Genomic DNA, 119,232 nt, shown 5'->3' on the forward strand with positions numbered 1-119,232 from the left:
TAGAGATAAATTGTATGTAGTATATGTGACACAAGGACTGAAAGGGTTAGCAATGTGGACATATAGACAATGTGGAAAGGTAGGGTGAGTGTCATGTGGGAAGAACAGAGGATGGCAGTAATGGAAGGAAGAGGAGAGGAAAGCCTAGAAGGCACTGTATAGATGTGGAAAAAGGTATTGGAATGGAGTGCATGTAGTGGACATAGTGGGTATGGTGCTTCAGTGTTCTCGCAGGAACTAAGTGCGTAGGTTCAATTCCTGCCATGGGAAGTGAAAATTTCTTCGTTTATTTCCCGCTCGGAAACAGGCTAGTAGTGATAGGTGTATTTATATTCAGCTTAATCTTGTAATTGAAAATATGTATGAGAAATTAAATGCAGAGAGAAGGGTTACTGAGCACATGGGTCTTAGAATAAAAGATGCAAAAGGGATACTGTCTGAAGAGACTTCGTTCCTGGGTCGATGGGCTGAGTATTTTGTTGACTGGTTGAAGTGGAGGATCGCAGAGAGAAAATTAAGTATATCTTAGTTTAACCGGACCACTGAGCTGATGAAGAGCTCTCCTCGAGAGGGCTGGCCCAAAGGTTAGATTTATTTACGTGGCTAAAGAACCAACTGGTTACCTAACAACGGGACCTACAGCTTATTGTGGAATCGAACCACATTATGAAGAAATGAATTTCTGTCACCGAAATAAATTCCTCTAATTCTTCATTGGCCGGTAGGAGAGTCGAACGCTGGGCCAACAGCGTGCTAGCCGAGAGCTCTACCCACCCCTCCAACGAAGAACTGGATAGCAAAGAGACAGAGTTGAATGGTGCGAGGGTGAAAGGGATTAGAGTGGAAGAGACTTGGGGACGAATGGAAGGAAATTTAGAGGTTGAAGAGTCGAAAGACTGGTAAAGCCTTTTATGCAGATGGGGTTTAAATGTACATCAAACCTAAACGCACGTAGAAATGAAACAGAGGTAAAATTCTAGTGCTTTTAGACTTCATAAGAGAAGAATATTCTAGATATAGGTACCTTTAGATTTTAAGTACAAGAAGAAGTTAAATACAGGTACATTTGAAGTATAGGTACTTTTAAATACAAGTAACCTCAATTCAGATGGGTTTAAAATTCGGGTAAAATTTTAATATAGGTAAAATGTAAATCTAGAAAATTCTAAACATGTCATTAATAATCTTTAGAAACAGGCGAAATATGAGTATGGACTAATTTATACTATATATATATATATATATATATAATATATATATATATATATATATATATATATATGTATATATATATATATATCTATATATATATATATATAGAGAGAGAGAGAGAGTTGGTGTATAAAGAAAATATTAAAAGTATAATTAAAATCCACACGCAGCTGCATCTTAAATGCAGGTAGATTTTACTACCATTCAAAGAACCAGAAGTTACAAGCTAGCATTATCATCTTGTGTGTGCTGTGGGGGGAGGACCAGGGAGTTGGGGAGGAGGGGAAGGTTCTAAACATTCCCCGAAGTACGGCGAAGGTGGGGAGGGGGTATTCCCCGAGGGAGGAATATGGGGGAAGGAAGTGAGATCCAGGCTCCTCTCAGTAGCACTTCCGTGTTCCCAGATTAATCGCAGGTACTTCCTAGTTTGTCTTTCTGTTTTTTGCTGAGAAAATCCGTGGTCACAGTTTGAGCTTCCTTATTCAGATGTTGTTCTTCTGTGTGCGTTTTGCTTTGAGAAGTATTCACATGTATGCATGTGCATATACGTAGAATACCTACACTCTCGCATACTAATTGTACACATTATGTATGTATAAATATATATATATGTGTGTGTGTATACATATATATATATATATATATATATATATATATATATATATATATATACGTAGGCTATGTATATATACATGCACACACAAAACACACACACACATATATATTTATATATATATATATATATATATATATATATATATATATATATATATATATATATATATATATATAAGTTAGTGTATAATTTCCGTGTTCTGAAAATGGGCTTCAAAGTTTTGTAGTATTCAGAGCTTCTAATTAGCTCATCTTCTGAGGGCATTTTGTTTGAAAATGTGACAACATAGACAGCGTTATAGATATTCCTCTTCTTTCTCAAACCTATATTGCGTAGAACCTGCTACCTTCATTGCTTCACCTTCCCAGTTAATTACTGCCTTATACCTGTAAGCATCATCAGTTTTCATTCTTCCACAATCCATACTAACGTTCACTAGTTTCTGTGATTTCTCTTCACCACTGGAACTGGACAGTCTGCCAACATCAGTCACATCTCAATCTATTCATGAGTCCCTCTCTTATCGCACACCTTGAGGGTTCCCACATTAAGTCTTCCCTCTGACTTCTTGCATCAGTCCGCCCAAGAATAAATTAGGCGACCATTAGACACAACAAACTCGCCACTTTCCCGTGTGCATATTCCAACACACGTTCTGTACTTACTATGTAAAGTTGTGATCACTCCCAGCAAATTGACACCAGTCCCTTCCACTCGTCCTCCCGTGCATTATTAACATCTCGGCCTTATTTCATCTTTACACATTCAGTGGCTATCCAGATACCCACCCGACTAACACAGGAGTGTATTCTCTTCAGACAGCCTTTCTAAGTAAGTTTCGCTATTTTAAGACTTTTCCTTCTGCAGTGGCTTCTCTGAAATACAGTTCATTATTTTCCGGAGTGCTTATTCATATTTACTTTCGAATTTTCAATATAACCCTTCCTTCTTTCATACTCCCATGTACTTTACACGATTATATATCTATCTATATATATACATATGTATATATAAATAAATACATACACACACATATGCCATACAGTGCATATATAACATACACACACACACACACACACACATATATATATATATATATATATATATATATATATATATATATATATATATATATATATATATATATATATGTGTGTGTGTGTGTGTGTTCAAATGTGTCAATATATATGTATGTATCTCTCAGCTGCAGCTTTGAGAATTTCTGATTGTGTATTCACACTATTTATATAACTTTTTATCTATATGGCTCTCTATGGACAGATAGATAGATAGATATAGATAGAAATGCGTATAAAAATCTCCCTTCTAAGTCGTTATACCCCTACACATCGTCCTTCCATTTACTGCTTTTAGTATATTTTCCTAAGTGCCCATGCTTGCAAACACTCCCCGCTAACTCAGTGACTCTACTTATTTCCTCTTTAAGCGTGTTTCATCCTCTATTACTTATCAAACTCATTTGTGTTCATTATATTCATAGCCACAATTTAAAGCCTTACTCTTCCACTCTATTACCGATTGATCTTTAATATCATTTATACATATATATATATATATATATATATATATATATATATATATATATATATATATATATATATATATATATATATACATATACACACTGTCTGTATAACGTTTTATCTATCTGTCTCGCTATGGACAGATAGACAGATAGATGTAGATAGAAATGTGTATAAATATGCATATGCAGAAAGATATAACGCATAATGAAATATGTGTGTATTTAATACTTGATCATATTTTAAGCCTTTTCATGTATTTGGTCCATATGCAGTGTACGAGAGAGAGAGAGAGAGAGAGAGAGAGAGAGAGAATCTCCAGATGGCTGGTTGGTAACCATAGTGATAAGACGCGACAAACACTGACACCTCTCTCTCTCTCTCTCTCTCTCCACGTCTATTTAATCTATTCAACATCACGTCCTTGAGACAATGAAGATATTAATTTTTTATTCTCATTTGATTTCAGAAATAATAAAATATTTTCTTCAAGACGTATCAGTTAGTAAATCACTCATTTAACTAATTTAATTTGTTTATATGATCATTTACTTTTTGTTTACTTATCAAATGTATTGAGTTATTCACTTATTTATTCACTTATCTATTCAAATTGATTTACTCATTTAAATTTATTAATCTATTTAGTGTAGACGCAGCAGGAGAGTTCGCGTCCTTGATATCCTGTTTAGGCGAAAACTCGAACGCGTGGCTCTCCAGTCGTGATTCGAGTTAGGTGTTGTGTGGTGTGTAGTGGTGCAGGATTCCTTCTTCCCCTCTTCTTCTTCTCCTTTTTTTCCTCTTCTTCTTCTTCTTCTCCTTCCTCCCCTCTTCTCCTACTCCTTCTCTTCAGCAGGAGGAAGTGAAGTGGGAGAGAGACGCACTGCCGTGTAATGAGCTGCTGGTCAACAGCAGCAGAAACTGATTGTAGCTTGATCTGTTCCCCTTGTTATGCCGGGCGTTTACTCTCTCTCTCTCTCTCTCTCTCTCTCTCTCTCTCTCTCTGCCAGCACACCTGTGTTAATCCCCCGTGGGATACGCTCCTTGGTGCTTTGCTCTTTTCGCCTTCTCGTCTCTTTCTCCCGTCGGAGATATCATCGCGTAACTGTTTTGCGCTTCTCGTTCGTGCTCTTGAACGGTCGGTGGGGTTTGGTCATACGTGAATGAAAAAGACGGGGAAAAATAAAGTGCTTATGCAGTAGTGCGTGTATCTAGTTCGTGACTTATCGCTTCACAAGTTATGACATTGTTTTATTTTTGTTTCCACTGTCGGTCGAGATCCGTGTTACCGAAGTAGTGATGGAAAAACAGCCCGGTGCTCGAGTTGTAAAATGTTGAGGCAGTGATGATAAACAGCTCATATTTATAATGCTGAAAGGTGTAAGAAGTTATGAAATGTAGGGAAATGCTCTTCAAAATATGAGCACAGATTGGTCTAATCTGTTACGGTTTGAGGGCTACAAGGTTGAAGGAGTAGCGAGATAGTGTCCAAAGTTCAAGTAATAGAAGAGTGAAGTGATAAAAAGATGCAGTTCAGAGTTTGAGAAGTACAAATTGGAAGGAATTGTGAGATACAGTTTCAGAGATCGAGTGTTAAAAATGAGAAGAAATTGTGAGTTATAGTTCAAAGTTAGACTACTAAAATATGGAAGGAATTTTGAGATATTAAAAAAATCGAATACTAAAAGAATGGATGGAACTGTGAGATAATGTTCCAAGATACAATTCAAACCCGAGATCTAAAATATGGAAATGATGATGTGCAGTTCAAATGTTAAACAGTTAAAAGTTGATGCAAATGTGAAGTACACTTCAAAAAAATTTTCTCGAGAAGAATTAGGGTTAAAATAGCGTCCTTACTGGCTTGGAAAAATGACAGTGACTGATAAATAGAGATGGTCTTATTTTTATGAGGATTCGATTTTAACTGTATTTATACTTTATTTTTTATTTTTTTCGAGTAAAAAATGCATTTGGAAAATATCATGAATTATATTTAACAATAAGAGGGAAAAAATAAGAAAAGCAAAAAAATTGATAGTTAAAAAGGATTGAATGTATTTCGGAAATTATGTCTTAAACCACGTAGAAAGAGATAGACAGCATGATTCATATCTGACATAATTATTAATGTTATTCTTATATTTATTCACATTCTTAAAGGAAAGCCCTAAAGAAAATTACCTTGAAGAGCGAAATTTCACAGAAGTATTTTCATATATTTTAACCAGGTCGGGTTTCGTCACGGGCTCTTGCTTATAGAACATTCCCGTAAAAAAGAATGAAACGCATGATTTAAAAAAAGAAAATCAAACATATAGATTACAATAAAAGTAAAAATTCGTAAAATTGAAGGCGAAGAAACAGATAAAGGGGTACACGAAAGACAAAGATAGTACATTCTAACCTAGAAATTTTGCAGTTATTTTTAGAGTGAAATGCTTCCTGGGTATTAAACCCTTAATTTCACTGGGAACATGACCTACTAAATCAGTTCATGTAAGTAGTGAGCTCTATTAAACCGAAGGAGATATGACAAGGTTTTTCAAATGAAATTAGAGTAGTGGCTGAATGTGTAGTAAGATACACTTCGGCAACTATATATATATATATATATATATATATATATATATATATATATATATATATATATATATATGTATATATGTATAACGAGTATACAGTATATACATATGTATATACATGTGTGTGCGTGCTTGTGTATGACTAAAAGAGAAAATCTTGGGATGGAAGGCAAATTCAGATAAATAAAAAGCATAAAAACCTATGCAGTCCCAAACTATAAGGAAAATTCGTTTTAAAAAGTTCCTTCGGAATTTTCTGTCGTCCTATGTATTACCTCTTCACTGTATAAGAGAACTTTTATTTGTTTTCACTTAAAAAGTCCTTTAAACACGACATTTTAGCAACGACCGAGCTTAATTTAGAAAGCCAGTCCTTTCCTCATCATAGGCACATTATTGTTTAAACAGTGCGTCCAATTTCTTAACGGTAGGTTGCAAGGGTACGATAATACAGCATTCTCACTCATACGGCATTGAGCAATAATTCCTTCAGTTCTGCTTAGGAGAGAGTATGAACTAAACTCCTCGAGAAGAATGAGAAACAGCGAGAAAGAGAAAAAGACAAGAGAAAGTAAATTCAACAACGAGTGCTCTCTTACCCAGAATACTCTGAGCTATTGAAAGGAATTCAAAGTCCTATATTTTCTCAGCATTTAAGGCTATTTATAATTTTCAGAAACTCTCACACCAAAAATACTTTTAATTTCTCCTTTATTTACTCACCTTTGAGAGCTGTTTATAATTTCACGAGTCTGTTTAAAGTACTCGATATTTTCTAAATCGACCTTCAGAGCTATTTATAGTTATCGCGTCTTTTATTAGAAGTTTTTCGCTTCTAATTTTTACTCGGCTTAATTTCTTTTACCTCAGCCTTTAGAACTATTTATAATTTCCTGTGTCGTTCCCGACGAAAGCTTACGTACGTCAGAGACAGCAAAAATAGATTGATATTTAGACTAAGGCTCTTGAGATAAACTGGGTTTAAAAAAGCAGAAAGAAGAGAATTGCAAATAAATTAAGAATGAGTAAGCAACAGACATCAATGTATACGACGTCAAAAGCTAAGGCAACGATGTACGTAGCTTTGAATGACTTCTTTCTAATGAGCGCCATATTCTTTGGACCCTCGAATTTCAAGTCAATGGCCCTTGTGGGTTTGTTCCATATGAATAAGGTTCATCTGATTACATAAAATAATTATTGTAAATTTAAGATGAATTAATATTTAACTTCAATGCTACTTCTTTTAAATATGCATCATATCCGTTGAAACCCCGAATTTCAAGTCAATGGCCACTGTGAGCTTGTTCCATATGAATAGAGTTTATCTTCGTAATAATAATAATATTAATTAACTCGTCATTTCTAACCAGATTCGGTTTTATATGACACCCTTTTAAAATTTCAAATTTTATTGAGAATTTAATATTTGTAATTGTGTGGATTTTATACTACCGCTTTTGAGACATTAAAAAAAAATATTCAGTTTCAGTTAAAATATAGTAGGTGAAGATCTCGTAACTTAAATGTGGTGTGGTATTCCCGTAGAGTTCGTCGCAGGTCTTGGCTTGACTTATCTTTGGCTGAATTGGACTAAAGACATCCACGCGGATGAGAGTAATGGCACTATCGATAAGCAGGGTAGGAAAAGAAATTATTTGAATACGTTACAGATAGGAAAAACAGGGCAGAACCATCTGCTCTTATTTAGAACCTCATACTTTGTTACACCAACGAGCCACCAAATCTCCTATTGACTCTGGAGATCTGTAATCCTGATTGAACCACATGGTTCCTTGACTTTTTCTCTCCCTCTTCTGCCAAGCTTTGGAACCCTCTACTTAGCTTCCGTATCTCTCGACTCTTGTAATCTTCCTTCTTCCAAGGCGTTGAATGTCTCTTTATTTATTTTCCTTCTGCTTTCTTTGTCTCGTTTTTCGGGTCTGGGTTAGAAAACGTATTGGGTTACCGGACTTTTAGGTCTTTAGACTAACAAAAAGTTAAGGAATATAGAGTGAAATGTCTCAGCCCAATTATAATAAAACCACAAGTTTGAGAACCATTACTCACAAGCAGTTTCGACATCTCTCTTCTTTCAGTCTCGAAACCGCCCGTGAGTTATAACGGTGTCGTCACGCTCGTGGGTTTGTTATATTTTCGTTCGCTGTTGCAAGAGAGGAAGGTTTTGTTGGCCAGTGATCAATGAAACATTTTTAAAGGAAATACTGCGAAAGATTAGAACGTATTACGTGGGGTTCTGTCGAAAAAGAAAGACATGATTCGTAAATAGCAACATTTATTTCACTGCTTGTCAGGACGCGCATGCGCACAAGAACGCTTGCAAACACGCATGTGCCCCCAAACTCACAAGGGCAGTGATCGGGCTGTTCGAAAGTAACGTGTTATTTTGTCTTTTTCGTTTTGCATTTCTCAAACTTGTAAGATTTATCAATCGATTTTTCGGTTTTCAGTTATAATCTTGACATTACATTCATCCATAATCTGTGACAGTTTCCTCTTTTGTGAATAATGAAGAAGAAAATAATTGAGGAAAAGAACACATGCCATACGTACCTACCCTAACGTAAGACACGATAGGCTGGCATAAGTGCTCATTCATCTATGAAGGTACGTGTTTGCATGAGCAGTATGAGCGCATATACTCACACGCATACTCAGAGAGAGAGAGAGAGAGAGAGAATACGTATGCCAACACATTCTGCAAATCAAGGGTCTGTCATTTTCATTGCTGACTCGAATGCATCAAACATACTATTGCTCGGATCAGATTCGCGTGTTTGTTGATCGTGTCTCAACATCAAGAGAAGAAGAAGAAGAAGAAGAAGAAGAAGAAGAAGAAGTAGGGAGACTTGAGCGTTGCAACGAAGAAAGAAAATGATTGTTTATAGTATTGAAGATGACTTACACGAGAGAGTGGTGGAGGAAACTGACATTTCTTCTTAATATTCTGACACGCAAACGTCAATGTTTTCAGTTGTTTAATATTGGCGAGATTAGTTCCTTTACCTACGTCTGATGGATAATGTTTGTTAGTCTGGGATTTGGTTTGGTTCCTGTATATTAGCGGTTATGAAAACAATAGCTGCGGAATGTTAATAATAGTATGTATGTATATTATATATATTATATATATATATATATATATATATATATATATATATATATACACATACATACGTACATACTATTATTAACAATCCGCAGCTATTGTTTCTATAAACTACAATATACAGGAACTAAACTAAACTCTAAGACTAACAAACATTATCCATCAAACGTAGGTTAATTCAACAAATCCCGCCAATATTAAACAACTGGAAAACATTGATTGCTTGCGTGTCAGACTATTAAGAAGAAAATGTCAGTTTCCTCCACCGCGCTACTCTTCTATATATATATATATATATATAGAGATATATATATATATATATATATATATATATATATATGTATATATATATATATATATATATATGTGTTATTACATATATATATATGTATGTATGTGTGTGTGTATGTGTGTGTGTGTGTGATAAAATGCTTTATATAAACGCTCCTCAGTCGCACACGCCCTAAATAATAACTTTAAAACCGACGACACTTTCATTATTTCGAAGGCGAGATTACACTGAGCAGCCTGATATCAACCCCCTCTCCTCCTTCCTCTCCGCCTCCTCCGACCCTCCTTCTATTTCCCTGTGATTATACGTCGACTCCCTTGCGTGAGGGAACGAGGTCACCGGAGGGACCTAAAAAGGATGACCTTGAACTACCGTTTCGAGGTCACGTATTAGAGAGGGGGAAGGGGTAGGAGAAGGGAGTGAAGGGGAGAGTGGATGTAAGAAGACATGAAAGGAGAGGGGAAATATAGGTTAAATAGAGTGGGGAGAAGGAGGGGAAAAGTAAAGGGGAGATAAAAGGACACGCAGGGGGAAATATAGGTTAAATGCAATGCGGAGAAGAAGAGGCAGGAAAGCAAGAGGAAGTAAAAAAAAGCAAATAAAAGGAAATGTAGATAAGGAATGCAATGAGGAAAGGAGACAGGAAATAGCAGAGGATTTAGGAAAAGAAGGGGAAAAGAGAAAGAAAAAAAATGAGACTAGCGGAGCAGTCTGTGAGAGATTAACGAAACCAGTATTGAGAATGACTTAAAGAGCGAGATGTTATTGAGCAAAAAGCATTATGCCAGAGAGTAAAGAACAATTGGAGAACCAAGGAAAAAACCGTGTTTAGGCAGGCCTTCTGCTGTGGCTCTTTGCAGTACAAAGCAGACTAACAAGGCCTTCCGCTTTTTCTCCCAATCATTTCCAGACCCAGTCATTTCTTGGATCATTCTTCTTATGGTCTGATAACTAAAGCTAAGCATTTAATAACAAACATCTACAGCTTAGACAGTTGCGTGCGTTCTCTCTCTCTCTCTCTCTCTCTCTCTCTCTCTCTCTCTCTCTCTCTCTCTCTAGCTACTTTGAGTCACCTAATGCGCTTTTATTGCCTCGAAGAGATATTCTTCACATTCGTCGTGTAATTAAAGCCCCAAGTAGCTCAATCACGCCACTGCGGTTAAACTCTGGAAAGACTATCTTCGGGAGTCTTTGTAGTGGGTAGTGAGTCTTGCAGAGATTGCAGTGAGGAAAATTGAAAAAGTGAACGGAAAGAATGAAAATTAATAAATGAGGAAATTACTGCATAATTACTTTAAAAGTGAATGTGAACGAATAAGTGTATGAATAAAGGGATAGATAACTCAACTGAATATTATCAAATTAATATCAAAATATACTGATATATAAAAGAGAGACAGAATTATGTTAATTGATATAAATTCGTTCTGTCTGTCTTTATCTGTCTATCTAACTATCTATCTCTGTCTATTAGAAATCCATTAAAATATTGATGGAAGGCTAATTACAATGAAGTTTTGGATTTTTGACCGGTTCTACGATATATATATGTTACAGGCAGATAGCGAAATCAGGTGAATGAAGTGAATCGGCGAATAAGTGGTATGATCCCCAGGGGCTAGTAATACACGGCGAGTTTAGATAACTCCAACTGAATATTATCAAATTAATATCAAAATATATGCCTGTTTCGCTGTCTGCCTGATATATGATATATATAATATGAAATATATATATGTTATATATATATATAAATTATATATATATATATAATACAAGTCAGTAATATATATATATTGTTTAATAATGTCGTTCTGTCTGTCTTTATCCGTCTATCTATCTATCTATCTTCCATCTATCTATCTTCCTATCTATTAGAATCCATTGAATATTGAGTTGTATATAATATATATTATAATATATACATATTATATATAATATTATAAGCCGAGCATTAATTTTCAATGATATATATTTGGGTTTTATGCCTGTTTCCTTTCATGACCGGTTCTAGTTATGATATATACTATATATATATATATATATATATATATATTATACTGTATATGTATATATATATATATATATATATATATATATATATATATATATATATGTATATATATATATAATATATATATATATATATATATATATATATATATATATATATATATTATATATATATATATATATATATATTATATATATATAATATATATATATTATATTGCATTTACAATATATATATTATATACAATATATATATATATATATATATATATATATATATATATATATAAAATATATATACAGTATATATATATATATATATATATATATATAAAATTTATATATATATAAATATTAAAGTTCAACAGGGGAAGTAACGTGGTTGGTATTTCCTTCATTTTAATAGCTAATCAATCTGAAATCGACTGAATCTCAGAAATTTAATAGTCCTTAGTTTATAACCTCTAAAATTGGTGCCTTTAAGCGCGGAATAGTAGATTAAAAAAATAGCAGGTACATAATTAGCATTAGGAAACTGTGTTGAGAATAAATGAAACTTATAACATGAATTTTATAGTCCGTTTACACTGCTATGCGGCTTTCTTAGTTTATACTTTTATTCGCATGAACAGAATAGGTAAACTTAAGACAATGCTGCATCCTTAGAAGATATTCCTTTTCCATTTTCAGAGTTAGTACACTTGGAACAAGTAAAAAATGCTTTTGTAGGAAAAATGTCTAACTCAGATTTGTTTTTGTTTTCTTAATGAAGTGAAACAAATGTATTACGATGAAAACAGCAATATGTGTGTCACTATTCAGGACAATCTCACTTTTGTTTTGTTACATAAAAAGTGAACTTTAACTTGATATGTGAAACCATTCAAAAAATTCACTTTGTCATAAAGATGGCCGAAGGACCTAAAGAAAGTCCTCAAGGCGTAACCTTGGAGGCTGTTCATTGTGACACCTCCCCAAGAAACGACCGAAACCAAGAGAACAGAGCAGAGAACGCGGACGAAGTTTTCATTGGCGCCAAGGAAACCGAAGGATACAGTGGGTGTGAGACAGCGTCCTCCAGGGACGATTCCTTTGTGTCCTGTAGCACTAAAGACGACTCCGACACCTCTCAGACAGAGCAGAATTTGGAAAAAACAGGTGACAACTGCTGCGAGCAAAGCTCAGAGCAATCATCTGAGATGCCTCCTCTGCCTAAAGATGCCGAAACAGCAGGTGGACCGAGTGGGAATGAGGACAGCAACTTTGACATAGACCCATGTGTCGATTTGCCCTTCACATTTGGGGAAAATGAAAATTTTCTACATCAAGTGTCTTCTGATGAAGCGGCACATATGTTGCCTTTAAACCTGCCCGACCGTGGTGTGTTTTACGAAGAGCTGGACAGCCTAGCTCAAAGGAGGCTGATAGACTTCTGCTCCTCGGTAGCCAGTTTCCCATCGGAGTGTAACTCCTTGCAGAGTTCTTCACTGACTGATGACATTGGACACGGGACGGAGCCCCCCACGCTATGTCTCTACGACATCATGTGCGACATTCAGGAACAAGCTCGCATCGACGAGCCTCTCCCCCCACCAACATCTGCCGGCGCACCTCAGGTGCAAAGCTGTCCCGCAGTTCCCCGCATCATTAAGCCTGTGTCCAGGAGGCCCGAACAGTGCCTGAGAAAACCTCCGTCAAAACTTGCGCAGCCTCCTAGAAGAGGGCTGATCGAAATCTTTAAAAGAAAGGGATACAACAACATACTGAGGAGCCTGGAAGAGCAGCTTGGCCCGGGAAGCGTCTCTTCAGACACGGAGAGAAACATCACCAGATCTTTCAGGGTCCCTCCGTTGCACTTCGCTCCCGCAAGACGGGGAGAAAGTAATGCTTCTTCCATATCTCAGAGCAACCCCGCAAACACATCTTCCAGCTTTCCAGAGGATGGTGTACCTAATCAGATCTTGGGTATATCTCCGAGGGAAGTGGAGGACAGCATTACTGCGTCGAATGACCCCGATGTTGTCCTGAGCAATCTTCCAGCAAGCCAGAGCGGAAGAGATCCCCGTCAGTTGCTGGCTAGAAACGCGCCCGCTTATCTCGTTCCACATACTAATGAATCTGTTTCTGTTTGGTGAGTATTTTCTTCTTCCAAAGCGATTGTTAGAATTGACTTCCATCTTTTCGGTGAGGAAAGAATACATACTGGACTGGCACATTTTCTTGTTGACCTTTTTTTTATTTATTGTACCTTATAGAGTGGGTATCGTAGTAGGGGCAAGCTTGTCCCAGCCTCCTTGTAGGTTTGCTGAATTTGGTGACTTTTTCACGTAAACGCAAAGGCAAAGGCATTAAACCTACTCCTGAATACCTTTCTTTCACCTGGGCTTGGAACACAGTTTTAGAGGTTCTTGGGTGGGACAGAGTAGAAATTCAAGTGCGGTACAGTGGAAGTTGAATTGGTTGGGCAGGTACATATGTGCTATTTTTGTTACCATTTAAAAGTCTTCGTTTTTTAAAAAGCTCGCACTTTCAACATTCAACTGTCTCTGTCTGCAGCAACTGGTTTTGTCATTTATTTATTTATTTATTTATTTATTTATGTATTCATGAATTTTTTGTTGGGAGAAATGCAACCTTGAGACCTCTCGATTTGCGCTGTCTTAAGCTAGTCAGACGCCTTAATTTCAGCTTTCACCTTTTAATTTTATATAATATTCTTTCGTACTCAATCAAGCGACATAACTCTCTTTCAATATGAAATATAGTATAAGAAACAAATTTACATTCTCGAAATTTCTATTTGTCGTGAGGATGTAACTCCGAAAACGGAACCTCTTATCTCCAGTTGAAAATTCGTTTTTTCTTGTTTTTTATATCTTTTATGCTTAACTATATTTCATAGATAACCTGACATATCTTATCTTCCGCATGATATGTTATCGTGGCCGAGAAACTCAAGATGCTTCTTGTTTTTATTGGGTGCTTGCAATGAGTGAATGTTAGGCTTATTCATTAGGACAGAACAAGTTTTCCTGATTTGAATTTGTAAGTATTTGATGTTAATTCCCATCATACGTGTGTCTCAGAAAATTCTCTCTCTCTCTCTCTCTCTTCTCTCTCTCTCTCTCTCTCTCTCTCTCTAATATCTGTATGTTTCTAATTAGTGTGATGATTTTTTAAACTGTTTAGTGGTTCTTTAATGAAACATTTAAGATCATTATTAGCTTTGGCGTCTTCATCTTCTGTAGGTGGGCAGTTGATACTATAGTACGCAAAACAAAATAGTCAGAAGGCTAAAAGTCGCGCTATTATTTGTCCTCTTATTACACGTAAGTATGTTTGTATCTTGTCTTTTTCAAGACTAGGCTCTCGTGTCTATGTTAGCAATTTCATATCGCGACTAAATCATTCCAAGTCAGTTTTATCATATACTAACCAGGGCTCATACTCGCCATCTCTCCATTTATTTCTTTATTTATTGATTTATTTATTTGAGGTTTTGGTACGCAGGACTACCCGGCCCTGTACAACACGAATAGCTAACACCTTCCACCCAACAAGGTAAGCGACCTCTTGCGGTTTTGTTTACATTCTAACCCCACGCTTCTTCTTCTTCCCCAGGGTTATCATGAGCGGAGGAGGAGACGGCTTGAGTCATTCACTGGTCCGTCACTTACAAAGTATGGTAGGAAGGATACATACCGGAAGGGGGTAAAAGGAGGAGAACGAAGGAGAGAGAGATATATGTAGGAGAGGAGGAGGAGGAGGAGGTAGAGGAGGAGACGGAGGTATTGAAGCAGTGGACGAGCTCGATTACGTCGAAAGTGATGCTCCGTTATTGTCGCAGTTTCACGAAGATGCCATTCAGCAGGTAATCTCAGATTTTCTTTTATGTGGTAGAAAGTAGCACTCACAATTTCAATAGAAAACTTGTACCCAAGATTTTAATAAGAAACTTTTACTCAGGATTTTAATAAGAAACTAGCACTGAGAATTTCAATTAGGAACTTGTATTCAGGATTTTAATAAGACTTTGCACTCGGAATTTTAATACGAATTGTGCTCAGGATGTCAACAAGAAACTGGCACTAAGAATTTCAATAAGAAACTTGTGCTTTGGCTTTTGATAAGACCCTGGCACTCGGAATTTCAACAAGAAATGTACTCAAGATTTTAACAAGAAACTGGCAATCAAAATTTCAATAAGAAACTTGTACTTAGGGTTTTAATAAGAAACTGGCACTAAGAATTTAAATACGGAACTTGTACGCTGGATTTTGATAAGACAATAAGAAATGTACTGATTTTAACAAGAAACACAATAAGAAACTTGTACTCAGGATTTTAATAATAAACTGGCACTCAATACAAAAACTTGTAATCTGGATTTTGATAAGACTTTGACACTCGGAATTTCAATAAGAAATGTACTCAAGATTTTAACAAGAAATTGGCACTCAAAATTTCAATAAGAAACATGTACTCAGAATTTTAATAAGAAACTGGCACTAAGAATTTCAATAAGAAACTTGTACCCTGGATTTTAATAAGACTGGCACTAGGAATTTCAATAAGAAACTTGTACTCTTGATTCTGATAAGACTGTGGCATTCGGAATTTCATTAAGAAATGTACTCAAGATTTTAATAAGAAACTGGTACTCAGAATTTCAATAAGAAACTTGTACTTTGGATTTTGATAAGACTCTGGCAGTCGGAATTTCAATAAAAAATGTATATACTCAGGATTTTAACAAGATATTAGTACTCAAAATTTCAATAAGAAGCTTGTACTCAGGATTTTAATAAGAAACTGGAACTGAGAATTTCAATAAGAAACTCTGGATGTTGATAATAAACTAGCACTCAGAGTTTTTCTAGGAAACTAGCCCATGGGATTGTTATAGGAAACTAGTGATCAAAATTTTTAATAAGAACCCTGTACTCAGAATTTTGATAAGAACCTAGCAACCAGTATCTTAAAACGAAATTGGCACTAAATAAGAAAATGACTCAATAGATCTGGCCCTCAAAGACTTTTATAAGAAACTGTCATTCACTACTTTATGAAAGTAGCTCTCAGAATTTTAATGAAGAGTTGGCACTGAGAATTTTGTTTAAAAAACTTGCGCTTAGGATTTTCAAGAAAAGCTGGCCAAGCAAGAATTTAATGCAATTCTTATTTCTTAATTTCATTAACTCATTCATTTCAATGATCAAAGTAACGCTGTTTGAACTCTACTCCCATCAGTTATTCATACCCCATGGTTCCTCCTGTTCATTCAGAGTTGTTGATCGACCCATTTCCTGATATTTCTTGGTTCCTCGTGTGTAAACCCACGACTAGATCGAAATGTACACATCTTTGGTACAAACATTTGTTGAAGATCTTCCAGTACCTCATTTTCATTCCTTGCTAGGCACCGCCCTTCTTAATTCCTTTTCGCCTCTTCTGATATTATACTTTTCCCTTCCAGTACCTTATGTATAGTCATGGCTAAGCCCTGACCTTCTTGATTCCTTTTCGCCTCTTCTGATTTTATACTTTTCTCTTCCAATACCTCGTGAATATTCATGTCTCAGCCCCGCCATTCTTAATTCCTTTTCTCCTCATCTGATTTTAGACTTTTCCCTTTCCTTCCAGGCAGGAACGGGAGCTTTCCAAAGACTCCTGCTGCTGGTGGTAGGTCTAGGCCTGGCGGCAGACACCATCGAACTTTTCGTGGTGGCGTACGTCATCCCGTCGGCGGAAGTGGAGCTATGCATGTCTGGCTCGGATAAAGGATGGCTCGGTAAGACCTCGGCCACTTCTATCGATTATTCCGGGGTCACGGTCGAGCGTTTTTGTAAAAGGCTCGCGTTGGGGGAATTAAGATTTAATGCCGGGTTTGACCAGCAGTTCTCTGTAAAAGTCTGCAAAGGCTCGATTTAATTCGATATAATAATAATAATAATAATAATAATAATAATAATTATTATTATTATTATTATTATTATTATTATTATTATTATTATTATTATTATTATTATTATTATATGTCCTTTGCACTACGTCAGGAGAGTTGGATTAGAACTGTGAGACCGGATGAGTGGAGATGTATGGAAGATAAAGCGCAGGAAAGATATGATTGGCTGAAATTCTACGAGGCCCTTTGCATTATGCGGCGTTGGAAGCGATGATATATATATATATATATATATATATATATATATATATATATATATATATATATATATATATATATATATATATATGTATATACATATACATATATATATATATATATATATATATATATATATATATTATATATATGTATAATATTTATATATGTATATATATCATGTGTATATATATGCATACATTACTTTTTATGTCACTTATACAAGCAAAGAAATCATATATTCGTAAATATTAAGCTTTAGACATCATTTAATATCGAATTCATTACACCTTAGGGATAACATACACCCCGAATGGTAAAAAACGAAATATTTATCCTTTCATCTAGACCAAAGGCCCGGATTCGAATCCCAGCCAAGGCAGATGCACTTATCAATTATATACCCACTTTCGTATTAGTTATTCTCAAGATATACTGAATTCGATGTTAAATGATATATAAATAAATATATATTATATATATATGTATATGTGTATGTATGTATGTATGTATGTATGTACGCATGTATGTATGTATGCCTGTCTGTCTGTCTTCTCCCTGTCTCATTGTATTTCCTTTCCTGTTCTCTCGACTTTTCCATTTTCTCTCTCTCTCTCTCTCTCTCTCTCTCTCTCTCTCTCTCTCTCTCATATCGCTTTTCTCGTCTTCCCCAACAGCCGCCATCACCTTCGTGGGCATGATGATAGGTGCCATGATCTGGGGCAGCCTCAGCGACAACGTGGGGCGCCGCAGGGCGCTCCTGTCTGCCCTCTTCGTCAACGCCCTCTTCGGCGTCATGACGGCGTTCATGCCCACCTATGGCATCTTCATGACGACCAGACTCTGCTCGGGCATTGGGTATGTATTGGGAGATGATGGGTTTATGAGTTTTTTGATGTGAAAGATGATTTATCTTTTTAGTTTTTAGTGTTTTTCTGGCCAGTAAGGATCGAGTTAATTTGTGCTGATAGAATGATACGTATATTTGTATACATGTGAACATGTGATCTGAATATTAATGTACACACAAACGTACAATCACTCACACACATACATGTGTGTATAATTGTATATATATATATATATATATATATATATATATATATATATATATATATATATATATATAGATAGATAGATAGATGGATATAGATAGATAGATATAAATGTGTGTGTTTATGCTTGCGTATTTTATGTCATTCACGAAAACGTGAGTTTCAAACTCAGACAAAACCAAAACGGTGAAAAATATACAACGTACTTTCATCCTGACAACTTCATCTAAAAATAAATTCCCTTGGTCGTGACGCCACACTTCTTCTTTTTCTTCTTCTGCAGCATCGGCGGAGGAATCCCCATCGTCTTCGCCTACTACTGCGAGTTCGTGAGTCGAGCTGAGCGCGGGCGCCACCTCTCTTGGCTGCTGGTCTTCTGGGCCATCGGGGGAGTCTTCACGGCCCTCATGGCCTGGGCCATCATCCCAAGGACGGGTGAGAGAGAGAGACCAAAGTCAAGGTCTAGACCTTGAGAGAGACAGTCAAGATCAAACTGGGCTCTCTGAAGGTCTTCAAATATTAGTAAAATCTTAAAGACTTGCAACCCTTTCCTCTTGTCCCATCCTTCCATTCTCTCTCTCTCTCTCTCTCTCTCTCTCTCTCTCTCTCAGCGGAGGACCTCGAAGAGGTGGAGCCAATCTACAGGCAAACCTCTCATTTATAATGTTAAAGTACCTTACCTGCTTTTATTTGTTATGATTGTTGTCTCTTTGCGGATAATACTTATTGTAATAACCGTCTGCTTACTTTACTCTCTCTCTCTCTCTCTCTCTCTCTCTCTCTCTCTCTCTCTCTCTCTCTCTCTGGTCGTAGTTACCCTTCTTCCACTCCCCTACTCCCCCAGTCTTTCCTCTTTACCTTCGGAGTAAAGCACCTCCATTTTCCCCTTCCCATTCATTTTGGGATCTTCTGGCCTGGGATGGAGAAGACCGTTAGGATAGCCCGTCCACCGGCCTCTGAGCAAACTACAGCCTCCATATTTTCAAAAGTTATGATGAAAACGATGGAAGTGAAGAGGATGATAATAATATAAAAAATAAAAAATTATTTGAACGGTTCTTTTGATATTTTATAGGCTAAATTATTAATTGATAGTCTAGAATTTTTAAGTATCCTTGACTTCATCATTAGTATTATTTCCAGGAATATTATGACAAGGGAAAAATGATTCCTGTATTATGTAAGACTGATTCACAGGCTTTGAATTACATAACGAATAATGGTGTGACATTGGAGGTATTAATGTTCATTAAGTTGATGTCACACAAGCAGGAACATTCGGAACATCAGTTTTGCCACCAGCATTGGTAAATTGGCACAAAATTTAGCAGCAACATGTTAAAAGATCCCAGACAAAACAATCCTATTACTTATTAATCACTCAGAGTAACTTAGAAAGTAACACGAATGTGATGAAAAACGTCAGTAATTGTAAGAACAATTCAAATAACAACAAACCTAATTATCTGTTTCCTATTCTTTCTTCCAGGCATCACAGTAGTGCTGGACGAACAACACCACTTTAGCTCGTGGCGCGTGTTCCTCGTGGTTTGTTCTCTGCCCTCCTTTGCGGCTGTTACCGGCTTGTACTTCATGCCCGAGTCTCCAAGGTTCCTGCTCGAGAAAGGAAGGGACGTCGAAGCCATTATGGTCTACAAGGTGAGTCTTCTTCTTTGGAGTTGGCGTTTGAAATCTGGATATTGTCTTAGGAAGTGAAGGTAAAATTGCCCCCCCCTCAAATTGTCCCTGTCATCGGGGACAGGAAAGGAACGGAATATGAAATTTAAGCCAAAGGTCAAGAGCTGGGACCTATGAGGTCACTTCAGGGCTGAAATGGAAATTGAGAGTAAAAGGGTTTTAAAGGCGTAACAGGAGGAAAACCTAAAAGTTGCACTATGAAACAATAGCTAGGAGAAGGTGGAAAGTAAGATGGAAGAAAGAGAATATGAACGGAGGTACAGAAAAGGAATGAAAGGGGTTGGAGCTAGGGTCCAAAGGGAAGCTACTAAGAACCTTGAGTATTGCCTACAGTGCACCACGTGAGGTGCACTGACGGGGGAAGGAAAGGCAGCTGAGAACTGCTTATGGAATGTATGGAAGTTTCTATTAAGTGCTGTTGTCACAATGATCTGCTGCGCCCAACATGATTATCTCTAAATATTTTACATCTGTTACAATTACTCCTAGAACTTACCTCTAGAAGATTTCTGTAACTAAAAGAATTATATTTTGAAAGATTCTAATCCCACTACTGATAAAATCATATTCATATACTTAACTATTACTACCCCCATGACATCTATCCCTAGAACTATTCCTTACCCATGGAATCTCCAATTCCAGAAAATCTTCAAATGGAACAACGCCCACAACCCTGGAGCCGAATACCAATTATCGGAGCTGGAATTGCCCTCCGGCACCCAGAGGCAATTACGTCACCCTGCCCCCCAGGGTGTGGGCAAGAACTTCATCACCGACCTCTCCTACGGTCTAGATCAGGTAAGGATTTTTGTGGAGTGCTACAACAGGTGAAATCCTTCAGTGTTTCCTTATTTTTTAGTTTCCTGTAAAAGAAAATTATTGAAATGGCTGTTTGTCTGTCCGTCCGCACTTTTTCTGTCCGCCTCAGATTTAAAATTACTGATAGAGGGCCGCAAATTGGCATGCTGATCATCCACTCTCCAATCATCAAAGATACCAAATTGCAGCCCCTCTAGCCTCAGTGCAGTTTTTATTTTATTTAAGGTTAGTTAGCCATTATCGTGCGACCGGCACCGCCACAGAGATGCCACACAAATATAGGCCACCACTGGCCATGCATGAAAAGCCACAACACGGCTGAGAGTTTCATGGCCTGTGGCTGAGTTTCATACAGCATTTTATGCTGTACAGAGGGTCTCAATTGCGCTGAAGAAACTTCAGCGTTATTAAGTATTAGGCTTGTTTTTGTCTCTGTCTGCAAGATAAGCTGGAGCACTGTAGCGCATTACCGTAACTGCATTGCGCCTCATTAACACAAATTTCTAGTTTCCCGTAATATTTAATGACGATGAGTGATCCTTCATTTGATTGATGTTTAATGATGCTATAATTTACTTTTTCGGATAAGGTTTGATGAGTGCTATAATTCATTTCATTTGATAATGTTTAACATAGCTATCATGTATTATATTATTGAATATTTATCAGCGCCGGAACTCACTTTATTAGACACTATTTTATAATGATTTGCTTGGTTGAATAACTTTATCATTGATATAAATCGTTTCAGAAGATAAACTATCAGCCCTGTAACTGACCTTTATTAGATTTCAACAACTAGAACATCCTTTTAGGTATGGGGGCTGTGAAGTAAAGCTTACCAGTTGACTCAAACTTTGCGATTTGATTTTTTTTTTCTTTGCTGAAATCCACTGTTAATTTCACTGTTAACAAAACAGTAGAACGCGTTTCTTTGTCTGTATCTCGGCTGTCACTTTGCTAATGATTGAAATATGTCTTCGGTGAAGTTGGTGAACGCAGCCCGGACTCTGCACCAGGGTTACTTTTCACTCTCAATCTTAATCATTTTTTCTTACGCTAGTTACCGGATAAACCCAATGGATGAACCAAATTACTAGACGCTCGACGAAGTTAGTTGGTTTATCTACGGAGAACGGTGGATTTTTTTTTATACTTGAACTACGGAATTGGCTGTCTTCAAAATACGACAGGTTTCTTCTGGCAACAACAATTTTTTGACTCATAAATCTTTTTTCTAAACTTTTTACTGTTTTAGTCAGATTGATCAGGAGAATCGAGCAGGTTCTCGAAAGCTCTCGTATTTTCATATTTACATTGTGGATTTCTTCACCACCAAAGCCATCATTAAGAGCGTCATCATCTGTAATTCTTATGGCATGATTATTAACTATTCATCATAACCTTTCGTTCTGATTTTGACGTCGTTTCCTGTCATAATCATCGCCTTTCCTTCACCATCAGCATTATCATCATCTTAGTTTGGCTAATCATTTACTACCATCGCCACCTTTCTGAAGGGTTCTTTATATTACAGATTTGGATACCATGACCACACTTGTTATGGAACAATGCCTGTTTCGACCTTCTTACTTATTTATCCATTATTCATTTATTTATTTATTTTCTTATTTGCAGTTCTGGGGACTTTTCCTTCAGCTCTTTCTTCCACCATACCTGAAGACGACGCTGATGCTCCTAGTAATCTGGTTCACCTGCGCGTTTGGGTAAGTTATTAATCTCTCTCTCTCTCTCTCTCTCTCTCTCTCTCTCTCTCTCTCTCTCTCTCTCCTTAGTCTGACAGTCTGTGGTTATGCGGCTAATACGTCTGTTCTATGTCCAAGTTTCACCCACACAAATACCGCTTTATTTCCTCTGTCATATGTTTTCCAAATGATAAAAACAATTTTAAGACTGTAGGAGAATACTATTCAAAACAGTTCCCTGTTTAATAGCTTAAATAATTGCACACACACTTACACACACACACACACACATACATACATACGTATATATGTAAATATATTATTTTGTATTTCAGATAAAAGTAGTATTAGACATCGACAGTACTTAAAAATAATCAGGAAGATTAATGAACTTAATATTATAAAATGGCGTCGCAGATACATAAGAGACATTAGAAGTGTATCAACCTTTCACCAAATTAAAGAAAAATTAATATAAATATCTGTAGATGCACACAAAGGTAAATTAACTGCTGGTATTAATCGCCTAGGTTATGTATGTAGAGAATCTTGTATTCAAAAAGTACAGCATTTGCATGAAAAATATCTATTGATTTTCCATACTTAAAGGATAGATAATTAAGACTGGATATCTCTAGACATTTATAGCTAAAGGTTAGGGAATTAACGTGAATTCTCATGATTGAAAAGATCTTTAGACCATCACCCTAACCCAAAGTCAAAACATCTTTAAAGGTATCTTAAAAGCTGCTTCAAATCCAAGACCCCAAGGAAGGTAACTCAGCAAGAAAGAAACCATCTGCAATCCTCATTTCTGAAAGCAAATCCTTATAATATGATGTTCCCCCCAGATTCTACGGGCTGTCTGTATGGTTCCCCGAATACATCAAGTTGCTGAAAAGCGAAGCTTACGACAAGGATGCAGAAGTTGTCTTGGTAGGTATCATTATTATTATTATTATTATTATTATTATTATTATTATTATTATTATTATTATTATTATTATTATTATTATTATTATTATTATTATTATTAGTTTAATTTTGTCATCTTCTGCATGGTTGAACAACAAACCCTTGTCTCTATAAATAACTGGCATCGGAAAAGGATGGACACTGAAAACAACCAAAGTAAGTCCATAAAACTATATTACAGGAACTACATACACCAAAAATTTGTAGAAGATGAGAAGACCCTCAGAAAAATAATAAATGAAAATGTAACCCCTACTGCAGAAGGGGAGAAAATTAACCTGATAATAAACTATAAAGATATGAAAACAAGCCAGTTATTATTATTATTATTATTATTATTATTATTATTAATTATTATTATTATTATTATTATTTGGGAGCAGACCCTCTTTTAGATAATCTCTGTTAAAGAATGGCAGCACGAGTGGACTTGATTTTATATAAAGTCTTTTCAAACTCTTTCACTATTCTCTTTTCTTCAGGGGTAATATCTGCTCTTAGCAGATATTAGCCCTGAAGGAAAGAGAAGTGAGAGGAATTGACGAGACTTTTATAAAAATCAATTCCACTGATGCTGCCATTCTTTTATTAATATTATTATTATTATTATTATTATTATTTATTATTATTATTATTATTATTATTATTATTATTAGTGAGAAATTATTGAGATGATCTTTTGAACTGCGGAATACAAGTCATATTTACATCAAACTTGTAACGTGACAGTTTCATATTTATTCGATACCGATGAAAATTATCATAAGAACTGCTGTGGGTAAAGAAAAAAAATGATTGATATAAAATTCGAAGGAAATATTTATTAATCCGGTAATAGTAAAAACTTATCAAATATCTTTTAAACAGACAGGAGTGTTAACTTACAGGTGTTCAAATATAACTGTTACTCAGTAACATTGTTGATAATTAAGCCCCCCTTCTAAACAGGCATAGTTTCTGCTTACTGGTGTTCATTAATTATTATTCCTAATGACTAATAATTAATCGAGTCCTCTGCACTTTAGACAAAGTCCCCTTACGGGGGTAGTGCCATCAGTGCCCCTCACGCGGTGCACTGTAGACATTACTTAAGGTTCTTTGCAGCGTCCTTCGGCCCATAGCTGCAACCCTTTTCATTCCTTTTACTTTACTTCCACTCATATTCTTTCTTCCAATAATTGTTTCATAGTGCAGCTGCGAGGTCTCCCTCCTGTTACACCTTTCAAACCTTTACTCTCAATTTCCCTTACAGCGCTGAATGACCTCATAGCTCCCAGTGCTTGGCCTTTGGCCTAAATTTTATATTCCAGTTCTAATTCCAATTCCAATTCCAATCAGACCAGGCGTTCTTCGAAGACGTGTTCAACCAGAGTCGGTACGACAACGTGCACTACAGAGAGAGTATCTTCAACAAGGTCAACTTCACCAAGGCTGTCTTCAACCACGTCCTCTTCATCAACTGCACCATCCGCGACTGTCTCTTCTCCGACATCAGGTCGAGTAAGACCTTCTTCAGGTAAATGTCAGATCAAAGAAATGATGAGTCATTGTCCTGTTTTCGTTTTTTGTTTATTATCTGATGTCCAGTGCTTTAGGAGAACCTTTGTGTCAAGCGAAGTTGACGTTGGGATGATGATGATGATGAATTCAGGAATCAAATTTTATAAAAGCATTAGGTTAGTATTGGGAATATATATATATATATATATATATATATATATATATATATATATATATATATATATATATATAGTATATATATGAAAATCATTGTCGAGTAAGACCTTCTTCAGGTAACTATCAGATAAAATTTTTTAAGAGGACCTTTTATGTGAAATGAAGTTGTGGATGAGGATTATGATGATGATGATAATGATGATGATAATTCAGGACTCAAAACTCATAAAAGCATTAGGTTAGTATTAAAATTGTATATATATTATATATATATATATATATATATATATATATATATATATATATGAAAATCATTGTGATTAGACCTTCTTCAGGTAAATTAAAATTTTTTAAGAGGACCTTGTATTAGTGAAGTTGGAAGTTATGATGATTATGATGATGATGGATAGTGATGATGAGATGAATTCAGACTCAACTTATAAAAACATTAAGTTAATATTAAAAATATAAATATATATATATATATATATATATATATATATATATATATATATATATATATATATATATATATATGAAAATCATTGTCGATTAGGACCTTCTTCAGGTAACTGTCCGATAAAATTCTTTAAGAGGATCTTTGTACTAAGTGAAGTTGGAAGCTATGATGATGATGATGAATTCAGGACTCAAACCTTATAAAAGTATTAGGTTAGTATTGAACAAAATTATGAAAATCAGTTTCGAGTAAGACCTTTTTCAGGCAACTGCCAGATAAAAAAATGATGAGTCATTCTTTTTTTCGTTTTTTATTTATTATCTGATGTCAATTTGTTTAGGAGAACCTTTGTGTCAAGCGAAGTTGGAGGCTGTGATGATGATGATAATGATGATATTGGTGATGAATTCAGGACTCAGTGCTTATAAAAACATTGGGTTAATTTTGCAAAAAGATATGAAAATCATTGTCCCTCATATTCTATAATGAGATGTCTAATTCCTTACATATTCAGGTCACTAAAGAATTGATGACAGAAAACGTTTCTCATTTTTTATGCGATGTCATGTCTACATTCTTAAATATTCAGATACCAAACCTATTAAGTGCACCTTTAACTAATCAAGAAATTGTTTCTAATTTTCTTTCGAGATCCATTTTTATCATCCATTGATTTTTCTTTATCTGGTGCGGTTTTCTGTTTGTCCAGACATAAAGTCTAGAAAGATCTCCCTTAGTCAAATATTGAAGAAATGACGGGAAAGATTGTATCTCACTTATTATTATTTACTGTGCATTTGTTTTCTGAAATTTTACTTCACTTTGATACTTTCATCCTCTTTTCATTTCTCATTTTTACAACTTTTTTGCTTCTACAGTTATTCTTTAACCATGTCTAGATCTCTCATGACAAATGTTGAGTTTTAGGGAAATTCCGTGGTATGTGATTGCGGCAGGTAATTGAGAAATTTTATTATTATTATTATTATTATTATTATTATTATTATTATTATTATTATTATTATTATTATTATTATTATTATTATTATAAAGGTCAAGTTTAATATCATTAGAAATCCTATTGCTCAATTCTCTGCTGATTTTTCTGCAATCTCTCTCTCTCTCTCTCTCTCTCTCTCTCTCTCTCTCTCTCTCTCTCGTTAACGCAACCTGTTAACCATTCCTAACGCAAGTTTCCTCTCCAGGAACAGCGAGCTTACGAACAACACATTCGTAGACACGGACTTCTACGATTACCGGTTCCAGGACTGCCTGATGGTCAAAAATACCTTCCGAGCCCTCGTCCCTGGATGCACCCTGGATTTCGACTACAACATCCACTACAAGGAGGTGTTCCAGGAGAACCTCATTGGCCAGCTGACCATCATTCCAGGGACTTTGGTCACGTCACTCCTAATGGACAGGATTGGCAGAGTTCGGATTATGAGTGAGTCCAATTGGCTTTGTTTACTTTTCCCTTCTTCTTCTGGAAGAGACGGAGAGGTTACGGCATCTTACTCCTCGTAAATTCAGTGCAGTTCACATGATAGGTAATACTTTGTAATGTCGTGGTCGTTAATGGCACTCTTACTACCAAGATTACATAGATCTTGATTACTACCATTAATAATATGCACATACCGTCAAAATGACGGTGATAGAAGAGGGTGGATATAGCAAATCCTCAGTCTAGGTACGTTACGTACTGCCTTAAAGTTTGGACCAAGGTATCTTCATTGTACACACTCATAAGGAGGCGTACGGTGAGAGAGGTTAGTTCCCGGGGTGGACGACAGCAAGTTCAATAGAAATTATCATAAGCAGATGTATAAGCATTGAGCTAATGGCATTGTTCCGATCATTATCGTGAATCCGATGAAGGTAATGATCGTAGAAGCACTAGTGACAAAAATTATGTGCCTAAAATTATCATGATCTTAGGAATAGGTTATCAGTGTAATGTTCAACAACCTAATTGCGAAAGGCTGTGATGCAATTCTATTCATTCCTACTAATGCTAACATATAATAGATAGTTCCTGTAGCAAACTATGGTAGATTCTGTTCAGTTCCACCTTCTCGATATGAGCAACAACGACTGTATTTTTCATTTGAATTTTATGTGTATGGTAACGCGTGGTATGATTCCATTAAAGTTGGCCCCTTCTCCCCCTATACCAGATATATCTTTTCTTATCAATTCCCCTGTCACAGCTATAAGTTCTCGACAGCTGAAACTGAAACGGTAACTTGTGCACGAATCCGTATTATAATGCCATACACTTTTCTGTCCTCGCTTTTTTGATTGATAGCTTCAATCTTATCGACTCCCTCAACTCAGTCTTTGGCTTCTGATAACTCACGGGCGATGGGAAATCCGTGTTATCATCTCTGATAACTCCTGTGTTCTGTATTTCCACGACATGGGGTTATCGTTTGTCAAAGCCGATAATGTCTCTCAGTCGTGGATTTGCTTTTCATTCTTTTTACTAAAATATTGCCTATCTTCTTTTATGAGTGTCTGTGTAACCTTCTCTTATCAAAACTTCAGCAATGACTGAGTTGATTGTACCCGTCTTATGTCAAATTTCGGGATTATGATGAAATGTAGACTGTTGCTTTTTTCCACTCTGTGACTGATAAAATGTGCGAACTAGTGTTTTCCTAGGCACCTCTGCGACTGTGTTAAAAAACTGTCCGTTTTTTTCTGTGATCGTGTGTTTTAAAAGAACTATCCTGATGAATATGATCACCTATTTAAGTTATTTTATGTTTCGTGGTAAAAGGTTAACCGTCTTCTTCATCTTCTCCCAGGCACCTCCATGATCCTGTCGGCGATCTCAGCCTTCTTCATCTGGTTCCTCGACAGCAAAATTGGCATCATTGTATTCGAGGCCGTTTTCAACTTCATCTTCATCTCGGGATGGAATGCTCTGGACATAGCGTCGACTGAGGCCTTCCCTACACATATCAGGTACTGCTCTCTCTCTCTCTCTCTCTCTCTCTCTCTCTCTCTCTCTCTCTCTCTCTCTCTCTGTAGGGAAAAATAAAGCACCTTGTTTTAGTTAGCGAAAGTAAAAATTTAAAAATTTACGTAAACAGAAGCGTTGTTAGAACTGGTGACATATTATATTGTCTTGTAACAGTTTAAATATAATATATATATATATATATATATATATATATATATATATATATATATATATATATATATATATATATATATATATATATATACAATATATATATATATACAAGAGAGAGAGAGAGGAGAGAGAGAGAGAGAGAGAGAGAGAGAGAGAGAGCAATATGGAAGTACGTGAATGGGAATCAGTCATGAAACTATCAGACAACGGAATATTTCCTAATTTAGAAGTTATTAATGTTATTACCTCTCTCTCTCTCTCTCTCTCTCGTGTTGTCAGACTGTTATTACTGTTATTATTATTATTATTATTATTATTATTATTATTATTATTATTATTATTACTTTGTCCTTCTCTTTTGACAGGACTACAGCCTACGGCTTCTTGAGCGCCGCCTCCAGGATAGCAGGCGTGTTAGGCTCTCTCTGCTTCGGCCAGTTCATTTATTCCAGCCGTGCCATCCCCATGCTAACCACCACCGCTGTCCTCTTCTTGGGAGGAATGATAGCCTTCAAACTCCCGGAGACGAGGGAGAACCTCCTATAGATAGATTCGCCTGTCAGCTTCCCTTCGTTCCAAGTCTTAGACGTTTATTCGGTATACTCAAGGGACCTGGAAGAGTTGATCTCGTTCCAGGAACTCCTTCCAGTCTGCAGGACCAGAATTGAGTTCAGTCTTTCCAGTTTTAGTGAAGCATTTCTGGGGGGGTGGGCGTTTTCTGCATGTTCTTTTGATCTGGGGATGGGGTGGGTCGCTTTTTCTTCTCATATTTTTCAGGAATGCCAGGATGGAAAGAAAAGTTTGCGATAAGCATTCCAAATACCAGTCAGCTACCAATCAAGCATTTGGAAGTGGCGTGGGGTGGGTCTAAGGGGGTTAATTTTCGTGAGCACGGAGATGGACATAAACCATTATGCGTAGACATGCCAGCAGCTTCAGAAACATTGAGTGGCTTTAGACGTTACATCCATAAATTTAACTACTGTTCAAACTGCATCGTGAATATTGATTTCACCTGCTAAGTTCAGTCATATAGCTTGGAATAAACGGCGCTTATAAAACAAAATCAATAGAACATACGTAAAAACTCCCAGATCACAGAACTTGCAGAAAACGCCATTCAGGAAGGAGAAATGTCACAACTGCTTAGCTGTTGAGAGCATTAAGACATGAACCAAGAACAGATTATAAAAAGAGAAGCTTCGTTGAATATATGTTTTCTACAAGCATTTCTCTTCTGGAACCTGCAGAAACGTTTTAAAGCGGTTCTGCCTTTAAAGCCTGTCTCCTGTAATCTAGTCAGTGGTACGAAAGATAAGTCTAACAAGCTGGGTAATTAGGAGCGAGGATCGGGTAGATTCCCGCCATAGATCTTGTTAGTGTGATATCTCATATAGACTATCATTGTAACATAAAAACACTAATCTCTCAAAACTTAAGTGTCAATTGTGTAAAAGGTAAACAAGATGCAAAGCTATTTGTCCCAGTCGAAACGTGATGTTATGTATCCCATATTCTAAAGCCATTTGTAAAGAGACTAACGAGTCACGATGGACGGTGTCGTCATGTATTAAAGCCAGCAGTTGTCAACATTGTAAACGTTGTGCTTCGATGTTCTCTCGTGTGGTGTGGAAGCCGTTTATGTCATGATATCTTCCAGGAAACTCATCAAGAAACGTTTGTAATTGCGTCTAGCGGATTTTGATTGACGCACATTAATCATGACGCCCGGAGTTATCTGTTGTCTCCGCATGAAATTTTGTTGAGTCTGTCTCCATGTCGAAGTCGTCAACATTGTCCGACTTCACGCCTGCGCACTACTTTGCCTCGAGATGTAAACATGTTTTCAATTCTGTGTATACTCTAGTAATTGACTCTGGCCGCATGATAAGGAATAACATTACGGAACATGTTACGTGTAATCTGGGTATAACCATTTTGTGATAATGACACTAGTCACTGAATTTTTTTATTTTTATTTAATTCTCATACAAACAGAAGGGGATATATATATATATATATATATATATATATATATATATATATATATATATATATATATATATGAATATATAGCAATAGCTATACATTTTCCTAATTTTATCATTCAGTTCGACTTGAAGCTAGGGACTTTATTAGTAAGCCTCAAGCAATGCAAAGCGTACGTAGATAAGTTTTTTTTTTTTTTTAATATTCCTTCTTTTCATTTAGGGGTGACATATTTAGTTGACCGTATCTAACAGACGAGTCGGTAAGAGCTATTGAGATTTCTCTACCTGGCAAATTAATATAGTATGCTCCTTCCTAAAAATTGTACTGACGGCATAATTGGTTAGGAACAGTTGATCACGTATGATTAACCATCCTATAATACGTTGTTTTTTCGTTGTGACCTGTTGGTGCTCGAAGTAACTTGGTCCGAAAATTCCAGTGTGGGAAAAGGAATTTAGGAAAAATGGACTAAAAATAAGAACGATAACATACAGAAGTCATACACGTAAGCGTCCACAATCAGTGTCATGCTGAACTATATCCATTAAGAAGATGTAGCGCCTGCGCATAAGACAGTACATGGTAGTCACAAAGGTTATTGCAAATTTGAACCAAACTGGTGTAAACAGAACCAGGTAGAAAAGCTTTTCGTTGTCCAAATATCCGTTATTCTCTTCTTATGACAGGAAACAGAATGTACATCTCTTATTTCCACATTCTCTTCATGGAAAACGAGACAGATACCGGAACGCCCTCGTTGTGAATGCGAAAAGCCGGAGCCAAAAATTCAGGTCGTGACGATTCCGAGTCAGTTTGAAGAGCACCCGTTTTCTTCCTACTTAACTGAGATTAACAGACGAGCAGTGGCGCGGATGCTTTACCCTTATTTCGATTTCGTGGGCGAACGGAAAATGAAGAATAAGGCTGGTCTTGACCATAAATAAAACGCGTAGTAACAGAAACGATAAAGGAAATCTACGTATCAAACTCCGGAGCATTGACACAACAATAGCTAATGCTTGTCAACGTAGATGTGAGCCGTATTGCTCTGTGGTGTCGATCTTTCTTTTTTAGTGCAGACGGTTCGCTAGTCGTTCCTAAACCCCTTAGGTGTGAGTCGTTGGTGTAAGTTCTTGTGTATAATGGATGCTGCTTTTTCTCAAGAGGAAAATAAAAGCTGTGTGGTTAATATGCCAATCTATATATAATGATTATAATTACTGTGTGTTTCGATTCATCTGCATAATAACAAGTGAGGAGAATAGTTTTAAATTACTCATATGATTTTTATCCTATGGTTGAGAGTAAAGTAAAAGATGAGACAAATCTCTCTCCTCTCTCTCTCTCTCTCTCTCTCTCTCTTCTTCTCTCTTAGGCGGAAAAAAAACAGATTCCTCATGAAATGCTGATGATAATAGTTGTCCCATTCAACGTCGTTTTTTTATTTTCTGAGTCGAGAGTTTTTCCTGTGGCCTTTGATGAAATGTTTAGATATGATGATGCTTATTTACTGCAATTAGTGCGATGTGCCATTTATTGGGGTGTCGCTGTTTGTAATAGAAACATATGAGTCGTTGAACTGACGAGCAATTTTAGTGGAATTTAGCGAATACTATTAAAACGATTCACGCCATAAAGTAGTTTAAACTAGACCGCTGATTCTATTCGTCACAATGGACACATCTAGACAAAAACTACTGGGGATATCTAGACCATTTATATATGCAGTATTTATATATTTAAAACATTCGTAATGGAAACCATTCATCTTATCATAAAGTAGTTTAATCCCATCATTAATTCGATTCATAACACTGGACACGTGTTGACACGTGCCAACACAAACACTGACTTCACGCGAACCATTCACTAACACGATCAGTAGGTCTATTCTAATCTGGAATTTTGTATACCAAAGCATTTTAGCAAGGGTCTTTTTCTACTGCAAACGTGAGTAGTTGTTCCATACATTGTCAGGTAGGAACGTGGCTTGTCAGAGGGATAAACACATTGGATAAATGCGAAGGAATTCATATAGCTCTCTAGGATTCTATTTGAGAAGACCAGACGATAATGGTGAAGATAGTTTTTGCGCTGAAAGACTTTTATGCCTGAAGCCACCTTGTGTCGAAGTGGATGGCATTGATATAACTATAGTCATTAATGTGTATATACTGTATTTATTTATTTATTTTGTCGATGAGCATACCTTTAACAGGTAGACCTTGAAGAATGTGCTGTTGCATACATTACAGATCGAACAGCAAGCCTGTGTATGTGTTTCTAGACCTATTCCTCTTCTTTTTCTTCCATTTTGAAAGGGCGGTGGCCTCTTCCCAAGTAACTCGTGAACCTTATCCATACTCGGTTGGCTTCTCGGATCTCGCTGTGACTCATTGCTGCTCACACTATGTTCCCCAGTTTTGTTGTAAGCTGCTAACATTTTTGGATGGGGTTGCCAGCCCTGTGTCTGTAAATTGATAAGTGTGTGAGTGACAGGTAACATTTAATGCAGCTGTAAGTCACTGAAGAATATATCTTCTTTATGAATTCTCAAATCCGAGTATGTTTTCCGTATTTAAATATATTTCGAAAACTCTGCAAAGAACTAAATAGCTGTTATATATATAATATATATATTGTTTATACATGTAAATGTATATATATATATATATATATATATATATATATATATAATATATATATATATATATATATATATATATATATAAATATATATATATATATAAATATATATATATATATATATATATATATATATATATATACAGTGAAACAACCAAAAAGCAACACTAAAGGAAATGAACAATGAACATATATATTTTCAAGAACAAAATAGCCTTTCAGTATCCAATCTGCAATTGGCGAATTATCCTCCTTTTAATTTCACAATCAGTGCAGAGTACATATCAAACATAGAGTAGCATCTTCGTATACAATTATGAACTTTGCTGTCCGTAACCTTATAAAAAAAAAGTGAATAAAAGAAAAAACTCAGTGTGTAGATTTCTCTTAAATGTGTGTGTCATTCTTTCTGTAACCCAAGTAAGATAAATAATAGCAGGGATATGTGAGTTTGTATTTAAACATGTATAAAATGTTATATAAAAATGTCATAACATTATCAAATAGAGTATCACAAATTACAGGCTGTATGCCAAAGTGCTCTGTAATCACTTTTATTCAGCGAAGGAAGCTTTATATCATTTACTGAAATGCCTATATATATATATATATATTTTCTATTCATCATTAATACGCGTATAATTCCCTGTTTCGTAGTGAGCGTACTGAAAGCGAAGAGTGAAGGTTGGGTCCAGCGAATGCATTTACTGGCGACCTTTGGCATCTTGCTCAAACCTTTGCATCACGTAAGCAATAAATAATCATCGTATCCATTTTTCTAAACTGTTGGCAGAATTGAAGTCACACACGTTCATGCCTGTCTGACATCATCCGAACATTTGTGACTTTAAGTTTGCCACTGGTATAGAGAAAATAAACTGTGGATATATATTGGCTAACTGGTGCTTAGTTTGGTGGCTAGATGCCAAAAGATACAGGTAGATGTGGTCGTATGGTACCACCTCGAGTTTCTTCAGAGTACTGACACATTTTACCGTTATATTTCATATTAAAGGAAAAATATTAGCCTGTGGTGGACTGTTCTGAATTTGTTAGAAACTGTTATAGAAGCCTATGTAATACATATGTCTTAATGGAGTGAAAAGGTGTAAATTATACATTGGTAATCTTTCACCCCCAACCCCCCTGCATTTTGTAAAGATACGATAGAATATATCTAGCTGACATCCTTAAGCCGATTAAACAAGAACACAGCGTGTACCAGTAAGGTAGTATCAAGCAATCGCCCTTTTTGGCATCTCTGAGAATCTTCGGAAACCAGTTAGCCAATTTTTTTCTGTGCTTGGGACAAACAAGCACTTGTTCATCAAGGCGATATCGCACAAGCATGAACAAGCAGGCTTCAGTTTCGTCAGTAATGAGCACTTCAGAAGAAAACTTTGATGGCAAAATACTCAGAGTTGCCAGAAAGTACGATCGCGTGACACCTGTCAGGAAGATTGCAAAACTGCATCAATCTTTGACCAATTGCTTTGACCTTGACTGTCAATACAATACTTCCCTTTTACAAGATTTCCTCTGTTGTGCCTTTCATCCATTTGTACGTTCATTAGGAATTTTTTTTTTGTATTTGTTAGCAAGTAATTTTTTTTTTTTTTTTGTGCGATGCTTCGAAATAAAGAAATACTATTTCGCTCTCAGAGAGAAATTCTTTTGGTCTTGGACTGATATAAAAAGCAGACCTTCCTAGAATGAAAGATTATTCCGTGCCCCTTTTTTTTTCATTGCATATTTGATGAAAACAAGAAAATGTTTAAGGCGTTTCATCTTCTTGCTGTTCATGGTACTCATTTTATTGTGTTCTTGCCTGACTGTTTTTTTTTTTCGACAAGTAAAATTACCTGAGCTAAAATATGGGTGAGATTTTGTTCGTGTTTTTCTTTCTCTTCTATGGTAAAGGCATTCTGATGCCGAATGGTTACCGTAATAACCTTTATTCGTCTTTTCAGAGTCATGCTTCGTCAGACAGTATTCACTTTCTGCTTTACACTTTTTGAATATACAGTCCATTCAAATTGATTCCCATCAGTCACCCATTAGGCCCATCACCAGTCCTCGTTTTTATATGCCATTTCGACAGGAACCTTTCCATCATCGCCACCCTCTACTTTGCTCGACTCCGCAAGAAGGGGCAACGTATGCAACACCTGTACAGGTATACTCGTTCAGGTAGGCCTGCCAGATATACCTGTAAGTATGCAACGGCCCCGAGGTTCAATATACACAGACTCCAGCCCTATATACCAAGCAGCTGCAATGCTGTGGAAATATGTTGTAGTAACCATCTTAGTTAAGGAGTTTAGTTGATCGCTTTATGATTGAAATTCTGTGATACTTTTCATTCTATTTGTGTATCCTGTTTTTTGGAGATAAAATAAAAATGTGAACGGTGCGGTCATTTCATTCTTCTTCCCTTCATCCGGCGGCAGAAATGTATCACGTAAGATTCAAAGATAACACAGATCTTGAGGTGGAGTGTCAGATAACATTGTGAAAAGGTACGGCGTAGGGAACCAAGTGTGTGGGATTCTGTCTTGTATTCCCTGACCTTTGGCAGGCAAAGACAAAAATGGTAGCCTCTCAAGATTTAAAGTAGGATGCTAGACAAGCATTGTCCAAGTATCAGTTCTTAGTAGTAAATAAATGAGGTTACATTGATCCAATGTCTGTTTTGTAAAGGTACAAGTTCTTACTGAGGTAAAATTGCCAAAGATAACAAGACTTCATTTTACTCTTTCTCACAGTACAAGAAGTTCATTCCACCAAAGAAATAGATATTAAACTGAGTAAAAAAAAAAAAGACTAGTTTCCCTGATTAACAACTTCACAATTTTATTCATCAGAACAGCAGTTACTCTGGTTAAACATTACGAATAAAAGAAAATAAAGTAAGTTCTTTCAAATCTGTAAAACCAGAAGTTCATTTCAAATATATATGGAAGTAAAATATATATATATATATATATATATATATATATATATATATATATATATATATATATATAATATATATATAATTTATATATATATATATATATATATATATATATATATATATATATATATATATATATATATATATATATATATATATATATATATATATATATATATATATACATATTGCATATCGTTGCTTGAAGCTAACATGTCTACAATCCAGCTAGTCCATATTTAAAATTCTAACGACGTCCACCGCCGTCTATTTCCATCTTGAGACAAAAATGGGTTAATGGGCATAACATTTTACGCCCAAATGTTCAACCTGTGGCGAACAATTCTTCCTGTCTACTTGCTGATTTAACTTATTGCTATTTTTGACTCAGTTTTATCTATTTTCTCTTTCTTTCACAGACGCCAGTCTTCTATGAAAGTTTATTTTGCATGCCAATGTCTTCTGAGGCTCATTTCATATGAAAGCTTGCATATTTTGAATATTAGTGATGAGTAACGTGTTACTCATAGACGTGACAGTACCGGGGACTCCAGAGTGGAGGAGAAAGGAAGAAAACAAAAGTAGTAAGACATGCAAACTGAACTGAGAAGGCTATTAGGTAATAATAATAATAATAATAATAATAATAAAGAAAACAAAAGTAGTAAGATCTGCAAACTGAACTGAGAAGGCTATTGGGTAATAATAATAATAATAATAATAATAATAATAATAATAAAGAAAACAAAAGTAGTAAGACCTGCAAACTGAACTGAGAAGGCTATTGGGTAATAATAATAATAATAATAATAATAATAATAATAATAATAATAATAATAAAGAAAACAAAAGTAGTAAGATCTGCAAACTGAACTGAGAAGGCTATTGGGTAATAATAATAATACTAATAATAATAACAATAATAATAATAATAATAAAGAAAACAAAAGCAGTAAGACCTGCAAACTGAACTGAGAAGGCTCTTGGGTAATAATAATAATACTAATAATAATGATAATAATATATATAATAATAATAATAATAATAATAATAAAGAAAACAAAAGTAGTAAGACCTGCAAACAGAACTGAGAAGGCTCTTGGGTAATAATAATAATAATAATAATAATAATAATAATAATAATAATAATAATAATAATAATAATAATAATAAAGAAAACAAAAGTAGTAAGACCTGAAAACTGAACTGAGAAGGCTATTGGGTAATAATAATAATAATAATAATAATAATAATAATAATAATAATGATAATAATAATAATAATAATAATAACTGATTCCCGATGACCTTTTCATGCCGAGAGCGACTGGATGTTTTTTTCCCCACACCGTTGGACTGTGAAAGTCTCCCTGAGGATGTGCAACTAGAACCTGAAAAGTTCAAGCGAAGATGCAATGCATTGTTTCCCTAAAACAATTCACCTTGAATTTTAATCATTTATATTTTTATCAATTTATCAATATTACCTCTTTTCTGATAACTGATATGTTCTTTCTGTATTTACTGTTATCTTTGTAACTTCTTTCAAATGATGAAGATCATTCTCGGGAAGCTTGAATTTGAAGTCAATGGTCCCTGTAGGCTTCTTCCATATGAATAGGGCTTTATCTTCTGAATAATAATAATAATAATAATAATAATAATAATAATAATAATAATAATTGTATAGTAACATTTTAGGTCAATTCTTCCTTATCGATTTTATGAGTGACATTTTGCCACAAATGGTTGTCTGCACTTGAGTTACACGCACACACGTACTCACACAAGCGAGGGCACACGCACGCGCGCACACACACACACACACACACACACACACACACATATATATATATATATATATATATATATATATATATATATATATATATTAGTGATGTTTGAGTGCTATCTATCTATCTATCTATCTATCTATCTATCTATCTATATGTATATATATATATATATATATATATATATATATATATATATATATATATATATATATATATATATATATATATTGTGTGATGTTTGAGTAGTGCATTAATCCTAAAGGATATTGTTAATAATCGTCATGCACAGATAAAATGATAAACGTGCTTCTTGACGTCTTCTCTTACAGAAACAAGATATGAAACCGATCTTATATCCGGCAATATCTGGTAAAATCTAGTTATTAGATGATCTGTTATCAGCTAAGGTTTATACAAAAATGTTCTACAATCTGTTACTTCAATATTTGTACCACAGAAGGTGCTTTTTGGTATTTTTCATACAATTTATTTTAGTTATGTTATCATTTTAAATCGTTTTTGTTAAGAAACGCTTTATGTCGGATTTTAATTATTATTAATTTTTTGTCGTCGATAGGCCTCTTATTATCACAAGATGGATCTGAAAAACTTAAGGCGAGTCACCAGTGGCCAAACTCATCAAGAAAGACGTAACTTACACAGCATAAGTTGCGTTATAGGCATATATGAATATGCTAAGATAAATTATATATCAATAATGTATTAATGGTAATTCACAGTTTTCCTCATGAACTTCACTGTACTGTATGACCCTAAGGTCGAGTTTTTACTACTGTACTAAAGCACACACCCGCCTTCCCACTGAAGCCTAGTGGCCTTCATGCGTGAACTGATATTCTGTTAAGCAAGCTTTTGTGTACGAATACTAAAGGACCCTAGTATCCCAATAACAGTTTCTTTATTCCTCCGATAGTTAATCAGATTTTGCTGCGTCTATAAATTTGATCTGCAAAAGACACAAATCTGTCAAGATGACGACTGATAAATTCTGTATCTTGTTTCCTAGGTTTGATGATGTAAACGGCCTGAGTGTTGGACTGTTACGAGACTGAGTAAAAACGACGAATAATTGGGATAAGAATCTGATAAAAAGCCGGTGAATATGCGGTATTTTTTATTCATTATCAATTTCAGCATCTTTATCAATAAATGTCCAAGCTGGACATCGCTGTGTTTCTTTTGCCGCACTGACATGGAGGTGTTTGTTATAGCATGAAAGGTGAAACGAAAGTACTGTGTTAAGGGACATGAAAATATGAACGTTTTGTGTTCTGATTCTGATTTTGACTTATTTTCAAATAATTCGCGTCGTGACAGATCATCTGTGATTGTAACTGTAGAATCTAGGATCGATATCATCTTTACACAAAATTATGTGAGACGTTGAAATATTATTTCTATGTGATTATTACGTATTGATCCAAATTAATGGAATAGTTCGTAATAAAAATTTTATTTAAATTAATGTAACGGGGAATGTATTTGATTTTACTTTATGTATTTATGACGAGTTGTTATGGACGTTTCATTAAAAAAGAAACGCACCTCAACTCGACCAGATACTCGCTCACGAGCTTCATGTAACGCTAGAAAATTACAATATAGACTAGTTGGAAACTCTCCGGCATCGTGAAGTATAAAGCCCGGCGAGCTGATGTTGCCAGCCCTTCAGAAGTTACCTGTGGCCAGTGAACGTCAGTCCGTAGTCTAATACCACCAAGATGAGTTCGAAGCCCGCTTACAAAGTTGGTAAGTGCTTACGTGGGAGACGTAGAGTGCCATCAGCTCTAACCGTTTATTTTGAATTTAGGTGACCCCGTGTGTTATTTTGTGTTTTGATCTGTCAAAACGACGCATGGCAGACCACGCCGGCCATGAGAGCGTCTGCTCTGCTTTAACAGTAAACAAAGAATTTCCCGCATCGCGAATCTTGGTGACGTAATGCAAGTCGTAGATTTTTGTGAGATGATAATTAGCTGTAGCTACAGTTTCTGTAGGTTCATCGTGTTGGCATGGCTTTACTCCCAGTGTAAATCGCATGCGAGCGAACGCAATAATAGGCTAATAGGCAACTCCATTTGTATTCCATTTATATCGGACTTATCAATAAAGCGTAGAATTTAAACCTCGTATATAGGCACTATATCAATTAAACCCAGGCACCTTTGGGTGCGAGGCCTTATGTCATATATGTGCAAGCATCTCGGAAGAATTCAAATAGTGTCACGTCGTAAATTCGCCTGGAATTTTAAATAAGGGTTCTGTTATACCTTCTGCAGGCATCCCTTTTAGCCAGGTATCCTTTTCTTTATCCCATAGCTCTCATTGTATATTAACGTTTTTTTAAGGTGATTTAGTTTACTGAATAGCCAAATTACAAACTCAGCTAGCCTAGGTATCCCAAAGATCTCGGTTTAGTTAGCTGACAGGATAAGTGACATTTGATTTTAGTAATATAATTATAATATTAATCTTTTGTAGTCTTTGTGCATATACAGGATATTTACTAATTATTTAGGCTATTCCAGGGGTAGACATTGGGAAGTAGGCTAATGCTGGTGGAGATTTAAAATTCTCATAATGACAGTTTAGGTTATATAATGTGTGGGTGCAATAGGCCTCACTGCTGCTTAGGACTCAGAATAAGTTCATTCCTAGTCAATAAAAGACATTAGGTAACCGAGTAATAAAGATGATAGCTATTAAGCCAAAAGAAGACACTGGATGAACCTTTTAGCTTAGCCTAGTTCCTTATATCTGTATAGGCTAGTAGCCTAGTCACTGATTATCGTTAGGTTTATTTATTCTCCTATACTGGGGTTAGGCATAAAGATAGTTCGTATCGCTGACTTTTGCATTTTCACCTGTATTTGAATTTGATCTAGAATTCTTGTATAGTAAAAAATAAACTTGACATTTCTGTGTATGCTAAAACTTTTATACAAACTGTAGAGTGTGTGATATAGTGCATTGGAAGAAGCCTGGAGAATATGATTTTGCTTCTGCGGGCCTGTTCATGTTTATGCTGTAGTTGGTTTAAATAGTTTAGATATTGTACTGTGATATAAGCACCTGGAATTTAGATTTGAAAATTATCATATGTGTGCTTCAGGTGGATGGGGTTCTGCTGAATGAGTGAAGCTCTGACTGTACTTGGTGTAACTTTTGACTCAAATTACTTTTGAGAAACTAATAATGAAAGTGTCAGCCAGTACTTCGTGGAAGTTAGGTATTATATGTACTGTAAACCTTTATGTATATTTATAACAATGATAAAGTCAGCACTGCCTGTTTTAGAACATTTAGCCTATCCTTTGTACTAGAATATTGTTCTTTGGTATAAATGTCTGCTTTTGCCAGAGATTTATCGCTTTTTAGGTAGTGGCTCATGGTGGTAGGTTTGTTTTGTAGCACTATTAGTTATGACTTGGACCATTGATGGATGCTGTCATGTTTGTCAATTTTTCATAATTTGTATTGTGACAGTACTTTTGCTGGGACCACTGATCCCTGGTCATGTTTCCAGCCAAGAGCAATCAGATTTCCTGAACAGCAACACAGATATTCAGTAAATGTGCCCCACTGCCGAACTTCTCGGTCCCAGAGGTTTTTTTTCTCACACTGTTGACTTTGGAACAGTCTCCCTGAGGACTTTGTGCAACTAGAACCTTAAAAGTTCAAGCAAAGATGCAGTGCATTGCTACCCTAAAACAATTCACCTTGAATTTTGATTGCATTTTTATTTTTTATTTACGTATTTATTTATTTACTTTTTTATTTTCTGATAACTGATTTCCTCTTCCTGTATTTCCTATTATGTTCTGTAACTTCTTTCAAATGAACACAATATTCTGTGGAAGTTTGAATTTCAAATCAGTGGCCCCTGTAAGCTTGCTCTACATGAGTAGAGGTTTATCGTTTGAGTGATAATAATAATAATAGTAGTATACTACTCTACTCATGTCAACAACTTTTCTTGTAATTCCACTTTATTTACTGAGTCCATAAAACAAATTTGCATAACACAGTTTCATGTGCTGGTAAATATGATTTATGGGACTATTTACAAGATGGTGACATAGTTTTTTATTTTCAGCTGACATCAATCTGGCCGATTTTGGCCGTAAGGAGATCATTATGGCCGAAAAAGAGATGCCCGGGCTGATGAGCCTTCGTCAGAAATATGGAACTCTGAAGCCTCTGAAAGGAGCCCGTATTGCAGGGTGTCTTCACATGACAATTCAGACTGCTGTTCTTATTGAAACCCTGGTGAGTTTGTGTGTGTGTGTTTGTTTGTTATCATTTGGAATATGTATGTTTTTTTTACCCGGCCTTCAGTTTGTATCTAAATATTTACCTTGAATTTTTTTTATGTGCAGACTGAACTTGGTGCTGAAGTGCAGTGGTCTTCATGTAATATCTTCAGTACACAAGATCATGCTGCTGCAGCTATTGCCAAGACAGGCGTGCCAGTTTATGCTTGGAAGGGAGAAACTGATGAAGAGTACATCTGGTGTATCGAACAGACGCTGATTTTCTCCGGTGATAGGGTTAGTATGACAAAGACTGATTATGTTAATTTTTACAAAATCGGTAAAATTATTTAAGATTCTCTGGTGATAGGGTTAGTATGGGAAAGACTAAAATTATTCCTTTGCCGTTTTAATTTTTTCATGTGAATTTTTTTATATATACTGTATACAGTATAGGTAATTGCTGTTAGTTTTTGACATTCTATCCATAAAAAATCCAAATGTTTACAGTATAAGTACAAGCACGATTAAAAGAAGTTTTGCACTGCTGTTTAGTAGCCTACATTATTAAAGTGCTTTGTATGCAGGACTATTTATTGGTACGGTTACAGGTATTGAGCAGCATGCACTATTAAATTGTCTGATATATACATAGGATTGTTGGCATTTTTTTCTTTGCAGCCCCTGAATATGATCCTTGATGATGGTGGTGACCTGACCAACCTTGTCCATGAAAAATACCCTCAGTACCTGCCTGAAATCAAGGGTCTTTCAGAAGAGACAACCACTGGTGTTCACAATCTGTACAAGATGATGCGTGAGGGCAAATTGAAAGTCCCTGCCTTTAATGTCAATGACTCAGTTACCAAGGTTAGTGGTACTGCTTTTTGGAAGTACTGTAACTTGAAAGTTATGCGTTGCTTGTGTCGTGGCAGCAAAACTTAAAGGTAGAAATGTCAAGCATTATATAATTTAGTGATTGTGTTTGTGTTTAAAAATAAACAAGTGTGACAGCTAGACTGTTTTAGTGGTTGCAGTTTATTAGTTATACATGTTGAATGTGGTATACTTTGAACCTCTTGTGTTTTAAATTGGGTTCTAGGACCCATTGAAGAAAAATTTTGTTATAGTAATAGAAACTGCACTATTACAGAAAACATTCAAAACTTCCTTTTGATTTTGTGACACTTCTCTTTGCACAGAGCAAATTCGATAACCTGTATGGATGCCGAGAATCTCTCACTGATGGCATTAAGCGGGCAACAGATATCATGTTGGCTGGTAAGACTTGTGTTGTAGCAGGATATGGTGATGTTGGCAAAGGGTCTGCCCAGTCACTCAGGGCTTTTGGCTCCCGTGTCTTGATCACAGAAATTGATCCAATCAATGCTCTCCAAGCAGCATGTGAAGGTTACCAGGTATGATGCTTGTATTCAGTACTAAGATTTAATATTTAGTAACTGATGATATAACAGGATATAATTTAGTAACATGATTAGCGTCTCTTGTGACTTTAGAATCTGTAGCTGCCACCTCTTTTGATTATTAGATTAATTTTGGTCTGATGAAAGTGACTCCATTATAGTAGAATATTCTTGTCCAGTATATTATAGAGCAATAATTTTAGAAACCCTTTTTAGTAATTTTTTCCAAACCAGTATAAACACTTCTTGATATTTTGATTTGTATGGTTAAGAATGGTAGGCATGTGTAAATGCCTAGGCCCTGTAAGATGTTCAGATTAAATAAACATTCATCGAAGAACATTGTCAGTTGTGAAGTCATGTTCAACTCAAGATTAATAATAGATATAAATTTCATTACAGGTAACGACAATGGAAGATGCCATTAAGCAGGGAGCATCCATCTTTGTAACCACCACCGGGTGTCGTGACATCATTACTGGGGATCATTTCCTGGCCATGAAAGACGATTCAATTGTTTGCAACATTGGTCATTTTGATATTGAGATTGATGTCAAATGGCTGGATGAGAACTGTGTTGAGAAAGTTAACATTAAGCCCCAGGTTGACCGCTACCTACTCAAATCCGGAAATCACGTCATTCTGCTGGCTGAAGGTCGTCTTGTAAACCTTGGATGTGCTATGGGTCACCCATCTTTTGTTATGTCTAATTCATTCACCAATCAAGTCATTGCCCAGATTGAATTGTGGACCAAGGCTGGCCAGTATCCAGTTGGCGTTCACTTCTTGCCAAAGAAATTAGATGAAGAAGTGGCTCGCCTTCACCTTGATCACTTGGGTGTTAAATTGACGAAACTTACTGCTAACCAGAGTGAATATTTAGGCTTGCCTGTTGAAGGACCATTCAAACCAGATCACTATCGGTATTAATGAGTACAAACGATGTAACAACACCTAGTCCTTTTTTTTATTTGTTTGGTATTTTAACTTTTATTTTTCTGGATATATTACATGAGTGCTAAGTGTGAAGTCATGTATTTCATCCAGATAAGAAATTTGTTGAAACTACAAGATGCGCAAGTGAATGATCGGTTGAATGTATGTAATTAAATTGTTTTTTTATATTAAGGTCTTTTATTACTCCTTTGTTGGAAACCCTGAACATTTTATATATATATATATATATATATATATATATATATATATATATATATATATATATATATATATATATATATATTTTATCTATGTATCATACAGCATTGTCTCAAAGTACTTTGGAGAGCTGACTTATGTTATGTTGAATTTGCTGTTTTATTTTTGTATGATGATTTAATGTTATGAAATCTCTCAGATGGGCAAGAACTACCTAACTGAATAGCAGACTAACTGTTACAATACAGTTAGTTTGAATACATTGTACAGTATGTACATGCTGGGCATTAGTTACTCTTTAAGGGACGAAAAATGATAGTAAAGTCTTTTTAAAGTGAAAAGTAATGAATGAAGCACTGTAATGTAATTGTAATAGTTTGTGAATTTATATTCAACCTTTGTGTTATTTGTTATTGTCAAAGGACTGATACTGAAATGTCCATGTCACTTATGCCATTGCATGATATGAGCATATGCATAAAATGAAACTAAGATAGTTCAACCCTGAGTTGCAATCCACAACTTGGTACATGAAGGTTGACTCAAGGAAGGTCCCGTAGTGGGGTACTGCCATCAGTGTACCTCACTTCGTTGCAGCGTCCCTTTGGTCCCTAGCTGGAACTTTTTTCATTCCCTTTATTATACATCCGTTCACATTCTCTTTCTTCCATCTGACGGCCTAAATTCATTATTCTATCCATAAGGTAGGAGTGAACATCCAGAGATAATTTTTTAAAAGTTGGGTGAATACATCTTGGGAATGTTTTTGTTATAGGGGTAAAATAACATAACTGGTGCTTAAAATAGAAGTACTTTTACAATGTTGTATACCTTAGTTTAACCAGACCACTGAGCTGATGAAGAGCTCTCCTAGGGCTGGTCTGAAGGATTAGATTTATTTTACGTGGCTAAGAACCAATTGTAAATTCCTCATTCTTCATTGGTTGGTCGGAGAACCGAATGTGGGACTAGCAGAGTGGTAGCTGAGAACGATACCAACCCGTCCAATGAGGAACTAGTACAGCTGGGTGTGAGGAGCAGAGAGATTGTGAATGAAAAGTAAAGGGGCGAAAATGTAGTTAAGGTGAATGGCCATGGCTATGAATCTTGACTATTCCCTGCAATGCTGGGCCTACATTAAGCTGGCCACACTTCCAAAGAATTATGGTGACAAAAGACAGTGTAAGTGTGAAATCTGTTAAGAGAGAGGGTCTTATCAGGTTGCTGAGGGAAAAGATTTTCAGAAGCGTTTCAGTATCGACTAGGGGCTTGATATTAGAGACATCTGTTAGTGGTCACTGAATAGGATTTTGCGGCTAGCTATGAAGGGGAAATAGATGGATAGGGTAATATATATTGCTGTGACAGAGGAGGTAGGTGATATGGGTTGGTGAGGAAGTCGGACAAACATGAAGGAATCGGTTTACGCAAGGAAGGTTGCTAAAGAAAGACTTGCATGCTAAGGCCAAAGATTATCAAATCGAAAAAAAGTATACCTTAGTTTTACCAGACCACTGAGCCGATTAACAGTTCTCCTAGGACTGGCCCGAAGGATTAGACTTATTTAACGTGGCTAAGAACCAACTGGTTACCTAGCAACGGGACCTACAGCTTATTGTGGAATCCGAATCACATTATAGCGAGAAATGAATTTCTATCACCAGAGGTATGCAAAAAAAAAATCAAGGCTAGCCTGCAGTATTTTTTTTGTATAGTACGTTGGCAATCATAGACTGTGAATCTATATGAAGTTGATCATAGGTATAATGTGCACATTATAACCGGTAATTTCAGAGCATGTAGACCTTATTTGGAGAAACAATACAGTTGCATTGCTGTATAATTCAAGTCCAGTTTTGAGAAACATTACTTAAAGTCCACAGTGAGCTGAGAATGTCGGCAAAGTGCGAAAAACCTGTCAATATGTAAAATATCAAAACAAACAACAATTGTACTTTGACTTGTGTCATGTAAGTGTTTACCTCGACAGAACCTGTCGAAAACTAACCCGACTTAGCTTGCGTAGGGGGAAAAGGTTGTCACAATGACGCCAACTTCAAGTAAAATCGCCCAGCAACAATACGATCTTCCGTTAGGCGAGTAACCAAAGGCAACTCGAGGGTAGCAAGCAATCTTTCGGGTCGGATGGTAATGTGTCGTTTCCTGTCGTTCTCTTTTATTTGATAGGGCCTTGCTGAGTTTTTGTTTTGTTTGTTTTTGAGCAGACATGGATTATAAGTATGGTTTGGGTGGTTTGCAGACGGAGGTCCGTGACTTATTTTTTTTGGGGGGAAGGGGTGTTGGGGGAACCAAACCCCGGCTAGATAAGGTGAAGGTAGGTCTGGTTTGGTCGTATTTCCGGTAAAACTGAAGACCACTACCGCGGCGTGGATCCCACCAGTTGGCGACCATAGGCTAATATTTACAGCCATCTACTTATGTTTTTGTTTATGTTTATGCCTTTTTGTTTGTGTTTATGATATTTTCAGTCTTTTTTTATGTTATGACGTTCATCCCCAAGGGGCTGATACCAAACACGATGCCCAGTTTGCACATAAAGATTTTTTATATGTTTGGCCATATCAGAGATTGTTAGTAACCCCCCTTTCTGCAGGCAACCCTGGTATTTTGAATTTGTAACCTATGGGATAGTTATATCTGTAGACAACAATTTAAGTAGGCTATTCAATTGTAGACCAGTTCAGGGAGGCTAGGCTTTGTTTATGCCTTGTGTTTATGATATTTAAAGTTTTTTATGTTTTTATGTACATCCCTAAGGAGCTGATGCAAACATGGCGCCCAATTTGCACATAAACTGATAGTTATTGAACAACAGGGTGTGGTAGTAGTCTTCAGATTTACTGTATGTCCTATGAAATGCCTACTACAGTTAATGGATAGTCTAGGCCAGACCAATTGACCAGTTACTGAAAGACTTAATTGCCTACTTCCTAACCTAATCTAATCCCTCACTTAACCCAGGTCCAAGTTAACCTAGGCTATTGTGCCCAGACTTGGCCAGAGTGGGGTGTATTCCCCCTTTTCTATAATTAAAACCCCTTTCTGCAGTCAACCTGGGTATTTTTATGTAACCTATGGGGAAATTATATCCATAGACAATAATTTAAATAGGCTATTCAAATCTAGAACAGTTCAGGAGGCTAGTCTTAGACTGTTAATGAATTTTAGTCTAGGGCTTTACAATCAGCCTAGAGAATCTTTGGGAAAAATTTGATTTTAACCCCTTGCATCTGGATATGGTCATGTGAGGCATAATAATAGATATTGTGTTCAATCTGCAAATCCTCTTGTGAGAATCATCATTTTGTGCCATGCTGTTTGAACAAGTTTTACGGTAAAACATTCATATCACCTGAATGGGCCATAAATGACTATATGGCAACCATCACCACACAGCTCAGTGATATGAGGAATAATATTCACCTTTGAGAATTCATTGGGGGATGTACTACATCTGTATGTCCCAGTACAACTTGTATATATTTATCCCTAAATATACTCAGGGAATGTTGCTATTTGTATTTCTTATGTGTTACAATAAAATTAGATGGTGTTTTTAAGACTGTCTTGGCAAAGAGGCCCTGCACAGGATTGGAAGTATTCACTTGCAATTTCCCATGGAAGGTACAGAAGATGTTTAAAATTCTTTTCTTTATACCATGTTGATTTGCATATCTTCTTTCTATTGATGTGTTTCTTTCTTTTGATTTTTTTATTAAATTGGCTGACCTTAACGTTTATGTGGTCTCAGGGTTTTGTTAAAGTATGTTTAGCATGGCCTCTGAGAGTTAAGCTAAACCGAAGTGTAGTCTCTGAGAAAAATAGATTAACCCAGAATATATTGATTGAAATACTAGGTAGCTGGACTAGATTAATCCAAAGTTTCTGAGGGCAGGCGAGCCTAACCTAACCTGGGGCTTCCATCTTAATATTGAAATATACTAGAATACTAAAATATATTGTTGTTTTATTCAGATTTGCTGTCAGTGTTGCTGTTTATTTGACAGTCACACATTGCAAGGTTAGGCGTACCTTAAATGTAATGGAGTTTTGTAAAAAAGAAGTATGTGCTGGAGTTATGTTTCTTTTAAAGAGATGGCCAATGATGTCACCCCATAATAAATGTACACTGTCATTTGTTACTGCTTATTGCATACCTTCAACATTCAAATAATAAATCAAATAAGCCATTGAGATTCATTAGTATTTTCATTAGCCATTTAAATGTGGAACTAGGCTGGGCTAGTATATTTGTGAAACATCCAGAAAGTGTCTAATGTTGGCTTGAATCAGTCCTAATATATCTCGATAAGATTTCTTGTCTTGGGAAAAGCTCAAAATACAGCAGAAATGAGATAATAATAACATGTTATCTTGGCCAACTTCATTCATATTGACCTATCTATACCCTTGTCCCTGGTCTAAAATGTGTCCACTGGAAAGGCATTGAGCCTTAGTTGGTCTTCTTGAATTGTCAAGCAAAGTTTTAAGCATATTTATGGTGGTCATTAGAATTTATTTTTTCTGACTGTTGTCTTTTGTCTCTGACAAATCTGGTTAAACACCTGTTTATCATGGTTTGGTTAGGTTAAGTTAATGTATCAAAAAGTAAGGTTATAATATTGGGAAAAGCTTAAACAAAAATATCTTAGGAAAACATCATACCCTACCAATTGAGGGAGACACAAACTGTATGTCAGGTGTCTAGAGTTTTAGGACAAAACCACTGGCTGGGCATTGGTTATCAAGGGGCAGATGTCCTGTTAGCTCTGTTTAGCTTAGTTTGATGTTGTTAGGTGGAATAACGACAGAAGGGTCTCTTCTGTTATGAATATAGGCAGAATCCTTCATGCAGAGGACTTGTTCCTTCTGGTTTTGCTTATCAAATACTGTATATCATATTCGATTTTCAAGGGTTTTTCCATCATATATGTTTGAAGAATCCCACATATAGAGAAGGTGCTTTCCTTGTAGTTTTCTATTTTTCTACTTGTCATGTATGACTTTGAATATTCCCTTCTGTAATGGGAAAAAAATATAATATTCATCTACGTGAATGATTCTGACTATATATATATATATATATATATATATATATATATATATATATATATATATACACAGGCAGTCTCAGGTTATCAACGATCTGGTTTTACGGCGCTTGTCTAGCAACGAAAGTCAGCTATTTACTGTGCAAAAAATCGCGGAGTTCTGCTTATCGGTGCCGATAATCAGGTATTTGTGCCGATATATACCTAACAGAGGTGCCGATCTCTGGTTATTGGTACCGATAAGTGCCAAAAATCGCCAATTTTTGGTTATCGGTGATATTCGCTTATCATAACGCTGTCAGAACGGAACCCCCACCGATAACTGGGGACTGCCTGTATATATGTATGTGTGTTCAGTATGTATATATATATATTATATACACACATACATGCATACATATATCGTCAGAATTGTTCATGTAGATTAATACTACATTTTTTCCCAAGAAATGCATTTTCTTCGGAAAGTATACTGGCAGTTATACTCAAGGGTCATTATAAATGTTTTCAGTCTTCTGGATTATTTGTTATAACTGCTGCATAGTTAACATTGTTAATGTTGATAAGATGGCATTGATTCAGGCCTGCCATCTTGTAGACTAACTTGGCTGTATATCTTAGTGACTGTACTGTATCTTGAAATGACAAGGAATATTAATGGTAAGCTTTTGGGGAATGATTCAGGTGTATCAAAGTCTAAATGGTTTTGCTATTGTATCACGTCAGTTTTAAATAGCTGTATACTGTTTGTAGGTTCCATTGATAGCAATAATTATGAGAATAAAATCACCCTTTATATTAGATTTTACTCTACTTCTTATGGCTGCTTACTGGATTATAGTGAATTTTCATTAGTTTTAGTAATGTTCAAACATTATATGGTTAGCTTATCACATTTCTATCTGAAAGTTATTATTCATAAAATAAAAGCCTGTCAAAATATGGGCTGAGTAGATGCAGTGATAAAGTAAAAATTTTGGACTTTAGCTACTTCTGAAAGTTTAAGTTCCAACATATTTAGAAACTAATGGTAGATGATTAAAAATAGATTGTAGTAGGTTGCAGAAGCTTCAGTTTTGATTTATATCACTCAGTGATATTAATACTTAATTGATGTTTACAAAATATTTTGGAGAGAACTAGTTGTGGTTTTGCTAGATAGGCTCCAGAATTATTAACATAGAATGAATTAGTTCAGAGAGGTATATATCTATGTTAGATATCCAAATACTTCAATGTGAAGCATAAAAGTACATATAGTAAGGCAGGGATTTTCATGTGCTGTATCAGACATAAAATTTGTTTTTAAAAATATTCACTTTTAATTATTTCAGGTTAGAGAAACTTCATATCAGGAATGGCATCGGAGTCAGTTGCTTGGTTTGAGTTCTTGCTCAACCCAACATTATTAGAATCACATTTAAACCAAGAAAACCCAGGTGAGTGTAATTTGCGATGTATTGTCTAAAATTAGAAATATTGAAGAAGTTGCTGATAAATAAGGAAATTTTCTGAATTGTAGATTATTATTTTTATGGCATTGTTTTTCCTTATGCTGTCCATGCAGTGTGAAATTAGGGAAAATTTTTTTCTCCACAAATCTGTCATCTCACTTGAATGTTAAATTTTTATTTAAGATTGAAATAGGCTGCTATGAAAGGAAAGGTAATGTTGGTGGATTTGAGTTTCCTTGTTTAAAGAGTACGCTTAATTTCACATTCCTTATCCTGTATATTTATTTGTCATTTCTCTTTGCTTTTTCACAATCAGACATTCTATTTTGTGGAAGTTTTGTCATGCAAGGCCTTGGTTACTTATCTTATATTATAAGAATGTATTCTTATATTTTGTAGATAGGATCTAGTGCAGAGTTATATTTTGCAAAATGATGGAATGATCAGTTCATTTATTAAGAATGAATTGGCTTCATAGCTTTAAAGGTCATCAAGTCCTCATTGACTGCAGGTTCTACATATTCAGATTTTGTTTTTTGAAATATTGCTGGTGGCATTGATTTCTTGTAGGAGAGATTTGCAAGTGCCTTCAGTCTTCCGAAGACGGAAGGTGATATGACTGTTGACTGTTCCAGAATTCAGTCTCAAGTCACTGGTCATAGGGAGTAAGCCCAGTTTTAGCTGTGAAGTATTTATGAAAGACAAGAGTTAGCAGATGTGGCTGTTCTTATATCTTCTTATTGACTGGAGTTGCTTGTTCATAACTTTGAAATACTGTACCATGTTCTTTTAGCAATTACTGCACAATCCTACCAATAATTTTTAGAGGAGGGCTTTGTTTAATATGTCATGTGTGCAGAAATTTAATTGCAGTTTTTTGCTCAAGAAGCTTATAGCTGGTCACCTGACCTAGTGCAGTGACGATTTATGATCACTCTTTATACAGAAGTTTTGTTTTTAAGTATCTTATTTCACTTATAAGTTTAGGGGAACATTCGGGAGTGATATACCCTATTTTAAACTATCAGACCAGTTATCAGAATTTCAAGTTTCTGAAAAATTTGTAACTCCCCATGCATATTCTGAATTTGTACTGTTTTTAGTGTGTTTCTTTTTTCAGAACCTTCTGCCATAGGGCTTATTATTCAGTTCATATACAACTCAGTGAAGAGAACAGACAGTGGTAACAATGAAGTAAGTAAATTAGGTGATTTAATATGGTATTGTATATATTTTATGGCAATATATTTACTGTGTCAAGCATATATTGTGCTTGCATTAAAGACATATTGTACCCAAAGATCTTGATCCATTACAATCTTGGGAATTACATTATTCAGATATGAATCATCTTACAGGTTGAAACGGTTGACACAAATTCTCAGGAAACAAGCACGAAAAAGGAGGCTTTATCCATTCTAGCTCTCAAAGCAGCAGCTCATCTTAACTGGGATTTAGACACATTTGAACAAAAGTACGTATGTGTTGTTCTCTTCTTCATTGACCTATTTTTAGTCATACCTCATAGTATAACTCTTGATGTAATACTGTAGTAATAATACACTGACATTATTTTGCTTGATATTTGTCATGTCTGCCATATGATTATTATTGTATGATGTAATATTTTTTTGTTTTGCACAGATTACCTCAACACATGCAAGATTCATTGTTGGTTGCATTGCTTCACAAGACACTTGGCGAACTAAGTAATCCAGTATCACATGTGAATTTAGATACTGGGCCCTTATTACCATCTCAGCTCTTTAGTGTTGCTCTATATCACCGCTATGCATTAAGAGCAATTGTCAGAGCAAAGCTCCCTCAAAAGCCCGTCAAAGTTTCTAGCGTTCCCATGTAGGTTTGATTCTTGTTGGAGGTTTTCATGAATTTTGGAAGTTGTGTAAATGTTGGTAAGGTTAGGTACATGACAGGGTGTAAAATTGACTGTAATAATGTTATGTTCAGGTATGTGCAGTAGTTAGGTGTCAAATTGATTGGTTGGTAGACTTTACAGTTTAAAGGAGTTATAAGTTCTCTTTGTACAGGCAGTCCCGCGGTTGACGGCGGGCTCAGTTAATGGCGATCTGGTTTTATGGCGCTTGTCTAACGGCGAAAATTGGCAATTTTCGGTGCCGAAAATCGCTGATTTCCACTTATTGGTGCCGATAATTGGGTATTGGCGCTGATACATAACTAACAGAGGCGCCGATAACCGAAAATCAGCGCTTTTTGGGCACCGATAAGCCCCAAAAATCGCCGAAAAAGCGCCGGAAATCGCCAATTTTTGGCTAGTGGCATTTTTTGGTTATCATCACACCCCCAGAACAGAACCCCCACCGATAACCGAGGACTGCCTGTAGTTCTATATTGCATTACTGCTTCTGTTCAGTAATAGTAGCTTAATATTCACAGTGATGTTTTTTGTGTTCTTCACATAATTTTACAGATGGTGCAAAAGTCTAGTTTTATATAAGTAACTTACCAAGTAATTACATAGCTATTGGTTCCTAACTTACAGCAGCTTAAAAATGAAAAAATCTCGCGGCGGAGCTTCTATCGTTTGTGTGTAGGTGACAAGGTCCTGCCCACTATCTGGGACTCAGAAGAACAACTTCCGGCTTCCAATCAACATTGGGAGTTTTCTGCAACTGCTTCATTGCTTTTCGGATGGTTATTTGCCCGATCTTGGTGAAGAATTCAGAATTTGTTGTTTTGTGGCTTTCAGTCATTGGTGGATTGTTGTTTCTGGTTAATTTTAGGAATTGCTTTAGTTAACAATGTCAGATTCCAGTTCATCCAGTATTTGCTTCTTTTCTGAGGGTTGTAAAACTAGGTTAACCAAGTTTTCTTATGATTCTCATATTAAATGTACTAAATGTAGGGGGCAAAAATGTAGTAAGGATAATACTTGCATAGAGTGTCAAGATTGGAAAACCTTGAAATCTCATCTAGAAAAACTTGAAATATATAGAAAGAGGAAAGCAGCCCTAAAGGCTGAGAATAGGGCCAATACAGATTCTACTCCTTTGGCTAATGTAGGGGATGGTGGAACTGTTGCTCCTCCAGTTCCTCCTGTTTCTCCCATTCTGAGTCCTCCTACTTTACCATCTACTCTTGTTCCAGGTTCCCATGATTCTGCTCTTAATGCCATTGCCAGCCTCGAATCAAGGTGCGATCAGAAGTTTGGTTTATAATCCAATACCATTATGGAAATGGGATCTGCTATTAGATCTCTGATGGAGAAAAATGTGAATAATGAAAGTGCAGTGAGAAGAGACAGTGTTGTGAATGTTGAGGAGGTGGCTGTCCTTCCCACCAGTGCTCCTAGACAAAGGTCCCTGTCCTGCTCCCCCACACCGAGGAGAAGACATAATGGAGGTCCAAGGGAGGCTGGTGGGGTTTGCTCTGTCGAGCCTGTCGTTCGTTCCCAGGCTCCAACTAAGTGTCATTGGAAGGTGTTCCAGTGTATCAGCTTTCCTCAAATTCAGAAGCTTCCAGCCCAGACAAGAAGCGCCCGTATTGCTTCTCTGCTTCTTCGCACCTGATCATGAGACATGCAGATCTTGGGGATACCTCTCCTCTGGCAGTCAAGAGGTACAGGGAGGTTGGTCCAACCTTCCTGCAACTTTCAGGACCAGCCTGCTTCTCCAGCTTGCCCTCGTAATTCGTTGGGAGACGGTCCTGAGCGCTATAAGTGCCCGACTTCTTCCAGGCACCCGGCGTCCACCGACTCGTGCCAGACTAGTGCTTTTGAGCGCCCGGCGCCAACTCCTGAGCTTCTGGTGCCAAGCTCCTTCCTCTCATAAGCCACCATCATCATCGGTTCAAGAAGATTCGTTAGCCCCACTCCAGCATCAATTGATGAAGCTTATGGGATTTTGGAAGAAAACCTCTTCAGTTCCAGAAACCAAGGAAAAGTCATTGTCTCCTATCTCTTCAGAGGAGGAAGAGGTTGTTCAGGAAATGGTCCCCTCTTCAGCATACTTGTCTCTTCTGTGATTCCTCATGGGTAGCTTTCCAGATTTCTTCATTCCTGCTGCTCCTACTTCTCCAGCTTTTACCTTCCTCATGAGAAAGCAGTCGTCAGAGGGTACCAGGTTACCTAAGCTAGTTCTTTCCCCCTCCTCGAAGAATGCTCTCTGAGAGGTTCATGACTGGCTGGCCTCTTAGAGAGAGCAGTGCAAAGCAACATTCGCTTTACCACCCAGCTAGTTATTGAAGATGAGGTACTCATTCTTTGCCACCAGGAAGCTCCTTCCTTGGAAGTTTCTGCCTCCTCCCGGGGCGACTTCTCCGGTCTGGTGGATTCGGCTTGTAAAACAGTCTTTTCTGCTGCCAAGGTGATGTTTTCCTCCCCTGAACTTGATCACCTTATCAAGAAAACATTTTTAAGATCTTTTAGATTTTTAGTTTTCTCGATTGAGCCATCGGGCCTCTAGCGAGAAAGATCGAGGACTCTCTAGATCTCACTGAAGACTTTGCCTCTGATTGGCTGGGAGTTCTTTCGTGCTCCGATAGGGCAGTTAGAGGTGGCTCTTCAGAACTCGCCTCTCTCTTTTCAATGGGTGTGCTAAAAAGAGGGAGCTCTGGTGTTCTTTCACCTTGAAAGGAGTCTCACCGACACTGAAGTCAGCTCTGCTTTTCGCTCCTTTGGATAAATCTCACCTCTTTCCGCAAGTCACAGTGAAGGAGATTCTTTCAGACTTGCAGAAGAAGTCTACCACTGACCTGTTAGCACAGTCCACTAGGTGTCCGAGGGAGTCTGTGCCTTCCACGTCGAGATTGTTCTCCTTCTTACAGCCTCAGCCCTTTCGTTGGGGAAGACAAAAACCCAGACTAGACCTAGATCAAACTTGCGACCTCCTGCAAAGTGCATTAAGAAGCCTTCCTTCAAGACTAACCCCAAGAAATGAAAAGTTAGCCCTCTGCACCCAAGTAGGAGCCAGACTTCTACTTTTTTGGAAGGTATGGGAGTTCAGAAGAGCGGAACCTTGGGTGGTCAAGGTTCTCAAGAAGGGCTTGCCATTCCTTTTGTGAAAGCTCCTCCCTTAGTAACATCTCCAATCGCCTCGACATTGTATTTAAAAGGTTCCACAAAGTTTTTGGCCTTCTCTCAAGAAGTTGATTTCCTGATTATCAAGGGAGCGGTGGAAGAGGTGCTAGATCGCCACTCAGAAGGTTTTCACAATCGCCTTTTTGTGGTTCTGAAGGCCTCGGGGCTGGAGGCCCGTTCTGGATGTCAGTGCCCTGAATGCATTCATGCTGAAGACGAAGTTTCATATGGAGACCGTTCACTCAATCATGTCTTCAGTGCAGCAGGGGGACTGGATGGTCACCCTGGATATGCAGAATGCGTATTTTCACGTTTCTGTTCATCCGGGCTCACAGGAATTCCTATGCTTCGTTTTTCAGGGCAGAGAACTACAATTCTGGGCCCTATGCTTCGGTTTGTTGATGGCCCCGCAAGTTTTCACATGAATCCATACTCCTCTAGGGAATTGGCTTCACCTTCTGGGAATCAGCATCAAATTATACCTGGACAATTGACTTCTCCGCTTTTCATCGGAGAAATGCGTGGAGGACTTGAGAAGAACTCTTCACCTGACGCAGGAGTTAGGCATTCTCATAAACAAGAAGAAATCCCTTATGACACCGACTCAGGAGATTCCCTATTTAGGGATGATACTGAACTCTAGAAGTTTTCGGGCTTTTCTGTCGCCCAAAAGAGTTGACAGCTGCCTTCAGACTGTCAGTCAGTTCCTTGCACTTCCTTCCTGCTTGGCTGTACAGTACAGTGGATGAGTCTCCTTGGGACCCTCACATCAGTAGAGAAGTTTATGAGATTAGGCAGACTGCACATGAGACCCCTTCATTTTTTCCTGAAAGTGAACTGGTGCAGCAAGACCCAACCAGACTCTTTCATCTTCCTGATTAGGTTGGAAATCAAAGAGGGTCTCTAGTGGTGGTCTTGTGAAGAAAGACATCAGGAAGGGAAGTCTGTTCTTCCAGTGAGCCTCAGCCTTCAATTTTATTCACAAGCCTCCGACTTAGGCTGGGGTGCTCTCCTGGATGGCCAGGAAGTCTCCAGAACATGGTTGACGGTGCAACGGAAGTCTCACATCAATGTGAAGGAACTGAGAGCAGTTCATTTGGGCCTTCAGTCCTTCTCAGATCTAGTCTGAGGCAAGAAGATAGTAGTGCATGCAGAGAACACCACTGCACTTTCTTACATTCGCAAACAGGGGGTCACTCATTCCTTCTCTCTGTACCAGAGGGCAAGGGATCTCCTTCTGTGGGTGGAGGAGAATCAAGTAGCTATTGTTACCCAGTTCATTCAAGGGAGAATGAACATTATTGCTGACTAATTAAGCTGCCTCAAACAGGTCCTTCCAACTGAATGGACCTTAGACCTGTTGGTCTGCGGTGATCTGTGGAGACTATGGGAAAACCCCACTGTAGATCTCTTCGTGACGTCGAGAAATCACCACCTTCCACTCTTTTGCTCACCGGTGCCAGATCCTTGAGCATGGGCAATGGACACCATGCTTCTGGACTGGACAGGCTTAGATGTGTATGCCTTCCCTCCCTTTGGGATGATCAACAAGTTTTCTACACATCAGAGCACCTCCATGACCCTAGTCGCTCCTTTTGGCTGAACAAGGAGTGGTTCCCAGATCTGATTTGGCTCCTGGTGGATTACCCAAGACTCCTTCCACAAAAACAGTCACTGCTCAGACAACCCCACTTCCTCAGTTCCACCAAGGGTTTTCTGCTCTGGCCCTGACAGGCTTCAGACTGTCAGGCGCCTCGTTAGAGCAAAAGGCTTTCCGCGAAGGCTGCAGAGTCGATTGCAAGGTGCAGACAAGCGTCTTCTACAAAGTTCTACCAATCCAAATGGGCAGCCTTCAGGAGTTGGTCCAGCTGCTATAAGGTCTCTTCTTCTGAGGCATCTATAAGTTAAGTAGCTGATTTTTAATATTCCTGAAGTTTGTCTGGAAATTATCGACCTCTACCATCAAAGGGGTAGATCAATGCTCAGCTCTATTTTTTAAACACAGAGGAATGGATCTGTCTTCTATTCAAGATATCGGTGGCTTAATCAAATCCTTCAATATGTCTAAGCAAGAAAGTTCTTCCAGCGTCTCTTGGAACTTAGACGTTGTACTGAAATGGCTTTCAGGTCCTCAGTTCGAACCTCTCCGTTCTGTCTCACTCAGGAATCTCACCAAGAAGACTCTTTTTAGTGGCTCTTGCTACTGCCAGACATATTAGTGAGTTACAGGTGATAGGCAAGAGTGTAGGGTTTGCGCAAGAGGATGCAGTCTGCTCTCTTTCTTTTGGTTTCCTTGCTAAAAATGAGGTCCCTTCCAAGCCCTGGCCTAGATCCTTCGTTATCAAGAATCTTATGGATGTCTTAGGGCCTGGTGAAGAAGAAAGACTTTTCTGTCCAGTGAGGTGTCTCAGGTACTGCCTTCACAGGACGGAAAAGATTAGAGGACCTTTGAGCAACCTCTGGTGCTCTGTAAGAAGCCCTGTTCGTCCGCTCTCCAAAAATGCCATTTCCTTTTTTCTGAGAGAGTTGATATCAGAAGACCACTCTCAGATCCAGGAAGAAACCTTTCCTTTAGTTAAGGTTAAGGCTCTTGAAATCAAGGCAGTCGCAACTTCCTTGGCATTTAGACATGACCTTTCTTTCTCTATGATCTTGCAGTCGACATTCTGGAGATGCAAATCCATCTCCACCTCACACTACCTCAAGGACATAGAAACCGTGTTTGAAAATTGTAACACTTTAGGACCTTTATCTGTGGCTGGCATGGTGTTGGGAGAGGAAGCATAGGGAACTCACTGTTCCTTTGCTATCCACTCGCCTTGACTTAAGGTTTAAAGTCTTTCGGGAGCCTGGGGGTACTTTGTACCTTGAGTACCCATCAGTTTCATTTTTAATGGTTTGGGTTATGGTGTTAATTCTGTGGTGTAGGTGACAGTGTTGTTATTTTGTATTCTGGTCTGCGCGCAGGGCAAGGGCATCTTTTAAACTTTGTCAGCATATGGTGTACTTCCTCCACTGCAAAGTTCCCAAGGGGTGACCCGTGGCTACACTGCCGCGCCCACTACAAGTTGAAAGAAGAGACGACCAGAGGCAGTACATGTATCTATCTGCAGCAGCTCTCTCAACAGGCAAGGAACAACAAACATTTATTTAATGTTAGCAATCTTTCTATTTCAAATTCATTACTTAATTAATGCTTTGGAGTAGAATATGTCCATGCTCTTTCCCACCTCCTAACAATGTGGAATGAGCTATGTAGTTGCTTGGTAAGTTACTTATATGAAAATGACATTTTTATGAATAAAATAAAGTTTTATACCATATATACTTACCAAGCAATTACATGAACGGAGCCTACCCTCCTCCCCTTGCATGGACATTAGAGCATGAAACGAATTGAGCTCTACTGAGTTGTTCCTTTGAGTCCCAGATAGTGGGCGGGACCTTGTCACCTACACACAAATGATAGAAGTGTCACCGCGCGAATTTTGAATTTTTAAGCTGCCGTTTGTTAGGAACCAATAGCCATGTAATTACTTGGTAAGTATATATAAAACTTTATTTTATCATAAAATGTAATTTTTTCAGTAATTCTAAAGATAAGTTAAGGAAACTTCACAGGGATTGGAAGGTACTAAGGCAACATTTTAAAACTTTTTCAGCCCCGGTCAACAAGACCCTACACAAGAATCACGGGAAGTGCAAGACAGTATATTAAATGTTTTGGAGAGAGGGGCAGAAGTTTCTGTGAGGATTCTAGAGCAGTTATTAGGTGCTGGAGAGGTAAATGGAATTTACTGTGTTTTTGGTTTTTAACTATTTATGACTGTTGAGGCCAGGTTGGTTATCTTTTTGTTGTACTCAGGCATTATACTTAGATATTACTACTGTAGTATTGATCAGTTTTTATTTTGTTGAAATTTTGGTGGTCAAGGCAATCCAAATTTAATTTTGACACCTTGCAAGAAGATTAATTGAAATGGAGAGAAATTTTAAAAAGCATTTTGAATGTACAGCATCCTCAGCTGTTGGGCTTGTTTTTTAGATAAAAAAAAACCCATAAGATTAAGGAAACAAGGAACTTCTTTTAGGTACAGTATTTTTCTTAAATTTTTGTTCACTAATAGAACATTTGTTCAGCTTGGATTTGTCAGATGTCATTCATTCAGTTCTTTCTGAGGTATTCTGGTGAGTGAATTGTGTATTAATAATTGCTGTTACCTGTACTCTACTTTACATTCTATTTGGTACAGGTTCGTGCACCTGTTATGGCCACGTTTAATGTTTATTCGCATCAGAATGCTGTTGTTACTCATGCATGGCAAAGGTGCATATCTGTGGCTGATGAACAGTTTAAATGTCAGGTCAGTTTTATCCTAGTGTATTCGTCCAGTGTAATGATATTTTCCGTACTCTTTTATTTTCAGTGTTCTTAAAATAAAAAAATAAAATAGGTTATCAGTACCAGTGATGTTTTTAAAATTTCTGCAGACATTTTCAAATTGAAGTATAATGTAACTTACTTCATACGTGCAATTTTCAGATTCACTATGATCTTGGAACATTCCATTTTTTACAAGAGAAATATGAAGATGCCTATTCCCATTTCTCTGAAGCCTTGAAGTTAATGCCAGAGGTAGGGTCTCACCCTGATTATTGCCGAGTTAGTGAAACTAAGTTGAAAGGCTATTACAACAGCTGTGCAGCGTTATGTGGTCGATCAACACCAGTTGAGCAGAGATCATTATATGATAGGTTTATGTATGCCATGTCAAATAACTTTCAGGTAAGTTGAGTGAATTAATGTTTCCTATTATTTGTTGAGAAATAATGCAAATTTATGCTTATGAATGCTGAGAGGGCACAGCTGTATTCAGTCAAAATACCATGCATAAGTAAATTTCTTTGTTTTTATTATTACATTTCTCATTTACTATGAATGTTAGAAGCTAATAAGGTGTGATGAGTGCATGTGGAAGGAAAGGTGGCTCGCTCTACAAAAGCTCAACCCACCACTTGGTATTAAGTCCAGGTCTGCATGCAGTTGTTAGGTCTATGGCTGCTTTCTATCTTATTTTTAGTGATACTTGATTTTTTTTATGATAAATGTTATTTTCTTTTTGCTCTCCTTAATACCTGTAATTTTTTTTTAATTTCTCTTTCCTGGTATATTCTTTGTACTGCATTAAGCTTACAATATACAGTACAGTAGTTTACTTGACTTTAAGATAGTGTGAGAATTTGCTTGTTTGATAGTTTGTAAAATGTTATTTGGTATGGTGACCAGTTTTTCTATCTGAACAGATTTTGTTGGTCTTGTAGCTATTATAAAACTGCTAAGTTATGTGAAGACAATCATATCTGTCTCTTGAATATTTGTCAAGATTTCCTGAGGTACTTAATGTATTCATTAATGTTACTAAGGTACTTAATTCTTTATTTTATGTTTACTGTTTGTGTTGGCATATTTGTGTAGGACTGACCACACAATAAAATTAAATACTTTTTATGTAAGATTGTCTTTTTAGAAATATGCCTCTGTACTTATCTTGACTGTAAACATGATTTGAAACAGTTACAATCTGCCTAACATGTGGAACTCAATGACAATTGTGCTTTAACATTCTTTTAACATTTATTGCTTTTCATACACTTATAGGGTTTAATTGAAGTACTCTCAGAGGATAACTTGGTGTTCAAATTACCATCATATGTAAGAAGAAATTTGGAGCTGGACCTTCAGAGCACTCCTGATAAGTTACCTCGTGGTCTCCTTCAAGAGGTAAATGGATAATATTTTGTTATTTTTTATTGTTTAAATCAAGTATCAGACATTGTGGTTCATTAAACAAATTTCAAGCCTGTAACTTACTGATGCACTAAGCCTGGTCTGCAGTGTTAGTTGAGAATTCATCCATTATTGCTAACTGTAGCAGCAATGGCTTTCAGTGTTTATTATGACCCATTGCTCTTGTTCCAAACTACTGTACTAAGGTTTGTTTCAAGTTTCAGTATCTCTTGGTAGTTTACAAACAAGGTGAGTTAACCTTCATCTGGTCCAGGCTTGAGACCTGCATGAGTTTATGTACTTTTTATGGTAGAGTTAATTCACTCATTAATAGGAGGGGGGGGACTAATTATGAGTTTTTCCTCCTAGATGTAAGTATCACTCAATAATATTTTTACCTTAGTGTTGAATCATTTATAGGCATTATTGCTTATGATATCTGCCAGACCATTCTTGCATTTGTTCTATTGGGATTAGCAGTCCTTTTATAGCTTACTTCAGCAACTACCTCCTTCAGCTACCAGGTTCTGGTGCTTTCCTGTAGCAAATTTTCCAAGAATCCTGTAACCTTCCTGCTTTCAGCTAGTAATCATATCACTTCCTGTGGAGTTAGTTCTTCCCCTTTTATTATTCTAGTCTTTCAAACCTTAGCTAGTGACAAGCTTTGCTTTGCCTAGCATATGATCATTTTCTTTTTAAAAAACACAAAGTTTCAGATAACTATCCTGCAAAGTACTTTTACAAATATCTCGGTTCTTATCTTGTGGAGACTGGAATAGATCTGGTTCCATAAGCCTTTTGTCTTGCTATCTTTTTTAATGACTTGCTGGTCTGGTAAAGCTATGCAATTGATGGTAATCTTGATATATGTACCCAAATTCTTTAAATTAGTGTTTTTGTAGAATAAGCCAAGTACATATTTTTTTTACGTTTGCATTTTGACCAGGCCTGTAGGAGTTAAGATATTTGGTTATGTGGTCTGGTTCACCTACCTAATATAATATTGATGATATTATATAACTTTGTAAGTGTAATTTTTGAGGTGGAACTTACTCTTTATCATTTAGCTTTATCTGCGACTACTTGGCACAGGTTTGACGTGTTAAAATTGAAACAGTCGTTAATGAACGCTCCCTGTAGTTACTCCCCCAACCCCTTGTGGGGTGGGGTAGGACAGAGAATGTTTTGGTTGCTCATTCAGCTCTTGTTGGTGAAATCGGACGGCTGTGTAGACAAGTGCTCTGAATATTTGGTTTGTTTTCTTGTTTATCCACTTGGATCATCTAGATTGTGGTTTGTTGTTTCACTATGGATTCTTCTCAGTCTTTCTTATCAAATTCTCTTAGATTTTGTAAGGTAAGCAGTTGGGAGACCTGATTGGTTTCTTTGAAGTACAATACATATGAGTTATGCATTGATCATTGTGGGGTAACTTGTGATTTGGAGAGCGTTGTGATCATTGCAGGGAGTGGTCTTTGCAAGAGATAGAGAAGGTGGTAAAGTATTGTATTAGAAGAGAGAAGGAGAGACTTAGAGAGAGCCCGAGGGAAGAGTCGGCGAATCCTCAAGAGACAGTAGGCTGTATAGTTTCTTCAGGGCCGCAGTTAGTGTCTATGACTCGTATAGTAGGAGGAGTGAGGAGGTAAGTACGAGCGAATGAGTTCTTAGTGGCATTAAGGGAACAGGTTGCGTTTCTCCTTTGTTGAAAGGTAAGTCACCATGGTTAAAGGGTTCTCCCCCTCCTGTGTCAGCCAGATTTTCTCAGTCAGATCTTGAGAGAGCTGTTCTCAGTTCAAGTATTTACCAGAGTGGATTAATAGAATTCTAGCGCCGGGTCTTACAAGACCATCTGGTTCTGAGGCTTCTTAAGTTGTCACAGATGAAGAAAACTTGTTAAGGCTCAGCTCTTCCTTTCAGCGTTCTCCTTCTCCCACTTTACCCTCGGATAGGAAAAGGAACACTTAGAATCGGTCACTTCAGGTTTTAAGGAACTGGTTCAGTTGTGTATGGACAGACGTCCTCAGTTCTTTTTCCTACATGTGCTCAAGTATACAATTTCTTGTCAATCGCAAACGAATTTGCCTCCTCAGGAAGAATGCCAGCCAAATGCTGGCTGTCTCTGTTAGGTCACATGTCTTCTCTGGAGAAGATAGTCCCAGGTGCTCGACTATGGATGAGACCGTTTCAGTTGCACTTAAGGAGTTACTGGTGCAGAGAGTCACACGAGATACTGCCCTGGAATCCAGATCTGTTCCCTTACCTTTGTTGGTGGATGTCCGAAGAGATACTGCTTGCAGGGAAGTCTCTAGAGTCCCTGAACCCAGACCTCTCACTCTATTCAGATGCCTCTGACTGGGGCTGGGGTATAATTATGGGGAATCAAGTTGCTTCTGGAGTATGGTCCCCAGCCGAGAAGAATCTGCACATAAACTGCAAGGAGTCGTTGGCTATCCAGAAGGGGCTGCAGAAGCTGGAAAAGGGCAGTGATCAACAAAAGTAATTTCTTTCTTATCGGACAACTCACCGTCTCTGTCATACCTAAGAATACAAGGGGCATGAAGTCAGAAACATTAGTAGCCATTATCTTGGATTTACTTCTCTGGATGGAGGAGAGGAACATTGTCCTAATGCCCCAGTTTGTACCCGGTCGATTGAATGTTTTGGTGGACATGCCAAATTGTCCAGGACAGGTATTTTCCCCACAAATGGATGTTAAACCCGACTATGTGCAAGGCAATTTGGAAATAGTTTGGCCAACCTCCCATTGATCTCTTTGCAATGATGATGAATCATCGTCTCCAGTTGTTCGTCTCTCCAGTTCCGGACCCTCAAGCCTGGGCAGTAGATGCTATGGCTTTAGATTGGGCAAACCTACTCGTATATGCTTTTCCTCCATTTCCGCTATTGAAGGAAGTACTCAAGAAATTGAGAGAACCCTGGAACACAACCATGATTTTAATTGTACCTTGGTGGCCGAGGAGGCATTGGTTCACAGACCTCCTAGAAATGTTGATAAAAGTTCCCAGACAGTTACCTTTTTGGACAAACCTACTTCGACAGACAGAGACAGGGAGGCTACATGGAAATATCAGTATGCTTAGTGTAACTGCTTGGATACTGTTGACAAACTCCTCAGAGTTCAAGGCTTTTCAAAGTCGTCTAGGGACTGCATCCTCACTGAAAAGGAGAAAATCCACTAATATATTGGAAACAGTGGGAACTATATAGATCATGGTGCAAGTCCAGGGGCATTTCATGTCTTCGCACCAGCATCGATAATGTAATCAAGTTTCTACTATTTTTAAGGTATGCTAAAGGTTTGTGTGTTGCCTCCATCAAAGGCTATAAATCCATGCTGGCTTCTGTTTTAAGGCATACTGGATTGGATGTTTCAAAGGATGTTGACTTACGTGAAGCTGTTCGCTCTTTTCAATGGGAAATGCAGAAGGTTCTTCAAGAACCTTTTTTATGGAACCTAGATATTGTCTTACGACACCTTAGAGGCCCTCCTTTTGAGCCCCTGAGAGAGGCCTCTTTCAAGGCTCATTTCTTTGAAAACCCTCTTTCTGGTGGCCTTGGCTTCGGCCAAAAGAATAAGTGAATTGCAAGCGATATCATCTTTACTAGTAGGGTTTTCAGGTACTGGGGCAGAATTATCTTTTCGGCTTCCTTTCGTGCCAAGAACAATGTGAAGGCCAAAGCTCTTCCTAGAGTTTTCTCTATCCCTTTGCTAGAAACTCCTGAGGAAGAAGAGCTGGTTTTATGCCCTGTTAGGGCTCTGAAATATTATATGTCCCATCTTTATTAAACCTGGATGTGGTTTTTGGGAAGCTTGGAGGTACTCGGTGCTGATTATTAGAAGCATGTATACCTTTTTGTCCATATGTACCTGTTAGTTATCCATTATTGGCTCTGTAGGGTTTTGGCACAGTAACCCTACCCCTCCTTCTGCTGAAGGAGGGTACCCTCCAAAGAGACCTCAGGTATCTTCATGATGAGGATCTTGTACCTGAGTGACTATCCTCCTAAGGTGGCAGTAATAGCCGATGGATTGAATTCAGTGAGTAAAGAAACACTTTTGTACAAAATATTTTGTTACTAAGTAGCCTTTGAAGGACTGGTTGATTTCCACCTTGCCCATCTTGTTTTCAAACGTTGGAATCAGTTATGTAATGAAGGGGTAAGGTTCATCTCAGAAATATAAATACTTAATTTAATTTCACATTTATTTGTTAAAACTTACCTCTCCATTATATAATTTGCCCTCACTACCTCCTTACATTCAAATTAGACAGAAGTAGACTGACTGGCTACTAGTGTTTGTACCTATTGGTCCCCTGGGTGGTGGGGAAGTAGGTGGATAGAAGACAGATATTCACGGAAAACCAAGTGTTCTCGTTTTTGTAAAAGCCTTGTAATAGAGAGGTAAGTATTTAAAAAAAGAAATCTATCTTAAATTAGGTATTTTTATAATTTCATATTTGAGTTAGGAGTTGTCTGTATGTTTTGACCAGTTTTTCACATTAGGACCAGAAATTCTATATCTGCACTATGGAATTGTAAGAAATGTCTTCAGTTAAGAGGTAGGTCAAGTATTGATTACATTGTAAGTTTAGTGCTTCCATTTATTCATACTGGTCTTTCAGTAAATTTTTTGGTTCTAACAGGTACAATCATTAAATGCCCTTCGATGTGTTTTAGAGGGGGAATTGTGGCAGAGTACCTACCCCATTGCTTTGACTGAGTCTGGTAAACCAGCGATACAACTCCTAGTCCAGGTTAGTAGACTAAAACTTTGAAGTGATAAGAAATCATTGTTGAAATTAAAAGCACTACTGGACATGATACTAATTCAGACTTTAGTTATGTCATTTGTATTTTATTTTTGTGTTTGCTAGTACCATACTTTAATTTTTTTATACATTCTTCTCCAATTGCTTCATATGTATGTTAGTTTGTTTATATGGGTTTTATTGATTTTGATTTTGCCATACTTGTGTCAGTAATTGTAGTGCTATTTGAGAAAGTATTTTTTGTGTCGGTTTCTGTTAGGAAACCTCTGTTGTAGAATTATAAATGTTTTTAAAATGAAGCATTTCTTTAAACAATACCATACTTTCTTCACAAAGTGTACCCTTCAATAATCAGTCAAGTGGAACTATCACTTTAGGAGATTTTTTAGGAGCATGCTTTCTTTCGTTTGTTTATATGGATTTTAATGATTTTGATTTTGCCCTACTTGTGTCATTAATTGTAGTGTTATTTGAGAAAGTATTTTTTGTGTTGGTTTCTGTTAGGAAAACCTCTGTCGTAGAATTATAAATGTTCTTAATCTGAAGCGTTTCTTTAAACAGTACCATACTTTCTTCACAAGGTGTACTCTTCAATAATCAGTCAAGTGGAACTATCACTTTAGGAGATTTTTTGGGAGAATGCTTTCTTTCATATTGTTGTAAAGACATTAATTAATTTAATTAAAAATGCAACATTTCAGAATGAACTAGTCCATATTAGCTTCAGTAAAGCTGTTCAAGATCTCTTATGTATTGTGAGTTTTTGCTCTGAGAGGTAACAGTGTAGGAGATTTACAGGCTTCAAGATGTTTTAAAAGTTTGAGAGATGATGATTTTAATATAATGTGAGAATGATATAAGCAATTTGATATATAAATCTGGGTTAGAAGTCAGTATTACCCACTACTGTTTGTGGACCTGGTATGTTATCCAAAAGATTATGTGAATTTTATGCCCTGTATGAAGTAATGTTACCTTGTGAAATTTCAGACTATTGGGAGTATGATGTCTCAGCTGAACAATGAACAGAAGGAAAGAATTCGCATGTTCCTTATGACCCTTTGTCTTGAAGGGAAGATTCCTGATTCACTTGTTCCTGCTGTTGCGACACATCCTTCTGTGAGGGTACTGTTTACCAAGGCCGAGTTATTAGATATGTGGCCAAATTATGAAGATGCTAGAAGTTCGACCTCTAAAATGTCTTTGGATGAGCCAGTGACAGGTAGGGTGAATTTGTTTGTTTTCTGTGATAATGTGGTATTTCTGTGGTAATTTTTTCTTACACATTTCTGCATTTCATTTCATTAATTTTCTTTTTTGTTCTTTACACATGTACTTTCCTTCCTTCAGTTATTTCATTTTATTGTTATATTTCCTATTTGAAGCATTGTAACACACTTTGGAGAATATACATAAATATATTTCAGTAGTATATACGTAAGTGATCATAATCTTGTCATTGTAGATTTTGTTGAGAGAATGAAAATGAAGCATCAAGTGATATTCATCTTAAAATTTCATGTCTTCTTCCATGAATTTTATAGTGGATGCAGATGATATAAATGACATCATATGGGACCTCATTCACTCATATAAGCCGGAGGTTTTGAAAGATGCAGTGATGCATTATAAAAATGCATCACCTCCAAGACCTGACATGCCAAAGCAGGAAATTCCAGAATTAAACGTCAAGGTATGTTAATTAACTCAATTTTATTGAGAAGAAAGCCGATAAGCTTCATGGTTTGAGGATTTTGTCTCGCGTAGATATTATTGTAATCTGAATATTCAGTCAAAATAGAATCTTCTAAGCTTAGTGGTTATTAACTCATCTTTGTTTCTTTTTAACATATATTCATGAAATTATTAACTAGGTTTTATGGGTTGGTTGGTTAGTAAATTTTGATAATTGTAGGACTTAGACAGTCTGGGATGATAGTGGTTTTCAAGACTGTAGTGATGTGCTTTGTGGAGTTTTGTAAGGAAGATATCGTTGTGTAAATTTGAATTTCTGTACTCAGAAACCTTGGTATTTATTCATGTAATGCTGTAATGCAGTTCCCACAATTTATAGCTCTTTTATTTTCTATGTTACTCAGATGAAGAGACAGCTGCCAGAAATCAGTAGGCTTTTGTGATTAATTTTAAGAGTTCAGAACACCCTAACTACTGAATGAGTAAATGTACATTGGACTAAGGACTTAGGAATACAGTACAGTATACTGTATTTTAAAGAATTATATTTGGCTTAAGGAAAAGTAAAAGTTTCTTGGAGTTAGATTTAAAGTTTATAAATATGGAATTCTTGAAGTTCCCTTAAAGCTATAAGCAGTTTTTGCCATGTAAGCTTTTCAATATTAAAGCTTAATTTTTTAGAAAGTTTTAGCTGATTTTGTTTTACTCATGGTGGAAAAGATAGGTAGAGTACATGTACTATTTGTTCTTGTGGTGATTTAATCACAATTTTTATATTTTTTCTTTCAGTGGGATGTACCAATACCCATCAATAACACGCTGATGAAACTACCACCGTGCCCTCAAAGAGATTTGGTTTATGTTTATATTGCAAAAGCTGTGGAACTTCTACAAGCCAAGGTCAGTGATTTGCCTTTATGACAGTATGAAAAAGGGGTCTGAAAGGTTTATTTTTTATCAGCTTAACTGTTGGGCACGATAGTTTTACGTAAAACATCATTTGTAGAGAATTTTGATTCGTACATTATAGGATGTACTGTAATTTTCAAAGATTTTTATGAGAATGGGATTAGCAATCCCATAATTTAAGGTAGCAAGAGGCAAATTAGAACTTAGTGATAGTTTTGTAGATGAATGTTTTGTATGTAATAAGAATACTTATAGTATTTCATAACTGTATTTTGTGTGATATTGAAACTAACCAGCATTTCAGCCCAATTACTTATAGCTTATTAAGAGGTAGTTGAACTCTGCATTTTAGTCAGACTGAACTTATTATTGTTATTATTATTAGAACCAGCTCACTAACTTGAGATCCAAATGATGGAGGTGGTATAGGGAGCTTTTCCATGGTCCTTGTAACAGGAAAATAGAATTCCATTATCAATTCAAGTTGGTTTTCCATTTTTATATTCAGTCTGAACTGAGTTGCCTGGATTTGTCTCCATTCTGCATTATGCAGAGGGGCCGGAACGAGCAGCCAATGATTTATAATGGAGCATTCATCATCCCTTATTTTACAGAGTTTTGGCAGTGCTCTCGAGTTGCTAGAAGAAGCCAGCAAACATGGAAGTCAGCTACAAGGGAGGGAAATGCCAAGGTTATGCAAAATGCTTATGTGGATGGTTCTCATGACTAAGATTCAGCATTGCCTGCATCAGTTACCTTGTGTCGACGGTAAGCTAATTTTGATTTTTTAGTGTATTAAAATATACAAAGATCTTATGCATTATGGAAGAAGATTATGTATGTATTGTGTTCTGGATGAATAAAAAATATCAATTTTTTACATTGTAAAACTACCTAATACAAACCCATCAGTCATATGCTCACACATATAAGTCTCTCTCTTCAGTTTTCCTTGAACTTTTTGTGTGACTTTTACACTTCTTTCTACATTTGTTCATGACATGTAAGGAAAAGTTGATAATAAAACTATGTAAGAAAAGTTTGTAGGATGGTTGCAGGCACTGTGTATGCAGTGCTTTCAAGTTGTTAGTGACTGGAGTTAATCTTTATTTTAAATTCTACAAGTTCTGAATGGCTGCATTTGAATTCTTTGATTGATGGTCAGAAATGTTGTTTGTGAATCTTGAATTTGTCTTTATTTTCAGGCTCTGTAATGGAAGAGCTTACCAATGAAGCAAGGCAGTGTTTAAGTGCCCATAATAATCGGGATGGTATTGTACCCTGGACAAGTATTACCAAATGGTATGTTAATCCTTTAATTTCAGTATTAAGTGGAAAAAAACTTGCTATATTTTGACTATAGCTTTACCGAATGCTTAAGCTACTAAGATGCAAGTAGGTCAATATTAAAGTACTGGCTTTGTTTTTAAAGGTGTGTGATGTTATTGTTGAATGCTGGAGAATGGAATACTTTGTTGAGTGGAACATCGCTACCCAGTCATCTTCCTCTCCTGTCCTTAGTTAAACCATTAGCAACCACTGCTCATGCTTTGAGAGAAAAACATACGAACAAAAGTGTGTGGTTTGCACTTTGGGATGTGGGTAAGTTGGAAACAAAATGTATGACTAGCTACATAAATTAAGCTTTGATGAATATATGGGGAAGAGTTATTAGAGAAGCCATAGCTTTTCAGTTCTTCGTAGAACATATGTCAGTATTTTGAATTTTGACAAGTTTATATTTATTCTGGTGCCTGTTATGATGAAAGGGGCTGTACAGTAAAAAAACAAGAGAAATCTGAAAAACTAACCTATTAAGATTTTATATACAGTGTACAGCTAGGTATGGCGTTTGGCCATTTGAATATAAATATTGCAAAAAAAGTTTTGTGCTGTATTTATGGGTTATTTCCCAGTTTTTGGAGGTGGCACTGGGTTATTTCCCAGTGCCACCTCAAAATTTGGGAAAAAACCCATAAATACAGCGCAAAATATTGTTTGTTACTGAAAATTACAATAATTGCCATTGGAATTGATTAATGGCAACTTTCCCCCATGTATAGTAGACAGTTGTACTGAAGCTCCAATTGAGTGCACTTAATTGCCTTGAAACTATATGGTGCAAGTAGTACAACAGTGCATCAGTTCATGGTTGGTACTCAAATTTTAGAAGCCTGTAGTCTGCAAACACAACATACTGAACTTCAACTTGCCATTCCTTTATAATTTTGTAGTCAGTATCATTGAAACATCACACACACACACACACACTCTGATTGATGAAATAGAAAGTTTGAAATTCTTTATATAACTCAGATGACTGAATTTCTTTCGATTTGTTTGAAGATCTGCACAAGGCTTATGTATCATATCAGTTTCATCCCTGTTGAACAGTTAATAAGGGAGAAGTAGGCATTTGATTTTTTAAAACTGAAAGGTAGTGAAAAATGAAAAGGTATCAGAATTGGTTTTTAGGGTGCTAAAAGTGATGTATATGATGTCCTTTATACCTGTTATGAATATTACAGCCATTTTCCAGTAGAATAAGGTTTTCCATCCTAAACTAGACAGCCTTCTTAATGGTGATTGTTGTTGACAGTGGTTGAGATACTGAGCACCAGTTTACAGCACAAACGTTCCAGTTGTGGGCAGACTACTGCAGTGGAGCGACAACATGATTCAGGTAAAGTCTTTTTGTGTTGATTATATTATGAAGACCTAAGAAAAAGAAAATTCTATTCTGTTAGCTTGTGCTAACATGCTAGTGTTAGGAAAATTTATATTGGGACATTTAAAGACAGAAACATTGGATGTATTGCCATTGAAATACACCTTTGGTAAAGTTGAGGTCAGAAACACTTCCATTGTCACCTTGTCCTATTATATTTTGTTTATTTTGTCAAGTTAAATTTCAGTTACATGTACAGCTTTTTATAATTTTAGAGAATTGTAGTTTTTGTCACAAAAGCAAAGTTATAGTGAAAAGATAGCCATGTAAGTCATAAGTATAATAACATCAATATTGAGCAAGATGATACATCAGTAAAGTCAATGAGGTAAAAGCAGTTAAAAATCCCTATAAACCCTATACTGACCCCCCGCACACCTTCCTCATTGCTTACATGTGAGAGAAGGATTGAGGGTGCTTTACCCTTCTAGGATGTCCTGGAAACTCAGGGCCCAGCTGGTTTCTCAATGACAGTGCAGAAAACCCATCAGCCCTAGGCTGTGTCTCAGTGGATAAAATGAATCATTGACATTTCCAAAAGGACTTAACAATTGTTCAGCGTGGAGTAGCACTTTGAAAAGAGATGGTTTTGGTACACAGAGCTTTGTGAATGTTGGTTTTTCAAGACATAAAATGACAAATATGTAGCCCTCTCAAAAAATGGCAACAAAGTGACCAAAAACTAGATGAGAGCAGTGCCAGTACACTTTTTTAAATGAGAGAATAATGTATGCAATACTTTGCATGTGGCCTGACATTAATAACTGTATTAATACCAACTTGTTTGACTTGAGATGCTTGGCTCACCTGTAACTCGTACCTCATGAAAAATGCTGATCTAAGAGAATCTGTGAAGTATACCTAGGATAGTGCTGTGAGCCAGACATTTTATACTGGTATATATATATATCACTGATATTTTACCTTTAGTATCCATGTCTGAGTGACAGTAACTTGCTTTTTAAATACTTAAAATACGGTGTTTACATGTACTTTGACCAGATATTCCAGCATTTATGGCCTGGTAAGATGTTTATGAACTTGTGTGCTCTGAAAATAATGTGGCAGAGAATAACTCTTGAACCTACAAGATAGATGCCTATTTTGAAACTCATTGCCTTATTCTTCAGTTTGACCAAGGCTGAAGTAGTTGAAAAAGATGATACAAAAAAAAATTTGACCCTAGTATACTTATTCAGGGTATGATGTATATAATACAGAACTTGTATGGTTTACACTGTATGTTTTGAGATTTGTTCATGAGACTTACCTGTCAGATATATACATAGCTGTATTCTCCGAAGTCCGACAAATTTCAAAAACTCATTCATGCAGTGGGGCCCAGGTGGTTAGTACCCATTCCGCGCTGGGGCGGTATCAAGAACCATTCCCATTTTCTATTCAGATTTTTCTCTGTCGCGGTACTGTCAGCACCTGTTTTCAGTTCCTCCGTCTTTATTTCGTAAACTCGTTATTTTCACTTAAGTATTTTTGGTTGTTTTTGGTTTTGACTTTGGATTGTGGATTGGCATACGCTTTGTGGACTGTTTTTGATTTTGCTTTGATTGCTCTTTGGATGATGTCTGGATCTAGTTCTCTAGCTATCAGTGTATGTTGTGTGAATGAGTGTAAGGTGAGGCTACCGAAGGCCGGTGATAGTTCCTCACTCTTTATGCATGGTGTAGAGGTGTTCAGTTTGCTTGATAAATGATCACTGCAATGAGTGTGAGACTTTGCTGGATGCAAGCTGGAAGGTGTATGTGATGCCTATATGCATTAAGTTGGGCGTGATAGGCTGGAGGTCTTCCTCCAGGAGTGCTAGTAAGAGTCAGGATATCAAGTTCTCTCCTACTAGTAACCCTATTGTAATTTAGTATCACTAACCCTGTGGTATTGCCTTGCTGCTGAGGTTGTGTCTGCGGGCTATGGCCGTGGCGGAGTAGACACCATCCGTGCTCTGGAATCGAAAGTGATTTCTCTTCAAAGTGCAGTTAGTGTTAGTGATGCCCTAGTGGTGGAGGGCGTCAGATCGGCCCCATAATGCCTCTACCCTGGACCTCTCCCGGACTCCCAGGACTCAGGAAAGGGCAAGTCGAAAGCCGCAAGAAGAGGGTTACGGGGGCTTCCCGCCCGATCTGGCGTCCTTCGGCAGGTCTGATGGCCTTCCCAGGCTGCAAGGATCGTGCGGCGTGCACGTATCCTGAAGGACTGCTCCTTGTCCTCGAGCGTCCTCCCCCAAGGGTTGGAACTCTCGGTTGGACTCTCGCCAGAGAAGCTTCCAGAGGAGGGCGCTTGCGTCCTCTTTCTCAATGGCATCTTTTTTCGTCTTCTTCTGAGTGTTTCGATGCTTTCCCCCACGCGCTAAGAGGACCAGGACGTCTTCAGTGGAGGAATTCTGCTGGACTTTTCCCAGCGTCAGTTCATCCTTCTCCTTGCTGAGAGGCTTCTCCAGTAAGAGGCGTGTGTCGTCAGCTGGCTCCACTGGACCTTTCGAGGCTGCCTGTCAAGAGGTCCAGAAGTCCCCCTCTCCTGCGCCTCTTTGTCTTCACCGTCTGTCGTCTAGCCATCTTTAGTCGTCATATTCGCTCCCGAGTCGCTGGTGTTGGCCATCTCTCTTGTCTCGGCTGCAGGCGTGTCGCTCTTCAAAGCAGCTATCTGGACACTTCTGTAGCTGCTTTCGTCAGGATGCTCCTCTCGCTGCCATGCAGGGCGCTCAGCTGGACAACTCGGCTGTAACTCTCGACAGGGCCGGCTCGACAGGGCGCTCATCAGGGCGCCTCTTTGGTTGCTCGTGACGCTTCAAGAGCAGCTTCAAGACTGTGTTGAAGCGAACGCTCCCATCTGTTCATGTTGGACCGGCACAACTACCCGTTCTCCCAAGGTCTTGCCAGACTCTGACCGTTTCTCCCATTGAAGAGGGGAGAAGTCTCTTGCATGGCTCAGGCCTGGATGACCTTGAGCAGCCTCCCACTTCCTCGTTTACTATGGACTACTCAGTTGGCGGTCTTCTCAGGACTTGTTTGGCTGACCAGTTCAAATCGGCCGACTCCTCTCTTTCATGATTAGCACTCCAAAGGCCAGCTGCAGAAGAACATCGGGGTTTGTTAAGATGCCTTTGTCTCTGGCGAGAAAGAAGGCCTTCTTCCTCTGATTAACACCTGGATGGAGGAAAGGAATCAAGGCAAGACTTCTTTTGCCCTGCCTCCATCAAGCTGACGGCAAGGCAGGTATGTCTTTGTCGGAGAGGGGGCGTTCGGCTCAAAGTTCAGAATCCGTCGTCCTGGGAGACATATATGGCTCAAGCAATCTAAGCTATCTTCTCAGAAAGTCCCTCTGTCTGCAAAAAGTTGTCAGTTGGACTATGTCAAAACGGATCACCATTTCAAGGGACTTTTCATATAAGTCTTCAATTTCCTGGACTGGTGTTTGGGGGCTCTAGGCGTCAAATTATCTAAGTCCAGACTCGATCAGCCTGGGAGCTGTCCAGCGTGTTGAACTGCATGGACAAGGCCGTCAGAGGATGGCTCGGAGGAACTGACTTCAGGCTTTTTGTGCGGGCCTCTTGAAGAGGGCCGTGTTTTGAACTTTCAGCAAAGTCAGTTTCTCCGTAGCGAAGTTATATTGCTGTTAAGCCCCATTGTCGAGCCATCTCTTTGATGTCCTTGATCGGATCTCGCCGCCAGCTTAAATAGGAGAGAGGCCAAAAAGACCTCTTGGCCAAAACTGGTCAAGACATTCAAACTGCAGTCCCTTTGACGTCACCGATCTCAGGTCAGACCTCCGGGAAAGCTAAAGCCCTTTGCGTGGAGGGCTTCCATGGGAAGATCGTCTCCCGAGGAAGAGAGTCTTTCCAGAGGCGAATGTCGCCTAAACCAGGGCAAGAAGTGACTCCCTTCATCTCCAGAACTCCCTGTGAGCCAGGCTTCATTTTCGGAGCCTGGAAGGCAAGAGGGCAGACACCTGGTCCCCTCTATGTTATCCGAGAGGGATACAAGATCCCCTTTCTCGTCTCCTCACCTCTGTTTTTGTTTCCCAACTGCCCTCCTGTCAAAGAGAAACAACAGATCCTTTTCGAGCAGATGTTGCAAATGCTCGAAGAAAATCTGTGGCAAATCCTGGAGCTGGACTCCCCGGGATTCTACAACCAACTGTTCCCTAGTTCGAGCAGTCAGGAGGATGGAGACCAGTCTAGATGTCCAGCAGACTGAACGCCGTGGTGAAGGGAAGTTCACGATGGAGATGTCCCAGTCTGTTCTAGGAGCATTAAGACCAGGGGATTGGATGGTCTTTGGACCTTCAGAACGCCCTATCTTGCGTCCCCATACATCCCCAGTCGAGGAAGTATCTCAGGTTTTGTCTCGGGATAGGGTGTTCCCAATTCAGGCTCTCTCTTTGGACTCACGGGCGTTGAAAGCGCAGCCCCTATGATCAGCTTCCGCGATCATCGTACTTGGAAGTTGACGCCTGGGAACACGGATGGCTTCACATTTGCTCCGGCGGGCACCGCGTCTCATGGGAAGCGTTGCGATGCAGTTGCACCTGGAGCGCGTCAGGATCTCACTCTCGAGCCTGGTTGATTCGCGATCAAAGTCTGGAGGACCTGAAATTGACTCTGCAACTTGTGAAGTCCCTGGGACTTCTGATAGCCGGTGGAAGAAGTCCATCTGATCCCCTCACTGTCCATTGTATCTGGGAATTCAGATCTATTCATCCAACTTTTATAGCGTCTCCGTCCAGGAGCGAGCGGCAATGCATAGGAAAAGTCTCATCCTTCTTGGAAAAGGAAACATGCTCAGTGAAGGAATGGATGAGTCTGCTGGGACCATTTCCTCGCTGGAGAAAGTTTGTTTTTCTGGGAGTCTGCATCTCAGACTCTTCAGTTCTTTGGTGGAGAACTGGACAAACAGAAGACCTAGAGGAGATTGAGGATTCTCCCTTCATCAGGATCACCTGGTGGTAGCTCGACCCCTCGAGGTTGTGAAGGGTTTCCCTCAACCTTCAGAGCCCCGACCTAGTGTTGTTTTTCCGGCCCAGCGTCCAGGGAGGTGGGCAACACTGGGGGAGGAAGTGTTAGGAACCTGGAGAGGAACAGGTGTCCTGGCATCACTTCAAAGATTTGGCGGCTATCTTTCTAGCTCGCAATTCTTAGCCAAGTTTCAGGTCGTGTGATACAGGCAAACTCGGACAACACTACTTTCTGTTCAGCCTTGCAAGGGGTATTCTTTGAGTCCCTGTTTGCCCTAGCCAGAGAAATCCTGCTTTCCATTCTCATCGCAGTCCTTTGTTTGCAGAGGAGTGGAGAATGTTCGAGCGGACCTTCTCTGTCGGCAGCCGTCAACTTCTGCCAAGGAGTGGACCTTCATCGAGGAGGGTTTGCCAGGAGCTGGAAGGTTATGGGGGCGTCCATCTTGTGGATCTCTTTCGGCCTCAGAACAAAGAGCTCCCTCTATACTGCTCTCTGTACTAGACCCTGGGGCAGTGCAGATAGTTGCCCTTCCTGGGATTGCGGGAATGGATCTCTGCGCCTTTCACTCCGTTCTAAATTCTGGGAAGTCATCAGCAAGTTCGCAGCATCGGAAGGGACGGGATGGCGTTCATCCCACGTTTTGGCCAGCGGCCACTGGTTCTCGGAGTTTCTCTTCTGGTTGGGACTTCCCGAGACCCTTCCTGAGAGCAGACCTGCTCTCATACAAACCCACCGAGATATCTTTGGAATCTCCCGCTCTGAGTCTGACTGCTTTCAGACTATCACGAAACTTGGTCAGGCGAGGGGGGTTTCTGAGCAGTGGTACGGGCCATCGCTAGCTCCAGGAAGTTCTTCATCAAGGATATATCCAGAAGTAAGCAACCTTCAAAAGGTTGGTGTAGAAGAAGCAAGCTTTTCCTCTTCCTCTATCACTGTGAAACCCAGGTTGCGGATTTTCTCCTTTTCTTAGGGAGAAACTGAGCTAGCAGTTCGACTATCCAAGTGTTATCCGGAGTATGCTGTTGTATTCAGACACAGAGGATTAGCTTTGTCTGACAAAGGACTTCACGATCTTACGAGGCTCTTTCAAAGGCGTGCTAAGGTTCCTCAGCTGATTTCCCCTGTTTTGGAACTTGGATAATCCTCAATTTTGATGTTTAGTCCTTTTTCGGAGGCCTCTCCCTCTGCATCTCTTAAGGATGTTACAAGGAACTGGCATTCCTAACTGCGGCGAAGAGAGTGAGTGAAGTTCAAGCCATCAGCATGTGAGGCTTCAAGGAACACAATGCTGTCTATTCTTTAAGCCCTAAGTTCTTGGCTAAATGATAGTCTTCTACCCCTTGCCTAGAGGTTTTGAAATTAAAGGTTTGGCAGACCTTATTGGACAGAACCTGAGGAGTTCTATGCCCAGTTAGAACTCTCAAGTACTACCTAACAGAACACAGGACACTCGTGGTCCATTGGATGTTTTATGGTGTTCTGTCAAGCAACCAGTTAAACCTATGTCAGAATGCTCTGGCATTCTTCATTAGGAAACGATCAAGGAGGCTCATTCTACACCTGCCAGTTGTGACGACTCCTTCAAGTTGTTGAGAGTTAAGGCTCATGGTGAGGGCAGTTGCACCTCCATGGCGTTTCAAGAAAATATGGTACTCAGTGACATTTCTGGGTACCACCTTTTGGCGAAGTCAATTCGGTGTTTCACTTCACTCTTGGCAAGATGTTTGGGTAGCATACGAAAATTGCTTTCGCTGGGACCATACATTTGCTGCTTAGGACCAGGTAACTCTGATCTATCCTCTTTTAATTGTGTTTTTGGGTTGTTGGGTCGACTACAGTCTTCCCAATCCTTACCAAACTAACACTTTGGAAGGTGTTGGTTGGGTGGTTAGTAATGCTCTTTTGATCTTTGTATGGGCTATGGTCTGTCACATTGTGGTTGTTGACAGATCATCTAGAAAGTCGTCCCAGTCTATATAGGTCACTACCTGCTGGGGTCTCTAGTAAAAGCAAGCAGACTAGGTGACAGTAACCACTCAGTCAGGCTATCGGGTCAAATAATTTTACCAATAGTGGTTTTCCTATTTCTTGGCTGTCTCTACCCCCTCAAAGGTGGTATTCAGCTATATATATATATCCCATTGTCTCATGAACAAAATGATATTTTAATGATAAATCTTGTTCATACTTCACCAGATATATATATTTATTACCACTACCTCCTCCCTCAGGAGACAGTGGCGTTAGAAAATCTGAAGAAAATAGAATGGTTCCTGATACGCCTCCCAGGTGATGGTATAACCACCTGAAGCCTGGGTGATGCCCAATTTGAAATTCTGTCGGACCTTGGGAGAATACCGGCTATATAGTATCTGCCAGGTAAGTATGAACAAACTTTATTTATCATTAAAATATCATATTTCAGTGAAGATCCTGTAGTTTTTAGTTGAGGACATTTGATCCCAGTGGTGGGGTTCAGCGAAACATCAGTCACCTCACTGTTTCAGGTTAAGTCTCATGAACAAAATGTGTTAGTTTTAATGATAAAATAAAGTTTGTTGCAACTTAAATTTTCAGTCATTTCACTGTGTTGACTCTAACATATATCTTTCACTCCCCATCTTTTACCCACCTCCATGTCTGGAGACAGTGGCACTGCTGAAAATACTTAAATACCAGTGGGAATGGTTCCTTTAACCAGACCTCCCAGTGGTATGGCCCAGTAAGATGGTTTATAACCACCTGGCCCCAGTGCTCTTAAAATAATTTGCCGTGAGTTCTTGAAATTCTGTAAAGGACTTCCGTTCCAATCTTTTGAACTCATTGCTTTTGAAACTAAGTATATATAGTTTGACCAAGGTAAGTATGAACAAATTTTATTTTATCCTTAACTTAATTCAGATTTTAACTTTACTGTATTGCTACAATACTTAATTTTCTTTAATGGATAACATTTATAACAGGTTTAGAAATACATCAGTTTTTGTATGTCAAACATAGCTGTTTCAGTTCTCATTCTTATTGCACTTAATATTCTGATTTTCAGGTTGTGTATATAGTCAGCCCCCGTATTTGTGGGGGGATGCATACCAGGCCCTCTCGTGAATAGTTAAAATCTGCGAATAGTTAACATCCCCCCCTCTAAAAATGCTTATAACTGCCTATCTTGAAAGTTCAAATACCAAATGTTTACTTAAAGTATCATCCTACATGAAATATACCTTAAATTATTGTCCTATTACTGTATTAATCTTTGAAATGATATTATTAATATAATTTCAGAATCATCTTAAATAATTTACCCTTAAAAATTTGTACATACTTCTAATCCTTCCAGTAGAGAGAGAGAGATGAACCGAGTTACTTACATGGTTAAACAATTAAAAATTTTAATAATACAGTACAGTATATATTATGTATATCTTTCTTTCAACCACTCTCCCTTTCTATCTATCTGTATCTCTCTATCTATCTATCTATCTATCCATCTAATCTTTTGTGAGAGAGAGAGAGAGAAACCCTGAAGATTGAGAGAGTGGACAACGTCTCTCAGTGGGCAACATATATATTGTACCAAGCGTTGGCAACATTTTCTACACTTCCTTAGTCAATACTGTATGTCAAGATAATTGACATATTTGACAGGTTACACCCTCCCCCCTTGTTCCGAGAAGACTGGGAAAAAATTTTTTTATAACTAAAATCATACTAATTCACTATATTTTCTTTAATAAATTGATAATTTGCTGTGTTTACATTAGTATTAATATTTGAAAATTAGTAAATCATTTATATATCATACAATACAAACAGCTCAGTGGACTTAGCCAATTTTATTGCTTGATGTTATTAAATCTTATTAAAATTAATATTAGTATTTGAAAATTAGTACTGTAAATCATTATTTTATCATAAAATGTGTATGTAGGTACAGTATAGTATTTAGTCACGAAAATAATATGAAAAAACAGAATATTGCTCTATGAAAAAATCTGCGAATGGGTGAGTTTTCCTATGAATAATTTATAGATAGGCTCCACAGAAAATTCTGCAAATTGCGAGCCCGCGAATCTGGGGTTTTGACTGTACTCTGATTTTAAGATTGTGTGTTGTCTGGTATCCATCACTTTTTTAAGTTAAGAATTTTGGTCTCAAAGAATATTAAATTGTAGCAATAGTTATGATGATAGTTACTTTAATTTTAGTCAAAATGTTGGGATCAGTGCAAAAATGATAGTCACTGGTGATAATTTTGACAAACATATGAGAATTATTTTGTGGGCAAAACTAGTGAAGATTAGAGCAGGTGTTAATTTTTATTTCCTCAACAGGTGTCATGAACAGAAGCTCATTTTTAGATTTCCTTGGGAATTTGGTTGAGCCAAGTTGCCTCTCCATCCTCATATCTCTGCTTGGACATGTCCTGAATATCCTTAATGAAGAGCCAGTATATGAAATACATATTGATCATTTGGCCATGTGGCCCCCACCTGCTTACTCAATGTAAGTTTATGCAAAACCTTCAAAAGCAAATTCCTTAATCTAAGATGTAGCACATTAGAGAAAAAAAAAAGGCTTGAAGGTCAAAGTACAGAGGCACTGGGGACTAATAATCTTTTTGAGTAGTCACTTCGAATAAAAACATGATTAATTAATTCTACAATGTAAGTTTGTGAATCAGTTGACTTGTGTCAGAATAGTAATTTAGTAATGTGATTCTATCTGTAACTGTAAACTTTTGGCGTAACAAGTTGTAAAAAAAATATTTGTGTTATTACCAAAAATTTGTTATATCAGTTTGAGGAAGGGAAAGTCACTGTTGGGAATTCCTTTGTGGGTGATATTCAATTTATAGAAAGAAAATGTTATTGATATCCTTGGCAAATTTACTTCAGTCTTGAATTCAACAAATATAAAATTATGAAATAAAGATTATATGTATAGCATTGCCTAAAAAGGGGAAGTTTGATAAACATGGACTGACAACGTTCATTTAGTTAGATATGATTTCTTTAATTGGTAACAATTTGATTTTCAGTTCAGCCTCAAAGGAGTGTGTAAAGGACACTTTGACTTGGCTCATTAATCATGCACTAAAGCTCTATCCTACTGGAACATATGTAAGTTTAATAATTGTTTTTATGATTACTTTGACATTTTTCACATTCTGAAGTATCATGTATGCTTTGCAATTTGTTATAGTTTGCTAAAAGTATACCATAGTTATTATGAGAGCACTGCTTCATTTATCTTATGGAAACTTGTCATAGTTCATTAGGGTTTCAGGTTTTTAAACTGTTCAGTAATGTTGATGGACTGTTGAACTTTTGAACATTTGGGACATGAATAGGAATGCAGTATATGTAATTAATGAGTACATGACAATGCATATTTTGTGCTATAATACATAGTAGTATTATGATGATTAAAAGTTTGATAGTTAAACATACTGAAATAATTTTGTTGACCTTTCAAAGTTTAAAGTGGCATTGGAATATTAGTGTCATGTGTCTTATTCTAGTAGTAATAATGTTATTCTTTTCCCTTGTCCATGCTGTACAGACAAATCCGTCTTTATGCACCTCATGGCATCTGTCAGCTGCAGATCTTGCATATATAAATGACATATATTCATAATGCTTTCAGCTATTTCTGATGTGTTTGTTTAACTAATAGCGATATGGTGTTGATCAGTCAGTGTTGACAGAAAGAATTATTAGAAGGATGATTCGTTGCTGCATGAACTTGAATTGCTATACTCAGGTAAGTGTTTATGTACTGTCTTGGAGAATTTTACACTGAGGTCTTTTAAGTTTGAAAACTGCTTTTATCTGTGTAAATATTTTATTTGGGATTCAGTGGAATTGAGGTAATGTGTTAATTTCTTAACAGTTTAATTTCAGCTGAAAGCAATTCATTGCATTCAAGATGCATAATTTTATTTTGGATAAGATAGTCTAGGATGAGTTTGAAGTGTTCCAAAGGAGCTCTGCTGATGCAATGGATGCATCGTTTTTTTTTGGGATTCATAACTTGTTAATTTAAATCAAAGAGCTCAGTTAGTTTCAGGATGCGTAGTTTTCTCTTAAAAGTATTTAGATATGTCAACTTGCTTTCATTTTGTCTTGATGTTTTGGGATTTTTTGTATCATCATCTTTTTCTCTGCATTGTTTCCAGATTTTTGTGGTGAAGTCTGACAAGGCCTGTTTGGTTGAATTTCGGTCAGAGTGCTCCTCCTTAAGTATTTTGTTTGTTTCACATGGAAGAATGTTTGCACTTTCCATCAAAAATTTGCAGCTTCATGTAATTATGCCTCTTCCTCTTACTCTCAAATCAGAGCAATCTTGCCATATGTCACTCTCACATCACGTGTCAATCCCTTCTCACCCACATAGAAAGGACTGCAGTCTTCTCTCTGGCCCTTCTTTGAAAGTTCTACCGTTTAGTAGTTCATAACTTATTCTTTCATTTTGGTTTATCAGTTCTGTATAAACTCACAGATAGCTGCATAAGTGTAAAAATGTTTGCATTATGTTAAAAATAAATTTTTCTTGATAAATGTTTTTGTTGATATGTGTATACCATTTTGTATCAAAATGGATTAACATTAAAAGGTTGAGATTGTTCTCCAATGGAAAAATTTGATGTTACTGGTCATGGTAATTTGTGCTTTCTAGAAATGTAGCACTTAGATTTCATTTGCAGTAGTCAGTAGGTCACTGTAGCAATACTTTAATTGCCTGGATTTACAAGTTCGTGTGATATGATTTAGAAAAACATTATTATTTTAGTCTATTTTTTTATCCATATGACTTTTCATTTGTTGAAATTCAAGCTTCCAAAATAGAAATTGTTCATTGTCAGTTTATAGCTTTGTAGGAAGGAACCAGAGAAAATGGACAAAAACTAAAAGGCAGAAACATCCTACTTCAGCTAAGGGATACTAAATAGCTCTTAATCATGTAAATCGTGTTAAAATAAGAAGAATAGTTTTAACTGTGTATGGGGCCAGTAGTATTTGCCAGTTATTCTTAGGACTTTTATGGATTTCCCAAGTTCTTACATTATCAGACAAAACTAATTAAATAGAACTAGTTGATTTTAAGAAATAGACTTAAGACTTAGACAATTTTTGTAGTTGAAACAGTTTGCAGGACAAATTTGTGATGTTGAAGCCTTTGGAGAACAGTGGACCTTTTTGAAAGCCTGTTACAAATGATTCAGATATTTTTTTTTTTAGATCCAACAAGTTACATAGCTATTCATTAAACTAGCCTTTTTTGTGGACTTGGTTTTTAGCCTTAGTACTCTTTGTATAACAGGGAAAGACCAAGAATACAGTTCTAAACATTTGACTTACAGGAAATTAAGAATTATGACAAGGTTCAAGACCTTTTTGAAAATGTTCGGTCTTTGTTATGTAGCATTGGTACTTTTTAACTTTGACTTGGGTTATGCACGGTGATCCAGTAAATAATATGAAGGATGAGTAATTATGCTTCCACGTTTTTTTTATCTATGGAGAAGCAGCAACAGCTGCATGTGATTGAAGTTTGGGTATTCTTCATTTTTGTCTCAAAGCCTGCCATGATTTAATTGCCTCAGTCCTTTTCGGTAGATTTAAACAAATTATTGGAAATTTTAGGGTCATTAATTCAGGTTTACTTCTCATTAATGAGAGATAGTATGTTAATACAGAAAAAGCTTTCTTTATTAATTTGAATTGAAAGTTATTCACTATTTTAAGCACATCATTTTACACTATTAAAGTATACCATTTTCCTTGCTTGCAGTTGAATGTAGGCACAAGATCTCAATAAGTAAATTCCAACAACAATGATGAGATTCAAGGGCAGTTGGGTACTCAAATTAGATTTCTTCGCTCCCCGCTAAAGGTCATGTGGTTTTATACAAATCTATATTTGATTAATGGATCTATAAAATGTTCATTTTGTATTTTAGTTTAAATAAACATCGACTAGATATGTTTGACTGATTACTTTTGGGTTTCCAGTTATATTTGAATATCAGAATTACCTTCGGCCAACTTTGACTGATTGTTGATCGAAAATTGTATTTCTTCATTCCTAAAAACTCTTACATTATTATAATAACTATCAGTTATTCATTTTTGACAACAAACTGAAAAATCTCTGATTAGTGTCATTTCGATTTATGCTACAAGTTTTTTTTACACTAGATGGAGAAATTTAAGATGTAAACAAATCTCTTTCGTCATTTTGAAGTAAATTTAACTCAATTTTGCTTATTAGCCAGGTAATAAATGTTTTTATGCAAAATGTGTGCAATTTCATGTAAAAAATCAACAAATACTAAAATGAGTTGAATAGCCATTTCTCTACCTGTTTGGAAATATTTTGGTATGGGTGGGATAAGTGCCATCAATTTCTTCATGGTCATTTTGGCATTAAAAAAATGGTCAGTGTCCCTTTTATTTTAAATTAAAACTCTTACTTTCTTTCCAGCTTGCTTCAATCAGCTTTACCTATTATTGCAACAAATGTTTTAAATTTCATCTTGAATTTTTGACTTCATCTTTTTATTTTTTCGACCTCTGAATTCTTGCTGTCCGTTGTCGATGTTTCCGTTTTTTTTACTGTTCTTAAGTTGAATGGCTGAAAGTGCCTTAGTTTTGTAGAATACAACAGTAAATAGCGCTCATATTCATTTATCAGTTTTCATATTTTCACATATTCATGACAATTTGTTTGAATTTGATTTCTTTCTTTGTCAGGGTTTTACATGGTGAATAATGACATCATAAGCTAAAACTCTTATCATTCTGGTAATTTTCAAAGGTTTCACCTTCAGCTTTAGCTTAAATTGGAAGTCATTACTTTAATATTTAGATTTATGCCTCTTTTCTGCAAACTTGTCCAACACATCAGTGCATGTAGGCCTATTCAACTCTCAGGAGATCTTAACAAACCTGTTTTAAATGTGTGGGGTTTTAGAAAAGTTATTACATAAATTCAGGTATAGTATGAAAGTTGTTTTCATGCACATCTCTTTCCTAAATCACTCCTTAATTAACTTTTAAAATTTATGAATTTGATTTGTAAAGGAAGAGTCCAGAATAACACTGTTACAGGGACATACTCTTCATAGTAGCCCAGAAGATTTTCCAGTTCATATGATGAGTAAGCTCCCTGAATGGAATTACCTGTTTTATGCATATTTAACTTTTCAGAGTTACATTAACTCTGGTTTTATTAGTGTTTTTTTTAGCAGAAGGGAGATCAGTTCATCCATATACTGTTACAGTGGGAATTCTATGCTCAGCAGGTAGGATTGGCCTATGTTAGTAGGGAAACTTCAACTTAAAAGATCTGTAGAATATTGGATGTAGTCAGATGAAGTATTGTAGCTTACTCTGGATATTATATAATTAACCTTTGGAAAATGGTATTGTTTCAATGATTTAATATTTTTTCTCTGTGCAATATTTATCAAAGTAAAATATCTCTTAGAGAATACAAATTTCTTATTACGGAAGTGCAATACTAAAATGCATATAGATATTGATTTAACAAAATGGTGGGGAAGGGGAATGCACCTGATACAGTTTTAATTTTTGTAAATACTGTAATATGTGAGGGCACTGATTCAAAATAGTAAAATTAAGATAACATAGAATAGAGCTAAATCTAACATGCTCTTTGAAACTAACAAACGGTAGATAGTATAAAAGGTCTAACCTATTGATGTTAGTAGACTATGATCATTGAAACTATTTTGATGTAAGCAATATTGAAAACTTTGTGATAATAATTGAATCTTTATTAAAGGGAAGGTGATTTACAAAGAATGTGTAGAAAAACAGGAAATGAACTTTATTCTAGGATTATTGCAAAAAGATTGGGTGGGCTGTTACATAGGTTAAAGAGATAGGCGTTACAAAGGCGAATCACCATTACTACTACTACTAGACTATTCCCTTTTGACAGTTGGATGGAACACGTCCGTTAACATACAAGTTGCGTGAGGAGGCAAAGCTTAAACTTGTAATTCGATTTGAATCAGGTAATTATTCGTATGTATTCATTAACTTCGTTAAATCACAGATGCAAATATGTTTAAAGCTTACTGTAGACTAAGTTACTTTAATCTTAGCCTACCGAAAGCCAAGCTCAACTTGGCCAATTGTCTTCCAGTTAGTAGGCCGGTATTTTTTGATAAAAGTACAGTATGAGACGGATAATGTTCGTTTCCGGTCCGAACATCCCAACTCAAGTTTTTATTACAATTTTCGATTCTTCATGAAAGATGAAAACAATAATAGCCTATATAAATTTATATAATTTTGCCAACTGATTTATCACAATCAAAAGTAAAATATATATGTAAATAACTGAGGATTTTTTCTAAGTTTCGGTATTGCAAAATGCACTTGAGGGGGCATTTGATTCCCAAGGGGCTAGTACTGAACACGGCAAAGTACGTTTGACCCCCCAGGAGCTAGTACTAAACATGGTGGAACAGTTTAGATGAATCACTGTTTTGTATTAACTCTCATGTGAAATTGGACTACTGTATTGGAGTTTGGACTGGAAACGAACTTTTACTGCATTAGCTCCGCACGGACTGTATGGAACGGTTCCGTGAATACGAGAGATATTAGGGAGTCATATGTTCAAGAAGGGATTGGCTAAGGAAATCTGTTATAAAAAGAACCATACTAACCTAACATAACCTAACCTAGCAGGCCTTTTTACTTAGGCAGGGAGGTGGAGCACCCTGGGTCCCCGGTGAAGGAAACCACTCTTTACCAAAAGTTCCCCTCTAACTCTGCATGCATGATAGCAAAAATTTAATCAGTTCTGAGGTTAATTACAGTCGAGCGACAAAAAGAACAGTAAATTCTTGATAAGCAACCAAAATACTATAGAAAAAGTCAGTTTCCAAGGTAGTGCCCGATGCGGAGCTAATACTTAGTTCAACCAGTAGGCCAAAGCCTAATCCCTGGTCGTGATTTTTAAATGTTTTGCATCAGAGACCGTTTAGGGTAGGTTGTGTGGTAAGCTCCTTTAGGCCTAGGCTATATCTTGGCAATTGTAAATTTACCATAAGTTATAGTTTGCATTTCATAGGCTGTTGACATAGGATAATTATTAAGGAGACTTTAAGAACCAGAAATTGAGAACTAGTATTAAAATGAAATAAGCCTAATACTACCAGTTGTCTGTATATCATTCTTTATGATATATTGCTGTTAGCCTAATTTGTGCAGTCAGAGAAAAGGCTGGGCTTGTAGGCTAATCGAAGGCAGGCTTTGTGAACTGACAGGAAAAACTTTAAATAGGCGTAGGCTTAGGTTTTTTCTGTCTGACTACTATACATTTGGTTGCAGGTGTTTGTTGAAGCTAGGCCTGTTATGATGCCAGTATCTAATCATAGAGGGTGTGGTGGACCACTGGGGAAATGGGTTTTTGGCTGGATATGATGAGAACCAGGAAAAATGAGAGAAAAAAAAATTTTCACGATAACCTAACCTAACCGAGGTGCTGAAATAACCCTGATAGAGCGGGTCCAAATTTCTTATCCTGGACCCCCCCACCCCATTTCTCCCAACCTTACCTCACTTTGCCCTATACTTTCTTACTGGGGTTCCACATCATTACTAGAAAGGTGGGTGCTATAAAAGGCCCAGTGAAGTTTTTGCATGTTATTCCATGACAGTAAGTAGGCCCATGTTTTGCTTTATTTTGGGAAATCTTATGAATCATACAAAATCTTGACTGTACATGTGGTTTTATTCAGCTGTAATTAGATAGGCCTTATGGACATTAATGCTTTTTTGTTTTTCTGTTGTATTATGATGTGATTTGAATGATTTTGGGGAATCTTATCCTTGCATTATAATACAAGGTAATAAAATTACGACAAAATCTTGCTAATGCGGCAAAACTACGTTTACTGATTACAGTTTTGGTTTTATCTCGACAAAGCTGTACTAGGTAAATTCAGAAATATTTTCTCAAATAAATCACATCATACAACAGAAACACTACTGTATTCCAGATAAAAAGAAACAATCAGAAGCATATCCCTGATTAAGTGACTAAACCCCAGGAAGTAAAAATACAAGTAACGTAAGATTTGTTCAGTTAACTTAATTTCAAGTAATGTGAAATATAACACGCAGAAGTAAATTAATTAGCTCAGTTTATCAGATGCATGACAAAACAATGAGTGAATGAGTTGCAAAATTGAAAGAAGGCTTCTGGAAGCACTGCAATACCAGTATTGCTCTTGGGCTAAAGGAAATTTTGCTGAAATTAAAACTTTGGTTTACAAGTGGCCATATTATGTAATATTTTTCAGGTTTCAGTAAAGACCTTGATACCAACAGTCTATATTTTTCCAGTTACAAGACCAAAATATAATTATTCTTCTACAGTCACCACAAAAAAACTCAAATGAACAAAAATCAGAGCAGTGTTATAAAATGGGAAATAATAGAACAAAAAATCAGTTTCTCCAAATTTTAAGTTCATCTCTCTTAATCTTTTTGGCATAAATAAAATCTTTTGATTGCATCCATTTCTTCAAACCATGTACAGTTGCATCCTTCAACATGGGCATTCGTCGATTTCATGTAAGCCCAGCAGTTTTTATTGGATTAAGGTCTGAGTGAATTACCAGGCTAATTCAATTTTGAATGTTGTGTTCCTCAAACACCTTTTTAGCATCATTTGATCAGTGGTAAGGGGCTCCATCTTGCATAAAGATTCACATCCCTAACATATCTTTATAAGGGACAAGTTAATTCTCTAAAACACTAACATACCGCTCTCCATTCATTGTTTACTCGATGGAAGGAAATATAAACCACCACTGCCTCCGTATCCACTGAAACACCCACACACCATCACAGGGCCTCCTTACCTTCTTGCCAGCGCTATGAGCAATGTAGAAACAGGATTCATTGCTAAATACTCTTCCCCAGTCTTTTTCAGTCCGATGCAAATATTCTCTGCAAAATTTCCTTTGCTTCATCTTCATAGCCTTAGACAGGAGAGGCTTCTCTGCTGCAACACGAGATGGGAGACCAAGGTCTTTCTGCAAACTATGTTGTACAGTTCTTTCCTGATACATTACCAAGTAAAATGGAATTTGATCTAAGTAACTTCCCAAGGCATTACATAGCTATGAGTTCCACTCACATGGCAGCTTAAATTCAAAATTTGTGCTCAGTGCTTCAATTGTTTAGTGTAGGCATCAGTACCGCACTAACAGGAGCATCAGGAACAACAGCAGATAACGCTATTTCTGTTCTACGCCAGCTCAGTAAACACTGTGTCTGTGGCAGCTTTTGTTCATTGTTTGCCAGTTATACAACTGGATTTCGGTGAAGTAATATCACTGATTTCGTGTAACCTTCAAGCTTACAACTTTCAGGGCAGTTTTATTATTGTTTTGTTATTAAGATCTGGTTCATCTTTTTTTTTCGCCACCTCCCGAGCTGCTAGCTTGCCTGGCACCATCTACAGCCTGCTGCCAGCTCAGAGCACCCAGTGCCCAGTGATGACTCCCTCATCCAATTTTTCTTTCCTGCTACTAGCCCTCCTATTTTTGTCCACTTGCTCCCATACCTGGCTCCCTCGCCTCCTTCCCATGCCATTGCCCTTAACCCAAGGAGAAGACATACTGAAAGTCCAATGGAGGCTGATGGGAGTTCCCCCAGGATAGTTACCCCCTCAGTTGAGCCTGTTGCCAGTCCCAGGTATCGACAGACAGCCATTGAAAAGGTGTCTCTCTTGATTTTGGAGGAGGAGGTGGCTCTCTGGCTCTTTGGGTCTCCTAGACCAAAGGTCACTGTCCTGCTCCCCCGAACCTGGGAGAAGACATACTTGTGGTCCAAGGGAGTCCAAGGGGGTTTGCCCCAGGTAGCTGCCCCCTCAGTTGAACCTGTAGTTCGTTCCCAAGTTTTGGCAGACAGCCACTGGAAAGGCATCTTCATGGATGTGTAGTGTAGACTGCCACTGAAAGGGTGTCTTGATGGATGTGTAAGTAATCGTTCTTCAACTTGAAGTCTTCACAAGCAACTGGCACCAGCCTGCTAGTCTCTGGCACCAGATCCTGTTCGCCCGGCACCTTTCCTGGATGCTGACACCAGTTCCAGAGTGCTCGGCACTCTCCTTAGTATGTGACACCTGATTTTGCTTGGAACACACTGCTGTTCTTTCTTGAGCTCCAGTCCTCGATTGAGCGCCTGGCTCAGATTTTCAAGTAGCCAGCGCCAGTCCCTGAGCGTCAGGCACTGGCTCCTCAGTATCAGATGCCCGCTCACAGGCTCTCTCTTCAGTCTGTTCCACCATTTGCCTAGAGTTCAACCAGAGCCTATGTCGCTCCCTCTCAAGAGACAGTTAGTGTCTTGGAAGCCCTGTCCTTTGCGGGGAGGGGGTAGACAAGGACATTGGTATTCCGAGTTTAGGAGCTTGTTGAAGAAAGCTCCCTCCTCTGGTGTTTTCTTTTTTCTTTGTCCTCCAGAAGTCTCTCTAGGAGTTGGGAGTTGACTTTTGTTGGAAAGGGAGCAAGACAAGTGTCTTTTCTGTCTTTCCTCCCTTTGATGTTTTCACGAATTAGTCCTACTTGTTGAAGAATTTTATGAAGTGAAGGACATGGACAGTTGATATTCTTTTTAGAGATTTCTGCTCTTTTCTTTGGAATCTCTTGAAGAGAGTGCTCTTGTGCTCATTTACTACTGAGAGCAGCCACAGACTTCTTTCATAGTACACTGTCTCCGCCGTCTGCCAAGAGAATCACAGCTTTTTCAGATGGTCCACTAATTTTTTTTCTCTTACTTGGAACATTGGTGGATGAGTCTCCTGGGGACTCTGTTGTCCAACGAGACATAGTTAGTTAGACAGACTTTTTAGGGGAGTTTTGCATTCTTCCTCTAGTGCATACAGTTCCTAAGTTTCCAACGCAGACAGTAAGCACTGTAAAGTTTTTTGGTTCTTCACAGCTGCTGAAGTTCTCCCCTTACTTCCACTAGTAAGGAGATTGGCTTCATCTCACAGCCCTCCCACAGTTTCGCTGTGGTTCCTTCTGCCTCTTCCTCAGCCCGACTCCTTCTTGAATGGTGATATCTTCTCGTTGGAGCGTTCTTTTGTTGAAAGATGGCTCCAAGTAAGTGAGAAACACTATGAACCCTCTTGGACCAACGCTTCCTAGTGGCGTCCATTCATGAATGCCTGGATCATTTCCAAGCTCCTGGCGCAGATTCCTGTATGCCCAGTGCCTGTTCTAGAGAACTCAGCACTATCTAACCAGTATTAGTCTTCCGCTGCTGAAAGTCTAGCTCCTGAGCACAGACTATTTTCTCTGTTTAGACAATGGCATCTGACTGCAGTAGAATTCATCACACCTGTTTTTGGACAAGACAACTAGTGCTCAAGTTCGCTTAGTTGCCTTGCAAGTCTGCAGACTTGTCAGCGTCTGTATGGCCCACAGCTCCTTTCTCTCTCTTCGAGTCCAATCGTCTGTTCGCCAGGGCGATTGGATGGAGACCATTACAGTTCGTGGGTTGCGATAGGGGATCCTCCAGTTTGTGATCTAGGCTCCGCCTCACGATGCAAGCCTCATCTCAAGTCCTCTCCTCTGTTTTTCTTCATTTTCCAGCCACAACATCAGTTTTTCCTGACAAAGGCTGAACGCTAGACCTACGGGGACAGAGAAGACCAGACTCTGTTGTCTTTTTTTTTTTTCCCAAACTTGGATTTAAGTCAACTTGCAGTGGTGCCTGTCCGAGCTTAGACTTGCAGAAGAGAAGTTCCTCTTCCACAGAGGCTAGACTTCTGTCTCTTTTTGGCAGTTTCTTGATCCATTGGGGAGCTTTCAGAACTGGGGTTTCTGGGACGTGTTCTTGGAAGATGGAGCAATTAATATAAGTTTCAGAGCTGAAACCATCCGAGATAGGGTTCAGAAAAATTTCTTAGTTCTCTCCTATACTGTGGTTTCCATTTAGACCAGACAGACAGTTCTTCTGTAAAAATGGTGTTAAGATTTTTATCAGCCTACATTTGTTTCTGGTCAAAACAGTTAATCTAACTTCACGCTTGTGGTTGACGATTGAGTTTTCTAATCGCGTTTTTCAGTAATTTGTGTTCTGGCAGACGAAACGAGCTCACTGAATCATAATTTCCCTAAGTGGACCTTAACTTTCACCTGTTGGGATCTGTCGTTATATGGGACAGTCTGACTTTGAGCCTATAAAATTAGGGAAGCCAGGCCGCTTGAAATCTCCAGTGCCAGACCTCTAGGATGGGGCAAGTAAAAACCATGCTGAAGTGTCGGTCCTGCTTGGGCGAAGCTCTTTCCACCCTACGAAATGGTCAAGGGAGTTGAACATTTTCAGCTCATTGCAATGCGAGAATGACCGTTAAAGCCCATTGGTTTTGGCTCTGTTTAGCTGATAATGCTCACAACGTCGAAGGGGTGGCCATCTGAGACTCCTTCCCAATCTGTCTCACTAACAATCAATACATTTAATTAATTAAATGTGGTTTATAATGCGAAACGTTACTGCCCAGAAGTTTGTCAAGAACAAAGGAATTTAAGATGTACTACAAGGCTGTTGGGCAGTCATACGTGACAAAAAATCATGTACCAGACTAAGGAGCGAATTTAATGTGGGACATCTCAGACCTTATTTTTGTTTATCCGATGATTGTGTATAAAATTGTGGATTTCCTCCATGAGCAGATCTAGAATCTATGTTGGTTGCAATAATTAAGTAAGCATCCAGTTATCCAAAAATCTTGTAATGCAGTTAACTCATTTTTTTCCTTTTCTCGTTTTTAGCCAAGAATGAGGACCTTCCAAAACTTGATAAAAAGTCTCTAAATCAAGAACTTAATGGAATAAAAGAGGATTTTTCAGCTTAGATCACAAACCAGTACCCAGGCGCCTAGATCACCTGTCAGCTTTGACGATTCCACTGGCCGTTCCCACCCAGTTTACATCGTAGGCGTTGGGTACAAATATAGGCCAACTACAGCCTGGCACCAGCTCAGAGCACCAGCGATCGCCAGCCCCGCCATCTGACGCCAATTATCCCTCACCCTGAGTCTGGGGAAGAACAGGCGAGTCAAATCCAGGCTGGGAATCGTTCAGGTATTTCAGAGTAGACTGGAAGAACAGAGCCAGCTCCTGCCCCTGGTCTGATGCCACCTCCTGCTCACCCTTGGATCTGGGGAAGAATAGAAACCTTTTATCCAGTTGGAACTTGGTATTACCTGAGTTAGACTGGAAGAGCCCCAGGGCCTGCTAATTTTTGTTGGGCAAGGACCTGCATTTCACCCCTCTGTCATAAGAACTCATTGTCCTTCATGTTGGATTTTACAGTATTTCTAATAAGACCAGTAAAGATTCAGAGACCGTTTTTTCCTACTTTGTGAAAGCTCAAAATGTTAGAGCAGGTTTTACCTTATTAACTTTTAGCACAAGTTTGCCCTTTTCATTCTGAAATATCGAGTAACTAGATCATGTGATCAAATTCTTAAGCTGTATCATGGCTTTTATGATAAACAGTTGGTTGGAAAAATCAGCACCTGGTGATCATTTGGTAATTGAATGGTATCCAAAAAGGTTAAAATCGGAATTGTGCATCTTTAGCCTGGAGCTATAAGCGTAGAGGTATTTTGTGAAGTTGGGGGAGGGAACACTTAGGCCTTTGGAACCCACTCCCAAGTGGATGGGTTGTGGCCTTTTCTTCCTGACAGCATCTGGTTGTTTTTTATTTTTACAGTTATTTTTGGCTCAGTTGACTTTGTAATTATAGCCATCAGTCATATACTTTTAAGTTAATTGTGTAGAGGCCCTGTTTATACTGCCATGCCAGTTTTTAGGTTGTTGAGCAAAAGTGGAGTTTCTACCTTCACTATCTCTCTTAACTGATATGAAATGACAAGCATTGTCTCCAGTGCTAGTAACTTTCCCTTTATTTCTTACGGTAAGTTAATGTTTTGGAGTAGAAGTATATTTCCACGTATCTGATGGAATTTCAGTGATTCAGCTATGTAATGGCTTGAGCTTTATATAAAAATGACATTTATGATAAAACAAAGTTTATATACTTATTAAGTAATTACAAAACCTGGAGCCCACCCTCCCCTCTGATGGCATCAATGGTAAAACAGTTGACGTTAGTAATAGTTTAGTGGGCGTACACAAAACAATCAAAGCGCTCCTTCATTTTGAATTTAAACTGCTGTCTGAGTGGAACTGTGTAATTACTTGATAATAATTCATCATAAAATGCCATTTTTCTGTCTTCAAAATTTTTGCTGGCATTGAGGGCTTTCCATAAAATCTTTTCATTAGGTTGTCTGTGGTTTCAAGTCGTACTCTTGGTCTTCCAAAGAGTTGGTTCTTCCAACACTGCAATGCAGTATTCATAGTTGGCTGTTTCATGTCTTGTTGTTGCACCACAGCGGAGATGGTAGTGGAAGATGCCCCATCCTTTTGCTATGGCATCTCACACTTCCCAGCTCATTATTTCAACGAAAGTTAAGCTAGGACACATCCTTGAAAATGATAAGGATTTTAGTCATATTTAATCATCATAGCGCAAGAGCTAAAATGTATTCAGTAACCAACTAGGAGGATATTCATGGAGCAAATGAGTTGATATGAATATCATGTTTGACAGACTCACACTGGAATGGTCATAAGAAAAAGAAGGTCTGTTTTATTAACAGAAAATTGACCAGTGATTAAGAATGATGTCACTGGTGAGCAGGATGTTACACCATTGTTTCAGTCAGGCCAAGGGAAGTATAGCAGAAAGGAGGGGTTACATTACAAAAACACGTGATTATATACAGTATTGTGTATTCGCTAGCATTTTGGCCACAGCTGTTGTAGTTTTGTGACAATAATATTTGTGCAGTATGGGTGTAACTCCAGTATCAGTTATGGACCATTTTGTATTACTTTCAGGAGAATAAAAATTTGTAAAATGAAGAACTATGAAAGAAATGGATTCATCAGGTGCAAGAGAAAAGTATCCATTTGCCAAAATTCAAATCGAGGAATTGTAGCTGAATTTTGAATCAACTGTTTAGTAATGAACCTTAATTTTTAATTACTTAATCTGTTTGTACAAGACATCTTGATATATATTACAGATTGGTAATACTACAAGAAATGCATCCTTCCAGCATCAGAGGACAAAAATAATTTAGAATTTGTTGTTTTTACTCATGAAGTCGATGGTTGAAACGATGAAGTGTTCTGAATTTATTCCACCAAGGTGATTTATGTTCGCTATTAATATGTCTTGTCTCTCAATAAGATGTAGGTCCCATCTTAAGTAACTAAATTGGTTCTAGTATCAGTAAGCGTAATCCTAAGGGCTAGTCTAGGAGAGCTGATTAATCAGCTCAGCGGGTCTGGTAAAACTAAGGATAATAATTTTTATATTTCCATCATGCCTGTGTTATGGTGGACTTAAATTGGTCCCTGCCCCACACATTAGGTGATATAGAAGTAATCAAATTCATTTTAGATGGCTCGTGTCCAAATATTTTCGATTCCCATTTGCAATAAAAGCGGTTATCTGATGATCTGGTTTTGACTACCCTAGTCTTTATGAGAATAGCTTCTTCATGTTAGATAAATAAAATACTCGGTGTTGAAACTGAAAATTAAATTTGCTTATATCACCTCATTCTCAAAAATGATAGGGTGAAGTCAGAGAATGTCAAAAGACCAAACATGGCTTATGGTGATTTAGAACTTTCTCATGCAGATTTAAAAGATATGAGTTAAAAAGTATATGTAGGTGAACCATATGTTAACTATTGACCTTCGTAGGATGCAAGAAATCTAATGTTCAGCTCCTAGATTTATCATTTAGCAATGATAGCAGGAAGTTTATTCTTAACTCAGAATTAATCACTTCAAACAACTGTTTGAATAGTCTTGTAGGCCTATGACTGATCACTTGCTACTGTAGTTGTTAGTGAATGTTTTGCATAATAATTTTGTGGTTTTCATTTTTACATGCCTGTCTAACTTTCTTGTTTTGTGTATAATATGTTTAAAAAATGAATTTAAGTATTTCTGTCATCAGTAGGTTAGGAAGAGTTCTTTATGTTCCTCATGCATTTTGTTTCAGGTTTTATTCTGATCTGTAAAATTAACATGTCTGGTGATATATCTTTATGTCTCAGAAACTAGATATATTATAAAAGATTTCTCAGGCCTGGTCTTCCTAAATTCTTTGTTGTGAGCTTCTTGGGCCTCCCGAAGTGATCATTAATAAAGATGGAAGAGTGGAAGATTTGTTGGAAACATTTGCTGCTATTTAAATCTTGTGCTATAGAAAGATGATATGAATTTTATAGCTGTAGAGGCTTCTAGATTACCACTTGCTGTTTAAAGTTCAGATATTTTTTACCTTCTAAATACAGTATGTGATTTAGTTACCTTTGATATTTAAGGACATGATTTTTGTGCTAAAAATCGATTTTGCCTAAATAATATTCTCATTTCAGTTATCCAATCTGGAGTAGAAATGGTCTCTGCTATTTTGTAATTAATGTATTTCTTGGTCTTGGAGTTTAGTCTCCTGCTTAAGCTTATCTGTTTAATTAATCTTTTAGTATTTTTTGTGGTTATATTTCTCCTGTTGTTGTCTTCTGGTTCTATTATTTTGCTTCTTAGGATTTTTCCCATTAAAAAATTGTTGAGTTATACTATAGTAGTATGGGCAAAAGTTCTATGTTCCATGCATGATGGTTATTAAACAAGTTCTGGAGTTCTCCAGGTATCTTTCTTTATTGCCTGATTGATATCGTTCATAATGGTAATGTTCCCAAAAGTGCTTACATTAAATGAGAGTTGTGGATAAAGAGAATTGTATTTCATGATGTTAATAATAATGCCCCACAAAACAGGATTACATTTTAAAAATGCAAGTGAAGAAAAGACATTTCTCTGAATCAATATCCCATTAGAAATGTTTAAATATCATGTTGTTTCCATTTGACATACAAAATTAAGGTTTACAATAAAAGTATCCAGTGGGAGATGAATAAGATTTTTTAAATTATAATTTTTCTATATTTTTTCATGGTAAGTTATCTCAGATAAATTTCAAAGGTATTAGCCATTTTGCATCAAAGCTTAATACTGAATCAGCTTCTATTCAGTCTTGACAAATCTCAGACTGGCATTTAACTTTGTCTTTTTGAAAAAGCTAATACATGTGTAGCCATCAAATTCTATCTTTAGTGTCTATTCAGTCTTGGTAATTTATCAACAGTCAGGACTGGCATTTAACTTTGCAAAAATTGTCTGTTAAGTCTAAAACATCTCTGGGTTCAAGAGTTTTGCCAGTTTTCCAATTTCATATAAGTTATCTGAATTTTTCTTACATCTTTAGTTTCTAGATTATGGCTTACGTTACAGCCTTTATTTTAAAAATCATGGTGAATGGCAGTAGGATAGTTTAGTTTACTGCAAGCCAAACCGCAATGGGTCAGTGCACTGGAAACCTCACCAAAAAACCTCAGTGTGTTTCTGCTTGTTTGCATGGGTGCACCCAGGTTTGCTAGCTTTTGTTTAATATTTTTGGTTGTGAGGCTGAGATCCAGATTGTCCTAGTAGCTTCAAGACTTTTTATTTATGGACATACAATCCACAGACTACAGTATTATGCATCTAAGTCTTGGCCTATCTTACAAGCATGCACAGTGACAGGGAGATACTTTTTGAGACCAATGATGTGTTTTTCAATTTGAAATGCTTTAAGGAATTTTGTAGTATTTTTAAAGTAGTCTGTCAGAACATTTGTCAGTAGTTACATATGCAAACCACATGATGGATATGTTGGTATTTGAAAGAAAGTAAATTAGTTTGGTCTGTAATAATTACTATTAAATAAAATAATAACTCACTAGGCGTATTCTATTGCTAAGTACAAATATTTTTGGTACAATATTTGTTTGTTTTTATTTGTTAGTATGATAAGTAGTTTAGTTTATCAATTGGTACATTACAGTATGAATTATTAAACGTTTCTATTAGTTGCAAATATCAGTTCTTTAAATGTTTGTAATAGTGGTGTTAAGAAATTTTAGTTCAATACATTTTCCTTCAACTTTGGTTTATTACAGAAACTTTAATTTGTGACCTTTGAATGTGGTCAGATTGAATTCTCACTCTTGCCAGATTTTTGTTGGCCCACTCAGACTGGAAAATGAATGTTCATATTTTTTAGATAAAAAGAAAAGATATCCACAGCTTTTTGAGTAATTGTAATCAGGATATACATAATACAAGTGGCTGTGTATTGTTACATGGGACCTGAAATATTAATTGATGGTATGTACCAGTTACAAACATGTCTCTCTGTCTCATCACTCTCTCCATCTCTTTCTCTCTCTCTATGCTCACTTTTAAGGAAGTTATCATCTCTATTGTTCTGATGTTTTCAGCATAAAGCTTACACCAACTTTACTTTTGTTGGTAGTTATTTTGCTAAAAATGTTCAGATGACTTTGAAATGTGAATTGATATCATTTCTTGTTTACAGATTCAAAATGGATAAAGTGTAAAAGTATATGATTTTGACCAGAGATGATAACTTTTATTACATTTTGTATGTTTGAATGTTCGAATAGGCCAGCTTATAAGCATTTTTTTAGGGCAGGTTTAAGTACAGAGTTTAATGGTATTTCAACATAAAGTTACTATTTTCATATTGATGCAGTTTCCATTTGTTCAAAGTTTGGTCCCATGTTCTTGGCAGCTGGGGTTTGCTGTATATTTCAGTTCCAGTTAAACTATCAAACTTCTTTGACTGCCTAGCTTTAATGCTTATCAGGATTATTTTTCTAGTTTTTATTTTATGCTTGTTGCCAGCAGTTCACCTAATTTGCTTTGAATAAATGGCTAAAGCAGATCACTCAAATCTTGATGTGATTCTCTTATAATTTTAAAAGGAAGAAAACTATATCTGTTGACTTTGATGCTACTACACAAATGTAATGATTAGCCTCAATTAAGTGTTAAATCTGCAACTAGACAGTTTAATTTTATGAACGAGCTGTTGTGTGGTTTTAAAATAGTCATCAGTGATTTATTCTGTATTGAATATGATAAGATCTGTGCTTTGAAGATACTTTCATTTACAGGACATGTGGACCCTGGGGAATCAGATAGAGAAACTGCTTTAAGAGAAACAAGGGAAGAAGCAGGATTAGGAAATGAGCACTTTAAAGTTATTGAGGATTTTAGAAAAGAATTGAAGGTTAGAAAAACAATTTTTATTGGAAGAATTGAATGAAATATACAGCACTTGACTGTAGATTGTTTCAAGAAATGAAGCAGTTATATATAGCATTAAAGTGAGGCACTTGAATCAGAGATAAAAGTTGCAATATCTTTGAGGAGTGCACTGTAAAGATATGGAGTCCCAATTTTTGTATTGTGCCGCTTATTGCACCCAAGGCGTCTAAACCAGTTGATACGTCCCATTTCAGTATGAAGTGAATGGGAAACCAAAGACTGTGGTGGGATATACTGATGGCTGGAACTCTTGAATCAAGCTCCGTGCCTCGTTGTCTTCCTGAGGAACATCAAGATTTATAGATGGCCGCTCTTCTCCATGCCCAGTGGCGGTTTAACCAGCATGAGTCCTCAACATGATAGAAACACTCAAAAGAATCGGGTTTTCTCTCCTGAGCAATTCCTCTGTTTGGTGCAGTGTTTGGCTCCCAGGCCCCCAATGTAAGTTCCCTCTTTAACAGGTGCCTGATGTTGTGCGTTCAGAAAACATTTATACACTTTAGCACTAAAAATGTATTCATGATTATGTCCCCCTCCATTATTTTAAGCGAGATGCCAGCTCCGAAAGAGAAACATTGGTGCCATAATCAAGTATCAGTGCCTGTTTCAGGCTTGTTATATCTAGAGCTTCTAATCATTTTCTCTTTGGGCATCAGGTAAAAACATTTTGATTACATTGTTTTGGGCCTTTATGTCTCTCTTTCAGATTTTTCTACACAGCATACTATAAACTTAGTTTTTAGTAATACCTAACTCACAGTAGTATTAATTTATGGTAGATAGTATCTTCGAAAGATTTTATAACAGTTTCCTGGCGTCTTCAAACTGCTCAATTTGATAGGTTGTTTCTGCTCAGTGATGTTCCCAACAGACTCCCTTCATCTTTCTCCGAACTGGAATCTGTAGGAAGTTTTCTTGATGAGATGTGAGGGAAGGCATTCCTGAATGATTGATGAGTTTTCTTGAAAAATTGTCTTTGTACATGGTTCTAATAAACCATTAATCATATTCAGCCTGGAAAATGACAATTTAGGTGGAAGGCTGAGTTGCTGAATATCATAGATCACAAGGAGCTGATGGATCCAAAAGAACTTTCGGAAACTGAAGCATGCCAGGGACCAAAGCTCATAGCAACTTGAAAGATGATGATGAATCCAAGAAGACAATAAGGCCTGCATACTTGTGATCTCAAAGGCAATGCACAGACAAGTTGAATAACAACCAATACATAGGGATGAGTAGATTTGAATGGCTGTGACACAAAGACACTGAGAATCACAAGTGTACATATAACATGTAGTCATGCTCCTGAGGTAATTAGACACACCTGCATTTTTTATGTTTAAAACACAGATAAATATTATGTAGGAAGAAGAAGAATTCAATTTTTTTCAAGGATTCACAAAATGACATGTGGTCAGATGAGATTATCTTTGAGCAACATTTTGAAGGTGATTGTTTGGATCACAGCTGTTGGTCTCCAGGTCTGCACACAGTCATCTCTGACTGGTTACCAAGCATATTTAGCATAAAGACTCCAGCTCACCCTCCTACGCAGAATGCTTCATCTTTTGGCTGGTGCCAAGATTACTACTGATTTGATTGTGTATTCATATTCATACAGAAAGGCAATGTTATTAACAAACTATAAATTACTATTGATTAAACTGTACTTTTATAGCTGTCAGCTTTTTGTTTTGTCCTCAAGGAGTTACCTTCCATGGTCTACCAGAGCTCCATGGTGACCAAAACTAACATAAAGATCTCTTCAGTTGGTCTTGGTCAGGTATTGTGTCGTGAATGAGTAACATTATAACACATGATGTGAAGTATATAATGGACCTAAAGATAAGAGGGCATGTTCCCTTATCTTCAGTGCTGTGAACTCCAGTTTTTCCAGCATCAAAGACCCTTCAATCGAACCTGTGGATTCGTCTTCGAGATGGCTGCAATGAAGGCTACGATCCATGCAAGATGCAGTTGCAGATGTGTGCTTTGGAGGAAAAGAAAGTGAGAAGTGATAGTGATGTGCGAGTGTCCCCAGTGTAGTGGAGGGGGCGTCTGACCGGCTCCGCATCGCTCCTAGGCCTAGACCTCTTCCAAACTCCCAGACCCAGTGGAGGAGGAATGTCGACAGCCGCAAGGGGGATGAAGAGCTCCCAATGGTCAGGCGTCCTTCGGCAGCGCCTGTTGACGCGTCCCAGGCTGCCTTAGATCGCCGTGAAAAGGATCTTGAAGAAGTGTTTCTCGTCTTCTGCTTCTTCACCTAAGCGTGGTTGGAGTTCGGCTGAGGAGTCGCGCCTTGAAGAGGACTTGGAAGGCTCCTAGAGGAGACGCACTGGACTCTAGCCCTGAGCGCTTCCTGAAGGTTCTCCTGTTGCAAAAGAAGAGAACTCAAGATCTCCCTCCTCTTCTTCTGGTGGTCAGGAGTCCACCAAGCAGATCCTGGTGGGCCTCCAGGCTCAGCTCGCTGCTCTTGCTGGCTCTTTATCAAAGAGCTCTTCTCATGCCGGAAGGATGCCTCTCTTCCGATCAAGTCCTCCAAGAGACACTCTTCTCCCAGCAAGTCGTCTTCTGTGAAGCGTTCTTCTCCTGTTAAGCGCCCTCCAGCAGCAGGCGCTCCTCTCCTGGTAGGTTAGACAAAAAAATAGTAGACTAACTACAGTATAAGGTTACATATTAGTAAGTCTCTGTTTTTATATAGCTTATACATTTAAGTGATCTATAATAATCTGGATTAGGCAGTACCCTATACTAGGCTAAGAAAGAGCAAATAAGCCTAGGGTTATATATAAACAGTATCTTAGGTTCAATAAAATTACCTAGTTTTTTACGACTCTGTAGCATATCTGTAAGGCTACATACTAGTAGGGTTTTTTGTAGCCCATATCCTTAAAGGTGATGTAAACCTATAACAAGCAGTAGCCTAACCAGATTAAGTAAGAACCCCTTTTTAAGGAATGTCCTACTATTAACCTAAAACAGCGATGGCCAAATATCAGATAAAAGGGTAGTCTCAGCCACATAAAACAGAAAACCAGATTATAAGAGAATTATTTTCTGTATAGTTTGCATCCTTAAGTTTTAATTAAGCCTAGAATAGGCAGTGGTCTAAAATAGGTTAAGCGAGAACCTTCCATTTTGAATAAGACCCAAGTTGCTCACCAAGTAGTCCCAGCCTTCTGTCCCTTCACTTTCAAAATGATTAATCATGTGAAGACAGATTTTCAGAATTTGTAGTGACTAAAAACGAGACACAGTGGCAGAGCTAAAACCATTTACCACTGTCATCCCAGTTTCGGGAAATTCCACCAAGGAATGGGCAACACTACAGCTCCCTTTTGAAAGCAAAAAGCTCCCTTTAGATATAGCTATGCAGCAATTTGGGACCCTTATGAGAAGACTCTCAGAGGGGACAGCCTCGTCAGAATTTTATGCGAGGGTCCAATTCCTTTGTATTATAACCTCTACCACCTTGCTGGAAGTTGCCACCAAAAGGCTTCCAGAAGATTCCAGGACAGTTTTTGCTGTTGAGGCCAAAAGTCTTATGAGAACCCTATGGGAAGCACTCTGTGACTTTCTAGAATGGCGCATAAAAGTGCAAATGGAAGCATTGGAGGGCTCCAACAAATCGCTCTCCAATGTCACTGCATTATTACATTCTAACCTCCTTCTGTAACGACTTGTTTGAGGAGTCTGTTGTGGCTCAATTCACAAGCAAGCCCACCAACAAAATTGTAGTGTACGCTCTTCTGGGGAGAGGGAAATTCAGGAAACAAAGAATCCAAAATTTCCCTTTACCCAACCCCATAAAAGGCTCGCTTTGATAAAAAATATGTAAGCCTTCAGTCACCCGCAAAAGTTTTCCTCAAAAAACAGGTAGGTGGTCAGAAGGGACAATTCCCTACAAAGGAACAACAACAACAACAACAGCAAGGACATCCCTTTCACAAGGTCCAAAAACCATCTTACAGGGGGGGAAAAGGCAAAGCAACACCTGGAATGTCTATCAGAGGCAAAGACAGGAAGAGGCGGATACCAATAGGAATTGTATGGTTGGGGGTCAGCTTCGATGATATCACAGACAATGGAAGTGTTTTCCCTTTGGGGGGACAGCATTATTTTCAGCGGGCTGGGGTAGAAACAGTCTTGTCCCCCCCCTCCCTTAAAGGGTTCTTCCAAAAACCAGACCCCTCTTGGGAAGATTACAGGCAGAAAGGCCCTGTTAATGGGGGCTATAGAAAAACATGCATATATTTGCCACCAAGTACATCTCTTCAGTGTCCCCTAAAAGGATTCCTCCCAAAGAAGAGTGATCTTCAACCAGTCAACATTGAACAAGCACACTGTTTGCCAGAAGTTTCAGATAACTACCATTGCCCAAGTATGTTCAATCATTCCAAAAGGGACTTGGACAGTTTCTATAGATCTGAAAGATGCATACTGGCATGTCCCTATCGTCGTTTCCTTCCTCCCCTTCCTAAGGTTCCAGATAGGGAAAGATACTTACAGGTATTTGCTCGAGAACTCAAACAAAAAGGAATACAATTAATAGCCTACCTAAACAACTGGTTGATCTAGGGGCCCACAAGAAAGAGTGCTTGAAAAACCTAAGAGCAATGGTCAACAGACTACAGTCAAAAGGTTTTATAATAAATTAGAAAAAATCCCACCTCATGCACAGCAGACACTTTCAGTGGCTGGGACTGTGTTGGGATACCCTTCATGGCCTGTTGTCTTTCCCCATCATACTCAAAACAGAATAAGGTAAGTCCTCAAAAGGTTCCTTGCACAGCCCAGAGTTTCCAGATGACAGTTAGAACATATGATGGGCCTGCTGCAGTTCACACCAGTAATAGATCCAATACTTAGATTGCAACTAAAAATGTGAACAAATTCTGGCTATCACATGCAAGAAAAAAGATGCGAGACCAACCTCATCAAAAGACTAAAAAAGTTGGGGAGATACTTCGGCCTTGTACCCGGAAGGAATCTCTGGTGAAACAGGTCACCCTGACTCCTCCGTCTGTATGAGTGACAATACATACAGATGCCTCGATGACAGGTTGGGAGGACATTGGGAGGATCGTCAAGTGGCAGGGAGGTGGTCAGCTACTCTGAGGAATTCTTATATCAATTTCCTGGAGCTGATAGCTGTCTTTTTGTCTCAGAAAACAAACCTCCAGAAGAGAGAGACAAATGACTACAATGTCCTGCATCAAGAGGTTGGGATTATGTTTACCTCCTCTCAATGTGATGATGCTAGCCATCCTTCAGATGGTGCAAGGAAGGAAGTGGCACCTGTCTGCAATTCACCTCACAGGGAGTCTCATTGTAATAGCAGACTCTCTGTCAAGGAAAACGACAGCCTCAACAGAGTGGATGTTGGACAACCGCTCTTTTCAAAAAATAGCCAACATACTTCCACAATCGGAAGTGGACTTGTTCGCCACATACGAAAATCACAAACTCCTAATATGTGTCTCTGAACTTGGACAGTCAAGCAACAGAAAGAGATGCCTTCCTAAAGGGAGGATGATATCTTTTTCCTCTATCGTCCCAGATTTTGAAGGTTTCGAGCAAACTTCTAACCTTGAAAGGAACAGCTTATTTAATAGCCCCAAATTGGCCAAACAGGCATTGGTTCCTATCACTTCAACAGCGGGCGAAAAGATCAATTCCACTACCGTTTGCTGTTCTATCCCAGACAGTAGGAGGGAAAGTCATTTACGCATCCTCCTTTCTGAGCTGAGACCTTCACATATGGATTTTTTAGATATCTGTTGTAAAAATTACTCACCCAACATTGCTAGGTACCTAGTGCAAAAGTTATGGACATCATCTGTCCGGCAATACCAGTCTGTATGGAAGATGTGGTTATATTATATCCATATTGATAGCCCAGTTGAGATTTCTATAGAAACGCTTTTTAATTTTCTTATATGCCTTTTTGAAGACAAATGCCTTGCGGTTACATCAGTCATGGCATACAAGGCAGCATTAATGGAAACCTTGCTGTATGGATTCGGGATTGACTCCAGTATAGAAGTTGTCATTTCCCCTCTGCAGTCTTTTGCTCTACAAAGGCCTGCTCCCAAAAGGCTTCCAGTTACTTGTTCCCTGAACAAGGTGCTTAGACTTCTGTCAACCCCCAGTTCAGTGAACCCGATACAACGACAACACAATGCTACAGATGGTAATCTTCTTGACTGCATTAGCATCAGCAGCTCATATTAGTGAACTGGGCTCTCTTAGTTGGGGACGATGCATCACGCAAACAACTGACCATCAATTATTATTGTCCCCTGGCCCATCATTCCTGGCCAAGAATGAGGATCCTTTAAGAAGGTAATCTACTCTTATAAGAAAACTTAATTTAGTAGACAAGACATTGTGCCCGGTTCAAGCACTCAAGATTTACCTAGAAGTCATGGCAAACATCCCAGGGGGTCTTATTTTCTTACATCCTAGCACAAACTAACCACTCTCCTTATAAGGGCTAAGAATAATTGTAGTGTGTCTCATTAAAAAGGCAAATCCACACTCCTTTCCTAGGTCACATGATATTAGGAAAGTAAGTATGTCATTGGCCTTCTTCAGAAATGTCTCTTTAGAGAGAGAGAGAGAGAGAGAGAGAGAGAGAGAGAGAGAGAGAGAGAGAGAGAGAGAGAGAGAGAGAGAGAGAGAGAGAGAGAGAGAGAGAGAGAGAGAGAGAGAGAGAGAGAGAGAGAGTGTTAGTTGTCACACGCTCGAACAAATTTGACTGCACTGTGTATCAGTAGGTGGCATTGTTAGGGTTAGGTAGGTGCTTTAGCAGAAAACCAGGGGTCTTATTGACAGTGAGTATGCTAACTATCGCTGGGAGAAGGGCGACAGTACTGCAACCAAACCCAGCAGGCTTAGGTAAGCCACTGTAGAGCTACAGTCATACCCCGAACTTATGAGAGGTTAGGTTCCAGAACCCCTCATGCAAGGCGAATTTTCGCGTAAGTTTGGCACGGTCTAAAAAAATGCTAATAAATGCTTAGTTTTAGTGTTTAAACACAAAGTATGACCCTAATCATGCCCCAAATTATTAAGCTAACTTGTAAATGAAATTAAAGTTACTGTAATTTCATTTGAAAGTTAGCTTAATACATTACCCTTAAAAAAAGAAATAAATCATTGACATAAAAATAGAGAGTTGAAAGAGAATTTCTCCCTCCCTCCCCTTCCGACCAATCTGTTTTTAAAAAGAAGTCTTCTCAACCTCTTTTTAATAACTTCTTTATTCTGTGTCTCTTTCTCTTTGTTCTGAAATGCTTTTTCATGAACAAGCAGTATTTTTTATTTGGACTAATGCAACTCTTAGTTATTATGTCTGTATGTTTTAGATATATTTGCCACACTAGCACATTTACAGTTCGTAGACGGCACAGGTAAAATTAGATCAATTTAAACTATCTGCTGTACAGGTAAAGATGTACAGAGAAGTAACAAGTTGTAAAAATGTGTGAGGGCGAACTATGAGAGAGAGAGAGAGAGAGAGAGAGAGAGAGAGAGAGAGAGAGAGAGAGAGAGAGAGAGAGAGAGAGAGAGAGACCAAAAAGCCTTTGACATGCTTGGGCACTGACTGACATGTTTGATAGCTTTGTCTCGCTGCTCTCTTCAAAGGTTTCACAAAAGACCAGAAAACGATATTTGTTTGTGTAAATATCACAAAATTTACTATAGAAATGTATGAATTTTGTAATTACAGTTATTATTATTATTATTATTATTATTATTATTATTATTAATATTTGAAAATTAGTACTTATTATTAAGTAAATCATATATTTATCAACAAAACAAATAAACATATACATGTAACCACAAAAATTTTCTCATCTCAGTAAGAGATGAGAGAATTTTTATGGTTATATGTACAGGCAGTCCCTGGGCTACGGTGGGGATTCCGTTCCTGTGCTGTGCCGTCAGAAAACGCCGTAACCCAGAACATTGTAAATTTTGAGAGGAGAGAGAGAGAGAGAGAGAGAGAGAGAGAGAGAGAGAGAGAGAGAGAGAGAGAGAGAGAGACTTATGTAAATTAATCCTGGGAAAGAAGCAGGTTGTTAAGCTTTGCCCTGGTAATAAACCAGTTTTCTTCCTTATATAGGAGGGACCTCCTTATAGTAAACCCTCCCGATGGCTACAGTTCTCTAAACCGGTTTTTTCACCTCATTATAGCACTTAAAGCTAGGCCGTAATAACCCAGAACCAATTTTTTTATGAATATGTTTTAAATAGCACCCTTAATTCAGAACGCCATAAGTTGGAGCCGCCATAACCCAGGGACTGCCTGTATATTTTATTTGTTTTATTGATAAATAAATGATTTACCTAATAATAAGTACTAATTTTCAAATAATAATAATAATAATAATTAATAATAATAATAATAATAAATGGACTACATCGGGACCTATTGCTTTCCAACTTGAAAGCCCCAGGTCCTGATGAAGTCCGTGGATACTGGCTCAAAAACTTCAAGGCCCTACACCCATGAATAGCAGAACAGCTCCAGCATTGTATCACAAACCATCATGCGCCTAAATGGATGACCACAGGGAGCAATCCTTAATACAGAAAGACAAGAACAAGGGAAATATAGCAAGTGACTACAGGACTATCACCTGCCTACCAATAATGTGGAAGTTACTAACAGGTATCATCAGTGAAAGGCTATACAACTACTTAGAAGATACAAACACCATCCCCACCAACAGAAAGGCTGCAGAAAGAAGTGCAGGGGCACAAAAGACCGGGTCCTAATAGACAAAATGGTAATGAAGAATAGTAAGAGGAGAACCAACTGAAGCATGGCATGGATTGACTTACGAGGCAGAGGAAAACACCATCAGCTTCCTTAAAAATACAATGCGCAACTGGAATACAGTACAGTACTTACAAACTCTTGGATAAGACTAGCAGAAGTTAACATCAGGAGAGGGATCTTTCAAGGCGCCTCACTGTCCCCACTACTCTTTGTAGTAGCCATGATTCCTGTGACAGAAGTTCTGCAGAAGATGGATGCTGAGTACCAACTCAGGAAAGGAGGCAACAAAATTAACCATCTGATGTTCATGGACGACATCAAGTTGTATTGTGAGAGCATCAAGGAAATAGATACCCTAATCCAGACTGTAAGGATTGTATCTGGGGACATCAGGATGGAGTTTGGAATAGAAAAATGTGCCTTGGTCAACATACAAAAAGGCAAAGTAACAAGGACTGAAGGGATAAAGCTACCAGATGGGAATAGCATCAGACACATAGATGAGACAGGATACAAATACCTGGGAATAACAGGAGAGGATATAAAACACCAAGAGATGAAGAACACGATCAGGAAAGAATATATGCAGAGACTTAAGGCGATACTCAAGTCAAAACTCAACTCCGGAAACATGACAAAAGCCATAAACACATGGTCAATACCAGTAATCAGATACAGTGCAGGAGTAGTGGAGTGGATGAAGGCTGAACTCCGCAGCATAGACCAGAAAACTAGAAAACACATGACAATACACAAAGCACTACACCTAAGAGCAAATACAGACAGACTATACATAACACGAAAGGAAGGGGGTAGAGGGCTACTAAGCACAGAGGACTACGTCAACATCGAGAACAGAGCACTGGGGCATTATCTGAAAACCAGTGAAGACAAGTGGCTAAGGAGTGCATGGGAAGAAGGACTGATAAAAGTAGACAAAGACCAGAAATATACAGACAGGAGAATAAAAAACAGTACAGTACAGAGGAATGGCACATCAAACCAATGCATGGACAGTACATGAGACAGACAAAAGAACTGGCCAGCGATGAAACATGGCAATGACTACAGAGTGGAGAACACAAGAAGGAAACGGAAGGAATGCTAACAGCGGCACAAGATCAGGCCCTAAGAACCAGATATGTCAAAAAAACAATAGATGGAAATAACATCTCACCCATATGCAGGAAGTGCAATATGAAAGACGAGACCATAAACCACATAGCAAGCGAATGTCCGACTTTTGCACAGAACCAATACAAAAGAAGTATGATTCAGTAGCAAAGCCCCACTGGAGCCTGTGCCAGAAACACCAGCTAACTTGCAGTAACAAGTGGTACGAACACCAACCTGAGGAGTGATAGAAAACGATCAGGCAAAGATCCTCTGGGACTATGGCATCAGAACAGATGGATTGACAATTGCCAATAGACCAGATATGACGTTGATTGACAAAATCAAGAAGAAAGTATCACTCATTGATGTTGCAATACCATGCGACACCAGAGTAGATGAGAAAGAAAGAGAAAAAATTGATAAGTATCAAGACCTGAAAATCGAAATAAGGATATGGAATATGCCAGTAGAAATTGTACCCATAGTCATAGGAACACTGGGCACGATCCCAAGAACCTTAGAAAGGAATCTGGCAAAACTAGATGCCGAAGCAACTCTAGGACTCATGCAACTCATCCAGAAAAGTGTGCTACTAGAAACAGCGCACATAATGAAAAAAGTGATGGACTCCTAAGGAGGCAAGATGCAACCCGGAACCCCACACTATAAAAACCACCGAGTCAAATAGGTTGACTGTGATAGACCAAAAAAAAAAGAAATAAAAAAATAATAATAATGTAACTGTAATTACAAAATGTATATATTTCTATAGAAAATTGTGTGATATTTTAAACAAATGTCATTTTCTGATCTTTCATGAAATCTTTGAAGAGAGGGGCGCAGGGCAAAGCTGTCAAATATGTCAATAGTTGCCCACAGCGTGTCAAAGAATTTCTGGTACTATCTCTCTCTCTCTCTTTTTTCCTTTTTCCTTCATAAACCATGAATTTCCATCTTTTGATATGTAACGTACGAATAACTTTCTCTCTCTCACTCTATGTTATTCTTTCTGTCTCTGTAATAATTCATAAATAATTTAACTTGATATTTCAAGTTAAATTCGTGTTATGCTCTCCGTCTCCATAATAACTGATAAATAACTTCACTCTCTTAAGTAAGGACAACCCTTATCTCTCTCACTCTCTCTCTCTCTCTCTCTCTTGCGTATGACAATTAGTTAGGTTCCAATGAAGAGTTTGCGTGTCTGTGAATTCACTCAACTCGAATTGTGTAAGATCGAGGTATTACTGTACATCCTAAAACATAAGTTTGTGTATAGTTTCTTGTTCCTGAAGAGTATTTCGAATAAAGAATGGGACTTGAAATTTGTGGCTTGACCTTGGACCAGAAATGTTTTTTCCTTTAGGATGTTGGGATTAAAAATTAGTCTTAGTACAACAGCAGTCGTGATATATTAAATTAGCATTTGGATCTCCTGGACTCTGCTCACTCAAAAGCGGCAATCCCTAAGAAGTATGTTTGGCCAATGATGGTTATAATTTTGATGTCTTATTACCTCTGTGAAAAGGCATCTGTCAATATCTTTGTGAAGCTCCTTAAAGACGGAACAAGCGACTATGCTATCAAAAAACAGGCTCTGACAAAGGAAAAACCTATTTTTGGTAGTTGCTGTTGATTCCTCAAAACCCTCCCACTTCCCCGACGAAAAGGCATGGGATTTGGGCAAGGGATCATCCTGCATTGACCAACAGAGAGTAATGGCTTGCTGGTCTTTACTGGCCCGGTTGTAAACAAGAGGGCGGACATGCATGCGCAATAATCACTTCTCTTTCTTACAGGTTCTTTGATGTTGGAAAAACTGGGTTCAGCTTTGCTGAAGGTAAGGGAGAGTGCCCTCTTATCTTTGAGTCCATTATATACTCCATCACTTGTTATACTGTAATGTTAATCACTACAACACAATACCTGGCCAAAAAGACCAACTAGAAGAGAATTCTTTGATATTAGTTTGGTCACCATAGAGGAGCTCTGGTAGACCATGGAAGGTAACTCTTTGAGGACTCAACAGCAACTACCAAAAATAGTTTTTTCCTATGTCAAACCTGTTTTTTTCAGGATTTTGGCTTTTGAGTGAGCAGTGTCCATAAGACCCAAGTGTTAGTTTGATGTATCGTGACTGCTGTAGTACAAAGACTAAACTTGTTCCAGTGACAATTCCAATTCCAATGACTTCAACAGTCTTTGCATTTTGCAGACCATTGCATATATAGCACAGACTCATTTCCGGTTCTGTCAAAATTACTTTTTTGATTGTGCCTTTACACAGAGGTAATAAGACATCAAAATTATAAGCATCATTGGCCAAACATACTTCTTAGGGATTGTGGCTTTTGAGTGAGCAGAGTCCAGGAGATCCAAATGCTAATTTAATATATCACGACTGCTGTTGTACTAAGACAACTTATTTTAGTGACAATTCCAGTGACTTCAACAGTTTGCATTTTGCAGACCTGTGCACAGTCTACATTCTTGTTAAGTCTACCTGACCTCATGAAAAGTTTGTTAGTAATCTCATTCCTCTGGGTCTTTTTCATTTGGATGGCAATTTTCTTACTGATGATGCTGTTCTTGGAATCAAGACTTGGGTTTCTAAACTATGACTTCAAATAAAGTGACAGAAACATGTATGATTGAGTTGGTAAAGAGTTCTCAGTTACTTGTGGTCTTTGAGCAACATTTTGAAGGTACAGTACTATTATGACAAATAGACTAGACTGGAGGTCAGGTGCCACAAGTAATGTTGAGAATTCTTTACCAACTCAGTCATACATGTTCCCAACATTTTATTTGAAGTCATGGTTATAGAAGATCTTGTTGCTCATCACCTGAGTCTTGATTTCAGGTGAGAAAATAAGAAATTGCCATTAGAATGAAAACTCAGACTCAAAGGCATGAGATTACTACCAAGGTTTTCAAGAGGTTGGGTGACAGGAAGGGTAGACTTAACAGGAATGCTGACTTTGTGCACAGGTCTGCAAAATGCAAGGACTGATGACATCATTGGAAATGGAATTGTCACTGGGACAAGTTTAGTTTTAGCGCCAGAGCAGTCATGATATATCAAACTAGCATTTGGATCTTCCAGACTTTACTCACTCAAGTCATAATCCTGAAGGATGAATGTTTGGTCAATGATGCTCATAATTTTGATTTATTATCACCTTTGTGCAAAGGCACAACCAAAAAAAGTAGTAATTTTGACAAAGCTAGAGATGAGGTGTTGGGCAGAAGAGTGAGTAGGGGTCTCCGTGCTAAGACCATATGGTGCTATGTTATGCTGATTATAAATACAGTATAGTCAGAGTTATTGGTTTGGCATCATGATAAAGGGCTGATTTATGTAATCCTCAATATCCTTCATGGTTTCTGGAGACTTGGCTGTAAGGGTTTTCTTGGGTGGAGGACAAACAGGTGACTGGGAAAACTTGGAAGGGGAGAGTTTGTTGCTGGTCTTTGGAGTTGTTCTAAATTGGCATTTATTTCAAGTGGGGGTTGTGTTAAGGAGAGGAAGGTTCCAAAATAATTAGTCAGAGAAGCATATGCTGTGAGTGTGCGACTTCTTCCTCTGATGAAGAGACAGGAGACAATGAAACATCCTGAGAAGGCTTACGTGCAGGGGGAGCCTTATGCAACAGGCCTAGTACATCTTCTAACTGCTTCTTAATATGAGCAAAAGAGGGATCTTCTGACACAAGAGCGGGCGTAAAAGAAGGCAGGTGCTCAGTTGGCGTTGGGTGCTCAGTAGGCGCTGGGCACCCTGATGGCGCCGAGGGCTTAGAAATTAGCGCTGAGCTGGTCTGAGGCAGGTGCTCGGGAGAACAAAATGGGCACTCTGGACTCTGAGACTGGTGCTTGGAAGTCTGAGACGGGTGCTTGGAGACTGGGTGGCGCTCTGGCGAAAAAATCAGTCGTTCATGAAGGCGAGAAGAAGAATGTTTCCTAGAAGAGTGCTTAAGAGCCAAAGACTGACGTTCTGCATGGGAACACTCGGGTGAATGATGAACTGGGCTGTGCCACTGCAACCTGGTTGCGGGCTAATAGAAGGGTCTTTAGGACGCTTCGGAGAAATGGGAGAGGACTCTCTACCATGACATCTTTCAAGGGATGAGATTCTCCTGGAAAACACCAAAAACGTCTTCTTATTCGAACTGGAGAGATCAGAGTCAGAAGATAACTGGTGAGCGCTCACAGCAGCACCTTTCCAACAGATGTCAGAACCGCGAACCACTGAATTGGATGAGGGGGCAACTGCCCGTGGGCAAACCCCACTGACCTCCTTTGGACCTCCAATATGTCTATTCCCAGGTTCAGGGGAGTTTGACAGTGACCTTCATCTGGGAGCATCGGTGGGACGGACAGCCACCTTCTTCACTGGCTTTTGCACTTCGTCCATGAGGGCCTTAAGCGATTCCTCTAACTTAGACAGTATTGACCACAAGATCCATTTCCATGGTCAAACTTAGGCTGGCTTGCAGTCCATGGAGCTAGGAACAGGAGCGATGGTATTTAGTGATAAACAAGGGCAGGAGAAGGTTCTATGATCTAAGCCCTACCTTTGGCTCTGGCAGCTGCCTTCCTCTTCCTATCTGTCTAATTTATCCAAGTGAGACTTCAAAACTTTCCATTTCTTCTCATCACATTCAGCACCAGTCAGATTTTTTGAACACGCTTGTCCTCTACATTTTGCACAGATCGTATGACTATCGGCAGGTCACTTTTTTCATCTGGGTCTTGCAACCCTCCCTACAATATCTAATACTTGATGAACTAGAATCAAACATCATGAAAGAGAAATAGCACTAATCCAAACTAAGCTGAGCTGGAAAGCTACCAAAACAATCAGTACTTCACCAAATCCTTTGGAAAATTGATGAAAAAACCTCAACCACCAAAACATTCGATGTTGTGTCGAACGCCGGCAGAAAAGAAGTGACTCTTTCTGTTTTGTTGTACCTATTGTTCCCGGATAAGAGGGCGTGGTAGTTACTTACACTAAAAACAAATGAATCGCTACCACTGAACCTAAAGTCTTTAACTGGGGCACAAGTAGAAAGTATAGCTGTGTAATTACTCGGTAAATTACATATATGAAACTAGGAATTTAACACTAGTATAGTACTGTATGGGAGAATTGTAGAGCGAAAGTGGTGATAGCGATACTGTTTGAGAGCGAAAGAAAAGAATGGAAAATGTTTTATTAGTGGAAAAGAGAAATCCATGTCTAGTAGCCCATGAAAAGGCAGCTGGAACGGCAGACTTTATGAGTGAGTGGAGCTTGGGAACTGAAGAACTGACAGCATAAATTGCAAAATCATCAACATGAAGGGAGGAACTAACTCCTGATTGCTATGAGAAAAGGGTTGTGAAGAACACTGCCTTGGGCAACTCTAACATTGAATGAAAAAGAAATGGGGTTGCACACTTGGAAGGTTCGGTTGTTAGGAACGATTGGATGAAAATGCCTATACTGTATTGCGTTTTATATCTAGTAGTAGTTGATGTAAGATGTGGTATCATATGCTTTTTCTAAGTTAAAGAAAACCGCGAGGACTGACTGTTTAGAAGCAAAGGCTGTTTGGATGCAAGACTCCATGTGTGCAAAAGGCTTAGCTGTACTCCTGCCTTGTCTGTAGCCAAATTTGGATGAAGAAAGAAGTTATTTTGACTTAAATGCCACATGAGGTGAAAATTTATCATTCTCTCTAGTAATTTACATAAGCAGCTGGTTAGGGAGTTAAGTATATCTTAGTTTAACCAGACCACTGAGCTGGTTGCTGCAACTATCTAGGGCTGTGAGGTTAGACTTATTTTTATGGCTAGAACCAACTGGTTACCTAGCAGCTGGAATACAGCTTATTGTGGTCAGAATACATTATGGCGAGAAATGAATTTCTATCACCAGAAATAAGTCCTCTAATTCCTCATTATTATTTCGAAGAAGCTGGTTAAGGGAAGTGGTTGAAATCTTCAGGTGCATTTCCTGATTTATTTGGTGTTAGGAAAGGGAGGATGGTCATCCACTTCCGGGAAAATTAAGCCTTTGTCCATTATTCTATTCAATAATGATAGGAGAAAGGTTGTGGAATTTGCTGAAAGGTGTCAGAGCATTTAATTGTGGATACCATCAGGTCCTTCACGTGTGTTCTGGCAAGATTTGAGTGCTGAGATAAGTTCTGTTTGGGAAAAAGGCATATTATATGATTCCGTGGAGGATAATGTAAAGTTGATTGGGTTCCTTTCTGTTTTAAGCTTTCTGTTTGTGAATTGGAACGGGAGATGTTCTCTTGTACTAGTGTGGCTAAAATATTGGCCAAAGTATTGGCTATTTCGGTTGTGTCAGCAATAAGATTATTACGTATTTATGTTTAGTACTTGGGCTTTATGAGGTTGGTATTTTCCTGATATTTTGTGTATACTGTACAACGTCTAGGAGAGATAGCCCCTCCAACTTGTGATCCTTGAAGCATGTATAGTGTGTTTCAAAGCTGTGGCTTTTTTAAAAATTATAAAGGCAGTAAGGTGTCTGGGAGAGTCTCTTTTTTGTTTAAAGCTGCACCAAGCAGTGCATTTTATGTGCAGAGCGCAGATGCAATTTGTTCCACCAGGGAGGTGGATGAGGGAGGCATAGACATGTCTGAGAATGTAGAAAAAGAATACCAATCAGCTTTATCAAAGCGTCAGTGTGGAGGATTAGGAGTTGGGATAAAAGTAGGTGAAAGAGGGGTTATGAACTGGTCTAATACTGATCAATGAAAGTCTAGTTGGAGCGCAAGAGAGCATAGTGCTAAATCTAGACAAGAAAAGGGGTGTGTTTTTGCATCAAAGTGTGTCGGGTATTCTGAGTTTAAAATAGAAAGGTTATTAGCTATTAAAAACTGCTTGAAGGCGTGTCCCCGGGAGTTAGTAACCGAGTCGCACCATAATGTGTGTTGGCAGTTGAAGTCGCCTATCACAAATAAAGAGATTGGTAATTGGGAAAGGAAGTCTCGAAAGGCAGTGAAGTCAATAGGGTAGGAGGGAGAGAGGTAGACTGATACTATGGTAACCCAAGATTGTATGAAAACTTGTGTAATAGTACAGTACAAGGAAAGATTGTTGTAATGTTGACAGGTAAACTTGGTTTTTTGTAATGAGTTAATAGAAAAAGCAGAAATGGAATGAGGAGAAAAGTGGAAATGGTAATTGGGAATAGGTTTTGGTGGTTGGGTAAGGAAAGTTTTCTGAAGTCATATTACTTTCGGTTCATATTGCGAGAGGAGATATCTGAGATCGTGTCTGTGAGATCGGAAATCTCCAATGTTCCACTGGAGGATGGACATTAAAAGGAGTGAGGTATACGGTATGAAATTGTAGTTGTTATGGTTGAGGTAGGGTTGTTAGACAGAGATGGGCTGTCTTCAGTAAGGTTATGTTAATCTTAGTTTAGCAGACCACTGAGCTGATTAACAGCTCCCTAGGGCTGTCCAAGGATTAGACTTATTTTACGTGGCTAAGAACCAAGTGGTTATCAGCAACGGACCTACAGCTTATTGTGAATCCGAACCACATTATAGCGAAATGAATTTCTATCACCAGAAATAAATTCTCTTATTCTTCATTGGACGGTCGGAGATTTGAAACTCACGACCAACAGAGTGGTAGCTGAGAACGGAACCCGCTTGCCCAATGAGGAAGTAGGGTCGGGTAAGTCATCTGTAGAAGGCAAGTCTAGCAGGAGGGTTATGGACCTCAGCAGTGATTATGATGGACAGTAACGTATTTAGTGTGAGAGGAGTTGGGGGATGAGATTGGGTTTGGAATCATGATAGAGGATTGGTTTATGTAATCCTCAATGTCCTTCATGGTTTCCTGAGGGGACTTGGCTGTAGGTTTTCTTGGGTGGAGGACAAACAGGTGGTGACTGGGAAAACTTAGAAGGGAAGAATTTGTTATTGGTTTTGAGTTGTTCCAAATTGGCGTTTATTTCTTTGTGTGGGGGTTATGGTAATGGGAGGAAGCTTTGGGAGTGAGGGATGGGAAAGTGGGGATGTAGAAGTAGGCGTTTCTGGGTTTAAATACCTCAGAAGGGTTTGACAGAGATACACATGAAATAAGAGGAGGGAACAAGGTGGTGGATGATGGTACTTAAGAGGAATGCAGTGGTTTAGGCAAGGAGAGGGATGATGGTAAGGGAGTA

General features: G+C 37.8%; 3 protein-coding genes across 4 annotated transcripts; all 3 read left to right on the forward strand.

The window, feature by feature from the left end:
* Window positions 1-15,140: 15,140 nt before the first annotated feature.
* Window positions 15,141-29,782, forward strand: LOC136846312 (synaptic vesicle glycoprotein 2B-like; the record flags this gene model as incomplete). The annotated part of the gene is made up of 13 exons (XM_067117115.1): window positions 15,141-15,263; window positions 17,036-17,183; window positions 18,233-18,413; window positions 18,894-19,045; window positions 20,100-20,269; window positions 20,954-21,109; window positions 22,769-22,857; window positions 23,688-23,766; window positions 25,006-25,012; window positions 25,150-25,327; window positions 27,154-27,395; window positions 28,762-28,921; window positions 29,459-29,782. Coding segments are annotated over 13 exons (1,866 nt in total), but the record flags the coding sequence as incomplete, so codon positions are not given.
* A 10,327-nt stretch (window positions 29,783-40,109) lies between these two features.
* Ahcy (adenosylhomocysteinase) lies at window positions 40,110-45,304 on the forward strand. The gene is made up of 6 exons (XM_067117405.1): window positions 40,110-40,252; window positions 42,600-42,772; window positions 42,883-43,053; window positions 43,438-43,626; window positions 43,959-44,174; window positions 44,583-45,304. The coding sequence occupies exons 1-6, from the start codon at window positions 40,225-40,227 to the stop codon at window positions 45,108-45,110; spliced, it is 1,305 nt and encodes a 434-aa protein (XP_066973506.1). The 5' UTR covers window positions 40,110-40,224; the 3' UTR covers window positions 45,111-45,304.
* A 1,920-nt stretch (window positions 45,305-47,224) lies between these two features.
* On the forward strand, window positions 47,225-83,524 carry IntS8 (integrator complex subunit 8). Of its 2 annotated transcripts, none has more exons than XM_067117406.1 (20): window positions 47,225-47,483; window positions 51,742-51,846; window positions 52,982-53,055; window positions 53,220-53,335; window positions 53,506-53,718; window positions 60,580-60,700; window positions 61,171-61,281; window positions 61,461-61,703; window positions 62,577-62,699; window positions 67,373-67,483; window positions 68,489-68,720; window positions 69,043-69,191; window positions 69,983-70,093; window positions 70,717-70,870; window positions 71,308-71,404; window positions 71,535-71,704; window positions 72,702-72,785; window positions 82,128-82,299; window positions 82,835-82,916; window positions 83,359-83,524. In XM_067117406.1, exons 2-20 carry the CDS (start codon window positions 51,765-51,767, stop codon window positions 83,431-83,433), a joined length of 2,520 nt encoding a protein of 839 aa, XP_066973507.1. In that variant the 5' UTR covers window positions 47,225-47,483; window positions 51,742-51,764; the 3' UTR covers window positions 83,434-83,524. The 2 variants fall into 2 exon arrangements, with proteins under 2 accessions (XP_066973507.1, XP_066973508.1); XM_067117407.1 differs by having other exon boundaries at window positions 47,237-47,305.
* Window positions 83,525-119,232: the final 35,708 nt, after the last annotated feature.

The sequence above is a fragment of the Macrobrachium rosenbergii genome, chromosome 15 (assembly GCF_040412425.1).
Source record: "Macrobrachium rosenbergii isolate ZJJX-2024 chromosome 15, ASM4041242v1, whole genome shotgun sequence".
In the NCBI taxonomy this organism is placed as follows: domain Eukaryota; kingdom Metazoa; phylum Arthropoda; class Malacostraca; order Decapoda; family Palaemonidae; genus Macrobrachium; species Macrobrachium rosenbergii.

What these genes read in the sequence shown, in the direction of transcription:
- Ahcy (XM_067117405.1), top strand. Translation starts at nt 40,225, where the DNA reads ATGAGTTCGAAGCCCGCTTACAAAGTTG. An exon ending in TCAATGACTCAGTTACCAAG is followed by an intron (nt 43,627 to 43,958) that starts GTTAGTGGTACT and finishes CTCTTTGCACAG; the next exon opens with AGCAAATTCGATAACCTGTA. An exon ending in CAGCATGTGAAGGTTACCAG is followed by an intron (nt 44,175 to 44,582) that starts GTATGATGCTTG and finishes ATTTCATTACAG; the next exon opens with GTAACGACAATGGAAGATGC.
- IntS8 (XM_067117406.1), top strand. Translation starts at nt 51,765, where the DNA reads ATGGCATCGGAGTCAGTTGCTTGGTTTGAGTTCTTGCTCAACCCAACA. An exon ending in CTCGTGGTCTCCTTCAAGAG is followed by an intron (nt 62,700 to 67,372) that starts GTAAATGGATAA and finishes TGGTTCTAACAG; the next exon opens with GTACAATCATTAAATGCCCT. An exon ending in TGGACAAGTATTACCAAATG is followed by an intron (nt 71,405 to 71,534) that starts GTATGTTAATCC and finishes TTGTTTTTAAAG; the next exon opens with GTGTGTGATGTTATTGTTGA.